Genomic DNA, 144,179 nt, shown 5'->3' with positions numbered 1-144,179 from the left:
GCAGGATTCGAACCTGCGTACGTAGCAGTCGCGCGGTTCCGGACTGAAGCGCCGAGAACCGCTTGGCCACGTCGACCGGCTTTCGTTAGAACTATTACATGTTATACAGGATGTTCGGAAATTCCTCTTACAAAATTCTATGACTTACAGAGAAGCGTGAGTACAGAATATCTTCAATAGGAATCCACGTCCGAAAACCTACCGTTTACGTGCTACATCCGTTCGAAAACATGTTTCCTAGGTAGTTTTCGAAAGTGTAGTCATGATGGGAGGCGATTATGTCGGATTGACCGAGGCCATTTGACGTGTATCCTGCTTCTCTCACCTAGTTCGAGCCTCATTCACATCTTTTTTAGTGTTATAGGTGGTATGGAGTGTCGGAGATGGTCAGGATGCAGTTTTAGGTCTCCTACATCATACCAGACGATGCTGGGAGCGACATCCATTGCATGCGCAGTTGCTCGTGTACTCGTTGACGGGTTCTCGCCGGCCTGTGTGGCCGAGCGGTTCTAGGCGCGTCAGTCTGGAACCGCGAGACCGCTACGATCGCAGGTTCGAATCCTGCCTCGGGCTTGGATGTGTGTGATGTTCTTAGGTTAGTTAGGTTTAAGTAGTTCTGAGTTCTAGGGGACTGATGACCTCCCATAGTGCTAAGAGCCATTTGAACCATTTTTGACGGGTTCTCTTCAACATGGCGAATAAGGCTTCTTGCAATTGGGGTGTGTGGCATCTCTTTGGAACACCACAGTCACGCCTGTTGACCGTGAAGGTACCCCTTTCTCGAAGCCGGTGCGTAAGTGTGGGGAGAAGAGTATGCGATGGAGCCGGACGTTGTGCGTAGCGATGTCGATAAAGACGACGAGCAGCTCTTCCATTTTCATCAGCTTCGCCATCCAGAAGGATCATGGACGTGCAGTCTGCAAACGTGTGCTCGGCCGTGTTGCTCTAATACTCACAGACACGTGAATGAACCAGGTCAGAAAGGTAGCACAGACGTCGACAGACATCAGACAGGCCGACGTAAGCACCCACTAGCATGACTAACCTGTTCAGAAACTACATACTAAACATGTTTTCAAACGGCTGCAGCACGGAAAAGGTACATTTCCGGGAGTCTGTTCCTATTGATTATGTTATGTGCTCAGTGTCCTGTACCAGTCCTAGAAGTTCGTAACGATAATTTCCGAGCCTCCTGCATCTAACGTGTAAGTCTGCCCAGCGCCCCAAAAGTATATATTCGGAACTGGAAGCTGTTTACGTTGTTGAGTATGTTGTTGTTGTTGTGGTCTTCGGTCCTGAGACTGGTTTGATGCAGCTCTCCATGCTACCCTATCCTGTGCAAGCTTCTTCATCTCCCAGTGCTTACTGCAACCCACAACTCTCTGAATCTGCTTAGGGTATTATCTCTTGGTCTCCCTCTATGATTTTTACCCTCCACGCTGCCCTCCAATGCTAAATTTGTGATCCCTTGATGCCTCAGAACATGTCCTACTAACCGGTCCCTTCTTTTTGTCAAGTTGTGCCACATACTCCTCCCCAATTATATTCAATACTTCATCATTAGTTATCTGATCTACCCATCTAATCTTCAGGATTCTTCTGTAGCACCACATTTCGAAAGCTTCGATTATCTTCTTGTCCAAACTATTTTCGTCCATGTTTCACTTCCATACATGCCTACACTCCATACAAATAATTTCAGAAACAACTTTCTGACACTTAAATCTATACTCGATATTAACAAATTCTCTTCTTCAGAAACGCTTTCCTTGCCATTGCCAGTCTACATTTTATATCTTCTCTACTTCGACCATCATCAGTTATTTTGTTCCCCAAATAGCAAAACTCCTTTACTACTTTAAGTGTCTCATTTCCTAATCTAATTCCCTCAGCATCACCCGACTTAATTCGACTACATTCCATTATCCTCGTTTTGCTTTTGTTGATGTTCATCTTATATCCTCCTTTCAAGACACTGTCCATTCCGTTTAACTGCTCTTCCAAGTCCTTTGCTGTCTCTGATAGAATTACAATGTCATCGGCGAACCTCAAAGTTTTTATTTCTTCTCCATGGATTTTAATACCTACTCCGAATTTTCCTTTTGTTTCCTTTACTGCTTGCTCAATATACAGATTGAATAACATCGGGGAGAGGCTACAACCCTGTCTCACTCCCTTCCCAAGCACTGCTTCCCTTTCATGTCCCTCGAGTCTTATAACTGCCATCTGGCTTCTGTACAAATTGCAAATAGCCTTTCGCTCCCTGTATTTTCCCCCTGCCACCTTTAGAATTTGAAAGAGAGTATTCCAGTCAACATTGTCAAAACCTTTCTCTAAGTCTACAAATGCCAGAAACGTAGGTTTGCCTTTCCTTAACCTTTCTCCTAAGATAAGTCTTAAGGTCAATATTGCTTCACGATTTCCAGTATTTCTACGGAATCCAAACTGATCTTCCCCAAGGTTGGCTTCTACTAGTTTTTCCATTGGTCTGTAAAGAATTCGCGATAGTATTTTGCAGCTGTGGCTTATTAAACTGATTGTTCGTTAATTTTCACATCTGTCAACACCTGCTTTCTTTGGGATTGGAATTATTATATTCTTCCTGAAGTCTGAGGGTATTTCGCCTGTCTCATATATCTTGCTCACCAGATGGTAGAATTTTGTCAGGTCTGGCTCTTCCAAGGCCGTCAGTAGTTCTAATGGAATGTTGTCTACTCCCGGGGCCTTGTTTCGACTCAGGTCTTTCAGTGCTCTGTCAAACTCTTCACGCAGTATTGTATCTCCCATTTCATCTTCATCTACATCCTCTTCCATTTCAATAATATTGTCCTCAAGTACATCGCCCTTCTATGGACCCTCTATATACTCCTTCCACCTTTCTGCTTTCCCTTCTTTGCTTAGAACTGGGTTTCCATCTGAGCTCTTGATATTCATATGAGTGGTTCTCTTTTCTTCAAAGGTCTCTTTAATTTTCCTGTAGGCAGTATCTATCTTACACCTAGTGAGATAAGCCTCTACATCCTTACATTTGTCCTCTAGCCATCCCTGCTTAGCCATTTTGCACTTCCTGTCGATCTCATTTTTGAGACGTCTGTATTCCTTTTTGCCTGCTTCATTTACTGCATTTTTATATTTTCTCCTTTCGTCAATTAAGTTCAATATTTCTTCTGTTACCCAAGGAGATCTACTAGCCCTCGTCTTTTTACCTACTTGATCCTCTGCTGCCTTCACTACTTCATCCCTCAAAACTACCCATTCTTCTTCTACTGTACTTCTTTCCCCCATTCCTGTCAATTGTTCCCTTACGCTCTCCCTGAAACTCTGTACAACCTCTGGTTTAATCAGTTTGTCCAGGTCCCATCTCCTTAAATTCCCACCTTTTTGCAGTTTCTTCAGTTTTAATCTACAGTTCATAACCAATAGATTGTGGTCAGAGTCCACATCTGCCCCTGGAAATGTCTTACAATTTAAAACCTGGTTCCTAAATCTCTGTCTTACCATTATATAATCTATCTGATACCTGCTAGTACCTCCAGGATTCTTCAATGTATACAACCTTCTTTCATGATTGTTGAACCAAGTGTTTGCTATGATTAAGTTATGATCTGTGCAAAACTCTACCAGGCGGCTTCCTCTTTCATTTCTTAGCCCCAATCCATATTCACCTACTATGTTTCCTTCTCTGCCTTTTCCTACTCTCGAATTCCAGTCACCCATGACTATTAAATTTTCGTCTCCCTTCACTACGTGAATAATTTCTTTTATCTCGTCATACATTTCTTCAATTTCTTCATCATCTGCAGAGCTAGTTGGCATATAAACTTGTACTACTGTAGTAAGCGTGGGCTTCGTGTCTATCTTGGCCACAATAATGCGTTCACTATGCTGTTTGTAGTAGCTTACCCGCATTCCTATTTTCCTATTCATTATTAAACCTACTCCTGCATTACCCCTATTTGATTTTGTGTTTATAACCCTGTATTCATCTGACCAAAAGTCTTGTTCCTCCTGCCACCGAACTTCACTAATTCCCACTACATCTAACTTTAACCTAACCATTTCCCTTTTTAAATTTTCTAATCTACCTGCCCGGTTAAGGGATCTGACATTCCACGCTCCGATCCGTAGAACGCCAGTTTTCTTTTTCCTGATAACGACGTCCTCTTGAGTAGTCCCCGCCCGGAGATCCGAATGGGGGACTATTTTACCTCCGGAATATTTTACCCAAGAGGACGCCATCATCATTTATCCATACAGTAAAGCAGCATGCCCTCGGGAAAAATTACGGCCGTAGTTTCCCCTTGCTTTCAGCCGTTCGCAGTACCAGCACAGCAAGGCCGTTTTGGTTAATGTTGCAAGGCCAGATCAGTCAATCATCCAGACTGTTGCCCCTGCAACTACTGAAAAGGCTGCTGCCCCTCTTCTGGAACCACACGTTTGTCTGGCCTCTCAACAGATACCCCTCCGTTGTGGTTGCACCTACGGTACGACCATCTGTATCGCTGAGCGACGCAAGCCTCCCCACCAACGGCAAGGTCCATGGTTCATGGGGAAGTGTTGAGTATGATAGCTGATATTTTTGTAAAGCTGCTCTTTACTCGTACTGTAACTTGTGAGAGATCTAGGTTCGAATTTATTAAGCAGTTATTTTTATCTTGTGCTGTTAGAATGAGATTACATTAGGACTACACAGAATTATGGACTAAAGGGTTCCTTTTATATCACGCTGGTACAAGAAAATGGATAGGTTTATGTTTCACAGCACTTTGGCCATGGAGGACACAATTATGTACTCAGCACTTTCCGTAAAACTGGCTGCCTCAATCGTCAGGAGAAGGGCCGAAGGACGACGCAAAGCCAGGAGTAGAAATTGGGTTCGGTCATGGCTGGGAGCTGGCCAGAGTGGCCGAGGGGTTCTAGGCGCTTCAGTCTGGAACCGCGCGGAAGCTACGGTCGCAGGTTCGAATCCTGCCGCGGGCATGGATGTGTGTGATGTCCTTAGGTTAGTTAGGTTTAAGTAGTTCTAAGTTCTAGGGGACTGATGACCTCAGCAGTTAAGTCCCATAGTGCTCAGAGCCATTTGAACCATTTGACCATGGCTGGGAAGGAGGGGTGATGGCATGGACATTTAGCCCCCCATTAATGAAGCAGTATAGACCTGAAAATCCACAGGAATCAGGAACTGCGTCGGAATGGATGTATGTTGTTTTGACAAACTACTGTCGTCTGTGTGACGATATTCGCCTAAATGACACACTGATGAGGAAACCATCATACACTCGGTATGCACACTTTTATCGTGCCTCTGCCACTCCTCTCAGTCTCGCTCTTTCAGCTCGGCACAATAGCGCTACCGCAAAGACGCAAAACTGGTTTTGCACTCTTCACTGGTCGCGGCCGGCACAACTGCCCTGAGTGTGGTGGCAGTTTTCGCAACATTGTCCTTCCTGGCGTGCTGAAACGTTACAAGCAACAAAATCAAATCGAACTTGTGAGTTACTCTCACAGATTACGGTGATACCTACACATATCGAAGATAAGATTATATGCAAATTTACGTAAAACATTTAAACTTCGAATTCAAAATCGGTAGACGTACTTTACTATGGTACGGCGTCGTGTAGACACCTTCCGTTGCTGTATGCCTCAATAAGCACGCCTATAATTTCTTTGTTTCTTTCCTCTTTTACAATAAGAAGCTATCAATAGATGGAGTATTCTCATTTGTTATATTACTGTATTCATAAAAATTACTTTCTGTAAAATGTATAGAAGGTCTCACTCAATAACCAAAAGAGTCGTCAAAAGGTCACTTACATCTCGTCTGCTGATCATTCGTCTGCTTTATCTGGAGGAATGGGCGGACGTAAAATTCCTACGTCAGCTTCAGTGAAACGCATATCTCTTCCTTTCTCTTTTCTGTCTATAGTATGTGTTGTTGTCTTCGGTCCAGAGACTCATCTGATGCAGCTCTTCATGCTACTCTATTCTGAGCAAGCTTCTTCATCACCGAGTAACTACTGCAACCTACATCCTGCTTAGTGTTTTCATCACTTGGAAACCCTCTACGATTTTTACCCTCCAAGCTTTCCCCCAGTAGTAAATTGGTGATCCCTTGATGCCTCAGAATGTGTCCTACCAACCAATCACTTCTTCTAATCGAGTTGTGCCACAAATTCCTCTTCTCCCCAGTTCTATTCAGTACCTCCTCATTAGTTACATGATCTACCCATCTAATCTTCAGCATTCTTCCGTAGCATCCCATTTCGAAAGCTTCTATAATCTTCTTGTCTAAACCATTTATAGTAAAAGTTTCACTTTCATACATGGTTGCACTACATACAAATACTTTCAGAAAGGCTTCCTGATACTTAAATCTATACTCGACAAATTTCTCATCTTCAGAAACGCTTTCCTTGCCATAGCCAGTCTACATTTTATATCCTCTCTGCTTCGACCGTCATCAGTTATATTGCTTCCCAAATAGCAAAACTCATGTACTACTTTAAGTGTCTCATTTCCTAATCTAATTCCCTCAGCATCGCTTGATTTAAATCGACTACATTACACTATCTTTGATTTACTCTTGTTGATGATCATCTTACATCCTCCTTGCACGACAGTGCCCATTCCGTTCAGCTGCTCTCCCGAGCCCTTTGCTGTATCTGACACAATTACAATGTCATCGGCAAACCTCAAAGTTTTTATTTCTTCTTGATGGATTTTAATTCCTATTCCAAATTTTTCTTTTGTTTCCTTTAGTGCTTACTCAATATACAGACTGAATAACATCGGGGATATGCTACAACCCTGTCTCAATCCCTTCTCAACCACTGCTTCCCTTTCATGGGTCTCGACTCTTATAACTGCATCTGCTTTCTGTACAAATTGTAAATATCCTTTCACTACCTGTATTTTACTCCCGCCACCTTCAGAATTTGAAAGAGAGTATTCCAGTCAACATTGTCAAAAGCTTTCTCCACGTCTACAAATGCTAGAAACGTAGGTTTGGCTTTCCTTATTCTATCTTCGAAGATAAGTTGTAAGATCAGTATTGCATCACGTGTTCCAATATTTCTACGGAATCCAAACTGATCTTCCCCAAGGTTGGCTTCTACTAGTTTTACCATTCGTCTGTAAAGAATTCACGTTAGTATTTTGCAGCTGTGGCTTATTAAACTGAGTGTTCGGTAATTTTCACATCTGTCAACACCTGCTTTCTTTGGGATTGGAATTATTATATTCTTCTTGAAGTCTGCGGCTATTTCGCCTATCTCATACATCTTGCTCACCAGATGGTAGACTTTTGTCATGGCTAACTCTCCCAAGGCTATTAGCAGTGCTAATGGAATATTGTCTAAACATTCGTGAAAGTGGTGAGTTTGGACTGAGCAAAGTTTGGGAATTTGTACGTGCGCTGATAACCGTGTAGTTGAGCGCCCTCAAACCAATCATCATCATCATCATCATCATCATCATCTTTCAGCTTCCCCAGGCCCCATCTCCATAAATTACTACCTTTTTGCAGTTTCTTCAGTTTTAATCTACAGTTCATAACCAATATATTTTAGTCAGAGTCCACATCTGCCCATGGAAATGTCTTACAATTTAAAACCTGATTCCTAAATCTCTGTCTTATCATTAAATAATCTATCAGAAACCTTCCAGTGTCTCCAGGCCTCTTCCACGTATACAACATTCCTTCATAATTCTTAAACTATGTGCAATGTACGACTTTGTCTTGTATGTTTCTCTCTTCTGAAGGCTTTACCCACATATACGTTATGAAGTGTCATGTAAGTAGAACAAAAAGCATCAAGAAAAATGTTTTGATGTATCTTTAGCGTGCCTTTGCCTTGAACCGGCATGCTTTCATAAGCGGTAGTCAGAATTCGGAAATTATTTAACTACCAATATGACGTTTCCCGTTATTTTATCATTATAAATCGTACCAATAAACGACGGCTTTTCGAGAGATCAGTTTGCTGGTGCACTGAAACGGCGTATATTCGTAGGACGTAAGTCATCATACTAAATACACCAAATACGGGCTTCAACTGGAAGCCAGTATGGCATCTCCAGACTTGGTACTGAAAAGAGATGACGTGCATGGTGGCGGAGGTGACTTTTTTCATAACAATTCTCTAGTTGAAACGCACGTTCATAATGTCTGTCATGCTCGATATTGCTCTACACTTTCAGAAATATTCCCCAACCTGCACATTTCACTCCATGACTTCAGAAAATCGGCACGGTCAACGTTGACGTCCAACTGGATGGTGAGCGTGCCGACGGCCTTAGCAGCGTCTGGGACCGTTGGTGCAGGTGAGCTAAATCAGCCTTGCTGCTATTCCCTTCAGAGAGCAGGCCAGCCCCAGCCGTTGCTTGCAATACAGTAAGTTGCCGAACCAATTACTGACAATTTCTGTTACAAAAGTGTCATTTACAGTTGTACAAGACGAAAAACTTGTGGTAATGATATCCAAGTTTACTGTTAAAAACTTTAAGCAGGTACACGATGATGATTTATTTTTGAGAAGTGTAGCATGATAAAATAAACTGAAACCAGACTTGATCACAGAAGAGAAATTAATGTCATTGCAAATGATTTTCGAGTTGGAAAATTATAAGGAACTTCTTCAGAATATTCAGTCAACTTGTTTAGCATTTCCAGCTATTTAATACTGATACATCGTTATCATCACCAAAACTGAATTTTACTAACCAGCGAGCAGCTGATTGTGCTCATCTGATGCGGTAACAAATTTCACTTCATCGTATATAGCTTTCTTCGTTGTATATCAAAATAAACGTTAAATTAACCACTGTAGCCTAAACAAATAAAAACTCTGAGGTTTCCCGATGACATTGTAATTCTGTCAGGGACGCAAAGGACCTGGAAGAGTACATGAACGGAATGGACAGTGTCTTCAAAGGACAGTGTCTTCAAAGGAGGATATAAAATGAACATCAACAAAAGCAAAATGAGGATAATAGAATGTAGTTGAATTAAATCAGGTGATGCTGGGGGCATTAGATTCGGAAATGAGACACTTTAAGTAGTAAATCAGTTTTGCTGTTTGGGAAGCAAAATGACTGGTGATGGTCGAATTAGAGAGGATATAAAATGTAGACTAGCAATGGCAAGGAAGAAGGGAAATTTGTTAACACCGAGTATATATTTAAGTATCAGGAAGACTTTTCTGAAAGTATTTGTGTGGAGTGTAGCCATGTATGAAAGTGAAACTTCGACTATAAATAGTTTAGACAAGAAGATTGCAAGACGTATGCGTTGCCGGCGATGGGCGAGGCATGGGAGAGTCTCTGACCAGAGAGCAGTATGTAGTTAGTTGTTGCTTGTCGCTAGTCGGCATTGGTCGGCAGTAGTCTTGAGTAGTCTGCGTGAGTCGGCAGTAGTCGGCAGTTGTGTGCGCGTGTCGGCGCGTGTCGGGAGTCTGCTCTGGTCGATACTCTGGAGGATGAGTATTATTGTAAAAGGTAAAGAAGCAGCCTTGCGCGTATCTAGTAATGTATATGAATTGTCATTCCAATTTTTTTTTAAATGCCACAATAATAATTTTTATAATATAACGTAATTTTTTTTTTAAAAAAAAAGCATTCATTTCAATTTAAAGATTTATCCAATGAATAATTATTCCTTTCACGAATCACAAAGCATAGGCCAGCATTGCACGGAGCTGTGCCAAAACTTTTTTATGTAAGAGCAGATATATTCGCAGTTTTTATTGAGGTAAGAATTTTTGTTTTTTTATTCAGAATACAGGGCCGAGACGCAGCGCTGCTGTCGTCATAAAATTTACCAGGTTACTGAATTTTTTTTAATTATTTTGGTGTTTAGGAATTTTTCTGTTTCGAACTTAACATTAAATGAGAAAAGAATTTTGTGGAAACATTAAATATGAATGCATTTCTGCACAGAGATTATAAATGGGAGCCAATTTTGTTCAGAGGTTACAATATTTAAAATTCATTTAATTATTATTATTTCCGTGGGAGGTTACATCTGGTTCATCATTTAATTAATATTTTCGTGTGGGGAGGTTACAAGATAACAGAAGCTTTCGAAATGTGGTGCTACAGAAGAATGCTGAAGATTAGATGGGTAGATCACGTAACTAATGAGGAGGTACTGAACAGAATTGGGGAGAAGGGGTATTTGTGGCACAACTTGACTAGAAGATAGGATCGTTTGGTAGGGCATGATCTGAGGCATCAAGGTCTCCAGTTTAGTTTTGGAGGGCAGCGTGGAGGGTAAAAATCGTAGAGGAAGACCAAGAGATGAATACACTAAGCAGATTCAGAAGGATGTAGGTTTCAGTAGGTACTGGGAGATGAAGAAGCTTGCACAGAATAGAGTAGCATGGAGAGCTGCATCAAACCAGTCTGTGGCCTAAAGACCACAACAACAACAGCCTAAAAACTATTTCGCCTTTCCTTACCTTACCTCCAATTTAGTATTGGAGGGCAGCGTGGGGGGTAAAAATCGTAGAGGGAGACCAAGAGATGAATACACTAAGCAGATTCAGAAGGATGTAGGTTGCAGTAGGTACTGGGAGATGAAGAAGCTTGCACAGGATAGAGTAGCATGGACAGCTGCATCAAACCAGTCTGTGGACTAAAGACCACAACAACAACAGCCTAAAAACTATTTCGCCTTTCCTTACCTTAGTGTTATGGGTAGTTTTTCCTCCGGTTTTATTGGATACAAATATGTATTTGATGAATTCTTCCAGAGATATTTTTTAGCCACATCTAGGACACAGTTAAACTGGACAATATTTAACGTGAAGAATTCAACTTCTGGTCGTCCTTTAATATACGACAATTTTGTAAGTGTCGTAAAAAAACATTCGGCAAACACTGTTGTAAAGATTTTCCATTGTGTAACTGTTGCTGTAAAATATCTTTTACTTCGTTATTTTCTTCCAGCAGTAAGCACAACAATAAATCGTGGCTACTCATTTTGAGAAACTGCTCGCGACTTGGCTACAGTTCACTTTGTGCGGAGCGAACAGGCTGCGGCCTAGCGCCCTCAAATAAAATACGTCAACTCCTATTTCTTCCATAGTGTAATAAGAAAAGGCTTTCACTCCACCTTTGAAAACAATTTGGATATGTTATCTGCATTTTCTATGCAGCACTGTATCAGCCAAAGTAATCGAAACGTAAAGTAACCAGCGATCGCATCTTTAACTCAAATCCTTCAAATTTTATACGATTTGTCAATAAATAACCAAATATTACAAAAACCGTGAACAATATCACGAAAACAGCGACGTTATCACCAAGCTGTGATGTGAAATTATAAGATATGAAACAATCAACATTACGTGGCAATTAGTTTTCTAAAAATGGAGTGAGAATTATTACATGGTGAAGAAGACTCACAAATCCCAAAGAGAGGTTTTCAGTTTTTTAAAGGAAAGTGAGAACGACCGAAAAAATAACTCCAGGAGGTGATGTATCTTTGCTTAATTTACATACAGAATTTTTTACAGCAGCGGAATGGAAAAATTGATGATCCTCGTGTACTATTACCAGTAGCAGACCACAGTTGGTTCGTGGGAACCGCTCGTTAATGCGTCTGCGGTGAACTTCAGTCGCACTGCGATAGCCACAGTCACCACCCGCGTCGTAGAAATTGTACATAAACAGGCCGGAGCTCTGACTGCCTATGGCCAACACCGGTTTGAGAGGATCTCTGCACACAAGTGACATATCATTTTCTTCCGGCCTCTCCTTCAGACATTAACTGCTTTTCCTTGGGCTCTTGGTACTTACTTTTACTTTCCTGGCCCCACAAACCGCAGTCGGTTTTAAAGCTCGTCCGGTATCCTTCTCCACCGCATTCTGTCCTTAGCTCCAAGTGTCTGAAGACCTTTAGCCAACTGGTCTCTCCATCACATCGTTGATCTGCCTAACGGTCTTCCGGTTTCTCCTGTCATTTCTCTCAAACTTGATCCTTTGTCTCTTTTGCTGACGTGGCCAGACCACCTGTGTCCTTTTCTTAGCTTCCGCGATATCATCTGGTTCATTATATTTCTCCCTGAGTTCCCTGTTATTTCTTCCTCGCCATGCTCCTTCTTCACAAACTGGTCAAAATATCTTCCTCAGGATTTCATTTTCAAAAACCTTTATCTTTTTCCGTATCTCTATCCCAAATAGTAACACTGCTATATATCCTCTTATTTTGGTTCCTCCTTAAAAACATTTGGATAATAGTTAGTAAATATGAAGGTCTGAATGCCGCTTTGATCCTCGCTCCTTTTTTTTTTTTTTGCTCAACATTTCTTTTCTTACAACCACCCACAGGAATTTAAATTTATCTGGTTCTTCAAACGCATGATTATTAGTCTGGAAGATTTCCCGCCGTTTTGTCTGATAATTCCTTTTTACTATTCATATGACCTTTAAAAATAAAGGTAATTCGAGTGATCGTGTAAAGGGGTTAATTTTTCTTTCAAAATAAGTACTGCATCGATATTTCTGGCTAACAGAAATAAATATCAGAATCTTATTTCAGTGTTAAATATTAAGAGATAATACATTTCCATTTAAAGCAATCCCTAATATCATTAAAAGTTTTTATTGAGTACCGAAACTATGTGCAATAACAATTTGTTATTTATTAAGCTGGCTGGAAAAAATGAAAATTTAACAATTCTGTTTTTTTTTTTTAGTTTAATAATGGAAACTCTAGTTCCATAATTTACAAACTATTCCACTGTATATCAGTAAAAGTGAGACAGAAATTCGAAACATATCGTCTAATTTTATGTTGACAGGTTAAATGTAAGACACCGTTTAGCTATTTGTGTGTTACGCATGAGGCAAACACACTTGTATGTAGTTAAATTTTAGAAAATTTCCCACGAAAATAGTTCAAAATTGATAGATATGGTCAAGCTTTTTATGCATGCAGATCAAAAAGGAAACACAATTTTGCGTGTGGTACGAAAGAGAAATATTGTGTTAATAAAGACATGTTTAATGCCTACACTTGTCCGATATACCCTACTTATTGCCGATGCCAAGTTTCCATTTAGATAAACATTATATTGAATTTTTCTAGCCTTCAACTTGACACAATCTTACAAACTAGAATTTGAGCCTATTGACTTCAAGATATCGCTTTCAATGCCTAAAACTGACATATCACCCTGACGTCCTTCAAAAAGTGTTGACATATCTTAAGTCTTCATCGGCATGAGTTTCGAAAAACTTCATTCACCACAGGAAATGTGCTTAAGCAGTACTGCGCTGTGTGGTTATAATAACAGTGCAGCTACTCACAGAGGTATAGTGTGGGCCGTAATTGTCGTATCACAGCAGATATTCTAATGCGTTGATGCGGAACCGACTTAACCTGGAATAAAATTAGTGCTAATTTTGAGCACCAGGTGCAACTCTGGCGCTGTGAATGCAAGAAGACGTGTGGAAATAGTGCCGTATGTAACGGATTAGAACGGAATGTTGGCAACAAAAGTCAAACAAGTAAGAAAATCGTAATGTTAATGTTACTATTCAACGCCACTTACACAATTTGTTCAATACGAGAAACCGGAGACGTCGATGAGACGTTGGACAGCGCCAGAGTTGCACCTGGCGACCAAAATTTGAACTAATTATTTTCCAGGATAAATCGGTTCCTTGTTAAAGCGTTAAGAGTGTCTGCCAAGTTTCGCTATCATACCGAAAATACAGCCCACACTGGACGTCTGTGAATAGCTGCACTTTAATTATAACCACCTGGTATTTCTTGTTAAAGTATGACACGTGTGAAATTTGAACCACATTAGAAAAGTATACATTTAAAATACTTTTATACTAAGCAGGGCACTGTTTGATAACAAAGTCAGTGGTGCCTCTTTACCCCACACATTCGCAGTCTTCTCGTAAGCGGCTTCTGTTATCGTATGTGTTCATACTTGCCAGTTCTCACTAGTAAAGGAAACACCTCGAATAGATATTTTGCACTTGGACGCATTTGGCGCAACCTCTCAACTTGCTGCCCCAAACGGCTTTTTGTGTCGCTTGGGCCGTAAAGGGGTCGTCCCCACTATTACATGTCCTTCTGCTGAATCTCATGTCTCACTACCATTTAATACTGTGCTCGAAATGTATATTCTCAGAAATTTTTTCGTCAAATTATTACCTATGTTTGATACTAGCTGACTTCTCTTGACCAGGAATGAACTTTTTGCGAGTGCTAATCTGCTTTTAATGTCTTCCTTTCTCCGTCCGCCATGCGTTACTTTACTGTCTAGGTCCGCTATCATGACCATATTTTAATACGACACGAAATATTCCTCCTCCTGCTCCTGCCTCGAAACTTCCGCTGTATAGGACGAAATACCACTCGCTGTCGCGACCGGAATGCACAGCGATGAGTGGATCACGAGACAAATTACGCGACTTAGTGCTCCGCAGATGGGACAGGAAACGTTTATTGGCGAACCCGAGTTAATTCTGCGTATTACTACACTTGTAGGTGCATACTAAGTCCGGTCACGATTGTAATATTTTGTGCTTCTTCAGGAGACGTTAAATCATAAAATTTAGATTTGTATGAACCGAAAGGGAGTTTATTTTCACTCTGAGTACGTTCGGGTGTGCCCGGTTTCGTTTTCTAGGCCGCAGCCAGGTTGGCGGGGTGGGAGATGACACGTTACAAATATAAGATAGTCGTAGCGGATTTTAAGTCTGCAAAGGAGAAAGGAAGGGAACACGTGCTGAATAGTTGTGAGCAGGTGTCTGTCAGAGAGTGAGCTTGTGGCTTGGAGACCACGCTCGTCACTGGTGGCCAGCAATCAACATGTGACTGCTCTCCGTATTGGCTAGACACGGCTAGTGTATAGTGGGCAGATTGACGGCAGCTCACGTCCCACGGGAACAAACAATCTCTGCTGAAACTACAGTTTTACTTGGCACTTAGATCACAATGAATTACATGTGAACATTACCAGAAAAGATTTTAACGAAAAATTGAGACTAAATATCACGCTGGCTGAGCGACCTGTATAGCACACACACTATCGCGCTACATTACGGACACCAACCTCGCTTTGACCCATAAGACAAAAGTTAAAGCTGTTATTCCTCATACACCAATAATCAATCCACTGTTGCACTCCAATAACTTCCAGAAGGCTCTCAGATTCGACCACTGGCCTGGAAAATGAGCACTCCAAACACTAAACAAAACTGGTTTCTCGTCTCTAATGCCTCTCCCTCGATAACCAAAACAGGACGTCTGACCTCAAACAACAGAAGGATATTCAAAAACAATACAGTTTAAATTTTCTCTATAACAAACGGAATTTACTGTCCAAGATTGTTGAGCCTTTCATGGCCGCTTGTTGACGTATTGCTTGTTGGTTTCTATCTAGTGACACTCGGCTGACGTTCGTTTAAAGAATTTCCTGACGTTTCACCAGCAGAGAGGCTGACATTATCAAAGGTTCAGCCTCCTTTGCTGGCGACGGACTGGAGTCGAGCTCGCGGCCGGGATTATATCTACCTGTCGCGCCAACGTCTGAGGACATTTCCCTGATCATTACCGCTGTGGTTCTCCCCTTGATACCTACAACGATCGTTTGCTGTAGCGTGAGACTCCAGGATCCGTTAATGTTAAGGTTCCACTCACAGTGCCAGGAATATACTGCATACTGTGTATATGTGGAAAAGTACATGTTGGGATTATCGAACGATCCATCAGTATCATCAGATGATCCATCAATATCAGGTATCAGGAGTAACAAACTTGAGCGGTATTGTCAGTTGGGACATGTGGAGAACATGGCTGTGGTGGAGCATACGTCGTGTGAGATTGAACAAATGCTAAACTTAGCCGATTCAGAGGTTCCCGCTGTGAAGAAGAGTTACTATGCCTTCTTGTTCAGGCAAGCTACAGAAAAACACAAAAATAGTACTCATATACTCGTAGATCTATAAAAATGGATGTACTTATGTCTGTGTGTGTATTTTCCACATTTCTTCCTAAACCACTGGAGTGATGAGGGAGGGAGGTGCTGGTAAGTTCCTATGGGACCAAACTGCTGAGGTCATCGGTCCCTAGGCTTACACACTACTTAATCTAACTTAAACTAACGCTAAGGGCAACACACAGACCCATGCCCGATGAAGGACTCGAACCTCCGATGGAGGGAACCGTGCGATCCGTGGCAAGACGCCCTAAACCGAGCGAATACCCCGCGCAGCGGATTGATTACTATCTAATTCGGTACACATACTACTTACTGTCTGGGAAGAAATAGTGTGGGGATGAGAACCACCTAGCTCCCATACAGGTGGGGGCGAGAAGGTTTGGTAACACCGAACATCTTAGCTGCTTTGCGTGGTAGGTATGTTATGTCAGTATTATCGAAAAGCGTTCCACGGGCTATACGTGTGGATGGGCACGACTGAGCAGAGAGACAGGGCACGGACAGTGACAAGGGGAGGAAGAGATGGAGAGAGAAGGGGCAGAGGAGGAGATGGATAGATAGAAGTTGGAGAAGGAGACGGACGGAGAGGAGGGGAGGAAAAGATGGACAGAGAGAGAGGGCAAGAGAAGATAGGTAAATATAAAATTGGAATAAATAAATACCTGAGCAAGCCGAAGACTCAGCTGTAGTTCCTCTAAGAAAGCCTCAAGGTAAAAGTAAAGTGATTGCCATACTGCAGCGAACGATCGTTGCAGGTAACAAGACAACGACACAGGTAATGACCAAAGAAAGTCCTCAGACGCTGGCGTGACAGGACATAATCTCCTGCTGTGGTCTCAATTCCGCCTGCCACCAGCAATAGAAAGTGAACGTTTGGAATTGACAGCCACTCGTGCTAGCGAAACGTCAGGAAAATGGTTAAACAAAGGCTGACCTACCAGGAGCCAACAGCAGTACAGAATTTATTACCTTCTATTAGACCTCGTCAAATCCGCCTCGTCCGTTAAAACACCGCCTCCAGCTAGCTAATAACTCCACGCCCTAGAGTGTGCCCTCTTCCTGCAGAGTACTTGTACGCCCACAAACAACAGCACTTACCTTGAAAGCAGGCAAATGACCAAAACAGCTCCAACACCCGCTCGCGGGAACGTCCTCGCGAACTCTTTCTTACAGAAAGATCAACATTATTTACCACAGATCGCAAAACCACTTGCATCTCAGACGGCTCAAAATGTGCCTCCTGCACTCCAAGAGGGCTGTCACCCGACTTGATACATTCAGCACACCAAGAAACACCAGTTCCGTCTCACGGTGCCCAAGACTCTCATTCTATTCTCACAAGGACTTCAGGCCGTCTCCTGATTTTTAGAGCTCCAAAACAGCCAGCCAGAATCTGAAGCAGAGGCTAAGCATTTTACAAGTTTTACAGGCTGGTGAGAAATAGTCAGAAAACCTTGAAAGGGTGTTGCAGTGTAGGTTTTGCTGAGAAATAACTGTTAAGAAAACAATTCGATTCCTTGCGCCGTTTCCGACTTAATTATCATTGATGCTAGGCAAACAGGTCGTTGCGCGCGGAAATTCAAGCACTCGTGAGCGCTAAAATGCGGCATCTGCGGGTCAGTGATTTACCACTATTTCAACTGCTCATTACGTTTTAAATGTGGTAAGTTTAAGCTATGTGAGAAAAAGCTACGTTTTTTCGGTTTGGGGAAATCAGACAAAGAATACGTTTGGCGGCACTGTTCCTGGCAGGCTGCTGGAATTTGTGTGCGCAGCGACCTGAATGGTTAACTTCATTCCCAGTTAAATCGTAAACTACGCAACATAGGGAACTTTTTTCTTAACAGTTATTTCTCATCAAATGCGAACATTTTAGGTTTTTACCGTGACTGTTGCTGACATTACTGTTACCAGTCACTGTTTATTTATACCCACGACGAGTTTCAAAGGTTTAAACCTCCATCATCAGGTGGATTTACATTAGTTAGTATGACATTTTTGTGTGTTTTGCCTTACGATTTTTTATTGGAGGAACTTTTGGCAATGTCAAGTGGCGAAAACAAAACACTATTTCAGAACATGGTTTTGGGTTTCTTTTGATAAAAATCAAACGTATATCTAACGGTAAACACAAAATAAGTAAAATAGAGTACCTCCATTTCCTTTCGCTGTCGTAACCTGTGACCACTGGTGGTACTTTATTTTACTTATTTTATGTTTACCGTTAGATATACGTTTAATTTTTGTCAAAAGAAACCCAAAATTATGTTCTGAAATAGTGTTTCGTTTCCTCCACTAGACAGTGCCACAAGTTCCTCCAAAAAAATCGCAACACATCACACACACAAACGTTAAATTACAAATGTAAATACACCTGATGATGGAGGTTTAAACCTTTGAAACGCATCGTGGGTATAAATAAACAGTAACTGGTAACAGTAAATTTGTTGTTTCATTTGATTATTTCTCAGCATAATCTACCCTGAAACACCCTTACAAGCTTTTCGGAGTGTTTCTGCCCACTCTGTACAGGCTAATTCCGTCTTTGGCGATTGTTATAAAAGCCCTGTTAACATCATACACGTTTCGTTTATTTTAAAGCATCTTCAGCGGTCAGGTTTACGTACAGGTCGAGACCCATCTCGTCATCTCACAGCACTTCTGTGAGGAGCTACTTGGTGCCATTAGCTTCAGAAGTTTACCTCGAAGGGGTGTTGATAAACACTGGCCATTAGGACAGAACACGAGTATTGGAGCCTCAGAGGCGTTAAATGCAAATTTCCTCCCTTCCTTCCCATGCGTGAGAAGCGTGATTGAAATTCTGCAAACAAAGGGACCACGTAGGATGCCTATGAAAACTCCTTATTGGTGTTCAACACACAGCTTCATGAAGCAAGCAGAAGCAAGAAGAAGCTGACCTCACCTCGAAGATTGGTTTGAATATCTCGGAACCTATTCTTTTTAGTACCTCTTCACTGTATGCCTTATCTTTCTACTTAATCTTTAAAACTCTTCGATAGCATCCCTTTTCAAAAGCGTCCACTTTCGTCATGTCCGTATTTCCAGTGTTCACATCATCTTGCATACAATGCCGTTTCCAGGCGAACACTTGAAACACGTTGGCGTCGTGCGTTCCGATCCGCTTCATAACTCCATATGCATAAGTGCCTACTAATTCAGCACTTTCATTTTCCTCACGTTACTTCTTGTTTCCCGTGGGTCGCCATGGTTATATTTGCTATGAAGATCATTCTACGAGTGAAATTGGGGCTCTCAGATTGCTAATATGTAACTGTTTGGAAGCTGGTTACAGCAGTTCACAGAATTTATTTTACTTCGTGCTATTCTAAATTTGAAGACATTACCCTGCCCTGAAGTATAAGGCCTTGTTTTATTTAGTCAGAACTATATATTTTTTCTGTATGTACATTCAAATCAGGGAATTGTAGATTGAAATATTCCTACAGGGCTGCAAACGTATCCGCTTGTACTTGCTGACAATGTACTACTTTTCGAATCACCTCTTTCGGTTTCACCCGGAACCGAACATTGTCATCTCTACAGTATTTCGCTCACCTGAGCGTGCCATGCCTTTTGGCCGCTATCTTGTTATGTTACGTGAGCTAACTTCACGACTCACAAGGACTCTGATGAATAGGCACTCACCTTTTGAGCTGCCGCTAAACAATATTAGTAATAAGCAATCTATCTCCTGCATAATAGCTTAGTGTTTTATCAGTCAGTGCTCTGAAGAAGGTCGATAAACATGGCTCAAACGTCTGTTGTTTTGGGATTTTTAGTAGATCGAGTGTTGTACCTCGGTACAGACTTCCGCCTGTGACCAACCCTGTAATAGCTGTTTAATATAATTTCTCACTCCATTTTTAAATAGTGGTATTCACTTTTTATGTACTGCAGTCTTTCTCTGGAATTACATACATTACTCCGGAAAAATAAGATTTTTCCAAATGTAAGAACATGTTAGAAGGTACAACAACGTCGTTTCGATCGAGAAAATCTTCTCAACACAGTACTTTGTTTGTTACATTATTACCTTACCACACACCAGTAACCAGTAAATGAAATTAAATTAAGGAGAAGTATCATCAAAAACCAGTTATAAATTAAATATTTTTATAAACAAAAGGTATTGGAAACTAACAGAAATTTCAATTTTTAAGATAGACAAAGTTGTTAAGACATTAAAGAAACTAAGTTCATTTGCAGTTACGCGCGACTGCTACGGTCGCAGGTTCGAATCCTGCCTCGGGCATGGATGTGTGTGATGTCCTTAGGTTAGTTAGGTTTAAGTAGTTCTAAGTTCTAGGGGACTGATGACCGCAGCTGTTAAGTCCCATAGTGCTCAGAGCCATTTGAACCATTTGAACCATTTCATTTGCAGTTATCGTATGTTCCCTGGTGAAAGCCCTTGCTGTTTCAAGGTACAAGATGGGGCACGACGGACCCAGTATGGCGTAATTCTCCACATGTTATGTAAATAGTTCTAAAGACGTATTGCATTTTACTCACCAAAAACTCTGTTCTTCAAGAATGAACACTATATTCCAGCATTTAAATATGCAGAACGCGAATTATTTACAAATACTGCGTGAAACATAACCTCATCTCTAACAACAACAAAAACTGTAAGAAATGTAGGAAAATGCTTATGGCGGTCTCTAGTGCGCATTCTTTCATGGGATTCGAAAATAAATCACTAGAGTGAAGTACAGACGGAAACCCATTATGTGATCCCAGAGACACTATCCTCTAGGAACAACACGCTCCTCTATTTTTACATAATTACGGAGCAGTAAACCCAGAAGGATTTTAATGAAATTGATCGTCTCTGCAGGAGTCTATATACGTAAATCAATGTATTTTCAGTGTCATGCTGACACACCTTTTCAGAATTAAAGTCCAGTATTACGTGTTAAGAGAGTAACAGTAAAAGACTGTGTGCATACCGCAACTCAGTGCCGCTGGTCCCTTCGCAGAATTGCGCCACTGTTAATTCCTGGCAGTGGCGAATCTGTTTCCCCACCGCTGGCTCGTTTCCCGTGCGATGCCTGCCTGCCTTCTGACGTGCTCAGCTGTGCTTTTCTCTCCCGGCTCGCCGCGATCCTGCGATTAACAAGGACGCACCAACTTCGCCGAAATAATTTGGGTCACTAAGGTTCGATTTTCGAAAAAAATGAGGTCAGAAGTCATAATGCAGCATACGCCTGGGACAAGGTGCAATCGTTAGAGCACTCGAACACACGAAATTTTTTGTACACGTGTTCTGCTTACAACGTAATACCTTAAGTAAAACCGAAAATTTTGTGATTTTGATCCGCAACTGACATACTTGACAAGGAGAGATATTGCTAAATAGGATGCGTGTCAATTCTTATAATTCCGCTCTCGTCGTAGTAGTCTTCCCTGCACAGGCGTTAGGAACGCAATTATTCCTCTAATTTCTACTGTACGGTAACAAAATGACCCAAAATCTGCAATTCTGGAGGAGGAGGAGGGGGGGGGGGGGTAGGAGCAAATGATGTTGGTTTCGTGGAAGGGAGAAAGATGGAGAAAGCGCAACGAAGTTACTTACCATCGATGCATTGACCTATTGAAAAATCTCTTTTTATTAATTACCAAACATCCTAATGCTTCGTCATTCTATTAGGCACCTACCACGTAAATTATTCTCAACTTAGAAACCATATTTCTAGGTGATTTGTACATATTAGAAATGTTGGAACACGTGAGGCAATACTGACCCTACGACTTGTCTTAGAAGATAGATTAAGGAAAGGCAAACCTACGTTTCTAGCATTTGTAGACTTAGAGAAAGCTTTTGGCAATGTTGGCTGGAATGCACTCTTTCAAATTCTGAAGGTGACAGGGGAAAAATACAGGGAGCGAAAGGCTATTTACAATTTGTACAGAAACCAGATGGCAGTTATAAGAGTCGAGGGGCATGAAAGGCAAGCAGTGGTTGGGAAGGGAGTGAGACAGGGTTGTAGCCTATTCCCGATGTTATTCAATTTGTATACTGAGCAAGCAGTAAAGGAAACGAAAGAAAAATCCGGAGTAGGAATTAAAATCCATGGAGAAGATATAAAAGCTTTGAGGTTCGCCGATGACATTGTTATTCTGTCACAGACAGCAAGGGACCTGGAAGAGCAGTTGAAGTAGAGAGGATGTAGAATGGCAATGGCAAGGAAAGCGTTTCTGAAGAAGAGAAATTTGTTAACATCCAGTATAGATTTAAGTGTCAGGAAGTCATTTCTGAATGTATTTGTGTGGAGTGTAGACATGTATGGATTTGAAACATGGACGATAAGTAGTTTAGACAGGAAGAGAATAGAAGCTTTCGAAATGTAGTGCTACAGAAGAATGCTGAAGATTACATGGGTAGATCACTTAACAAATGAGGAAGTACTGAATATAATTGGAGAGAAAAGAAATTCGTGTCAAAACTTGACTAGATGAAGGAATCGGTTGGTAGGACATATTCTGAGGCATAAGGGATCACCAACTTAGAATTGGGAGGCAGCTTGGAGGGTAAAAATCATAGAGGGAGACCAAGAGATGAATACACCAAGAAGATTCGGAAGGATGTAGGTTGCAGTAGGTACTGGGAGATGAAGAAGCTTGCACAGGATAGAGTAGCATGGAGAGCTGCGACAAACCAGTCTCTGGACTGAAGACTACAACAACAACGAAACGTTCATACAAATTCGATCACTCTCTACTTTCACCTTCTTTGCAATACTAACGTTGACTTGTAACGGGAGAAATAATATGGGAACCTGTTGGTACAACGGTACTGGTAGCTTTTTGAATTCAGTCCCATCTCTTATTTACCGTTGCAAGGAGAGTACCGGCAAAAACAGAAGTAGTATTTGTTGTGCCGCGCGGAATTAGCCGAGCGGTCTAGGGCGCTGCAGTCATAGACTGTGCGGCTGATCCCGGCTGAGGTTCGAGTCCGCCCTCGGGCATGGGTGTGTCTTTGTCCTTAGGATAATTTAGGTTAAGTAGTGTGTAAGCTTATGGACTGATGACCTTAGCAGTTAGGTCCCATAAGATTTCACACAGTATTTATTGTGTATGACTTTGTTCACAGTGGTAAGGAGGTACGGAAAGGTGGGCTACAGAGTCGTCCGCCAACTATCATTGTAGGAAAGGTGGACAGGAGCGTAAATGCTAAGCAAGCAAGATAACACAGTAAACAGAAGATTTACTTGACTTGCATTTCTCCAAGCGTACGAAGACTCATTACAAGTAATGCAGCAAGAAACAGAGTGCAGCTGATACAGTAACAACAAGGATGAGACCCTCTGATCTTAAGCATGGACGATGGTGTCAGAACTGTGGCTATGTGGCTTCTGCATGTTGTCACGTAGCGAAGCGGCTCCGAGTTTAAGTGGGCGATGTGGCTTCCGCCGGCCATACTTTATTGCAGAGGCAAGGGCGCTCGTAGTCCAGAGCCACTGGAGGCGTGGCTCAGCGGGAGTGTACCACTGGGTCCGCCGGATCTCGTATGACCGCTATCGGCGTCTGACGGAAACTTGTAAATCCGTTGCCAGCTTTGACGTCCGTGGGGTGGTGTCGATTCGTGATATCACATCCCTGCCCAGTAAACCTCCTCACTGTCGTCTTGTAGTGTGGATTAGCGTATGATGGTGGGGGGCAGAACTGGATGCAGATGGTATTGAGGAGAGTGGAGCCGAAACTGCGGCCGGTGTCGGTGCCTGAGCTTTCGCGTGGGCCCTGAGCCCGTCCAAGAATGCCACCTGAAAAATCGGGCAGAGGGCACGCACTCACATCCAGGGACGTAGCACCAAACAAAGATGAGGGCATCCCGACAACTGCAGAGGGACCCGAGACGGCACGTGGGCCTGCTGCCGGGAAGAGGGTCCCATCACAGAGGCTGTCGAGACGGTGACGACCCTGAAAGGGCGTCGACTGCCTTCAGCTCAAAGACTGGTGGCCGATGGACTGCAGGAGCTGGATGCAGTGAGGGCTGCTGCGTCGACGCAGGCATAGAATCTGAAATCACAAAGCATACGGCAGGATCACGAATTCACTTTGACGAGTTTCATTCTTGCGGCGTCGCAGCAGTCTTCTCGGTCCTTGCAGTAGAAACATAGAAATGTCTAAGAAAATGTACAATGTTACCCAGCTCCCAGCAACTCCGCTATACAGTCTGTAAAAACCTGAATCGCTTGTTTCATACTTTGCCTACCTAGGTATAGTAGCCGCCGCCTGTCGGGGTAGGTGCAACAACTGTTACAAGGTGCAATGGTGTTGTCCATGTAACAAGTCTGCCAGCGAAGGTCCATCGCATGGCTGGGAGTGGTTGGAAGAATAACAACAGAGTTTGACCCCATGTTTGGGAGGTACGAATTTTGTCCATCTGTTGCTTAAATGTTCGTGCAAAATGTTTAGTTTCGCCGTTGGATTGCAGGTGGAACAGTGAACTCAAATGTGGTTGATACTGAAGGCGGTGCAAAACTGTTAAAAACGCGGCGGCAACAAACTTAGGTCCATTGTCAGTCACAATCACTTCAGCCAAATGATGGAGTACAAGTGATGGACTGTGGGCGAACCGTAGAAGAGTGCGTAGGAGCCACGAAAGGAAATTTGCCGAAAGCTTCAAAGACGATGAGAAAACTTGTATTCCAGTAAGGACCCGTGAAATACAAGTGCAAACGTTTGCCAAGGTGCTTGAGTTCAGGCCATGCAAAGAACTGACAAGGCGGGACGGACTGATGTTCAGCCCAAGTTTGGCAATGACATGTCAACTAAGCAGTTTGCGAATCTAGACCATGCTAACTACAGTGACGTCGCTCCAGTGACCTTAGTGCAGAAAACGAAGCTAGTCAGACCAGAGAACCTGGAGAACCACAACACTTGACTGGTTATCATCGGCGCAAACCAAATTAATCGTTCGTTAACTGCAAGAACTTGCCAACGGACAAAATATCGGCGAAACACAGAGCAACGAATCTGTGTGCCTCAACGTGGCCCTCCAGTGATGATGTAGTGCGACAGAATCTGCAAACCAGGATCCGCGCCTGTGGCCTGGTTAATTTCCCGGTGATTAAGCAGAAAGCTATGCAAATTATCCATGTCGTCTGAATCAATGTAGCAACGAGAAGCAGAGGACTTGTCAAATGTTGAATCTGAACCGACAGGGAGGCTAGAAAGAGCATCTGTATTGGCATGCTTAGACGTACGCCGATACAAGATCTCTTATTGGTAATTAGACAAAAGAAGAGCCTACCATTACAGCGCCTGCACTGTGCGAGTTGGAACTGACTGGTAGTGGCTAAACAAAGATTGTAGAGATTTATGGTCAGTCACCAATTAAAATTTTCTACGAAAAAGATACTGGCGAAACTTAGCAACACCACAGACAATGTTGAGCGCCCTCTTCTCAATTTAGGAATAATTACACTGAGCTTTGTTCAACAACTTCTAAGTAAAGGCAATCGGCCGGTCAACAGAACCAAATCTGTGCGACAAAACTGCGCAGATGCTGTGAGGGGAATTAACTACAACCAAGACCACAGGTTTGGCTGGATCAAAATGAACAAGGTATCGACCACTAATAAAAGCAACTTTCAACTTTTGGTAAGCATTCTTACACACCTGCGATGAAATAAAAGAAAAATTATTCCTGCGCAAGCAATGTAAGGGAGCCGCGATGTGAGCTGCATTAGGAATAAATCGGATGTAAACCGTGAGCACCTTGGCTGTTAGTGACGTGTCCCAAGTGGCCCGTTCTGCCTGAGAAGATACACATATGTCTGTACTGCAGACAACACTTAAAAGAGAATGCGAAGATCTCTAATGTGTTCTTCAGGAGTGCGGCCTGAGACGACGATGTCATCCAAAAATTCGAACAAAAAGGAACTTCTGCAGTCAGCCGCATGTCAGATGCGGAAGCACTGCCAAACAGCAGTCTCAATATCTGAAGAAATCCGGATGAGTATTAATCACAGAGACCTCTTGAGAGTGTTCAGCCAAAGGGATTTGCAAGTAAGCGTCGCGCAAATCAGTTTTGGAAAAGTAACGACCGGCAGCCAAAAAAGCCATCAGTTCTTCCAAGCGCAGCAAAACTGTCAATGAATGTTTGAAGATACACAGTTTCTCTTAAAATCGGCGCACAGCCGGAGTCTAGCGGACGGCTTCTTTAGAATAACGAGAGGGGACGCCCACTGACTGACAGTAATGGGTGCTACGACGTCACTGTCTTGCAAAGCAGTAATTTCCTGAGCCCTTTGTTCTCAAAGAACCTGAGAGACAGGACGATCTCTAAAAAATGGTGGCTTTTCATTGTCCTTTACTTTGACACGGCAATAAAATTATTGGCTTTGCCCCAACCCTCAGAAAACAAATCCTCAAATTTTGTAAGTAACTTAGTTACACTGTCCGGACGGTCAAAGGAAGAAACAGAAAATATATTGTCCTGAATGCTTAACCCAAACATATCAAAATAGTCGAGACCAAAAATATTAGCACTGTTTCGGGAGGAAAGCTCTGTGAATGTCATTGTCTTCGTCAAATTTCGAAAAGTTGCAATGCGGCCAGATACGAATTCCTCTACTGCGCTAACCTCTTCGTCACACAGTAGCATTGCTACTTACATCCTCAATTATTTGCTGGATTTATCCCAACCTCTGTTTTCTCTATAGTTTTTACCCTCTATAGCTCCCTCTAGTATCATGGAAATTATTCCGTGATGTTTTAACAGATATCCTACCATTCTGTCCTTCTTGTCAGTGTTTTCCATATGTTTCTTTCCTCACCGATTATTTGAAGAACCTTCTCATTCCTTACCTTATCAGTCCACCTAATTTTCAACATTCGTCTGTAGCATCACTACTCAATCGTTTCGATTCTCTTCTCACTACCATACAATGCAGTGCTCCCAGAGTACATTCTCAGAAATTTCTTCCTCAAATTAAGGCCTATATTTGATTCTACTAGACTTCGCTTAGACAGGAATACCCTTTTTGCCAGTGCTGTTCTGCTTTTTATATCCTCCTTGCTCCGCTCGTCACGGACTATTTAGCTGCCTACGTAGCAGAATTCCTTACCTTCGCCTACTTCGTGATCGCCAATCCTGATGTTAGGTTTGTCGCTGTTCTTATTTCTACTATTTATCATTGCTTTCGTCTTCCTTCGATTTACTCGCAGTCCATATTCTGTACTCAATAGACTGTTTATCCCATTCAGCAGATCCTGTAATTTTTCTTCACTTTCACTGAGGATAGCAATGTCATTAGCAAATCGTATCATTGATATCCTTTCATGTTGAATTTTAATTCCACACCTGAACCTTTCCTTTATTTCCTTCACTGCTTCTTCGATGTACAGATCGAACAGCAGGGGCGAAAGACAACATCACTGTCTTACACGCTTTTTAATCCGAACATTTCGTTCTTGGTCTTGCACACTTATTGTTCCCTCCTTACTGCTGTGCATCTTGCATATTACCCGTCTTTCCCTACAGCTTACACCTATTTTCCTCGGAATTTCCAACATTCTGCACCATTTTACGATACCTAACGCTTTTTCCCGGTCGACGATCCTAGGTGTCTTGACTTTCTTTAGTCTTACTTCCATCATCAACCTCAACGTCAGAACTGCTTCTAGTGCCTTTATCTTTCTTAAAGCCAAACTGATCACCATTTGACACATCCTCAGTTTTCTTTCTCATTCTTCTAAATGTTATTTTTGACAGCAACTTGGATACAAGAGCTGTTAAGCTGACTATGCGATAATTCTCGCACTTGTCGTCTCCTGCTACCTCGGAACTTTTTGGATAATGCTTTTCCGAAAGGCAGTTTTTTAATATTTTCTATTTTTAATTATTTATTCATATGCCACTTCCCCCAATGAGTTTAAAAATTTTGACGGAATGTTATCTGCCCAATTTGCATTATTTGACTTTAAGTATTGCAAAGCTCTTTTAAATTCTGATTATAATTCTGCACCCCCAATCTCTTCTATATCAATTTCTGTTTTTGCTTTGTCAGGTCATCAGACAAGCCTTCCTCCCCGTATAGGCCTTCAATGTACTCTTTCTGCTTATCTGCTCCCTCTACTGCATTCATCAGTGTAATTCCCACTGCGCTCTTAATGATACTACCTTTGCTTTTAATTTCACCGAATGTTGTTCTGACTTTTTCGCATACTGAGTCAGTCTTTCCGACGATATGTTTTTCGATTTGTTCACATTTTTCCTGCAGAAATTTCGCCTTATCTTCTCTGCACTTCCGATTTATTTCATTCGTAGGTGACTCCTATTTCTGTATTCCTGATTCCCCTGAATATTTTTGTACTGCCTTCTTTCATCGATCAAAGAAGTATTTCTTCTGTTACCCTTGGTTTCTTCCCAGTTACCTTCTTTGTACGTATGCTTCTCTTTTCAACGTCTGTGAGTACCCTTTTTAGAAATGTCCACTCCTCTTCAACTGAACAGCCTATCGAGCTATTCCTTATCGCTGTATCTATAGCTCTAGAGAACTTCAAGTGTATCTCTTCATTCCTTAGAACCTCCGTATCTCACTTCTTTGCGCATTGATTTTTTCTGACTAGTCTTGTAAGGTGGCTATAATTTCGCACCTTACAAGCACTCATCTACATACTTTGCCGTGATTTACAACCGGAATTAGATATCGTTTGATAGGTTGTACATCGTTTATTTGAATACTTAAAGAAGACTGAAATTGCCACATACGCCTTGTAAATAGTTGTTAACGGTTATTGCATGAAAGGCGATGAATTGTCTTTATTATCAAAACGGCGTAATGAATGATTGCCTATAATAGTAGACGTTGGAATGCCAGTGGAAATGAACAAGTAACCCAAGACGGACGGTGAGGCACCTAAGCGCTGAAGCAATAGAGTGGCGACTGGCTGGTGTTGTAGCGAGGCCGGAAGGATAATCGGATAATACTTCGAAAACTCTGAAAATCTTGGGCGCCACAGAGAGGAACGAGGAAGTGTTACCTCAGAAATCACGTAAGCTGGGTTATTTCCAAGTATTTTTGCTCTGAGAGGCGCACCATTGTATGTATTCCTAATTAAGGGGTATAGGTATTTCCTCGCAAACTTTCCGTACTGGATGACAAAGGACTAAAATATGGTTGGCCGGTGTCCGGAAGAATCTGTGGAGTGGGAGAATATTCCGTGGTTTTGAGAACATGATTCACCTTCTACAGTTGCGAGTGAGGGGAGCCGAGCTTTGCTGGGAAGCCAGAGGTGGAGAAAAAGAGGTTTCGACGTTTTTTGAGCGCTCGTGTTTGACGATTGCTCAGTATCAGCTTTTGTTGGTACAGACGGACTTGCTGTCTTTTCTCTCAGGAGATTTTATAGTTAGAACGGTTAGGCACTGTACTGTTGCGAACTTATACGATTCTGGACTTCGTCTCCAGGTAGGGAGTCGTCGTTGAGTCCACAGCGATCAGTGATTGAGAGCAGTTCTTCTCTCTATACTCACGTAAAGACGTTATCTGAATTCCGCCCTTGTGGCTGGGAGTTCATGTTTCTTATCTGTAGAACACAAAGCGGAGAAGACAGTATTAGATTATAATATTGAGAGGACCGCCTTCTGCCGACATAGTGTTTGAAAGTGTTTTAAGTTCGTGGCTGGGGTCCTCCCATCGTCACAGACGTGTACGAGAACCATCGCTCCGACGCACTGGGTGCAGTACATACGGTGATATTGCTAATTGCTTCGGCTTATTAGGGATATAAAGCTTAACAGCTGTGATCACGTAACTTTTATTTCCACTGAGGTTGCAAACCACTGTGGATCATGTTTGAAAGTAGTGTCTTCTAGGGTTTGGTACGTAGATTATGTCACTCATCTCGTGTTATTTATATTAGATCGCGTAGCCATAAAATGGGAGCAGATTTGGGCAATTGATCAGTAATATTAGTTAGGAAACTCATTTGTATCTCTTTATGTCCATTGGTCATTGATATATAAACATTTGTGAGATACAAAGGGGTTTTAATCTACAATTAATGTATCAGCAGAAACAGCATTTATCATTTTGTAGTTACTAGTTCCCTTAATCATTCATTAATGTTTATGTTGTAATTTATATGTTAAAGAGCAAGAAGAAGGAGATAATATAACCACTAAGAGACCCTAAGATCTGCTTCATGGGGTAGTCAGACAGGGCCAAAACTTCCCGCCTAGAGTAGCATCTTGGATATTGCTTACCCTGCCAGGATCCTACCTACAGTCTTCTTATAGTAGTCATAAAGTGGTTCGAAACCTCAGAAATTAAAAAACATTTTTTTTCATTTATATTGTTTAGGTGTTACTGATAGTGATCACCAGCTTGCTTGTATAGTTTGCAGTGGTAAAGTCACGCTATAACATTAAAAATAATATTTCTGTATATTTCCTTTTCAGAGGCGTTGCGCTTCAGCCCGCTGGCTGCAATTTATTGATATTTATGTTACTTCATTTGTCGTTGTATTTTGTTGATATTGTAACGACACTGCTCGTTCACGACGTTGCCATTAGTTTAGCTGTTTGTTGTAGATATTTTATGTTGCATTCCCGTTACATAATAAATGTGCGTAGTGTAAAGTGTGTGTATTTTTAAGAGAGAACTATTGTCAGAGATCACTCCGTAACAACTAGGGCGAAAGGGCGCTTAGTAACACAACAGATCACTAGTTGTAACTATATAGAAATGGCAGATACACGGGGTAGTCAAGAAAGCCTATGGGATGAGAAAGAGTTAGCTTTGTTGGCAGCACAAGGTATAGGTGAGGGGAATACTGATCCAAAGGAACTTTTTGAGGATGATGAACTCAGCCAAGCCTGTGGTGGACAATCTGATAGCGAAGATGAGAAACAGACACACACTAAGGCAATCGTAAAGCTACAGTATTATAATGTAGGGAGTCCACGCGGAACAACTAAGAATCGTTGTAGATCGCCGTCAGTGACATCGTCACGAGGCAGCATATCAGGAGAGCACGGTGATGACTTTCTTGAATACCAAGAAATGGAAAGGGAAAAGGGCAGAAGATCACCTAAGAGTAGAGGAAGAGAAAGTCACAATAGGAGAGAAGGTTCAGATAACACAGGTGTGTTGGACATCCTTTCATACCTAAAGGCAATGGGAAGTGAACTGGGAAGCCAAAGAAAAAAAGGGGAATGATGAAGTACGCTCTGAAATAGGAAGTAAAATTCAAAAGATCAGCTCTGAAATGGGAAGCCAAATAAAAAAGGGGAATGATGAAGTACGCTCTAAAATCCGAAGTAAAATTAAAAAAGTCAGCTCTGAATAGGGAAGCCAAGTAAAAAAGGTGAATGATGAAGTACGCTCTGAAATGGGAAGTAAAATTCAAAACGTTATTACAGAGATTCAGTGGATAAAACATGAAATGAGGGAAGTGAAAAATGAGGTAGTTACCTCCGAACAAAACTAGAACGAGATGTTGTGGAGGTCAGAAGAACCGCGAACGAGGCGCAATACTAGCGAGGGGTGCAAAGCGGATTGGTCTTGAAACATTAGAGAAGACAGAAAATTCGACAAAGGTAAGTAGAGGTGCATTAACGAAGTTGCAGAGACGCTTGATGCAAGTAGAAATAACACAGCCGCGACGTCGGCTTGTATACCTGAACTATCGTTGTCGGAGTTGGTTTGGTATCCTTTCTGATGAGAACAATCCTATCACTAAACTATTCGCGGTAACCCACTCTCTGCCCTACTTTCCTATTTGTAACGAGTCCTACTCTCCTTCTACCATTTTATGCTGCTTTGATATTACCCTTTAGTCATCTGACCAAAAATCCTTGTCTTCTTTCAATTTCATTTCGCTGACCCCAACTATATCTAACCTGAGCCTTAATATTTCCCTTACCAGATATTTAGCTTCCCTACCACGTTCAAACTTTTGACATTTCACCCCCCGACTCGAGGAACTTTATCCTTCCGCCGGTTATGCAATCTTTTTCTCATGGTCAGTGCCCTCTCGGAGATCCGAATGTAATTGAAAAATAACTTGATGATCTCTCCTTTAGCAGGAAGGTTACAAGTGCCTAAGACAGGAATGTCTTGGTTGTTATACGCCGTCAGCATAAGATACGTCGTGCACAACGTCGGTTTTTCAAGCAATTCATAAGTGCTACGGTTGAGCAATCACTGAAGCTCCAGTGTCAAGCCGTAAACGGGCTGATCGTCCAGTGATGCTAAGAGGCAGAAAAATTTTGCTGTCCTCACGTAGCAATGCAGATGAGTTGGGAACCTTTCCTGGACGGCTATTACTTTGTTGCTTCGCACTAATGACACTGTGGGGCTTTGAAAACGCACTTTTTGTGACTTTAATTTGCGTAAGGGAGTAGCAGAATGGTTGGGTTGTTTGGGGGAAGAGACCAAACTGCGAGGTCATCGGTCTCATCGGATTAGGGTAGGACGGGGAAGAAGGTGGCCGTGCCCATTCAAAGGAATCATCCCGGCATTTGCCTGGAGCGATTTAGGGAAATCACGGGAAACCTAAATCAGGATGACCGGACGAGGGATTGAACCGTCGTCCTCCCGAATGAGAGACCAGTGGTAGCAGAAGCGGTTGCCTTGTATTTCTGTAAGCATGCAGACTATACATGTTACCGTTTGCTGCAAAAATGCAAATCCCTTCACGCAAGGGACAAGATCAGCGATCACGTGCCGTATTACAGCCGGGGCATGTGTTCACACCGTGTGCCGGACGCGACACGTATCTACGTGCCGCTGTGGCTGTGGCTGGCCGGGTCGCTGTTCGGGAGCCGGCTGTGAGGCCTGTTTGTCGCGGCTGTCTGCAGAACAAACAGACGCTACCTCAAAACTGTCTGTTGCAATTTCACAGGAACCCTGATAGTCTAGAATGGGCAGAACCTGCTGCAAGGAAGGGTCCCGGTATTTAAGAATCTGTTCCCGAATCCGAGAATGAGCTATATTGTGCGTGATGGCATCACGAACCATTATACACTGTAATATTTGCCACAGTGACATTTGAATCTACACTTTCTAGTAAGGCCTTGCTATTCTGCCACCCACCAGCCTCCACTTGTACCTTGTCATAGTATTTTGTAAGCGCCTGCAATAGGTCCTCCTGTTGTACTGTGGGAAAAAGTTTCGCGCAGAGCGTATAGTCGCTCCCGCCGTGGCCAATAAATAATAGTGTTTGTCAGTATGCTGTATATTATGCGCAACGATGTGTGCGTTGAACTGTGCGAGGTGCTCTCTCCAGCCTTCCTTCGCCTCGTCAGACTCACTAAATGGCGGCACACACGCAGGCACTGCGGGTGGTGGCGCTGCAGCTGGTCCGATGTCTTTTGTGAAGTCATTTGTTCCATCATGAAGCGGTTCATCACTTTAAGCAGTTGTGCCATTTGTTGACTGTAAAACAGAATAAACTGAGCCAGATCAAATACTGTCGCATAAATGACACCTAGCACCACTCGTGCTTGTATAAAAGGAGGCGCTAATATTCGTATCTGCTTCCGTAGATATCCAAAGTGAAGTTCGAATACCTACAGAACTGTATACGAATATTCTGCCTTGTTTTAAACATGGGCGAATGATACTTGGTGTCATGTCTGTGTCAAGCATGAAGATAACGTTGTAATACGTCCGGGAGAACTAATGGGTGGGGGGTACTTTAAACTGGTGGTCGATCCTGCTTTTCTTGGCCGTGTGCCCTTTCCACACCACGTACCTGATAATTCCGCGGCGGTCGTACTGTTCTGCTCCACACTGTTGCTGGCTTGCCTGAAATTATCTATCGAAATATGCAAGCAGTTTAGGGGAGCCACTCAACGTTAAAACACAACACTGTCCGACGTCTGGTATGAACAACTATACTCTGAGACGATAAAAGAAAGTCGCAGGTTGCACTGTTTACATTCTAATTCAGAAGTGTTATCCCAATTAATGGTTGATTAACAGTCCACAATATCATTCGGACCAACGCACGCGTAACCGACAAGATGCGGGTGGTTGTTGATGATGCGGAAGCCGAATGATCGCACGAAAGTTCTTACGCTCGTACGCATACACAGATATTTCGTATCAGTCCTCCTTGACACTATTAACAATATAACACTATTCATAAAGTTAATTTCTCAGTTCTCACTTGTACGAGCGTGCGCGTAACCGTTGAGGGGCGGCTGATTGTTGATAATGCGGAACGCGGTGACCGAAAGCACGTCCTCACGCCCGCCACAAGACACTGGCCCTTAAATGCTCTCTTTTGTGGTAAATAGTATTACCGATTCATATTAGTTCATTCTTGGAGACCGAACACGGCGCGGATGATTGATAGTGTACGGTATGACACGCAACGAGAGGATACACAAATACGTTATCAGCAGTACTGCTCATTTCCAAATTACTTCTTGACGCACTTTCATCTAAATCATTTACTTATTTTATCACTTTACTGTAATAGCACTTGTAGCAACACTTCAACTTGCTTGCTAACAATGCCTCTCACATGCAGAGCTACACACTACACAACATAACAATTCTGTGTCCCGCGCTCGACTCGACAGACGCGACTGTCCGCAAAGATACTCCACAACTAAGCCAGCGATATGACAATACGCTTACAACGTGACTGGAATGTCGAAACTGGTTGCCTAATAGAACAGTATCAAAATAACGGCTATCGGTACAGTATCATCGACCAGCCACTGTCGCACGCCCTTAAACCCGAGATGGAGCTACATCTTTCTTTTGGTTGTCATCCGCAGCACCCTCACAGCACAGCGGTACGTCGTCAAAATTCTACGTCTCGTTTTATCGCCCTTCGTGCCAAGCCATCCTGGGCTTACATTTCAGCAGGATAATGCCCGGCTGCACACGGCGAGAGTTTCTGCTGCTTGTCTTCGTGCATGACATAGTCTAACTTGGCCAACGAGGTCGCCAGTTCTCTCCCCAATTGAGAACATTTGGAGCAGGGAGCAGGCCCCTCCAACCAGGTCGAGATTTTGACGATCTAACGTGCCAGTTGGACAGAATTTGACACTATGTCCTTCAGGAGGACGTCCAACAACTATGAACTGCTTGCATAATGGCCAGAGGTGGACCAACATGTTACTGACTTGCCTTTTTTTTCTTCTTTTAATGACGGACGTGGCTACTTGCGATTGGCCCCGGTTAGTATACCCCAGCTCGTGCAGATCGATGGATGGAAGGGTGTGGCCCGACCCAGTCCCCGCTTGTAAGCCACGCTGTCGGCCGGCGCGCTCGCCCCTGTCCGGCACTCACCTGCTCTGATTGGGGAAGCCTGCCAAGGAATTCAATCAGGATAGGCAACAACGAGATTCGATCCATCGTGGCGCTTCTACGGTTTCGGCGGCTGGATTTCTGCGTCCCCCGGCTGCGGCCGGCGCTTCTGGAAACCCTACAGCGGTGCCGCAGGGCCGGCTGTCCGCCCTCGCCTCCCGCCCGTGCCCTTAAATGGGCTGACCCGTCCACGGCGCGACGCGACGCCTCAGATTTATGCCTGCTGACCTCTCGAACTGCTTGACGCCGTTTCCGCCCGCCCTCACATTTTTTTTTTTTTTTTGTGTTGTTGATGGACGCCCTACACGGCAGTGCTCAGCTATCACTTGTTTTATAATTAGCCATCCCACATACTCCCACCCAGGGAGTTCGAGAGACCAACTAAAAACAAACGGGCAGACGATTTCTTTGGGTGAAAGATAATGCTTCCCTCCCGATAAGGCCCATCGAAGCAATAGTTCGTTGGCAATATCTTCAAGCATTTGGTGAGGCACACAAACGGAAAAGCTTACGTCGTTACCCTGTAGAACGACCACGTCAGCTAATACTAATTTTCAAAATAACCTTGCCAGAAGCAATTATTGAAAACTAGTTTGCAACCAGTGCAACAAGGCTCCACAAATGAAATGCCAGTGTTGGTGATCTAGCTTTACTTACTTCTAAAACAGTTGTAAGTAGGCTGTATAGGTTTTTTATTGATAACGCCACGTAGCGCTCTGTATGAAAATCACTGACTGTGCTGTGTGCAGTCTGAGGCTGGTCGGCATTGTTGCAATAGTCGCTATTGTAGTGTTGGGCAGTGGCTGTTAACAGCGCGTAGCGTTGCGCAGTTGGAGGTGAGCCGCCAGCAGTGGTGCATGTGGGGAGAGAGATGGCGGAGTTTTGAGAGCGGACGATCTGGACGTGTGTCCATCAGAAAGAGTAAATTTGTAATATTGGATATCATGGACTGATATATATATATATATATATATATATATATATATATATATATATATATACATATATATATATATATATATCATGACTTTTGAACACTATTAAGGTAAATACATTGTTTGTTCTCTATCAAAATCTTTCATTTGCTAACTATGCCTATCAGTAGTTAGTGCCTTCAGTAGTTAGAATCTTTTATTTAGCTGGCAGTATTGGCGCTCGCTGTATTGCAGTAGTTCGAGTAACGAAGATTTTTGTGAGGTAAGTGATTTGTGAAAGGTATAGTTTAATGTTAGTCAGGGCCATTCTTTTGTAGGGATTTTTCAAAGTCAGATTGCGTTGCGCTAAAAATATTGTGTGTCAGTTTAAGCACAGTCATGTATAATTTTTCTAAGGGGACGTTTCACAATGCTAAACAGTTGTAACTAATTACCTACTTCCAGTTCTTTTAAGGAAAATGAAATAAAAGTTGATTTTTCTCCACACCTCTACTGCTTACAGGTCCAAACAAATGCTAGTCGTTGCCATTTTATTTTGTTCAAACGTAGCTGCCACTATATGTTGTTTTTCTTAGCACTTATATACACTATGCAGTCTCGATAACGTGACCACCGCCTATGCTCGACGTCAAAGTGCAATATCCACTCACGGATGGCAGGTGGCACCACTAGCAGTGGAGGATATATAAAGCATGTCGCGGGGATACGAAAATAGTCCAGTAATGTGAAACTGAAACATTCAACTGAGCTCCAAAACGGCATAATCATTGGCTTTTCCGAAAGGGCTGGGTTTGTAAACTGTTTCGCGTGCCGTCGTGGTGAGAGGAGTGTATCAGAACTCTTCATCACATTGAAAACAATATAGTCAACCTAACGCTATTCTTTGTATTGTATAAGCACTCAGACATCAACAGTAACAACGCGAGGGCGAGGCATGGGAGAGCGATTCTAAGCATTGATGGCAGATCTTACCACACTCAAGGCCTGATTTCATTTATGTAGCCAGGAGAGATTCAAGGTGAAATTCGCAAGCACAGCGCAAATCTATTGCAGGGTTAGGCTCGTGATTGTTAGTCTGAGTTTGCAATAATTCCATGTTTTGCTTGTCAGTAAAGCTTCCTTATCCTCCAAATAATAGTAATTATTCTCCACATCTAAATAATATGCTGTCTTTACTAAATGTTAATGTAACTTTGAAATTGAAATAATTTGTTAGTCTGACATTTATTGACACATATGTCATTGTCGTTGTCATTATTAATACTTGTTCATGATGATTCTAAAGTTTTAAATAGACTTAATTAATGAAAGCCCTTCTCTAAAGTTATTTAGTATTTAAAAGGACCCAAGTAAACTTTATTTTATTAAATTCATTCTTAGTAACAATAAGCTTTAGCAGCCGCTGCTGCATGGTGCTACGCTTTGCTGTAAACCACGTGGAAAAAGGCAGTCATCTAAAGAGGTGAGTGCACAACTTAGGGCCAAAACAGAGACACTGACACAATATGTCATGTGCTCTAGTCCAGTAAATTCCGTTGCAAAAAGTCAGATCACCTGTAAATTCTTGTTCAAAAACGCAGTCAGATAGCTAAGGTATTCATTGTTAAAGTTTCTTTTTGTTCCTGTAGTTTTTCATATTCAAATACGCAGTAAGAAAGCTTATCCAAATGTTAGTTTTAAATTGTTCATGTAACGATCTGTCGAAAGCTTAAATGACAGTGAAACTCACACTCATACAACACGCATACAGTGTCACGCAGGTTACACTTCGTTTACTGATAGCTTAGGTTGCTTATAGAGTCCATTTTCACAGACGAACATAGGCTATATTGGCTGTAGCTACTTTACAATACTAGTGGCATACACATTTCAGTGGTTAAAGTATACCATGTTTGGCAAAGCAGCGCTATCCAAAACTAGGGCCGACACAATTGCGGCGCGTAGATGACACGGATGCACGACGGCTGTGGAAATGGAACTACCTGGCAGATTAAAACTGTGTGCCGGATCGAGACTCGAACGCGGGACCTTTGCCTTTCGCGGGCAAGTGCTCTACCAGCTGAGCTACCCAAGCACGACTCACGCCCCGTCCTCACAGCTTTTCTTCTGCTTCTGCCAGTACCTCGTCTCCTACCTTCCAAACTTTACAGAAGCTCTTCTGCGAACCTATCAGAACTCCTGAAAGAAAGGATATTGCGGAGACATGGCTTAGCCACAGCCTGGGAGATGTTTCCAGAATGTGATTTTCAGTCTCCACCGGAGTGTGCGCTGATATGAAACTTCCTGGCAGGTAGGAGACGATATACTGGCAGAAGTAAAGCGGTGAGGACGAGTCGTGAGTGGTGCTTGGTTAGCTCAGCTGGCAGAGAACTTGCCCGCGAAAGGCAAAGGTCCCGAGTTCGAGTCTTGGTCCGGCACACAGCTTTAATCTGCCAGGAAGTTTCATTTCAGCGCACACTCCGCTGCAAAGTGAAAATCTCATTCTGGCTGTGTAAATGTTTGCGGGCGAATAGACTTGCAGCTATTGAGTAATTGACCGCCAAGATGAACCAAAGGGCTAGCAGCTCTCTCTCCTCAACGACAGTTGAACAAACATTGCTGCGTATGGGCCTCTGTAGCAGTTGCTTCGTTCAAGCACCGATACTAACTGCTGTTCATCGGTGACGTAGGCTGGAATTTGCTCGTTATTATCGCAGCTGGGCGTCTATTTGTGGTGGTCTTTTCAGATGATTCACACTTTATGCTCTGTCGGACAGATGGCATTGAAATGTACAGCGTGAAATGTCTGAAAGCAGATATCCTGCAACAATCATCCAAAGGGTCCAGGCCAGAGAGCATCACCTGGGCAATCTCGTCATTGTGGAAGGCGCAATGGATCAACAAATGCCTCTATCCTTTGGGACCACGTCCATCCCTACATGCAGTATGTTTTTCCTCTGCCAGTTGGCATCTACCAGCAGAACAATGCAACGTGTCACATATCTCGCAGTGTTAAGTGCGTTGTTCGAAGAGCACCAGGACGAGTTTACCGTACTCCCCTGGTCACACCTGGATTTAAACCCAATGGAAACCCTTTGGTACTACCTCGATCGGGCTGTTCGTGCCATGGATCCTCAACCAAGAAACCTGGCGCAGCTGTCCACGCCACTGGGGTCGGCATTGGCTCCACATCCTTGTCGGTATCTTCCAGAACTTCAGCGACTCTCTCGCTGCACGGTTCGCAAAAGTCCGCCCTGCAAAAAAGGTGGTTATTCAGGTTTTTGACACGTAGTCACATTAATGTGAGGGCAAAGCGAATCTATGTTAATATTTGTATAACGTCTTGGTTTTCCTAAGCGTAGGATGTGTTGGGAACAGTAATGCTACATCGCTTTGCTTTTTGTTTCGGTATTTCTGAATTATACACTCACTATAAGACATCTTGAGAAATGACTGACGAGACAAATAATGTAATATTAACGCTTTAGAGTGGATACTGAAGAACATTTTATGAAAAATAACTTTGAAACGGGATACATCGTCACAGGAAAGAAAGTGAGGAAATGAAGGATGTGAGAAGAACAAAACGAAGAATAAATCAACTCTCACAATCACATCACAAGCCGTAAGATATAGAATAATGTAGTCTTCAGAGACCACAAATGACTAAAAAGCAGTCCGCCCCCAGTAGCTGAGTGGTCAGCGTGACAGAATATCAGTCCTAAGGGCCCGGGTTCGATTTCCGCCTGGGTCGGAGTTTTTCTCCACTCAGGGACTGGGTGTTGTGTTGTCCTAATCATCATCATTTCATCCCCATCAACGCGCAAGTCGCCGAAGTGGCGTCAAATCGAAAGACTTGCACCCGGCGAACGGTCTACCGGACGGGAGGCCCTAGTCACACGACATTTACATTTACCAAAAAGCAGCAAATTAACTTCCAGGGTACTGCGTTTGGAGCTTGGAAATTGTGCGAGCCTCTGGATGAAAGATATTCTTCTGCCTTACTTCAGTAAGAAATCGTTTTAAGACCTTTCACATTTCGGAGACCACTACAATATGGCATTTTTTTTAAAAAAACTGGAATATATTTTTTTGTAATTTTTACATTTAACATTGTTTGTCAACACTTTTAACTCAGTAAATGGCGGCAATAAGAGAACATTCAACAGTTATGAGCACTTTACATCATGAAAAGAACTTTTCTTTGAGCTAGTAAAGCAAGGTACTGGCCATGTTTTAACCCTGTGGGATATTATTTCGTTAGCAACAGGATGTCAACGTGTAAGCATAAAAATATTATTCACGAATTTATTATTATCAGTGGCGTCAGCCAACTCCTTAAATATTGTTTCTTCAACTTAATGTATAAATTTGGCTTCGTGTGTGGGACATCTGACACGCAACACGAGTTTATTGAAATCATAGGCTTACGCTGCCAGTTGTTTTAAATTATATTCAGACAAAACTGTTTCGACTGATTAACGAGTCATTTTCAATTGTATTAATTGTTTATGCCGAGAACTACGCCGTTACATGACAAAATGTATAAATTCGGACGGATTGCGTCGTTCTTGGTTGGAGCGAAAACTGAACGAAAACAGAAAAACTCACTGGTGGTTTTTAGTTTCCTTTTCGCAGTGTTGCATTTGCTTCTTTATTCTCTTTGCACAGATGTTCTCCGCTTGAGTACCAGTGGACAACAGCAATCTCGACTTTACCGTCATCTTAGTCATCTTAAAACTGCTGCATCCAAGCCATTGATTGAAGTGCAAGAAATGGTAACCGTCCCTCTGTGCCAAACATTGTTTGTAGGGCCGGTGTCCTAAAAGTTTCCACGTCATTCCCAGTACGTGGACGCACGCTGTCGTTGAGGACGAGTATCCCGTACCACAGTTTCCCACACTGTCGATTTTGGATCCATATCTTACTCTGGTGAACATTTCACGGTACACGTCAGCAGTAATTGCAGATACACACGTCTCATTTGGGACAACAAAAACGTTCATCTGCGTGGACATTCTTTGATCTCTGTTTTAGTCGGTGAGTATTTCCACTTGCCACCTTGCACACAGCAGTATCTGAGATTTGCTGTGACAATCTTGTAAATAGACTAGGTCCAACATGAGGATATTCAGCAGCCACAGAAGCATCGTCAATCACCTATCACATCGCAGTTCCTGGTCCTGTGTCTACATTTGTAATCCACTTACAAGTTCTCGACATAATTGTAAAATCTATAAAGTAGGCACAAACCCTTGTGAATCTGAGCTGTTGCTGATGATTTTGCACACAAAACTCGAATTACAACACCCAATTCAAAACTGGAGGGAGCAACAATTTTAGAAGCCATTGTTGTATGTTTTCACCAACAGTCAAACTACTACTGAACTAAAACGAGGGCTTCTGTGGCTTTCTAACAATCAAAAGATGGCGCTGTATTAGTACAGCTTTCCACAATGCTGTGAACATTTAAATATAAGCCAACGTCCTTTAATTTTCGAACACGCCTCGTCTTATACAGGATGGATGTAAGTTAATACCAGTGTGAGGGTGCGTAGGTATCGAAGTACAATTTTCAGAATTTCTGTTTGTACTTTGATAAACCTATAGCTATGATGAGATGCATCACACCTAAACAATAATTTCTGGACTCGCAATTTGATGGTTTTTGGCCAACGACCACCCGTCCTCCAACAACTTCCAACAATAAAAATACCAGAAACTTAGACATTTAACAACGAATAATGAACGGCCCGTCGACGAGAGGTCATTGGAAGTAGTTTTAAAAAAGATCGGTGAAAAACTGTTTACCAAATCTACAGCCATATAGTAAATGCCTACGACGGATCTTTCTCTAAATGAATGGATACATCGGTAAGAGACATGAAAAGGAACAGCTATTTAGTGACGGAGGGAAGGGTGGATGATAAAAATTGTAGAGGGACACAAAGGACTGACTGTAAGAAGCAGGTTCGAATGGATGATGATTGCGGTAGTTATGCAGAGATTAAGAGGCTTGTAAAGAATAGATTTACGTGGACATCTGCTGCAAGCCAGTCTTCAAACTGTAGCCTACAACAATAATAGTGCATACCTTCGAATAATTCCGCTTTCGTTTCTGCGCGACCTTCATATGCTGGTGAACATCAGGTGAATCTTCAGAAGTGATTTTAATACTGTCCGTAGGCGAATATCTGTGGCAGTAGCGAAGATGACAATAATCAAGAGTGGACTATGTCTAAAATAATTCCTAAGGCAACATAACTGTCCGTCTTGATCGTTATTTATATTTTTTATTTTTTAAATATACGCTTTGACGCGTTTCGGCCATAGCCATCATCAGACTATCACTGTATCTCATCAGTTCACTCGTACCTTTGCACCGTTGTTCTTAAGGGATTGTTCGAAAGGAAGATTAGGATTTACCCACAACGACCAGGTTGCCAGAGGCGGACCTCCGGCTCGAACTGGACAACGAAGAAAATATACCGTGTCCTTTCATAGAGACATCGTCAGACGTGGATCTACAACCAGTCAGAATGATGGAAACATTGCGGAACAAACTGCAGCAGAGTCTTTGCCAGAAAATAGATCCGGCTAGATCAGTCTTCGGAATGACGTGATTAGAAGTCTACAGAACTATCACATCCTGCAGCTGAGAGTAAAACAAGTAATGAACTCACTGGTAAGAGAAAGTGGAAATACTAGTACCGCGTAAGAACGCATGTCGCTGTTCAAGACTGGGGATAACTTAAGCCTGAGTGACACGAAGGCCAACTCTGGTCAGAAGCATTGGTTGGGCAGCTGACTGAGGAAGGTACGAAGCTCTAGAAATCAGTCCCCACTGAAATAAAATTCACGTTGTACAATGAAATAATCAGAGAGCTTTAGAATACTTATTACACAACCGACTGAAGGAGCAAACATTACAATTGTGCCGGCCGAAGTGGCCGTGCGGTTAAACGCGCTGCAGTCTGGAACCGCAAGTCCGCTACGGTCGCAGGTTCGAATCCTGCCTCGGGCATGGATGTTTGTGATGTCCTTAGGTTAGTTAGGTTTAACTAGTTCTAAGTTCTACGAGACTGATGACCTCAGCAGTTGAGTCCCATAGTGCTCAGAGCCATTTGAACCATAACAATTCTGAGAGTATTGGAATAAACTTTTGACTTTAACTGCTTCATCTAGCGATACGTAAGCATACACTGCCAGACAAAATGTCTGAAGCATCCTGTCGCTGTTCTTCTAACAAGGTAAACTACCCATTGCACCCCTCTCAGATTTAGTGGTGAAAATGTCCACTGGGTAGTTTGTAAAAAGCTGAACACAGATCAAGCATGAAAAAAAGGAAGAAGGTGCACTGAACTGTGAAAAAAAGAAGCAAAATAGAAACAGTGAAGGGTGTGCAGTTACGACGTGCAACGTCAAATGAACTTTTAATAGTCACGGCGACGTTATTATGTGGTCACGGTGTTGCACTGTGAAGTGGGAGGACCGTGTTTCTTTCTTCACAAAATTATGAACTTTCCGTCGTGTCTGTTCTCCTTCTGTAGTCTTGGCAACTGTCATACTACACATTGTGTATAGAATACGAGTCATGTGAGAGCAGGAGAGATAAAAAGAACAGATAGACAGGTATGAACTATGTTGCAACAAAGAGATTCTGGTCATACATAAAGCACACCAGTGGCAAGACGCAATCAATACCTTCACTGCGCGATGAAAACTGTGAAGTCACTGATGACAGTGCTACAAAAGCAGAGTTATTAAACACGGTTTTCCGAAACTCCTTCCCCAAGGAAGACGAAGTAAATATTCCTGAATTACAATCAAGAACAACTGCCAAGATGAGAAACATTGAAGTAGATACCTACGGAGTAACGAAGCAGCTTAAATCACTTAATAAAGGCAAGACCTCCAGTCCAGATTGTATATCAGTCAGGTTCCTCTCAAAGTATACTGATAAAATAGCTCCATATTTAGCAATTATATACAACCACTCGCTCACAGAAAGATCCGAACCTAAACACTGGAAAATTGCTCATGTCACACCAATACCCAAAAAGGTAAGTAGGAGTAATCCGCTGAATTACAGGCCTATATTACTAACGTCGATTTGCAGTAGGGTTTTGAAGCATATACTGTATTCGAACATTATGAAGTACCTCGAAGAGAACGATTTATCGACTTATAGTCATCACGGTTTCAGAAAAAATCGTTCTTGTGAAACACAACTAGCTCTTTATACTCATGAAATAACAACTGCTATCGACAGGGGATGTCAAATTGATTCCATATGTTTAGATTTCCAGAAGGCTTTCGACACCGCTCCTCACAAGCGTCTTCTAACCAAACTGCGTACCTACGGAATATTGCCTCAGTTGTGTGACTGGATTCGCGATTTCCTGTCAGAAAGGTCACAGTTCATAGTAATAGACGGAAAGTCATCGAGTTAAACAGAAGTAATATCCGGCGTTCCCCAAGGAAGTGTTATAGGCCCTCTATTGTTCCTGATCTATATTAACGACATAGGAGACAATCTGAGTAGCGGTCTTAGATTGTTTGCAGATGATGCTGTCATTTACCGTCTTGTAAAGTCATCAAATGATCAAAACGACTTGCAAAATGATTTAGATAAGATATCTGTATGGTGCGAAGAGTGGCAATTGACCATGAATAAAGAAAAGTGTGAAGTTATTCACGTGAGTACTAAAAGAAATCAGCTAAATTTCGATTACGCAATAAGTCACACAAATCTGAAGGCTGTAAATGCAACTAAATACTTAGGGATTACAATAAAAAATAACCTACATTGGAACGATCACTTAGATAATATTGTGCGATTCATTGGCAGAACACTTAGAAGGTGCAACAGATCTACTAAAGAGACGGAGAAGGTGCAACAGATCTACTAAAGAGACGGCTTACACCACTCTTGTCCGCCCTATTCTGGAGTATTGCTTTGCGGCGTGGGATCCGCATCAGCTGAGACTGACGGATGACATCGAAAAAGTACAAAGAAGAGCAGCTCGTTTTGTATTATCGCGAAATAGGGGAGATAGTGTCACAGACATGATACGTGAATTGGAGTGGCAGTCATTAAAACAAATGCGTTTTTCGTTGCGACGGGATCTTCTCATGAAATTTCAATCACCAGTTTTCTCCTCCGATTGCGAAAACATTCTGTTGGCAGCCACCTACATGGGGAGAAATGGTCATCATGATAAAATAAGAGAAATCAGGGCTCGCACCGAAAAATTTAAGTGCTCCTTTTTCCCGCGTGCCGTCCGAGAGTGGAACGGTAGAGAGACAGCTTGAAGGTGGTTCATTGAACCCTCTGCCAGGCACTTTATTGTGATTAGCAGAGTAATCACGTAGATGTAGATGTAGAAATCAAGAGTCAAAACTTCCAGAACGGAAAGCGAGTCACAACATGTAATACTTGTGTAGGACGAATAGCCTCGCTGTTACAAACGGAAGTTACACCGCGACACAGACACAAATTTGAATACATTGAACAGACTCATCTATGACCCGACAGCCAGTTTATAATTTCGTGAGAAAAGAAAGAACACGGGTCTCCCATTTCACAGTGCAACACCGTGACCACATAACTACGTCACCTTGACTTATTGAAGTTGCTGCACGTCGTAAGTGTGGACCGTTTACTGTTTCTTTTTTGCTCCTTTTTTCAGTGGTCTGTGCACCTTCTTCCTGTTTTCAAGCTTGATCTGTATTCAGTTTTTGATGGGTTATCCACTGGGCCATGTTACCACTAAATCTGCGGTGGGGAGCTTCCGTTGTAAGGCCAGCGCCATCTGCCCAGTCTTGGAGGGCAGCACGTGTAATGGGGGACGCATGCGTCATGTACGCTACGGAGGCCTGTAAAGGACGACGATTTGCAGACTTGGCATCAGTTTTCAGGGGGACTCAGCGGCAGCAACGTTCTCCTGAAGGTTGTGGACAGCTGGATCGCCGAAATACTGAACAGATGGATAAGAAAATTACCGCGCATCAATTAGAAGAGAACCAGTTTGGTTTTAGGAGAAGCAGGGACACTTCATATGTAATTGTTGTGGTCAAAAATTCAAATCCCGGTATTAACTGTGGGGCCTAAGAATATCCTACTGCCTTCTACGTATTACTCACATAGGCACCGAGAAGGTAAGATTTGTGTAATTACCGCGTACGCAGAGGAATTTAAGCGGTCGCTTTTCCCGCGCTCCATACAAAAATTGAACGGGAAGGAACTCTAATACGCGATAAAATAGGAAGTACAGTAATGTCTGCCACGCACTTCACGCTAATTTGAAGACCATGAGATAGACAATCAGACCCGTGGTATAGTAGTAGCGAACCTGGTCCGGGTTCGAAATCTGCCACAGCTTAAATTTTGATTAATAAACAACACTGGCGACCGAAGACTTCCAGCATAAAGACGTCACCCTCTTTCTGCCAACGGCTGTGTCAAAGACGCCGGAGGAGCGGGAGGAGGTGCATAACACTCTTTTCTCCTTGGGGTGGGAAGATGCCCCTAAAGACAGAAGAATCATCAATGATCAACGGCACGACTATGAAGAAGGCAATGGAAACCACTGCATTACAGACACAAAACGTGTTTCCACAGGACATGGGACCTGTAACGGAAGAAGGATCATGATGGTCTCTCCATTGGCAAAAGATTCCGGAATTGTCCGCCATTCGCATCTCCATGAAGAGACTGCCAAGGGGGAAAAAATGGTTCAAATGGCTCTGAGCACTATGGGACTCAACTGCTGAGGTCATCAGTCCCCTAGAACATAGAACTAATTAAACCTAACTAACCTAAGGACATCACACACATTCATGCCCGAGGCAGGATTCGAACCTGCGACCGTAGCGGTCGCGCGGTTCCAGACTGTAGCGCCTAGAACCGCTTGGCCACTCCGGCCGGCGCCAAGGGGGAGGTGACCATGATAAAAAGATTGAATAACCAACGAAGCGATAACGTTCTAAGTGTCGGGGCATGGAATGTTAGAAGCTTGAACGTGGAAGTGAAGTCAGAAAATCTGAAAAGGGACATGCAAAGGCTCAATCTAGATATAGTAGAAGTCAGTGAAGTGAAACGAAAAGAAGACAAGAATATCTGGACGACTAAAGGGTAATATCAACAGCAGCAGAAAATGGTATAACGGGAGTAGGAGTAGGAATGTAGGGCAGAGTGTGTGTTACTATGAACAGTTCAGTGATAGAGTTGTACTTATAGGAATCGACAGCAAACCAACACCGACAACGATTGTTCAGGTATACATGCCGACATTTCAAGCTGAAGATGAAGAGATAGAGGAAGTATATGACGATATCGAAAGGGTAATGCAGTACGTAAAGCGGGATGAAAATCTAGTAGTCATGGGGGATTGGAATGCAGTTGTAGGGGAAGGAATAGAAGAAAATATTACAGGAGAGCATGGACTTGGACAAGGAATGAGAGAGGAGAAAGACTAACTGAGTTCTGTAACAAATTTCAGCTAGTAATAGCGAATCCTCTGTTCAACAGTCACAAGAGTAGTAGTATACTTGGAAAAGGTCGGGTGATAGGGGAAGATTTCAGTCAGATTCCATCATGTTAGGATAGAGATTCTGAAATCAGATGCTGGACTGTAAGGTGCACCCAAGAGCGGATATAAGCTCAGATCACAATGTAGAAGTGATGAAGAGCAGGCTGAAGTTTAAGAGATTACTCAGGAAGAAGAAATAAGCAAAAAAGTGGGATATGGAAGTACTAACGAATGAAGTTGTAGATACAGAAATAAGGAACAGCTCAGTAGGCAGTATAGTTGAAGAAGAATAGACATCTCTAAAAAGGGCACTCACAGAAGTTGCAAATAAATACATAAGTACAAAGAAGGTAACTGAGAAGAAACCATGAGTAACAGAAGAAATACGGCGTTGATCGACGAGGGAAAAAAGTACAAAAATGTTCAGGGTTCAAAAATGGCTCTGAGCACTATGGGACTTAACATCTGAGGTCATCAGTACCCTTGAACTTAGAACTACTTAAACCTAACCAACTTATGGACATCAAACACATTCATGCCCGAGGCAGGGTTCGAACCTGCGACCGTAGCGGTCACGCGGTTCCAGACTGAATCGCCTAGAAACACTCGGCCACAACGGCCGGCAACCTTCAGGGAAGTTCAGGAATACAGAAATACAAGTCGCTGAGGAATGAAATAAATATGAAGTGCAGGGAAGCTAAGACGAAATGGCTGCAGGAAAAATGTGAAGCAATCGAAAAAGAAATGATTGCCGGAGGGACGTACTCAGCATTTACGAAAGTCAAAACAACCTTCGGTGGAATTAAAAGCAAGGGTGGTAACATTAAGAGTGCGGGAAAGAGTACATTGAAGGCCTCTATGAGGGAGAAGATTTGTCTGATGTGATAGAAGAAGAAGCAGGAATCGATTTAGAAGAGAGAGGGGATCCAGTATTAGAATCAGCTTTAAAAGAGCTTTTGAGGACTGAAGATCAAATAAGGCAGAAAAGATGGATAACATTCAGAATTTCTAAAATCATTGGGGGAAGTGGCAAGAAAACTTCACGTTGGTATGTAGAATGTATGAGTCTGGCGACGTACCATCTCACTTCCGGAAAAATATCATCCACACATTTCCGAAGACTGCAAGAGCCATCAACCGCGAGAATTATCGCAGAGTAAGCTTAACAGCTCATGTATCCAAGTCGCTTACAAGAATAATATACAGAAGAATGGAAAAGGAAACTGAAGATGTGTTAGATGACGATCATTATTGGCTTTAGGAAAGGTAAAGGCCCGAGAGAGGCAATTCTGACTTTGCGGTTGATAATGAAAGCAAGACTAAAGAAAAATCAAGAGACGCTCATACGATATGTCGACCTGGAAAAAGCGTTCGACAAGGTAAAATGGTGCAACATGTTCGAAAAACTGAAAAAATCGGAGTAAGCTATAGGGAGAGACGGGTAGTATACAATATACACAAGAACCAAGAGGGAGTAATAAGACTGGATGACCAGGAACGAAGTACTCAGATTAAAAAGGGGGTAAGACAGGGATTTTGTCCTTCGCCCCTAGTGTTCGATCTGGATATCGAAGAAACAATGACGGAAATAAAAGGAATATTCTGAAGTGGAATTAGAACTCGAGGTAAAGGGATATCAGTGATAAGAGTCGCTGATAATATTGCTGTCCTGCGTGAAAGTGAAGGAGAATTACATGATCTCCTGAACGAAATGGACAGTCTCATGAGTACGGAATATGGATTGAGAGTAACTGGAAGAAAGATAAAAGTAATGAGAAGTAGCAAAAATGAAAACAGCGAGAAAATTCGCATCAGGATTGATGGTCACAAAGTAGATGAAGTTCATGAGTTCTACCACATTGACAACAAAATAACCAATGAGGAACGAAGCAAGGAAGACATCAAAAGCAGACTAGCACTGGCAAAAAGGGCATTTCTGACCAAGAGAAGACCGACGGTTCAAAAAAAAAAGACGCAGTGAGGAAAGTAAAAGACTATCTTACCAGCGCGCTGATTTGTCATGGATAAAAAATCAGCATGAGACTGTGAAATGGCACGTGTGCTAAACAGTAAGTATATTATTCTCACAATTTTTGCGACGTGTTGATATGCTGGACGGAGAAATGTTTATCTAGGACACGAAACGCTTTAAGAACTGTATGAATTTTACCATCTCGGAAGTATAACGGATACTGACACATAGTAGAAAGGCCAGAAAATAACAAAAGGGCAATGTAAGAAAGATATCGCCGTGAGCATCTAAAAATATAAACCAGAAAAATGTATGTGTGCAGCATAGCTCTGAATCGGTGAGTAAGGTGGTGAATGGGGAGATAGAAGTTGAAAGTGTGGCGCAACGGTATGCTGTTAGAGATCGGATGGATCGAACCAGTAAGGGACAAGAGCGCTCCTGATCAACAAGAAAAAGAAATGCATAACAAAGAATATGAACCGAACAGATAGAATGATAGAGCATGTGTTACGAAGGGGATCGTAGCTCAGAACTAAAACTGGAGGGATGATAGAGGGAAAGCATCACAGGCGCTTATGTTCAAAAGCGTCTGGATACCTACATGTTGACATTAATATGGGGGTGTGTCAACCCGTCGCCTTTACGACGGCCTTAAACCTGTTGAGGGAACTTTCAGTAAGGTGTCTGTCTGGAAAAATTGCACTCCATTGTTCCTCAAGAGCCGATACCCGAGAAGACAGTGACTTTGGACGCTGGTGTCTGCACCGAAGTCGTCGTTCTTACTAGTTATCATCCGAAGGGAGTTCCACTGCGTTAAGCTTGGAGCTCTGGGCAGGCCGGTCCATTTCAGGAACGTTGTTATCCACACATCTTTGTCTCATACATGCTACTTTGGCAGGGAACATTATCATGCTGATACAATCACCATCTCCGCATTGTTCCCCTCCTGTACGCAGTACATAACGCTGGAAAATGTGTTCATATCTTTCCGCATTCTGTGTTTTCTCGAGCACAATAACAGGGCCACACCGTAACTGAGGAAAACCCCGCTATGCCGTAATGACAACCCACTCGGTACTTCACTGTTGACACTACACATGACGGCAGGGAACGTTTTCCAGGCATTCGACACATCCACACTCTTCTGTCGGATTGCCATGGGGGATAGCGTGATTCATAGCTGCACATCATTCGTTTCATCTCATACACAGTCCAGTGGCGTCGTGCTTCAGACCACTCCAAGTGTAGCTTAGCAGTGACTACAGAAATGTCTGCCTTGTCAGGAACGGATCGAGCATTCCACCCCATTCTTTTGAACTCCATGCGCACAGTCATTGACCTATCTTGGCTGCTGGTAGCACTCTGGAACTCACAAGTGATTCCTTCCGCTCATTTCATGAAACTTTTTACAACCACTCTCTGGAAAGGTCGACGGTCTCTGTCAGTACATGAGGTCTGGCTGGTCTTGGTTTGTCTGTGGCTGTTCTCTCGCATTTCACCAACAGCTGAATTGGGTAACTTTGTTGATGGGCTTGTTACTCAGTCGCCATCTAACGACTACTCTATGTCCGAAGTCACTGAGCTCGTGTGACAGCATTACATACAGTTGTCCGGGTACTGATATTCAGGTAATGTATGGGTACCTTGCAGCTCGTGGTCTTGCGGTAGCGTTCTCGCTCCCCGCGCACGGAGTCCCGGGTTCTATTCCCGGCGGCGTCAGGCATTTTCCCTGCCTAGAGATGACTGGGTGTTGTTGTGTCGTCTTCACCATCGTCATTCATCCCCATTACGGTCGGAGGAAGGCAATGACAAACAACCTCCGCGGTGCGCCTAGTCGGCGGTGCGGGTCTCCCGCATCGTCCCCTAAGCTCCTCAGAGTATTGGACATCATCATCATCATGGGCACCTCGTATTACTATGCTGCTAAGGTGGTACACAGTACGAGCTACAGGTTTCCAGTTTAAAATCTACCTTGGGCAATAAAAATTAATTGTTTAACTTTTGCGTTGTCATTAAACGAGCTAAAAATTTAACATAATGCACTATCTTACTGTATAAGTTTTAACACAATAAGACGTATTAAAGTTACAAAATTTGTTAGTCTTAAAGCAGTGTAACTCACAGCGCACAAATTCCTCATACTATATTCATCCAGTGTTTGAGAACGAGTGGGCTAGCAACTTTCAAATAACTTTACAAATAATTTCAAACTTTTTCTTGCTGGCAACTACCCTCCCCTACAAAATAATGGAAGTTAAGAAGTTTACCAATTACTAAATTTTCGTTATTCATGCAATAAACCTTCAGCATTAGACAAGTCGTTTTAATTTATTACTTATTTACTACCGACTCTATTCGTAACACATCTTCAGACAGTATCCATACATACCACTAAATGTAGAGTACGCACAAAGTACCGTGTCCGGTAGATGCGCAGTCGGCAGGGCACGTGTGGGGAGAGAGGTAATGGTGGGGGTTATTGTCAGGCGCTGTAGGGGAAATGCCGAGTGCTGGAAGAGATGTGACGTACTAAACTGAAGCCTGCACTCACATTTTTTGTGAATATTAAGTGGAGCCCCTCCATGCCTACACCTGTATGGTGACCATTCAAAAAGATGTCAACTCTGCTTTGGTTAGTATCTAAAAAAAATCTGCTGAAAATGCAGTGATTTATTTTCACTTTGCTTGTTAATGATTTGTAACTTTCAGAGAAGTGACATGAGTGGCGAATTTTGAGTAAAACCTAAACATTTCTCTTGTTGCCACATTAAAATATACTTCTTTTGCCAGAACAAGCGGAGTTTACAAAATGTAACGTCACTAACATGTTGTACAGACACAATTGCCAGAGAATTATGAAGTTTATTAAATGAAGAACTGAGGGAAAGTTAGATCAATAGCTTATGAAAAAGCACATCCTCGATAAAAAATAAACGTGGAATGTCTCCAGTTATGTTTTTTCCAGACTAATAGCATTTCTCGTTTCGCCAGCTATGTATGGCCCATAAAGATTACATTCTTTCACTGGAAAAGTCTGTTGTTAGTCAAAAAAATGGTTCAAATGGCTCTGAGCACTATAGGACTTAACTACTGTGGTCATCAGTCCCCTAGAACTTAGAACTACTTAAACCTAACTAACCTAAGGACAGTACACACGTCCTTGCCCGAGGCAGGATTCGAACCTGCGACCGTAGCGGTCACGCCGTTCCAGACTGTAGCGCCTAGAACCGCACGGCCACTCCGGCCGGCTGTTGTTAGTCGAATAACACGATAGATAAGGAAGTTTTGCATACTAAACATAGGGCGAAACACTCTAATCTTTGTGTGCTACCATTTACCAAAATCCTTAGTCTTTACCTCAAATCTTTTATGAAATATGAGGGATGTTGTGGATATTTCACTCTGGTCTTATTGCTGGCAGGACGCGGTCGTAAGTGAGACATCAGATCAATTTTCTCGAGATTGGTGGCAGATAGACACTTCCACTCCAGTCTAAACAAAAATTCGATATGTTAGCTAAATTTCCCCCCCCCCCCCCCCCCCCCCGCCCCCCATGAACCATGGACCTTGCCGTTGGTGGGGAGGCTTGCGTGCCTCAGCGATACAGATTGCCGTACCGTAGGTGCAACCACAACGGAGGGGTATCTGTTGAGAGGCCAGACAAACGTGTGGTTCCTGAAGAGGGGCAGCAGCCTTTTCAGTAGTTGCAAGGGCAACAGTCTGGATGATTGACTGATCTGGCCTTGTAACAATAACCAAAACGGCCTTGCTGTGCTGGTACTGCGAACGGCTGAAAGCAAGGGGAAACTACAGCCGTAATTTTTCCCGAGGGCATGCAGCTTTACTGTATGATTAAATTATGATGGCGTCGTCTTGGGTAAAATATTCCGGAGGTAAAATAGTCCCCCATTCGGATCTCCGGGCGGGGACTACTCAAGAGGATGTCGTTATCAGGAGAAAGAAAACTGGCGTTCTACGGATCGGGGCGTGGAATGTCAGATCCCTTAATCGGGCAGGTAGGTTAGAAAATTTAAAAAGGGAAATGGATAGGTTGAAGTTAGATATAGTGGGAATTAGTGAAGTTCGGTGGCAGGAGGAACAAGACTTCTGGTCAGGTGACTACAGGGTTATAAACACAAAATCAAATAGGGGTAATGCAGGAGTAGGTTTAATAATGAATAGGAAAATAGGAATGCGGGTAAGCTACTACAAACAGCATAGTGAACGCATTATTGTGGCCAAGATAGATACGAAGCCCACACCTACTACAGTAGTACAAGTTTATATGCCAACTAGCTCTGCAGATGACGAAGAAATTGAAGAAATGTATGATGAAATAAAAGAAATTATTCAGATTGTGAAGGGAGACGAAAATTTAATAGTCATGGGTGACTGGAATTCGAGTGTAGGAAAAGGGAGAGAAGGAAACATAGTAGGTGAATATGGATTGGGGCTAAGAAATGAAAGAGGAAGCCGCCTGGTAGAATTTTGCACAGAGCACAACATAATCATAGCCAACACTAGGTTTAAGAATCATGAAAGAAGGTTGTATACATGGAAGAACCCTGGAGATACTAAAAGGTATCAGATAGATTATATAATGGTAAGACAGAGATTTAGGAACCAGGTTTTAAATTGTAAGACATTTCCAGGGGCAGATGTGGACTCTGACCACAATCTATTGGTTATGACCTGTAGATTAAAACTGAAGAAACTGCAAAAAGGTGGGAATTTAAGGAGATGGGACCTGGATAAACTAAAACACCCGAGGTTGTACAGAGATTCAGGGAGAGCATAAGGGAGCAATTGACAGGAATGAGGGAAATAAATACAGTAGAAGAAGAATGGGTAGCTCTGAGGGATGAAGTAGTGAAGGCAGCAGAGGATCAAGTAGGTAAAAAGACGAGGGCTAGTAGAAATCCTTGGGTAACAGAAGAAATATTGAATTTGATTGATGCAAGGAGAAAATATAAAAATGCAGTAAATGAAACAGGCAAAAAGGAATACAAACGTCTCAAAAATGAGATCGACAGGAAGTGCAAAATGGCTAAGCAGGGATGGCTAGAGGACAAATGTAAGGATGTAGAGGCCTATCTCACTAGGGGTAAGATAGATACCGCCTACAGGAAAATTAAAGAGACCTTTGGAGAAAGGAGAAACACTTGTATGAATATCAAGAGCTCATATGGAAACCCAGTTCTAAGCAAAGAAGGGAAAGCAGAAAGGTGGAAGGAGTATATAGACGGTCTATACAAGGGCGATGTACTTGAGGACAATATTATGGAAATGGAAGAGGATGTAGATGAAGATGAAATGGGAGATACGATACTGCGTGAAGAGTTTGACAGAGCACTGAAAGACCTGAGTCGTAACAAGGCCCCCGGAGTAGACAATATTCCATTGGAACTACTGACGGCCGTGGGAGAGCCAGTCCTGACAAAACTCTACCATCTGGTGAGCAAGATGTATGAAACAGGCGAAATACCCTCAGACTTCAAGAAGAATATAATAATTCCAATCCCAAAGAAAGCAGGTGTTGACAGATGTGAAAATTACCGAACTATCAGTTTAATAAGTCACAGCTGCAAAATACTAACACGAATTCTTTACAGACGAATGGAAAAACTAGTAGAAGCCAACCTCGGGGAAGATCAGTTTGGATTCCGTAGAAACACTGGAACACGTGAGGCAATACTGACCTTACGACTTATCTTAGAAGAAAGGTTAAGGAAAGGCAAACCTACGTTTCTAGCATTTGTAGACTTAGAGAAAGCTTTTGACAATGTTGACTGGAATACTCTCTTTCAAATTCTAAAGGTGGCAGGGGTAAAATACAGGGAGCGAAAGGCTATTTACAATTTGTACAGAAACCAGATGGCAGTTATAAGAGTCGAGGGACATGAAAGGGAAGCAGTTGTTGGGAAGGGAGTAAGACAGGGTTGTAGCCTCTCCCCGATGTTATTCAATCTCTATATTGAGCAAGCAGTAAAGGAAACAAAAGAAAAATTCGGAGTAGGTATTAAAATCCATGGAGAAGAAATAAAAACTTTGAGGTTCGCCGATGACATTGTAATTCTGTCAGACAGAGGAAAGGACTTGGAAGAGCAGTTGAATGGAATGGACAGTGTCTTGAAAGGAGGATATAAGATGAACATCAACAAAAGCAAAACAAGGATAATGGAATGTAGTCTAATTAAGTCGGGTGATGCTGAGGGAATTAGATTAGGAAATGAGGCACTTAAAGTAGTAAAGGAGTTTTGCTATTTGGGGAGCAAAATAACTGATGATGGTCGAAGTAGAGAGGATATAAAATGTAGGCTGGCAATGGCAAGGAAAGCGTTTCTGAAGAAGAGAAATTTGTTAACATCCAGTATTGATTTAAGTGTCAGGAAGTCATTTCTGAAAGTATTCGTATGGAGTGTAGCCATGTATGGAAGTGAAACATGGACGATAAATAGTTTGGACAAGAAGAGAATAGAAGCTTTCGAAATGTGGTGCTACAGAAGAATGCTGAAGATTAGATGGGTAGATCACATAACTAATGAGGAAGTGTTGAATAGGATTGGGGAGAAGAGAAGTTTGTGGCACAACTTGACCAGAAGAAGGGATCGGTTGGTAGGACATGTTCTGAGGCATCAAGGGATCACCAATTTAGTATTGGAGGGCAGCGTGGAGGGTAAAAATCGTAGAGGGAGACCAAGAGATGAATACACTAAGCAGATTCAGAAGGATGTAGGTTGCAGTAGGTACTGGGAGATGAAAAAGCTTGCACAGGATAGAGTAGCATGGAGAGCTGCATCAAACCAGTCTCAGGACTGAAGACCACAACAACAACAACAGCTAAATTTCATATGCAGCAATATATTATGTAATATGCACCAAATGCAAAATCATACCGACCCCTATTTTTCGTTGCAAACTTGTTCGAATTTCTCGCAGTGTCTTACTTTCATGTAAATAGCGCAATAACTATGACCATTAACAAAATACTTGACAGGTGGTCATGAACCTGACGTATAAACCTATAAGCAAGGCAAAAAAAAAAAAAAAAATTACCGGAAAGATTCCGTAAAATCGTTTGAGAAAGACTGCAGGGTCTACGGTTCGAGCCGACCGGCTGAATCTGGCAAACACTATCTGCTAACCTTCTGAACATACAAATGAACTCACCCAGGGCCTTGGACGAAAACTGGTTAGTGTGCATCGCCTACAGTATCATGCGCGGACTCTAGCTGCACAATTACAACGCAAATGCTCAGTGTTACGGGATGCAGCAGTTACGCTGAAACGAAGAATGTAGCTGGCAAGCGACACTACTGTAGTCATATATCAAAGCGAACTTAAGAATTATTACAAAAAGAACAATTAAGTAGCTATATTTTTGTGCCATTGTGGGTGCAGAGGGAACACCTGTTCTGGCGCAGCACGTAACGGTGGTCGTCTTTGTACCACGTAAGAGACTGCTAATTTATCAGAGCAGATCGCCGCGTGCTGGACGTGACGTAACGCGCGAACAATTGTGGCGAGGTGCCTGGGCTACGTGGGGCGGCGCGGGCGGCTTGGATGCGCCGGACGCGTGGGCGGCGCTGGGCGGAGGAATCTGCGCGGGCGGCGACGACGCAGACGCCGACGCCGCCCAAAGCGATCCGTTCCTGTCGGTCCCCGGTTGATACAGCCAAGAGACTGGTCCGAGCATCTAAAACGGGAACACCGATCTCATTTCGATGGAAGTCGTCCTCTTATATCTTTCCTGCTGGCGTTAACGTCTTCATACGATTCGGCAGATTGTAACAATTCCAGTACAAAAAAAAAAGACAGATACTGACAGGTATGTAAACTACTGGCCATTGAAATTGCTGCACAACGAAGATGACGTGCTACAGACGCAAAATTTAACCGACAGGAAGAAGATGCTGTGATATGAAAATGATTAGCTTTTCAGAGCATTCACACAAGGTTGGCGCCGGTGGTGACACCTACAACGTGCTGACATGAGGAAAGTTTCCAACCGATTTCTCGTACTCAAACAGCAGTTGACCGGCGTTACCTGGTGAAACGTTGTGATGCCTCGTGTAAGGAGGAGAAATGCGTACCATCACGTTTCCGACTTTGATAAAGGTCGGATTGTAGCCTATCGCGATTGCGGTTTATCGTATCGTATCGTATCGCAACATTGCTGCTCGCGTTGGTGGAGATCCCATGACTGTTAGCAGAATATGGAATTGGTGGGTTCAGGAGGGTAATACGGAACGCCGTGCTGGATCCCAACGGCCTCGTATCACTAGCAGTCGTGATGACAGGCATCTTATCCACATGGCTGTAACGGATCGTGCAGCCACATCTCGATCCCTCAGTCAACAGATGGGGACGTTTGAGAGACAACAACCATCTGCACGAACTGTTCGACGACGTTTGCAACAGCATGGACTATCAGCTCGCAGACCATGGCTGCGGTTACCCTTGATGCTGTATTACAGACAGGAGCGTCTGCGATGGTGTACTCAACGACGAACCTGGGTGCACGAATTGCAAAACGTCATTTTTTCGGATAAATCCAGGTTCTGTTTAAAGCTTCATTATGGTCGCATCTGTGTTTGGCGACATCGCGGTGAACGCACATTGGAAGCGAGTATTCGTCATCGCCATACTGGCGTATCAACCGGCATGATGGTACGGGGTTGGTTACAGGTCTCCGTCACCTCTAGTTCGCATTGACGGCACTTTGAACAGTGGACGTCACATATCAGATGTGTTACGAACCGTGGCTGTACCCTTCATTCGATCCCTGGAAATCCTACATTTCAGCAGGATAATGCACGACCGCATGTTGCAGGTCCTGTACGGGCGTTTCTGGATACAGAAAATGTTCGACTGCTGCCCTGGCCAGCACATTCTCCAGATCTCTCCCCATTTGAAAACGTCTGGTCAATGGTGGTCGAGCAACTGGCTCGTCACAATACGCCAGCCATTACTGTTGATGAACTGTGGTATCGTGTTGAAGCTGCATGGGCAGCTGTACCTGTACACGCCATCCAATCTCTGTTTGACTCAATGCCCAGACGTATCAAGGCCGTCTGATTTCTCGGGATCTATGCACCGAAATTGCGTGAAAATGTAATCACATGTCAGTTCTAGTATAACATATTTGTTCAATGAATACCCGTTTATCATCTGCATTTCTTCTTGGTGTAGCAATTTTAATGGCCAGTAGTGTATATTAACAGATCATCATTTTAATAAGGTATGCTTCCAAAATATTGACACAAATTATTTATAGAATAGTGGAAAGACTGGCAGGAGCCGAACTCAGTGGATATCCGTTAACGGTTCGGGGAAATAAAGAAACATGTGAGTCAATATTGATCCCACGATTTCTCTTGAAAGAAAGGCTGAAGAAAGGTGAACACAGATTTATAGCGTTTCTAGATTTAGAAGTAACTGTTGACAGTGTTACGGGGAATAAAATGTGATCCTGGAGGGAGCAAGGATAAAATACGCCATCGAAAGTAACAAAACTATTACAAAGTGCAACGTAAAGAGAGAGATAGGAAATATGCTAGATACACATTTTATGTTCTCACCTAATCTTGCAGTTTTCCTAATATTTTTGTGACCGTTCTTATTAATAGAAATTTTACACTTTAATGGATTTTTATTTTGGATGATGACTTACTAGAGTAAAAACGGGTTCAATGTCATAAACCTATAAAATGTGATAAAGACATTTGTGAACAATAGAGTATTTCAAATATATTGCGTGTTCAGTCAAAAGATTTCAGTAACAACATAATTACAAAAAATGTATTAAATAATAAGAAGAGACTTCAATAATAGTTAAAAAATATATAAACCAATTAATATGAGAATACTGAGCACAGGTAGGTTTCATCACTTTGTCGTGGTTATTTTCTGCACATGATGCACAAAGCACTAAGCGCAAGTGGTGAAATCGTTTCTGGAGCGCTGGAGCTGGGCATTAGACAGAGTGGAAGTGGCCTCCTTCATTTTGGAAGACATTTACGTCGATGTACAGTTTGATTGGCATGTATGGTGTCATTCACCGAATGTGACTATAGTTCTCTCCATTGTCCACAACTTCAGGCCCCTGCCGCTCACGTGCTTATCCTTTCATTTACTGTAACTGTAAAAAAATATAAAATTAGGGATCAAAATCTTTACTTTAAAACTTGATGAACTGTTACTTAATTAATAGTAAATTGTTTTATTTCAAAAACAACACAGTCATTAAAATGCTTGCAATGTTCAGGGGAATCGTAACTCCGGACGACTAAACAGGCGAAGTACATCAGGGACTTAAAAGTAAAAACATTCCAAAGCCAAGACAACATCAGTATTTATTTATTTACAAACAACCGGTTTCGACAGATTTTGCTGTTATCTTCAGACCTGAGAATGACAGCGAAGTCTGTCGAAACCGGTTGCTTGTAAATAAATAAATATGTGGGACTTGGCTGTAGAAAGTTTTTGTCAGGTAAAGCAGTCCTTCTAATTTCTAAGCATGAGAAAATTCAGTCGGATTGAAGATTCCCAAAAGAATTATACAGCTAGGATTATTGGTTCTGGTGATAGGTAGTTCTTTTTTTCACAAACACACAAAAAATATTACGCTCTGAACGCTTTGAATGTGCTCTTGATTACACCTCTGGCCAAGCGGTTAAAGGCGCTACAGTCTGGAACCGCGTGACCGCTACGGTCGCAGGTTCGAATCCTGCCTCGGGCATGGATGTGTGTGATGTCCTTAGGTTAGTTAAGTCCCATAGTGCTCAGAGCCATTTGAACCATTTGATTACACCTCTGTAGAAGAGTGAAGTTCACATCTGCCTCTTGAATTGACAGATGTTGGCCAGATCCTGTATTCTCAAAACGTATGTCGTTTGTTTTTCTTATCTCTGGAGATGAAAGAGAAGAATTTTGATCCTTTTCGTGTCTTCCCAGATTTTTTGGACATTCGTTTTCCAAGTGTGAGCAGACCAACTGTAGTTCTGCGTTTTATTTCACAATAAGAAATAATGGAATTCACTTAGGTCATTTCCACCACTGCTAAGAACAGTATGTACCATACTTTGACTTTCTGTCTGTTTCACAAAGAGACCTTTACATGTCACCTGTATCTACGCCATCCATGTGTTCATTATAGTCTTGTACAACTGTCAGTGCCCCACACCAATCCTTGATCCATCTTTCTAGGTTCTGGGTACCCTGCATACATAATATCCATGACACTTTTTAAAGAAAGATAAGTCACTGCTTTGACCCAACGGAACTGCTAAGTTCTAAATATATTTTACGTTATAATCTAACATTACAACGTTACTGTATTGTCATTTTATCCAGATTTAGATAATATATATGAAGGTAATTACATAAAAGTTACCACTCATCTCAATTCACATGTAAACGTAACCCTGTAATATTGTTTCACACACCAGGCAGCCATTTGCAATACAGCTGTTCACATTTTAGGCTGACCTTTTCGTCACTACATGTCTAACGGGCTGCTGTGTTACATAATTCCACACAGAACCTGTCGGCACTCCTAAGTCTTGCCAATAAATAAAGGATTAAAGTTCTGCGGACAGCGCACCAAGCCAGAGCACCTAGTACTCTCACGAAATTGGGAATCTTGCAACACCATGCCCTTGCACGAGAGCTAATCAACAATATGCAAGGAAAGCACAGAAAATTTAAATAAGGATGATCAGCTGGGGATTCTCGCCCCATTGTTCCCAAATACGAGTGAGACATAGTTGCAGCCTATTGGAGAAGAAATTAAAGTTCGGGGAGAAGAGTCAAAAACTTTGGGGTTTGCCGATGACATTGTCATTCTGTCGGAGAGAGCAAAGGAGCTGGAGGAGCAGTTGAAACGAATAGACAGTTTCTTGAAAGTAAAATGTAAGGACAGCATCAACAAAAGCAAAACAAAGGTATTGGAATATATTCGAATCATATCAGGCGAAGGTGAGGAAATTACTTTAGGAAATGACAGTAAAATCAGTAGATGTATTCTGCTATTTGGGCAGTAAGGTAACTGAAGATGGTGAAATGAGAAAGGCAACGACAAGAAAAGCGTTTCTAAAGAAGAGAAATTTGCTAACAAGGAACAAAATGTTAGTGTGACGACGTCTTTTCTGACGTTATTTGTACGGAGTGTAGCTTTGTACCGATGTGAAGTGAGTGCAGTAAGCAGTTCAGACAAGAAGAAAGTAGAAGCTTTTGAAATGTACTTTATAAAATGCGTGTCACACAAAAGCAGATTTTAATTATGTTTTACTTCGATCGTTTTTGGTCATAAACCATGTTCACGGTCCTGTGCGAAATAAAAAAAAAAAAAAAAATCATGTCAAAATGCAGAAAGGAAATTACCTACAGGGTCACAAGATTATTTAAAGTGTGCCAACAGAAAAATTACTTACGTTAGAAAATTAATCTGGAGCCAACATTACATATCAAAACTAAAAGTATCGTTCATTTCGAACAGTAGAAGTATGATATCTGTATGAAGAGTAACTAACTGAAGAGAACCAACACAAGACACTTGCACTGGCATTAGGGGACCAGAACATATAGAAAACAATTCAAAGTCAAGGACTACGAAGATATTACAGTCGTAGCGAGGATGAAAATGACACTAATCATACATCTCAACTGTATTCCAGCCAAACATTTTCAAGACGACAAAGTAATAAACATTTAAAGTTACGTTACTTAAAGCGTTTTCTTCTGGCATGTTTAATTCCTTTACGACAACATCCTTTTGAAATGCGTTGCAAACGCTGAAGATTAAGTGGGTATATCTCTTAACGTATATTGAGTAACTAATGAGAGGGAGCTAAAGCGATCTGAGGAGAAAAGAAATTTGTGGCTCAACTCGAGTAAAAAGAGAGAGCGATTGCTAGGCCACATCTGAGACTTCAAGGAATCGTCAACTTAGTATTGGATATTAAGTGAGTGAGTGAGTGAGTGAGTGTGTCTGTGTGTGTGTGTGTGTGTGTGTGTGTGTGTGTGTGTGTGTGTGTGTGTGTGTGCGTTTGATGGCGGGAGGGGGGTGGGAAGGGGGTAAAAATTGTAGAGAAAGACCAATAGATGGACACAGTAAGCAGGTACAGATGGTTGCAGGTTCCAATAGTTACTCGGAGATTATGAGGCTTGCGAAGGATAGAGTAGCGTGGAGAGATCCATTGTGGATTTTTCGGGCTGAACAACACCAGTGTACCAGTGCAACAACAGCACGTCAGTGAGCGAACAACTGTCTTACTCGGCACAACATGAAGCTCGTACGTGCAACCACGACGGAAAGAAGAAGACAATGCAAATTTCCGTTTCCCAGTTTCGTAATACACTTCCTCTGTTCCGTCAGCCTCTCCGGTACTAAAATTAACCAAGAGGATAAGAATCCAAAGTTCTCGCACCACAACACCGTATGTAAAAGTGACGGGAACAACGCAAAAAGCGGTAAATTAGTGCTGAAAGCTTTCAGAGTAAAGCACGCATTCGGCTTGCTACAGGCGGAGAAAACGGTGATCGTAGGCGAGGCGAGGCGCACGGGACGAATTTTTGCCCGTGGCGACCGCCCGCCGCTAGTATCGCGTTTTACGTCCCTCAGTTTGCGAGGCCGTTAAACTCGCGGGGGCGTGTGTGGGAGCGACTCTCCGATAAGTGCGAGCGGCCCGGCCCGCCGCGACGCGAAATTGCCCCCGGCCGAGCGCGGGCCGTAATGACTGGAATAATATACGGCCTACGCGAGATAACAACGCACTCACTCCGCGGGCACCTAACCGCGCGCCTGGCGCCGCCCGCCGACTGCGTGTGCGCATGCGTCCTTTTCTTACCAGGCTGTTCGCACGTTCGGGCTGTGCAAAGGAACACTTGTTCACTGTAAAGTAATTATCCAGAACCTGCTACACCTTGTCCGTGGGCGCTTAGATACGAACCCGAAACCGCAAGGAACTTGCAAAAAACAGAAACGCCAAGTGACTCTGTTTCCGGCCAGAGAAGTCACGTGAAGAGGCTACTGACTTTGCCGCTCGAAGCGAGACGCCTAGACTGACTTTCCCGCAGGCGGCCATCTTGCATCTTGACATAACAGAATGCAAGTCTACACTGAGGTGGGTAGCGATATGCACGCATACTGGATGGCGGTAATATCGTGTACACAGGGTATAAAAGGGCAGAACATTGGCGGAGCTGCCATTTGTACTCGGGTAACACATGTGAAAAGGTTTCTGACGTTATTATGATCGCAGGGCGGGAATTACCAGACTTTGAACGCGGTATGGTAGTTGTAGTTAGACGCATGGGACATTCCATTTCGGAAATCATTAGGGAATTCAATATTCTGCGATCCACAGGGTCAGGAGTGTGCAGAGAATACCAAATTTCGGTCGGGTATTGCCTCTCACCACGGACAGCACAGTGCCCGACGGCCTACACTTATCGCCCGAGAGCAGCGGCGTTTGTGTAGAGTTATCAGTGCTAACAAGCAACCAGCACTACTCTAAATAACCGCAGAAATCGATGTGGGACGTTCGACCAATGTATCCATCAGGACAATGCGGCGAAATCTGTCGTTAAAGGGCTATGGCAACAGACGACCGACGCGAGTAACTTCGTTAAGAACGTAACATCGCCTGCACCACCTCTCCTGGACTCGTGACCATATCGGTTGGACCCTAGACGGATGTACAGCCGTGGCCTGATCAGATGAGTACCGATTTCAGCTGATAAGATTGTTCCTGAATCCTGCCTGGTCTACGGGAATTAGACCATCCCGCAGACCAGGCAAGATTTAGGAACAATTAGGACACCTAAGGTTCTGGAAAACATGTTGAAAAATCGCTACCTCAGAGTGAACGTAAGTCAATTCACGAGTAAATCCTACTCAATTTTCAATGGGCTCCCACAGGGATCAATGTTGGCTCCCCTTCTCTTCAACCTTTACACAAGTGACATGCCAGCAACTAAATCGCAAAAATTCTGTTATGCAGATCACATTGCAATAGCCACTCAGAGCAAGACATTCGAAGAGGAGGAAGCTACTCTGTCAACGGACCTTCAATTTCTTAACCAGTATTATACCAAACTGGGGCTCTCCCAAATCCAAATAAAACTGAGGTAAGCGTATTCAACCTGAACAATCCTGAGACAAGACGAGAGTCACAAGTAACATTCTTCAGTGAGCGATTGACGCATAACAGCCATCCAAACTATCTAGGAATCACTCTTGATCGGTCACTAACCTGTAAAAAACACCTAGAAATAACCAGTCAAAAGATAAAAAGTCGAAATAACGTATTAAGAAAGCTGACTGGAACCTCCTGGAGAGCCCAAGCTATCCGAGAATGGAAGAAAATTAATGATCCCTCTGTCTCTGAAGATATACCTCCGAAAAATATTGGACCAACTACCTGCCTAAAATCCAGGAAACCTGTATGAGAAGACGAAGTCCTCAAATTGCCAGAAAGGTACGACATAGCAGGGGAATGGAGGCACTACTGGTCGCTGAATAATCAGCATCCTCTCATAATTGATTTTGATCCTTCCGTACCGGTGGAAGGAATGCAAATGCCCAGAAGAACTTGGTGCAGACTTAATCGTGTGAGGACTAATCATGGCAGGTGTAAGGCCATTCTCCACAAATCGAAACTCACTGATGACCCACGATGCAACTGTGGTGCAGATGAACAAACAATCCCTCACCTGACCTTCGGATGCCCTTCGAGGAGGTTTGAAGGAGAATGGAGGGATATCATGAATGTCACTCCACGTGCTGTTCAGTGGGTGACCTGCTTAGATGTGGACTTGTAAGAGCTGCAGTGGCTGTCTCCCTAATCTTTCGCATATTGTTGTTTGCAATCAATCATTTAGTAATATATTTGTAATTCCTTTATTACATTCATTAATAGTATGTGTGCAATTTTACTCTGTAGATGCCATACGCTAAATAAATAAATAAAGTTGATAAGAGCTGACCGTAGAGTTCGAGCGTGGCACAAACCGCAGGAGACCATGGACCCAATTTGTCAACAAAGCAGTATCCACGCTGATGGTGGGTCCATAATGGTGTGGGCTGTGTTTACGCGGAATGGACTGGGTCCTCTGGTCCCACTGAACCGATCATTGACTGGAAACGGTTACTTGGAGACCACCTGCAGCCATTCACGGACTTCTTGTTATCAAACAACAATGGAATTTTTATGGATGATAATGCGACATTTCACCGGGACACAATTATTAACTATTGGTTTGAAGAACATTCTGGACGATCCAAGTGAATTGTTTGGCCACACAAATCGCCTGACACAAATCCCATCGAACAATTAGGAGATAATCGAGAGGTCAGTTTGTGCATAAAATCCTGCACCGGCAACACTTTCGTAGTTATGAATGGCTGTACAGTCTGCGTGACTACGCCGGACAAAAGCAGGTCCGACACGGTATTAGGAGACATCCCACAACTTTTGTCACCTCAGTGTATATCCGAACGTCGAAATGCTTACCATGTTACATTAATACTGCTGACAGAAGCCGAAGTTATCATTCACATGTGTGCTTTCAACCAGTTTGCACCTAGGAGCTGTGCAATTCGCGGTTCCCGCGGTGAACTCACAAAGTGATTTATAGAAGAAAGAACGTACAACGAACACGTAAGTGTTTTAATTGAGCAACCTGGTCTCTAGCCGGGTCTTTTTACAACAGAAATGAAAATTATAACAACGCGAACAAACGTGATACTCCATTAAACGTAATATGCTGTATGTTAAAGGAGTGTACGGCGTAGGAAAGAGAAGGACTGAAACAGAAAATAATAATTCTGCGTCCACTGTACAGCCACTAACACCTACATCGACATATGTACTCCGCAGGCCACCTTGAGGTGTGCGGTGGAGGGGTACTTTGCGTAACAGTGGAACTTTGCCGCTTCGCAGGAAGAACGATTGCCGACACGCCTCCCGGGTGACCTAGAATCTCTCTACTTCTATCTTGACGCTTTTTGCAAGATATACGTAGAAGGAAGCAATATATTGGTTGGCTCGTCTAAGAAGTACTCTTTGGGAACTTTATCAGTAGACCATGTCGTGATAGAGAACGCCTCCCTTGCAGTCTGTGTCATGGAGTTGGCTGACGCTTTGTTGCTTACTATATGAACTGTAACGCACCGTGCTGCTCTCCTTTTGATCTTCTCTATTTCCCCCACCAGTCCCATCTGGTACAAATCCCATAGTGGCGAGCAACTCCATCATGTGTGGGACTGGTTCTGCAAGGAGGCTCTTTGAGTGTTTTAGAAATTTGGCGTGAACCTATGGCCTGCAAGGTGGGAAGATATTATCACGCATATGCAGAGTTCAGAAGACTGCAGCAGTATGCACAGTGATATAATCAGACTATGATCTCAATGTCGGTTCCACTACATTCCCTGTAAGGAAACGTTATCGCTAACAGAAATTAGTGTACAAGTTTCTGGCATAACTATATGTTAGTAAAAAATGAAAATCTTACATTTTCGTTTTAACGTCTATTTTTACTCTAAGTATGACTTCATGACACAGCAATTTTGGCACAATATGTACGGGATGGTAAAATATTGGTATTGGGTGTTTTCAACTGTGAAGCGAAATTTCTATTATAAGGTTCTTTAATAGTAAGATGGTTGATGATAAAATACAAACAAATGAAATACAATTGGAGCCAGAGATATCAATTAAGCTAAAATGCACAATGAAAATTACCAGATTTTAATGGGGGTCGGTAAAGAGCAATCAGAAAAAGGCACTCAACTAAAAAAATTCCGGAACTTAAGATTATGAAGCATTCTACAGTAGCTGATCAGTACTTTTCGTTAAATCGGATATCTCGCGTTTCTGCTTCAATTAAGCCCGAAAGTCATGAATATATTTAACTACAGGTCATGGTTTAATGTGCGAGGAAATAGGAGAGATGGAGACGATCGCAGCTCTGAGTGTCAGTTGAATGTTACTTGCTGGCTAGCGCGAGTGCGCGTGTTTACCTCTCGTCGGGGGCGGCAAAAAATGGTTCAAATGGCTCTGAGCACTATGGGACTTAACTGCTTTGGTCATCAGTCCCCTAGAACTTAGAACTACTTAAACCAAACTAACCTAAGGACATCACACACATCCGTGCCCGAGGCAGGATTCGAACCTGCGACCGTAGCGGTCGCGCGGCTCCAGACTGTAGCGCCTAGAAACGCATGGCCACTGCGGCCGTTGCCCGCAAATCACCCGCAAGTGTTAACTGTCAGTGCTTGGTGCGATTCTCTGTACTAGGAGACTTTGCAGTTTAACGCCTTACGAGCTAAGACGAGCCTGTGAACAAGTGTTCACATAATGACTCTTGCAATCATGGCGCCAGTCGACTTGTTCAATCACTCGATGATTTGCTGCAAGAGAAAGAGCGAATTTTGTGACTGCAAATTACCTATATCAAAGCTGGTGGCCACGCATCTACTTTCTGGGCAATCAAAGTTTTCGTACGTGTTTTGCAGTCTATCACAGGTGTCGCTTCTTTCGTAGGGCAGAGTTTAACTTCCGCCACCTGTTGTTGTTGTGGTCTTCAGTCCTGAGACTGGTTCGATGCAGCTCTCCATGCTACTCTATCCTGTGCAAGCTTCTTCATCTCCCAGTACCTATTCCAACCTACATCCTTCTGAATCTGCTTGGTGTATTCATCTCTTGGTCTTCCTCTACGATTTCTACCCTCCACGCTGCCCTCCAGTACTAAATTGGTGATCCCTTGATCCCTCAGAACATGTCCTACCAACCGATCCCTTCTTATAGTCAAGTTGTGCCACAAACTTCTCCCCAATCCTATTCAACACCTCCTCATCAGTTATGTGATCTACCCATCTAATCTTCAGCATTCTTTTGTAGCACCACCTTCCGAAAGCTTCTATTCTCTTCTTGTCTAAACTATTTATCGTCCATGTTTCACTTCCATACGTGGCTACACTCCATACAAATACTTTTAGAAACGACTTTCTGACCCCTAAATCTATAGACGATGTTAACAAATTTCTCTTCTTCAGAAACGCTTTCCTTGCCATTGCCAGTCTACATTTTATATCCCCTCTACTTCGACCATCATCAGTTATTTTGCTCCCCAAATAGCAAAACTCCTTTATTACTTTAAGTGTCTCATTTCCTAATCTAATTCCCTCAGCATCACCCGACTTAATTCGACTACATTCCATTATCCTCGTTTTGCTTTTGTTGATGTTCATCTTATAGCATCCTTTCAAGACATTATCCATTCCATTCAACTGCTCTTCCAAGTCCTTTGCTGTCTCTGACAGAATTACAATGTCATCGGCGAACCTCAAAGTTTTTATTTCTTCTCCATGGATTTTAACACCTACTCCGAATTTTTCTTTTGTTTCCTTCACTGCTTGCTCAATATACAGATTGAATAACATCGGGGAGAGGCTACAACCCTGTCTCACTCCCTTCCCAACCACTACTTCCCTTTCATGCCCCTCAACTCTTATAACTGCCATTTGGTTTCTATACAAATTGTAAATAGCCTTTCGCTTCCTATATTTTACCCCTGCCACCTTCAGAATTTGAAAGAGTATTCCAGTCAACATTGTCAAAAGCTTTCTCTAAGTCTACAAATGCTAGAAATGTAGGTTTGCCTTTCCTTACTCTAGCTTCTAAGATAAGTCGTAGGGTCAGTATTGCCTCACGTGTTCCATTATTTCTACGGAATCCAAACTGATCTTCCCACAGGTCGGCTTCTACTAGTTTTTCCATTCGTCTGTAAAGAATTCGCGTTAATTTTTTGCAGCCGTGACTTCTTAAACTGATAGTTCGATAATTTTCACATCTGTCAACACCTGCTTTCTTTGGGATTGGAATTATTATATTGTTTTTGAAGTCTGAAGGTATTTCGCCTGTCTCATACATCTTGCTCACCAGATGGTAGAGTTTTGTCAGTACTGGCTCTCCCAAGGCCGTCAGCAGTTGTAATGGAATATTGTCTACTCCTGGGGCCTTGTTTCGACTTAGGTCTTTCAGTGCTCTGTCAAACCCTTCACGCATTGTCATATCTCCCATTTCATCTTCATCTACATCCTCTTCCATTTCCATAATATTGTCCTCAAGTACATTGCCCTTGTATAGACCCTCTATATACTCCTTCCACCTTTCTGCTCTCCCTTCTTTGCTTAGAACTGGGTTTCCATCCGAGCTCTTAATATTCATACAAGTGGTTCTCTTTTCTCCAAAGGACTCTTTAATTTTCTTGTAGGCAGTATCTACCTTAACCCTAGTGAGATAAGCCTCTACGTCCTTACATTTATCCCTTAGCCATCCCTGCTTAGCCATTTTGCACTTCCTGTCGATCTCATTTTTTAGTCGTTTGTGTTGTGGATTGGCAAGAGAGCCAACCCGTTTTTGAGAGGAAGCCGAACGGCACGCGTTTTAGCTCACGCAGGCTGGCGTGAGGTCTGGAACAGGTCAAGGAAATTAGACTAGCAAAAAAGGACGTAGCTGTGGAATACTTAACTTTAATCCATAAATGGTGAGCATCGCTCTTGACGGTACGTGTTTTACAGCTTCAATAGTAACTGGTAATGGCGCCTTGCTAGGTCGTAGCAAATGACGTAGCTGAAGGCTATGCTAACTATCGTCTCGGCAAATGAGAGCGTATTTTGTCAGTGAACCATCGTTAGCAAAGTCGGCTGTACAACTGGGGCGAGTGCTAGGAAGTCTCTCTAGAGCTGCCGTGTGGCGGCGCTCGGTCTGCAATCACTGATAGTGGCGACACGCGGGTCCGACATATACTAACGGACCGCGGCCGATTTAAAAGCTACCACCTACCAAGTGTGGTGTCTGGCGGTGACACCACAGTTTGTATTCCTTTTTGCCTGCTTCATTTACTGCATTTTTATATTTTCTCCTTTCATCAATTAAATTCAATATTTCTTCTGTTACCCAAGGATTTCTACTACCCCTCGTCTTTTTACCTACTTGATCCTCTGTTGCCTTCACTACTTCATCCCTCAAAGTTACCCATTCTTCTTCTACTGTATATCTTTCCCCCATTCCTGCCATTTGTTCCCTTACGCTCTCCCTGAAACTCTGTACAACCTCTGGTTTAGTCAGTTTATCCAGATCCCATCTCCTTAAATTCCCACCTTTTTGCAGTTTCTTCAGTTTTAATGTACAGTTTATAACCAATAGATTGTGGCAGAGTCTACATCTTCCCCTGGAAATGTCTTACAATTTAAAACCTGGTTCCTAAATCTCTGTCTTACCATTATATAATCAATCTGAAATCTGTCAGTATCTCCAGGCTTCTTCCATGTATACAACCTTCTTTCATGATTCTTAAACCAAGTGTTAGCTATGATTAAGTTGTGCTCTGTGCAAAATTCTACCAGGCGGCTTCCTCTTTCATTTCTTACCCCCAATCCATATTCACCTACTACGTTTCCTTCTCTCCCTTTTCCTACTCTCGAATTCCAGTCACCCATGACTATTAAATTTTCGTCTCCCTTCACTATCTGAATAATTTCTTTTATTTCGTCATACATTTCTTCAATTTCTTCGTCATCTGCAGAGCTAGTTGGCATATAAACTTGCACTACTGTAGTAGGCTGTTTGTAGTAGCTTACCTGCATTCCTATTTTTTATACTCATTATTAAACCTACTCCTGCATTACCTCTATTTGATGTTGTGTTTATAACCCTGTATTCGCCTGACCAAAAGTCTTGTTCGTCCTGCCACCGAACTTCACTAATTCCCACTATATCTAACTTCAACCTATCCATTTCCCTTTTTAAATTTTCTAACCTACCTGCCTGTTTAAGGGTACTGACTTTCCACGCTCCGATCCGTAGAACGCCAGTTTTCGTTCTCCTGATAACGACGTCCTCTTGAGTAGTACCTGCCCGGAGATCCGAATGGGGGACTACTTTACCTCCGGAATGTTTTACCCAAGAGGACGCCATCATCATTAACCATACAGTAAAGCTGCATGCCCTCGGGAAAAATTACGGCTGTAGTTTCCCCTTGCTTTCAACAGTTCGCAGTACCAGCACAGCAAGGCTGCTTTGGTTAGTGTTACAAGGCCAGATCAGTCAATCATCCAGACTGTTGCCCCTGCAACTACTGAAAAGGCTGCTGCCCCTCTTCAGGAACCACACGTTTGTCTGGCCTCTCAACAGATACCCCTCCGTTGTGGTTGCACCTACGGTACGGCTATCTGTATCGCTGAGGCACGCAAGCCTCCCCACCAACGGCAAGGTCCATGGTTCATTGGGGGGTTCCGCCACCTAATACTGAGATAAACAGCTTTTCTTTCACGCGCGTTTTAACGCAGGTGGCTACAGTGAGTCACCAATACTTTGTGTTGGGTTTCTTCTGACATTTAACTGCCATCTACGGCTGTGTTCCTGCGGAAAGGGTCTCCGAATAGTCGTTGTTGAAAGCAGGGACAAGGGTGGCAGTTTTTACCGATGCTCTGCACAGTGGCTCCTATGTCGGGTGACATATCAGTTTAACTCGAATTGTTTCAGGAATTCAATGTAAAGTGTGTTATATCTTTGACAACTTACACAATATTCAAATATTGGTCAAATGAGAGTTTTGTAAGCTACTTCTTTTGGTAATGGACTACATTTCTTGAGGATGCTTCCAAAGCATCTGTCTGGCATCTGCCTTACTAGCGACTAATTTTATGTGGTCATTCCATTTCAGACCTCTCCGTATACATTCTTCTAGATATTTCAACGAAGTACTGCTAACTGCTTCCAGTGATTTTGTACTCATACAACAGTCCTTGTGTCTATATATTTGCAGTATGTTACATTTGTGCATGCTGATGGCCTGAACCAACTGTTAATCCTCTGCAGGTCTTCTTGCATTTCACTATTATTTTCTAGTGTCGCGACTTATCTGTATACAGCAGCTTCAACCGCGAAAACATTCACAGAACTTCTGACGTTATCTACTAGGTCATTTATGTATATTGTGAAGAGTAATGGTCCTATAACACTACACTGGGGCTTACCTCTAGTTACTTTTACTTCCGAAGTCGTCAGATATTTCATAAGCTCATATTCTATTGATTAAGCAGTAGTGCATAACTGTATCGAATGTCTTTCGGAAGTCAAGAAACACAGTATCTACATGGACGCCTGTTTCTACTGCCTTTTGGGTCTCATGGTCAAACATAGCGGTCTGAGTTTCACACGAATATTTTTTTTGGAATCCATGTTGATCCCTACAGACGAGATTTTCGGTCCCCTGAAATAACGCAACATGTGAACATTAAATATGTTCCAAAATTCTACAGCAGACTGATGTGATAGGTATTGTCAATCTGTGTCTGCCTGCTTAGCTGAATGGCTAACGCGTTTGCCTATCATGCAGAGAGCATTGGTTCGATTCCCAGCCAGGTTGGAGATTTTCTCTGCTCATGGGCTGGGTGTCTCCATCATCCTTTCATCATCACCGACAGACAAGCTGCCCAATGTGGCGTCACCTGAAATACGACTTGCAACTCGCCGGTCAAATTTACCCATATGGGGCCTCCCGGTCATCAGTGACGCACGATCATTTCATTTTGTCAGTCTGTTCGGCGACCCTCCTTGAAAACGGGAATAATCTGTACTTTTTTTCCAATCGTTAGAAACGCTTCACTTCTCTGGAAATCTACGGTACACTGCTGTTAGAAGATGAGTATGTTCTTTCGCACACTCTGTGTAGAATCGAACTGGTCTCACGTCAGGTCCAGTGGCTTTTCCTCCATTGAGTGATTTCAGTTGCTTTTCTATTCCTTGGCCACTTGTTTCTGTATCTACCATTTTGTCCTATGTGCGAGGATTTAAAGATACGTTATTGAGATCTTGAAGAAAAGTAGTTTTTTCACTGACAGTGATTAAAGTACCAAAAATAGTATTTTTGACAGTCTTCGATCACCAGCTGCATGGAATCTTAGAGTAGCTGATAGCTTCTAGGAAGAAGCAACTAATTTCCTCACAGCAGTGTTCTGCTTCGTTAATTACCGTTGAAATCGCTAATTGTCCTCGCTGATCCTCAAGTAATTTCGAAACGAGAGTTAGTTCTCTAAAAAGATTAAAGCTGTGGCCGTGAACAAACTTGAAAAGAAGAAAGTGGTCAATATGGGGGAAACAGATGAGCTAACGAGAGGGGACGCTTGACATTTCTTTGAAAATAATTTATTTTGGAAGTAATTTTGAGATCATCACGGAACGCAGCTAACGTACTTAATTTTAATAAAAAGCAGTCCAGATCCCAATAATTTATGTTTTACTTTTAGTTCTGGTTACCGGTTTCAGTCTCTGAGACCACCCTCAGACGAAAGCTTCCAAAAGACGTAACGAGTCATTGCAGTTCTTGACAGATACTAGACACAGCATCTCCATACACTGGCCCCTTACGCTAAATGTAGCTTTGTTCTGGGAAAACGGGTTATGAAAATAAAAAATCAAAGGAAATATTGAATTCTACACCACTTTTTATTAAAATGGCAGGTACGATCGCTATGTTCCGTAATGATGTCAAAAATTATTATCTCTAAAAGAAAATATTTTCGAAAAAATGTCAAACTTCCCCAGTTCTTCCTCTGAAATGGTAGGGAGCTAGGATCTCGGAGTGGTTAGGTGCTGAGCACGAAGAAAACCATCATTTAAAAATATTTATGTACCACAGAGATCAAATTTAACATCAACAGTAATGACCAATACTTATTCGCCACAGGGGCCAAAATTTAAATTGCGATTTCTATAATAGCACAGCGACTTTTAAAACCAAATACACTCTTTCAATTCTGTAACATTAGGAAATCACCTCAGAGGCATTAGCTGGGTTTCACAACACTTTTGACTACTTGTAACTCGATACTACAAAGACCACACTGTGCACACGCTTTAATCATAAAAAAAATTAAAAAAAACAAGAAAAAAGAATATGCAAGATAGTAGATACTCTTAGCAAATCAACAAGCATTAGAAACTATTCACAATAGCAACCAAGGACAATTGCAAAGCAGAGGCTGAAACCAATGTACAGTAACTGGCTTGAACTCGGACCTCACATCGAATGGTTGCTCGATTCCTTAGATTAAATTTATGTAATTTGTAAACGGCGAGTAGCACATGGCCGTTTTTATCTTAACTAAAAATGAAAAATTTTACAGATACCGAAACCCGAAGAGTACACTCACCAGTTGTAAAGGCAAATCTTTCCAGATCAAAGTTAACTCACAGTAGAAAAAATTGTTTAAAGATACCTAAGCCTAGAAATGATACGCAGCGCTAGCGCAATTAAAGACAAATCTTTTTAGAGCAAGGTTAATAGACAGAACAAGGTAAAATGACGCCCTCTTACTTTCGAATGAATGTTTAACTGGGGCACGTCATTATCACTGGGATTCTGATCCCCAAACATCGGCCAGCGGTATAAGCCGTATTACCTTACGGCAATAACATCAAATGAAATTCAGTAGCAAAAGTGTAGGGGTTTGCACGAACTGTGACAGATACTTTACCACACACAACAAATGGTGCCAAATGGTGCTCTCCGTCATTCCTCCGTCAGGCCTGGGAGTATTAAGGATGGTGTAAGTGGCCAAATCCACCAAACAAGGCATCAGGGAACAGGCACAGTCGAACTCCATAGTATGGTCCGCTACCGCGCAGGCAGAGGGAAGTGGCGACTTCAAAATGGTTCAAATGGCTCTGAGCACTATGGGACTTAACTGCTGTGGTCATCAGTCCCCTAGAACTTAGAAATACTTAAACCTAACTAACCTAAGGGCATCACACACATCCATGCCCGAGGCAGGATTCGAACTTGCGACCGTAGCGGTCGCGCGGTTCCAGACTGTAGCGCCTAGAACCGCTCGGCCACCTCGACTGGCCAGGAAGTGGCGACTGTCCAGTAATTGTAGGCATGCTCCTCAACCTAAACATTCACACCACGGAGAAAGAGGTATCATAATTTAAAGTTTTATCTAAAACAGCCGTGTCTGCCTGTCTGAAAATGATAATAGCCAAAAGTAGTCGACGAATTTCCCTGGAGTTTCCACTCATAGCTTGAACGTAGCTTGGAACAACATATACGGCTTTGCTTCAACAAAATCGGAACACGTGGTAAATAACGTAATTTAAAAGTTTTATCTAAAGTCTTCTGCTCATTTTAATAGTTCTTGTACTTAATCACCAAAGAACTAACAGGTTACGCTGTTAATGTTTTTAATTCAATGACAGGTGTATTTTCTAAAATTTACTTCAGCGACAGAATTAAGCGCCACTATTTTATCTGCACGAATACAAACTAACATTCAATTTTCTTGGCTAGGATATACGAATTTAATGATTATGCTTTCTGTATTAAAAGCTTAACAACATTGCTTTGCTTCCTTGGGTAGGTGTTATGTACGGCATATTCTTTGCTAGGCTATACGAATTTACTGACTTTGGTTTGTGATTTGGGTGCCCACACGTTGGATCTTGATATCGTATTTTTTTTCAAATAAAAATTCCTAGGAAAAGGTCTTAGTGAATACACCAGAGTGGCTAAAGCACTCAGGACCTTGCAGTCTCAATAATCCATTGAAGATCAAGAGGTGAGACGTGCTGTGGCTCAAGAACGTCAGGCTATGACTCGCTCTTTGAAAACTCCCTCTGAAGGCGAGGTGTAACGTAACTCTGATCGAGAGCATCATGCGTTATCTCGCTCCTCAGAACCCTTCGCTAACAGAAGCTTAAAGTTACTTCTCTCCAACGAAACATCACACAAGTGGCAATATTGACGGGAAGTGGCGCAGGCAAGCGCGTTTTTATACTACGAATGCTACCATTTCGCTTTAAACATGTACAATACACGGTGAGCGTACGTTGTATGCCATGGCTATAAACAAAGCACAAGGCTACAAACTGCGTGTTGCAGTCGTGGACCTTAATGCCAATTTTTTTCACACAGCCTGGCTCCCGCCCGTACTAGTGTAGTAAACAATCTCTTCATTTATGTCGCCAATCATACTACTTTAATCTTGTATACAAAGAAAATTTATAAGTCAGAAATAAATTCCATAGTCTTGGACACAGCTACAAATAAATACGCGGGAAATCCAGGATTTTTCACCTAATGCTGAACATTCTCGTAGAGCGGTTTGGTGCTCTAGAAATCGAGGAGTCAGTCACTAGTGTGGAGAAGCTGTTTTCCTTCTGGGGCGGAAGTGGTGTTTTGATTGTGTGTATCAAAAGTCGAGAGTAGATGTTCCTTCACGACCAACAAAGTTACTTTCCCAGTACGGAAACCCTACAAAGCATTCGAAAGTAGCGAGGGCGTCGAATTCCGCTTTGACATTTTCCTGCCTCTCTCAGCGAGTGTTGTGAGGCAGTAAGCGAGGCTCGTTCGGTAAAGAGAGGCCTCAGAGCCTTCGGTGGAGGTGGTCTTAGATAAAAGTGACGTACTTGGCTAGTGTAAACTGGTATCAGTAAACGTCATTTGTTTCCCTACCACTGAGGCATTATAGGACACAGAAAAATTTGTTATGAAAAGAACGAAAACGTGATATACAGTGTGAACTCGAACTTCAAAGACTAAATTTCGGAGGTTGTTTGGATATTTTTTATTTTGTGTTAGGGACGTGTGTCACTGGTGGCTCGTTACAGAGCATTTTATTTTATGTGTCATGTTCCGTTGGACCAAATTTAGGATGAAGGCTCCATGACGTGGTCATGGAACGAGTCAGTGCATGAAATTGTAACAGAAGAGTAATAACAGATTAAATGAACCGTATGTGAATCTTACGCAGACGACGAGCCATAAGCTTAAATAAACATAATCAACAACATGACACAAGAAGTAGCTCTATTTTTTAATTTTTGGGGGAGTTTCTCGACAGAATAGAAGGAGTGAGCCATAAGGAAACTTTTCACTTTAGACTTGAAAGCGTGTGGATTACTGCTAAGATATTTGAATTCCTGTGCAGCTTAATGAAAACAGATGCAGCAGAATAGTGCACGCCTTTCTACACAAGAGTCAGTGAGGTGCGTCCCAAATGCAGATTGATTTCTTCCTAGCACTAAGTGAGTGAAAGCTGCTAACTCTTGGGATTAAGCTAATACTATGACCAACAGACGACAGTAAATAAAATTTTTATTGACAGGCCAATGAAACAATCCGTGACTACTGAACAGGGGTAGACCAGAGGTTCGCGAATTTACATCAAAAATTGCTCGATCCGTCCGTTTCTACGCCAAAAGTTACCTTTTTTATTCAGAAGAGTTACCCCAAAAAATAATACCATCCGTCATAAGTAAATGAAAATAAGCAAAGTAGACTACTTTTCGTGTTGAATTATCGTTTATTTCAGATACTGTTGTGGTCGTAAGGAAAGCAGGATTTAGTTTATGAACAAGGTCCTGAATATGGGCTTTCCGCGACAGCTATTACCTACCTAAATGCCTAGCAATTTGAACTGTTCAGTCTCACTACTCATAAGCCCATTCTGTGTAATCAAAAGATCAGTTTTTGTTGAAATGTGTTTTAGAAGCTGTAAAAACTGAGTCTTATGTATGTGTATTGAACCGGGGACCTAGAAACCACGGAGAGGCTCCGTCACCGCCGTAGCTCTCAGTGGTTCACAACCCCACTACAGTCCACAACAGTACACTCACCCCACCGCCGCCCCACACCGAACCCAGAGTTAAAGTGCGGTTCAGCCCCCAGTGGACCCCCCCCCCCCCCCTTCCGGGAATGCTTCATACCAGGCGACTGTAACCTAAAATGTTTGCGTGGTAGAGTAATTATGGTGTACGTGTACGTGGAGACAGTGTTTGCGCAGCAATCGCCGACATAGTGTAACTGAGGTGGAGTAAGGAGAACCAGCCCGCATTCGCCGGGGCAGATGGAAAACCGCCTTAAAAACCCTGCAAAGGCTGGCCGTCACACCGGACCTCGACACTAATCCGCCGGGCGGATTCGTGTCGGTGACCGGCACTCCTTCCCGCTCGGGAAGCAGCGTGTTAGACCGCACGGCTAACCAGGCGGGCAAAACTGAGACTTATTGTGATTTAGCGTTAGTTTATTTTGTACAGGCCATGACTTGCGTTCCGAACTGTATTATTCGCTAATGTGTCAATACTGCACAGAACATCCTTCACTACCAAGCTGGTGTCATCAGCAAATACAAATATTTTAGAATCACCTGTAAACTAGAAGGCATATCATCTACATAAATACAAAACAGTAGTGGCTCCAGCACGGGTCGTGGGGCACCACTCGCTTAATTGTGTCCATTGGGGCTGCACGTTGTAGCCATTATCAGTACTGCGCAGAATGACCTTCTGCTGTCTGTTCTTAAAGTAAAAGCTGAACCAATTGTGAGTTGCTCCCCTTATTCCATAAAAGTCCGATTCTGAAGTAATATTTTGTGAACATACACCAAAAACGTTAGTTAAATCAAGGAATATACCTAGCCTTCACAACATTTTATTTAATGCGTCCAGAGCCCCGCAGAGAAATGAAAACGCAGCATTTTCATTTGTCAAACCACTTCTACAACCAAACTGTACATTTAACAGCCAATTATGTGAATTAAATGATCAAATAACTTTGTACGTACAGCCTTTTCAGTAACTTTACCAAACACGATGGCAGAGAAATAGGTCTAAAATTGTCTACATTAGCCCTTTTTCCTTTTTTATATAGTGGGTTCACTACTGAGTGCTTTAAACGGTCATATCCATGAGAGTTCTTTGTCTTTAGTGATTCAGTTATTGACTCACTCTTCCCCCTTGTCAGTATCCTGGAGGAGCATTTCAGATTACAGTCTCGGAAAGTTATTTTCTAAGAGAGTTATAGGAATTAAGCTTCTGTTTAGTTTACCTGTTGTGTTCAGAAATTTGTTACTAAATATTGTACATACATCTGACTTATCACTCACTGAAACATTTCTGCTACGCACTGACATTATATCTTCAGGCTTGTGCTGCTCACCATACATTTCCTTCACGGTTGACCATAATGTTTAATTTTATCATGAGAATTAACTGTTCTGTTTGCGTATAATACATCTTTGCCATACTAATATCAAATTTAAGCACATTACAATACTGTTTGATATAATTTCCAATTTGCTCTACATGATTCTCTTACCCCTTGTCAGCAACATAGGCTGTCTGTTAGTGCTAGTATCGTTTTTTGAACGTTTGAATTTTGTTCTGTTCCTTACACTCATTTATCTTTCTATCTGTACTGCACTGAATTTTGTCGACGGTCTGTAGTGTATGTGTCTTTGCTCGGAAACAAAATTTTTCATTCTCTCACGGTGTTTGCTATCGACAACGGTACTGCCCACTTTACTCTGCGCCCTCAAGCTTGCATTCAGTACTGCTCGATCCTGTTTCTGGTTTATTTCCCGTGTGGTTGTACGTCAACAGCGATAAACCGCAGTATGGATGCGTTTTCTGATGAAGAGTTGGCCGATGAACATCTTCTGTTTGTGTTCAATGAATGCAGTAGAGGACTGGAGGACCGACGGTTTGTCGAGCTGTTCCCGCAGCGCCGGCAACTGCGGGGATGAAAATGTACCTGTTTCATCTGCACGCTGTTACTTCACTCTGTACTTTGTTTTGTACTTTTTGGTGATTGCATATCACAAGCAGTTACACTGTTGCGGAGGTATTTCCCCAGAGACAAAGGTAGCTGAGGTAATAGATCGGATAGTTACTCTGTAGTAAGTCACCAAAGGACCCTTGTACCAAAATGATCAGAAAAATTCCCGAAAAACCTTTGATATTTAGTACATGGACTTCGGATTTACCCCGTACAAATAACAGCAGTACAGAGCGCTAGTAAATGTTAACGTTATTCATTCCGAAAATTAACATTTAAGATCGATTTTAATTAGAGTTTTTTTCATTTGAAATACGTAAACCGTCTCAACTAGTCTCTTTTATTCACCTTTAGCCTAAGCATTTCGGGAGATTATACCTCCAGCATCAGACAGATTTATTTAAGCCAGCAAAACGTGTAAAATTCGCAAATACGGATTTTGTGAGCAAACTGTCGAAGTGTTTTTCGTTGGCCACGGGTTGAAGCGTACCATTTCAGCCAAAACCATTGTCTTTGGTAGACAGTCGTTGGGCACTGTAATATTGACAAAGCGTGACTATTTTTCTTCTTCATTCGAGTTTGCACTTTCGTATACAGAGCCATTTGAGGTGGGTGGAGGCAGTGAAAGCTTTGAGTTGGTCACCTGGAACAGTAATCGATATGAAATAGCAGATTAGCGTTGGCAATGAATAAAACAGGGGAAATCCGATGAAAGGAAGAATATCAGTTAGTAATAAGGTTGAAGAGATTGTGACAGGGAGATACTGGACAAGTAATATTCTGATTGAAAATGACTCATGTGGGTAAAGTTTACAATCTCATATGAATAATACTCGTCATCATCTTCTAAAGGTTACGCCTTGACACTGCAACCATATTTGCCTCTCGTCTGCTGAGCATTTCGAGTCAGCTCACTGTCCGAATTGAAGTCTATCCATCACAAAATCCAGATAATTCTATTGTTTCAGTTCTTTCCTACGAATTTTCTTTCCTACATGATGGCCAGAATTCTTTACGGCGTTTCGTGTCAGTAACGAAATTTGTTTTACTCTTTCGTGAGATGATGATAAATTCCCTTGTTTCATCTGATCGTTTCAGGACGCACTCGTTCGACTTTTGGACTTAACATCTTAGGTCATCAGTCCCCTAGAACTTAGAACTACTTAAACCTAACTAACCTAAGGACATCACACACATCCATGCCCGAGGCAGGATTCGAACCTGCAACCGTAGCAGTCCCGCGGTTCCGGACTGCATCCACATTTCCATTGCTTACAAGCGTTGTATATTCTGTTTCATTAGGACCCGTGTTTCAAAGCCATATAACGGGACACTCCTGGCAGATGTTTTGTTGAATTCTTTCTTAGTCCTGATACTTATATGCCTGCTTGTCAGAAGCTGTTTCCAGTTACTGAAAGCCTGTTTAGCGATGGCAGTTCTCCTCCCGCATTCCATGGCGCACCCATTCCACTGAATGCATTGTTGTAGGGTTTCATCATCTGCCTTGATGTTTGTTTGCATCTGGACATTAGATTTTTTGACAGTAATCGCTTTGGATTAGAAGCCGGCCGCGGTGGCCGTGCGGTTCTAGGCGCTGCAGTCCGGAACCGCGGGACTGCTACGGTCGCAGGTTCGAATCCTGCCTCGGGCATGGATGTTTGTGATGTCCTTAGGTTAGTTAGGTTTAATTAGTTCTAAGTTCTAGGCGACTGATGACCTCAGAAGTTAAGCCGCATAGTGCTCAGAGCCATTTGAGCCATTTTTTGAGCCAAAAGTCACATGGATTTAGGTCAGTGGCCGAGCGTTTCTGGGGCTACAGTCTGGAACTGCGCGACCGCTAGGGTCGCAGGTTCGAATCCTGCCTCGGGCATGGATGTGTGTGATGTCCTTAGGTTAGATAGGTTTAAGTAGTTCTAAGTTCTAGGGGACTGATGACCTAAGATGTTAAGTCCAATAGTGCTCGGAGCCATTTGAACCAGCCATTTGGATTAGAAGTATTCAGTTTCAGTTTTGCTTCCTCTAGAGTTAACGATAACATTCGCATCATTTTACTTGTAGTTAGTTCCTTACGACTTGGCAAACAAATGGTAATGAGATGGGGAGCTATTAATATCAATGGGGGCTACTCTGGGAAGAAGGTAGAGCTGGCAGAGGCCGCAACTAAGATGGAGCTGGACGTTTTAGCTGTTAGTGACATTCTGGTAAGGGGTGAGAAAGAAGAGGAAGTGGGAGAATACAAGGTCTACCTGTCAGGAGTCAAAGCAGGAATAGCACAATGGGGTGTAGGGCTTTACATCAGGAAAGAAATGGAACCCAGCGTAGTTGCAATAAGGTATGTAAACGAACGACTGATTTGGATAGATTTGACAGTGTCTAGCAAGAAAATTAGGATTGTGTCAGTATATTTGCATTGTGAAGGGACAGATCAAGATAAGATGGATAGTTTTTATGAGGCACTCAGCGATGTAGTGGTTAGAGTAAAGGACAAGGACAGTGTTCTGCTCATGGGTGATTTCAACGCCAGGATTGGAAATCGAACAGAAGGGTATGAAAAGGTTATGGGTAAATTTGGAGAGGATATGGAGGCCAACAGGAACGGGAAACAACTCTTGGATTTCTGTGCCAGTATGGGCTTAGTAATCACAAACTCATTTTTTAAACATAAGAATATTCACCGGTATACATGGGAAAGCAGGGGAACCAGATCTGTCATTGACTATATAATAACAGATCAGGAATTCAGGAAGGCTGTGAGGGACACACGTGTATTCAGGGGATTCTTTGATGACACTAATCATTATTTAATCTGCAGTGAAATTGGGATTGTGAGGCCGAAAGTGCAGGAGGTCAGGTCCATATGTAGGAGGATAATAGTGGAGAAACTTCAGGATAAGGAAATCAGGCACAAGTACATAACAGCGATCTCAAAATGGTACCAGTTAGTTGAATGTAGTCAATTACAGTCACTGGAAAAGGAATGGATAAGGTACAGGGACACAGTACTAGAAGTGGCTAAAGAATGTCTTGGAACAGTAGTGTGTAAAAGCAGGATGAAGCAAACAGCTTGATGGAATGACACAGTCAAGGCAGCCTGTAAAAGGAAAAAGAAGGTGTATCAAAAATGGCTACATACTAGAACTCAGGTACACAGAGAAAGTTATGTTGAAGAAAGAAACAAAGCCAAACAGATAATTGCAGTATCCAAGAAGAAATCTTGGGAAGACTTTGGAAACAGGCAGGAGACATTGGGTCAAGCTGCTGGAAAACCATTCTGGAGTGTAATTAGCAGTCTTCGAAAGGGAGGTAAGAAGGAAATGACAAGTATTTTGGACAGGTCAGGAAAACTGCTGGTGAATCCTGTGGATGCCTTGGGCAGATGGAGGGAATATTTTGAAGAGTTGCTCAATGTAGGTGAAAATACGATCAGTAATGTTTCAGATTTCGAGGTAGAATGGGACAGGAATGATGATGGAAATAGGATCACATTTGAGGAAGTGGAGAAAATGGTCAATAGATTGCAGTGCAATAAAGCAGCTGGGGTGGATGAAATTAAGTCGGAGCTCATCAAATACAGTGGACTGTCAGGTCTTAAATGGCTACACAGGATAATTGAAATGGCCTGGGAGTCGGGACAGGTTCCATCAGACTGGACAAAAGCAGTAACCACACCAATCTTTAAACACGGAAAAAGAAAAGATTGTAACAACTACAGAGGTATCTCTTTAATCAGCGTTGTGGGTAAAATCTTCTCAGGTATTGTTGAAAGGAAAGTGCGAGTATTAGTTGAGGACCAATTGGATGAAAATCAGTGTGGGTTTAGGCCTCTTAGAGGTTGTCAGGACCAGATCTTTAGCTTACGGCAAATAATGGAGAAGTGTTATGAGTGGAACACGAAAGTGTATCTATGCCTTATAGATCTAGAAAAGGCATATGACCGGGTTCCCAGGAGGAAGTTATTGTCTGTTCTACGAGATTATGGAATAGGAGGCAAACTTTTTGCAAGCAATTAAAGGTCTTTACATGGATAGTCAGGCAACAGTTAGAGTTGACGGTAAATCGAGTTCAAGGTTCAGAGTAGTTTCAGGGGTAAGACAAGGCTGCAACCTGTCTCCACTGTTGTTCATATTATTTATGGACCATATTGAAAACAATAGACTGACTGGGTGAGATTAAGATATATGAACACAAAATAAGCAGTCTTGCACATGCGAATGACTTGGTTGTGATGGCAGATTCGATTGAAAGTTTGCAGAGTAATATTTCAGAGCTAGATCAGAAATGTAAGGAGTATGGTATGAAGATTAGCATCTCCAAAACGAAAGTAATGTTAGCGGGAAAGAAATTTTAACGGATTGAGTGCCAAATAGGAGGAACGAAGTTAGAACAGGTGGACGGTTTCAAGTACTTAGGATGCATATTCTCACAGGATGGCAACATAGTGAAAGAACTGGAAGCGAGGTGTAGCAAAGCTAATGCAGTGAGCGCTCAGCTACGATCTACTCTCTTCTGCAAGAAGGAAGTCAGTACCAAGACTAAGTTATCTGTGCACCGTTCAATCTTTCGACCAACTTTGTTGTATGGGAGCGAAAGCTGGGTGGATTCAGGTTACCTTTTCAATAAGGTTGAGGTTACGGATATGAAAGTAGCTAGGATGATTGCAGGTACTAGTAGATGGGAACAATGGCAGGAGCGTGTCCACAGTGAGGAAATAAAAGAAAAACTGGGAATGAACTCTATAGATATAGCAGTCAGGGCGAACAGGCTTAGATGGTGGGGTCATGTTACACGCATGGGAGAAGCAAGGTTACCCAAGAGACTCATGGGTTCAGCGGTAGGCGGTAGGAGGAGTCGGCGCAGACCAAGGAGAAGGTACCTGGATTCGGTTAAGAATGATTTTGAAGTAAAAGGTTTAACATCAGAAGAGGCACCAATGTTAGCACTGAACAGGGGATCATGGAGGAATTTTATAAGGGGGCTATGCTCCAGACTGAACGCTGAAAGGCATAATCAGTCTTAAATTATGACGATGATGATGATGATGATTAGTTCCTTCTCAGTATTTCCGACTAATGCAGTGTCACCTGCAAACTTTATCAATAGATTTCTTGTCCGGTGATTCAGATGTTTTTGATCTTTTGCCTATATTTACATGGCCTCCTCCATGAGCATGTGGACTGGGTATGAGGGGAGCGCACTTTCTTGTCTCACTTTCCATGTAATGTACTCAGTTTTCACATTCACACTCACATCTGTCTCTGTGCTTTGGCTTTTTACACGAGTAGGAGAAAACGTCGTCCCTCCAGTCCAGTCCTATAATCTTCATTGCCCTAAAGAGCGTCTTCCAGTTTCCACTATCGAAGATTTTCTCTGTAACCACGAATGCAATGATGTCCGCAGTTAACACTCAATCATCTTTCAAAATAGTTCATACTTTCAGGGCAGTTTCTCTAGTTTCCTTTCTTGATATAAAAACAAAGTGATCCTGAGATGTATGTTGTGAATAACAAGAAACAATAAAAGTCATAAACGAGGATTCAACAAAATTTTCGTGTTTTTCATGGGAAACGATGCAGAGCGACACAAACCATAGTGAAAATGTCGTAGTGAAGAGTGCGAAAAAGAACTGTCACAGTTTAAATGTTTGTTAAAGCTATTAACCCTCTACGATTACCAGGATATACCCTCTGCCCTCCAGCTAAATACATTCTGTTTGCTTTAATTCAAATTGCTGTTGATAATGTCATTAAAAAAATATATCGTTTTGAGGATGGAAGCTTATACAGTCTGTTTCTCCAAGGCGTATTCATGTGCACTTTTTTTTCATGGAAATATCATGCATGACGATATTTGTAAGAATTAATCAACTCATGTTCGAAAGATAGAATTTGAGCTTTAACGAAGGCTTGAAACTTCTATGTTCTGGAGTACTTATCCTGCTGCAGATGCTATTAAGTAAGGAATTGAGAGACTATTTATGTGTTAGTAACGGTAGCGTGTGTGACTAAGTGGTATTAGACTCCCGTTTTACAACACAGAAAGACAGACTTGTTCTGATGTGACTCGACGTGCATGCCGCGTGTTGTTGCGCAATAGCAAGGGAACACATGGATCATTTCCAGACAGATTCCATTCGGGCCAACTTATTTCCGCGTTTCTGTACAGACGAATGCGCGACAGCTGAACATTTACAGCGAACAGGTATGACACCTGCGTACAACACCACAGCAGAGTTTGAGGAGGAAGTGTTGGAACACAATCACTAGAGTATCCAATTTACGTGCTTATCGACATGAACGACGCAATCCTTACTACCAGATAACTTTTAGACACGGATCCATTTTAATGTTTTTTCCCACTGCAGCACAGACGAAGCTGGATCTTCTCGCTCCACTCTGTCAACGAACGAGACTACTTTTCCGATATCAAGAGCTAAGCAGACACGACTGGAGGCCGTAAAATCGCATGTAGTGGTTGACATTATCACAAGTGACACTTGCTCTTAGCGTATACGACGTCAGAGTCACTGTTAACCTTATTCGACGATACTTTGACACATTGTACTGGCCATCTTGCTTGATGTACTGTTTGAGGAAGTGCATTTATAACATGTGCTCAGCGGAGGCCGCTAGATGTCCGCCAGTTTCCATTTTTGTCGCAATTCTGCTGTAAACCAAATCCGGACCTCCGATCGGTGTATCTCTAGCATTTCATAGCAGTGTGTTCCGCTGTTCCGAATTATACAGACGTATGCAGCATTTAGGAAGTACCCGGTCATGTAGCGCACACTCAGTGACAAAATTAGAAACACCTCTCGCCTCATCTCTATGCTGAGTTGCACAGCCTTGCTGTGTGTTGACATAGTATAATATACAAGCAGGCGAAGTGCTACCAACATATTTTCTATAGGTGTGAAGTCGAAAAACTACCCGAACGTTGTGACTTTGTTTTATGTAATACGGGAGACTGGACTGCTGATGATTTATTTATTTCCTATGTTTATCTGCTGTGTTCAGCAAACTAACGGAAAAGCGCTATTTAGTGCGCACTGTACTAATACGAATGATTTAGAGCCTATAAAGATAACGTTACGGGAAAAGGTTTCTTTTAATAACACGAAGTATCCGAAATTGTCATGAATTGGCACGGTGATACGCATTTGGAGCTTCGCAGTGGTGTCTACATTCCACACACGTACTGAAGTAGCGTTACAGGACTATCACAATACGATGCAGATGCAGCAGTTGGGGATACATACGCAGTAAAATCCACTCTGCAAAACATTCAGAACCACACTCTTTCACAGAAGAGATGAAAGTATTGTCTCCAGCGACATTAGAACCGAAAACTAACACCATTTTCCGCGTGAAGGATGAACACTTTACCACTAGACTGGAGTACACATGCGCCAAAGAGCGCTCCCTTCTCGTCCCAGTGGTGGCTCAGGTAGAGAATTCGCAGCGTAAATGGCGATAGAAGCTGAAGTTTCCATTGGAACGACCTTACTGGATTCAAAACCATAAATTTGCTATCTCTATGTCATCCAGGATGTTTAATATAAATGACAAGCAAATAGCGAGTGAATTTACCGCGATAATTCTGAACCAAACCGGAAGTACATCGACAATCAAACAGTATTCTACAATTTTTCCACTCTCCATTAGACTAACAACAGATAGACTCCGTTTCCTCAGCCGATGTGCTTCTTGGTATGGCTGGTACCAGAGGAGCTCGTCCTTCGAAGACGTGATGGTGTCGCTCACTGCCATTGCATTGACAGGGAGCAGAAATACATGGTATAGATCAAGGAGTTTTTTCGCATTTTTGTAACTATGATGCATCTGAGGACGTCAGGCTAACTACCAGCCATATCCTGGCGAAAGCTAAGCCACCAGAATATAATATTAGCCAGGAGGAACGACGTTGCTTGCTGTTATTAGTGAGAATGAAGGTTGTCTTGTCAACTGACAAAGGGAATGCCACCATGGTTCTGTACTCTGCAGACTACCACCTGAAGATGCTACGTTTATTAGAAGACGCCACTTACCGCAAGCTTAGTCGTAATCCCACACAGGCCATTGTTAAGAAAGACAGGGAAGTTATTAAAGGATTCTGGTTTACCAGATGAAGCGGTGAAGAAATTAACGCCTCGTGCCGCCAGACCTCCCAGGATTTATGGACTACCAAAGATACACAAGGAAAGTGTTCGTCTGAGGCCCATTCGGGCCAACTTAAATGGTTCAAATGGCTCTGAGCACTATGGGGCTCAACTGCTGTGGTCATCAGTCCCCTAGGACTTAGAACTACTTAAAGCTAACTAACCTAAGGACATCACATACACCCATGCCCGAGGCAGGATTCGAACCTGCGACCGTAACAACAGCGCGGCTCCGGACTGGAGCGCCTAGAACCGCACGGCCACCGCGGCCGGCAACGGGCCAACTTATTTCCGCGTTTCTGTACAGACGAATGCGCGACAGCTGAACATTTACAGCGAACAGATATGACACTTGCGTACAACACCACAGCAGAGTTTGAGGAGGAAGTGTTGGAACACAATCACTAGAGTCCCCAATTTACATGCATATCGACGTGAACGACGCAAGCCTTACTACCAGATAACTTTTAGACACGGATCCATTTTAATGTTTTTTCCACTGCAGTGAAGATAGGCCCAAACGACCTAATGGTTAGCCTGGACGTTGTGTCACTTTTTACGAGGGTGCCAATACAAGATACGCTGGATCTTTTGGCCCAGCATTTTCCGTCTGGAATCATTAAGTTGTTCCGTCACGTCCTTACGACAACGTACTTTTTGTACTGCGATGAATATTATGAGATTACGGAAGGCACACCCATAGGATCACCACTGTCTCCATCAGTCGCAAAGTTCTTCATGGAGGACTTTGAGGAGCAAGCGCTGTAAACTGCGACATTACGGCCGTCTAGCTTTCTACGATACGTTCATGACACCTTCCTGATATGGCCCCATGGTGAAGATATACTACAGCAGTTCGTCGATCGCATGAATGTTGTCCATCCGAACATTAAATTTACTGTCGAAGTGGAGAAGCACAGCAACCTATCATTCTTGGAGGTTTTGGTTGAGCGGAAGGCAGGAGGCCAGCTTGGTCATTCAGTGTACCTGAAACCAACACACACTGATCGATACTTAAACGCCAATAGTTTCCACCACCCTTTACACAAGAAAGCGGTCGTGAACACGTTGGTTCATAGAGCCAAGATTGTCTCTAACGACGACCACCTGCAGTCTGAATTGCAGAACTTAAAACGTGTTTTCTGGGAAAATGGATAGAGCAAAAGAGACATCGCAAACGCTTTCAAGGGCCGCCGGCGAAAGACACCTGGTGAATCACTAGAAGAGGCCAAAAGGAATGCATTCCTGCTATACTGTGGAGCAACTAGCAGCAAGTTACGACGTCTGCTGCAGAAACATGGGCTAAGACCAGTGTTCCGGCCCGTCCCCAAGATACGAGATATGTTGCGCCGTCTTAAAGACGACATTGCTCTTCCAGTGTCCGGCGTGTATGGTGTAAGATATGAATGTCGCAGCATGTATATCGGACAATTCGCGCGGATGTAGGGCGTTGTGCTGAGCACAAGCGCCCTGTAAAACAAAGGGAGCCTGACAAGTCGGCCATAGCGGAGCATTACCTAGAAAATGGACATAAAATACAGCTCGAAAATACAAAAGTGTTGGCTCATGCGTCTACATATTGGGACTCCGTTATAGCGGAAGCGGCCGAGATTCGTTTCAACAACAACAATTTCAACAGAGACCAGGGGTACACACTCAGCAGGGCATGGGGGCGGGCGTTGGACATCGAAAAAAAGCAAAGACAGATGCGCGACGCGGGAGCGGCAGTTTCAAACGTGGCGCCTGCCCCTGGCGCCACCTGACGTCACCGGTGCTGCCACGGGCAATAGCTTCGCTAGCTGCCCGGGTCGACTTACGTGCGCGCCACATTGGGTCTATGTGATTGGTTGCTGATGATGTCATCATGCCTGTATAAGCGAGGAACCGTAGCAGCCTCGACAGTTAGTGAACTCCTACCTACGATGGCGCAAGTGGTTATTGAAAGCTCGAGGATTTTATTCGAATTGACACGGCTTGAAAACCGAGAACGTTTTATTCAGCTATGATTTGATCTAAAGCGTAGTTACGAATAATATTCAAATGCACCGACTGCAACTCGAACATCATAAATAGAGAGCAGCGAAAGCTATTTCGGCGGTTCTTCTCTTCTGTAGCTACAGTAGGTATTTTTGTTTTTATGCCTTAGACAAATTGCAAACTGAAAAAATTCATTCACCAAAAGCGATTCGGTTTTTTACCACCACCAGACGCTCTTAACATTATAGCTAAATAACATTCATTTAATGTTACGCACATATTTATTTATTTCGAGTCAAAAACATTACAACAATATTTACAATATATACAATATAACAAATCAGGTCAAATCATAAAAGAACAAACTAAACGGTATTAGCCCAAAATTGTGCAACGGCAGCAGCATTGTCTGAAACATCAACAAGCTCTTGTGTGGAACATGATACAGGACATCTAGGACAGTTAATTAAATGTTTGGTTGTCTGTTCTTCTCCGCAGTCACACAAGGTGGAAGATTCCTTCATGAAGCCCCATTTAAACAGATTGTCCTTAGTTCGTCCGACGCCACTCCTGAGCCGATTTAGAGACTTCCACACTGTCCAGACTTGATTTCCACCAGGAGGAAGGGTCTCAGAAGGAGTCATCCAATCGTTACTGTCAGATTTTGCTGTCCACTGAGATAGTCTGGCTGCTCCAGTCCGACCGGTGAGGGGTGTAGTAGTTCTCATGAAGCTCCTCCTAGATTTGAGTCTACTAATTGGTAGCTGGTATCCATGTAGCAGGTGATCGGTGTTATGATCTGCTTTATGTCTCTCAAGTTTGGCTGCGACTTCACGCCTTATGTCTGGAGGAGCAATACCTGCTAGTTTATGGAGTTTATCAATAGGTGTAGCTTTGAGGCATCCCGTTACTGTCCTGCAGGTTTCGTTCAGGGCCACATCAACCTGCTTTGCATGAGATGACTTGTACCATACAGGACATGCGTATTCAGCTGCGGAATAACACAAGGCCAAGGCTGATGTTCTTAGTAGTTTGGGATCTGCACCCCAAACGCTGCCAGTGAGCTTCCGCAGGATGTTGTTACGAGCAGCAACTTTCTGCTTGGTGTTAGTGCAGTGTTTTCTGTAGGTCAACGTTCGATCTAAGGTGACACCCAGATATTTGGGGTAGAAACAATGTTCAAGCTCTTGATCTTCCCAAAACACTGTAAGTTTTCTATAGGCCTCTCGATTGCGTAGGTGGAAAGCACAAACTTGAGTTTTAGCAGGGTTCGGTCTTAAGTTATTGACTCTGTAGTACTCAGATAGGTCCTTGAGAGCAACAGTAAGCTGGTTTTCTACTGTGTCAAAATCTCTGGCTTGTGTGACTAAGGCAAGATCATCTGCATAGATGAAACTCTTTGTAAGAGAAGGTTGAGGCTGGTCATTTGTAAATATGTTGAACAATATGGGGGAAAGGACACTACCCTGAGGCAAGCCATTCCTTTGACTTCTCCATCTACTCTTTCTTCCTTGGAACTCCACATAGAATCGCCGGTTTTCCAAAAGTGTCTGCACAGTTCTGGTGAAATTAATGTCTCTAGTGATGTAGTAGACTTTGTGCAATAATTGTCGATGTTGAATGGTGTCATATGCTGCTGTGAGATCCACGAAGACAGCCCCGGAAATGTATCCTTTTTCATATCCCTCTTCAATATGTTCAGTCAGATTAAGGACTTGTGCTGTACAATTCTTTCCAGGTCGGAAACCTGCTTGTTGAGGTATGAGTTGTTTTTCAACAATGGGAGTGAGTCTATTTAGCAACATTCTTTCATAGATTTTATACAAATGGCAAAGGAGCGAAATCGGTCGGTAGTTCTTGGGATCAGCTGCACCCTTTCCAGGTTTTAGTAAGGGAATAACTTTAGTTTTCCTCCAGATGGCAGGGATCTGTTTCCGCTTCAGACAACCATTATAGAATTGCAGAAGCCATCTTTCCGTGATGGGACCAAAATGTTTAATTTGCTCAATCATTAGGTCGTCTAGACCAGGCGCTTTACCATTTTTGCATTTCTGAATTGCGGTTCTGAGTTCTTGTAAGATGAAGTCATTTGATATATGGTTGTTTTCACGTTCAGGTTCTCTTTTGAGTTTTGTTCTATCTTTAGAACAATTGACCCTTCCATTCTGAACTAGATGATGAGCAATTTGATCTGGTGCAATGTTTGCATGGCCATAATTGTGGACAGGGTCGTTGTTCAGGCGTCGCAGCAACTGCCAGGCTTTCTGACTGCTTTTAGACATATCAAGGTTCTCGAGTAGCTCTATCCATCGTTCTTTTTTGGATTTGGCTAAGGCTGAGGATAAATTTTGGCCAGCAGTTAAGGTTTCAATGCTGTAAGGATTATCATTGAAAAGTTGGATATAGTTATGTAGATGCTTCACGGATTCTTCTGTCAAGCCAGGTATGTAGTTAACTCGACAGCCTCTGGGAGTTGAGAGTCTTGAGCATCTTTTCACGGCTTCTACAAACTCATCATAGTTGGAAACTGAGGGTTCTATGCGTGAAACTTCTGAGTCAAGGAGATCAGCAAACTTCTGCCAGTCTGCTTTCTTGAAATTGTATCGCCTTCGGAATGATGTGATTCTAGGAGTAATGGCTGCAAACACTTGGCAGCCTATGGGGCGGTGTTGAGTATTTGGTATCGGATTTAGAACAGTTTTTCTGCATTGGTGAGCTATGTTCTCGCTAACAAAAATTAAGTCGGGGTTATACCCACGTTTCCAACGCCCACTGTTAAAAGATGGTGGGAGTTTATTATCATGGACAAGATTAAGATGGTTGGTATCAGCCCAAGTCAAAACTGCTTCACCATTACTGTCGTCCTCAGCATAACCCCAAACACTGCTATGACTATTGAAATCTCCAACAATAAAGTGAGCTTGTTGATTGGTGTAGTTGTCTGTAGGTGAAAATTGGAAATCTGCTCCTGGGGGTTTGTAAATTGACGACACAATACAACCATTCAGTTCTACAGACAGTATTTCAATATTGTTGAATTCTGTAAGTGAGGTAGAGAGAACAGCTATATCGTTCCTCACAAAGATAGCACTGCCATATTGTCTATGGGGTCGCTCAACTGCCAGTTTCATCCCAAGGATTTTTGGTCTTCTCATGGTGTCATCTCGATGGGTTTCTTGTATACATAAAATATCACACCTAGGTTCCTTGGCAATATGTTGCAGGAGTTCTTCTTTGGCAACAGACAATCCTTCTATGTTGATGTTACGCACATGCAAACGGTTTTACTTATGAATGCTTGAATTGGTAACACCTGTAATTCATAACAACAAAAATAGACAACACAGCACTGCCTGTGGATATTTGTTTTTGTGATCAAATTTCATATACTGCGAATGACATACAGTTTCAGATCACAGGAGCAAACCGTGCACAATGACCGAAAAATTGGACTCAAAAGCCGTGAATATAACTAAAAAAGTGAATCATTGCAATGCAAGTCGATTCCAGATTCTCACAACATGAAAGGAGAAGCAGTTTTGATGAGAATGGGGAACAAGAAACTAAAATTGCCTACAGTGTTGTGTAAAATATGTCATTCTTAAGCAAATCTGTCATATATTCTATAATAACCAAAGAGACGAGAAGTATCGCCTACTCGCCGTGATTGCAATACAGCTGCTGGTGACGAATTGTCAGTAACAGCTAACAACACATGATGAATGAAATTCTTGATCTTCAGCCAACTTAAGACAGACAGAAACCAAGTAACATAAAGTGGTTACGCTAGGTCAGCGTGGAACGTAATTTCTATGCAGAGTCTCACAGCTGACGCGTTTCACTGGTAGTTTATTTCTCGGTTGTCACACACTAACGACCCCTCTAGGCTATTATAACACTCATATTCGAATTATCGAGGTTTAATTGTTAAAACAGACTAACGTTTCCAATATTACGGCACTTGTGGCTGGATCTGACTCATTAGATAACACTAATCTTGATTTCATTTCATCATACGTATAGACATACATCATACATATATTTATAAGCAGAGTTGAACATGACTCATGGTAGACGGGTAAGAGCATATAAACTGATCAGACAGCTAAGAAGAACCGATGAAGACCCTGCAAATATGAAAATCATTCTGTCAGAAAACTGAATAAACCACTATAAGAAATTATGGTATGTTCCATATGCAGAAGTGGCAACGGAAAAAAGCAGAAAAAGGACAGATCTAATAGATTTGACAGAATTAAAAAAGGCATTTAAGAAACAGGAAACAGAAAAGCACCTGGATTAAACTGAATTAACTGAAAGCTAATAAGATATGGTGGACCACTTCTAGAATTCAGAATGTTCCATCTCTACGTCATAAACAAATAATTGCAGGGGAATCAGTCCCCTCAATGCTTTTTACAAGATCTACAGCTTAATGAAAAGCTTCGAAACATCTTCGATCCAATTTTATTAGACAAAAAGCAGGCATCCGTAAAGGTACATCCTGTGCCGACGATGTTTTCACCCTGAAACAAATTATACAAAAAGACGAAAATTCTATTTGGAATACACTTAGCATTTATCGACTATGAAAAAGCATTTGACCGCAACACACCGGAAAAGTTCTGGTCACTAATGGAGAAAAGAGGTTTCCCCAGGCAAAGAGCTGACACCAGAAATAAACCAGAGAGTAAGACAAGACTGTAGTATATCACCAACACTGTCTAACATCTGCATCAACGAACTGATCAGAGAATGGATGGAGGATAGAATACCTCAAAGTATAACAACTGGGAAGGATAAATTTCTGAATACAGTTCTTTTTGCAGACGACCAGGTACTCAAATTCAACAGTGAAGGCAAATTACAAATAGTGACACATAAATTAAACAATGTAAACTTAAGTTGTAACATTAAGATACCGACAACAGAAATAAAAACAGCGGCCTTTCCAGGAAAATACTCCACAAGGACTAACGTGATCATCAGTAACATAAGAATAGAACAAGTGTCTCATTCCGGTAACGAGAATGTAAAATAACTTTCGAAGAAGAGAAAGACAGAAGTATGGTAATAAATGAATATCAAGACATATGTGGCATGGTAAGAAGAACATTGATAGAAGAAACGAGAAGAGAAACCAAAATAAAATTTTATACAGTCTTGGCTTTACCGACACTACTAAATGGAGCAGAAAGTTGGAACTTAGATCAAACGAGTTAAGACAACTTGGAACATCTGAAATGAAGGTTCCTATATCAGTGAAAGACTGTAAAATATAAATAATAAGAAATGAAGAAATAAGAACTGGGGATATAGCCATTAAAAAAAGTAATCTGACAACAGCAGACTTAAAAAGAGCATGTATTCAGTATACAGATAATCATCACTCCGAAAGTGATGAAATGCAATCCTATTGGGAGAAGGGGTATGGGAAAGCTCAGGAAGTGATGATGAGGCAAGATCAGGCCATCAGGCCTAATCCTAGAGTGTCAGGAGAAGAAGAAGTAGTAGCAGTAGTAGACACTTGGAAAACACCGTCTAAGTGATTTGCTGTTGTCGTTGTGTCCCAGTCGTGAACATAGAGCTGCTGTACAGAGAAAGAAAACACAGTGGAGACAACTGTGCCCTTCGTAAATAACGACCACCATTCAAAGATAAGAAAAATACTCGGTCCACGAATGCAAATACTGAACGGTACAAGGACCCATCCATTAAGAACGTGACAAACAAATTTCCTTCATATTACCTTCACCGAAATGTAAAAATTACAGCACTGCGTCCTTGGGGCAGCACGACTTCCGCTCCACAAATTAATCACGTCATCAAGCGAGGGGTTACGCCACTCCGTGGTCGACGATTTGTCCCTTTCACGAAATTGCTGATCCCAGATTTCGAGAATATCTGTTGCTGTTTTGACAGCTGCAGATTTCTAAGAGAACAGGTTGTCTATTTTCCACTTATCAGCGTAGCGTGCGATGTTTCCAAACTTTCTGGTATGTGTAGGAGCGGTGTCGAATCCAAAACATCACACGATCGTTTTTACTCCACTAGTAGCTCTGTTCACCTCTCTGAACTTCACAGAACTCTCTTGAACACCTTATTGTACTAGCATCTCTGGAAGAAAGGATGGCATAGCCACAGGAGATATGAACTGACAGACGTGAAGCTGTAATGATGTTAAATTATAGTAAACACCTTTCAGCCGTCCAGTTTCCAAACTTATTTTATTTGGCTACCAGTTTCGGTGATTTACTACTCCATCTTCAGGCTCCCGACCGACGTGTAGCAAGATTCCACCTCCGTTCTGATCAATCACCGAAACTGGTAGCCAAATAAAATAAGTTTGGAAACTAGACGGCTGAAAGGTTTTCATTTGACATCCTGTGTCGAACAGCCGAGTCCCGCAACTATCTCTGAAAAGATGGACAAACAGAGACTGGAAGCTGTAAGGGCGGGACGCGAATAATGTCAGCATAAAACGGACAGTAAGAGCACTATTCGCAAAAGGCATGGTTCTAGATTCGAATCCTGGGCGGGCATACAATTTTAATCTACCAGAAAGTGTAACGGTAACAAATACACTACTGGCCATTAAAATTACTACACCATGAAGATGACGTGCAACAGACGCGAAATTTAACTGACAGGAAGAAGATGCTGTGATATGCAAATGACTAGCTTTTCAGGGCATTCACACAACGTTGGCGCCGGTGGCGACACCTACAACGTGCTGACATGAGGAAAGTTTCCAACCGATTTCTCATACACAAACAGCAGTTGACCGGGTCGCCTGGTGAAACGTTGGTGTGATGCCTCGTGTAAGGAGCAGAATTGCGTACTATCACGTTTCCGACTTTGATAAAGGTCGGATTGTAGCTTATCGCGATTGCCGTTTATCGTATCGCGACATTGCTGCTCGCGTTGGTCGAGATCCCATGATTGTTAGCAGAATATGGAATCGGTGGGTTCAGGAGGGTAATACGGAACGCCGTGCTGGAACCCAACGGCCTCGGGTCACTAGAAGTCGAGATGACAGGCACCTTATCCGCATGGCTGTAACGGATCGTGCAGCCACGTCTCGATCCCTGAGTCAACAGACGGTGACGTCTGCAAGACAACAATCGTCTGCGCGAACAGTTCGACGATGTTTGCAGCAGCATGGACTATCAGCTCGGAGACCATGGCTGCGGTTACCCTTGACGCTGCATCACAGACAGGAGCGCCTGCGATGGTGTACTCAACGACGAACCTGGGTGCACGAATGGCAAAATGTCAATCTTTCGGATGAATCCAGGTTCTGTTTACAGCATGATGATGGTCAAAAATTGTTCAAATGACTCTGAGTACTATGGGACTCAACTGCTGAGGTCATTAGTCCCCTAGAACTTAGAACTAGTTAAACCTAACTAATTAAACCTAACTAACCTAAGGACATCACAAACATCCATGCCCGAGGCAGGATTCGAACCTGCGACCGTAGCGGCCTTGCGGTTCCAGACTGCAGCGCCTTTAACCGCACGGCCACTTCGGCCGGCTGATGATGGTCGCATCCGTGTTTGGCGACATCGCGGTGAACGCACATTGGAAGCGTGTATTCGTCATCGCCACACTGGCTTATAACCCGGCATGATGGAATGGGATGCCATTGTTTACACGTCTCGGTTACCTCTTGTTCGCATTGATGGCACTTTGAACACTGGACGTTACATTTCAGACGTGTTTCGACCCGTGGTTCTACCCTTCATTCGATCCCTGCGAAACCCTACATTTCAGCAGGATAATGCGCGACTGCATGTTGCAGGTCCTGTACGGGCCTTTCTGGATACAGAAAATGTTCGACTGCTGCCCTGGCCAGCACCTTCTCCAGATCTCTCACAAATTGAAAACGTCTGGTCAAGGGTCGTCGAGCAACTGGCTCGTCACAATACGCCAGTCACTACTCTTGATGAACTGTGGTATCGTGTTGAAGCTGCATGGGCAGCTGTACCTGTACACGCCATCCAAGCTCTGTTTGACTCAATGTCCATGCGTATCAAGGCCGTTATTACAGCCAGAGGTGGTTGTTCTGGATACTGGTTTCTCAGGATCTGTGCACGCAAATTGCGTGAACATTTAATCACATGTCAGTTCTAGTATAATATGTATAATATATTTGTCCAATGAATACCCGTTTATCATCTGCATTTCTTCTTGGTGTAGCAATTTTAATGGCCAGTAGTGTATTAATGCTTCGTGTCTAGTCAGTCTGAATCTAGTTCCCTCCCTGACGTCTGCGTACAACTGTTATAAGTATGCTTCCTAACTTAAACATGACGCTAGAGACATTTTCTTCTGTAGACAAGTTTTATTCCTTCTCGTAAGCTGACAGACGACTGTTACTATTGGTTTACCGTCTGATAAAGGCAACCGTTTAGTTTCCTGAATGGAAGAAACCTGGGCTAGTGGTCATCGTTACTAAAAACACAAATCCTTTTATTCGTTAGGAGCACATGCTGCTTCACATTACTCTGTCCTGTTCTTAACCTGATTACTTGATTTTTTCCTCCGGTTTCACTCCACTAAGTGATTCCGTTCAGGATAGACCTATCGTGTCCCCCCCCCTCCCCCAAGGCTGATAAAGTATGAATGCAAGTAGAAACGCTATGCCAATTCTAGGCAAATATGACCTTGAGATCCTCTCCCCCTGAGAAGCATGTTGTCATTGCTGACAACCGCAGCCCAATCAGCAACTGAAGTGATTGTTAGCAAAGATATCCATTTATAGCACAATACACAACTATTCATATGTAGTGGATGACGACTTTCAAGTGTCTTTGCTCTTCTATTATTACTAAACTTCAGTATTGTAGATTAAATAAAAATACAGTTATCGAAATTAATATGAGAGTGCCCATTATTTAAATCATTATCTTTACTTATAGGTGGAAAATTCTGTACATTCTCACTCTGCGCTCGTTTACACATTTCAAGGAACACGTTAAATGTCATAAGAATACAATCGCAGAATGCATTCCTTGATTTACATTCACCTTCAACAAAATTCTTCTAGGTCTGTGACTGCATTGTCAACGAGCAAAACTTCCGACGTTTCGGCCATTTGCAATAGTGGCCGAAATGTCGGAAGTTTTACATATTGTCAGTAAGGCCACATACCCAGAAAATTTTTATTGACAGTGATAATGGCCACGGAAAGTCTACGTTTCCAGTTACATTCACCTAATTTGAGAAAAAAAATTACGTTAACATTGTCTCTAAGTTCCCAGAGTTTTCCTTTATGTTGCACACAGATAAAAACTGTCTACATCGTAATGGCAGAACATAGAAGAATATGTTTCATCACAAGCAATATCATCAAAATAAAAATAATAAACAGTAGTGTCTCATCAGATGTCATTACTTCGACCTTATTTGAAAAGCGAAATATGCAGTATCATTCCAGTTTTCAAATACTTGTCCTAGAAATTTATACATGTTTTGTTGAAGAGATTTGGAGTATACTCTTCAATTTGAGACCTTTTTCACGATGAAGACGGTAAACAACCATATTAGTTTTCCTGCAGTTGGAAGGAGCATATATAGTGTATCTAACTGTATCTGGAAAAAGGTCGATTTCAGTAATAGCAGTGATGGAAAGCAGAACTCCATCTTCAGAGACACTGAGAGCTTTTTTCTCTTGCAGCAACTAATATTTATAAGATCACAGTCTACACTCCTGGAAATGGAAAAAAGAACACATTGACACCGGTGTGTCAGACCCACCATACTTGCTCCGGACACTGCGAGAGGGCTGTACAAGCAATAATAACACGCACGGCACAGCGGACACACCAGGAACCGCGGTGTTGGCCGTCGAATGGCGCTAGCTGCGCAGCATTTGTGCACCGCCGCCGTCAGTGTCAGCCAGGTTGCCGTGGCATACGGAGCTCCATCACAGTCTTTAACACTGGTAGCATGCCGCGACAGCGTGGACGTGAACCGTATGTGCAGCTGACGGACTTTGAGCGAGGGCGTATAGTGGGCATGCGGAAGGCCGGGTGGACGTACCGCCGAATTGCTCAGCACGTGGGGCGTGAGGTCTCCACAGTACATCGATGTTGTCGCCAGTGGTCGGCGGAAGGTGCACGTGCCCGTCGACCTGGGACCGGACCGCAGCGACGCACGGATGCACGCCAAGACCGTAGGATCCTACGCAGTGCCGTAGGGGACCGCACCGCCACTTCCCAGCAAATTAGGGACACTGTTGCTCCTGGGGTATCGGCGAGACCATTCGCAACCGTCTCCATGAAGCTGGGCTACGGTCCCGCACACCGTTAGGCCGTCTTCCGCTCACGCCCCAATATCGTGCAGCCCGCCTCCAATGGTGTCGCGACAGGCGTGAATGGAGGGACGAATGGAGACGTGTCGTCTTCAGCGGTGAGAGTCGCTTCTGCCTTGGTGCCAATGATGGTCGTATGCGTGTTTGGCGCCGTGCAGGTGAGCGCCACAATCAGGACTGCATACGACCGAGGCACACAGGGCCAACACCCGGCATCATGGTGTGGGGAGCGATCTCCTACACTGGCCGTACATCACTGGTGATCGTCGAGGGGACACTGAATAGTGCACGGTACATCCAAACCGTCATCGAACCCATCGTTCTACCATTCCTAGACCGGCAAGGGAACTTGCTGTTCCAACAGGACAATGCACGTCCGCATGTATCCCGTGCCACCCAACGTGCTCTAGAAGGTGTAAGTCAACTACCCTGGCCAGCAAGATCTCCGGATCTGTCCCCCATTGAGCATGTTTGGGACTGGCAAGCCGTTCCACAGGACTACATCCAGCATCTCTACGATCGTCTCCATGGGAGAATAGCAGCCTGCATTGCTGCGAAAGGTGGATATACACTGTACTAGTGCCGACATTGTGCATTCTCTGTTGCCTGTGTCTATGTGCCTGTGGTTCTGTCAGTGTGATCATGTGATGTATCTGACCCCAGGAATGTGTCAATAAAGTTTCCCCTTCCTGGGACAATGAATTCACGGTGTTCTTATTTCAATTTCCAGGAGTGTAGATCCAATGCATCACTTGTAAGGTAGAATTTGTGCAATAAACAGAAGAAGAAGCAAAATGGATCTTGTTGTGTTGTTCACATCTGTGGAACTTCATATGCCTGGCTACTTATACTGCAGCCCAGGAAAAACATTGGTGAAACGATTGAGAAATGTGTAGTGTGCAGGGAATACAACATCACTTACGCAATATACCCAGGCAGTTTGTCAGACAGACACTGAGCAGACTGGGTACTGGCTGAAAATAGCATGGCCAAGAGTGAAAGCAAAGGCACTCAACCCAGAAAAAAATTAGTTGCTTAAGCAGTGACTCGTGCTATGATAGCCAAAGTTAAAATGGAGATAAGTATGAAAAAGACAGAGAATAACACAGAGAAAGCAATAAACAAAATAATTAAAAAAATTGGGGTAGTCTTAAGTGTAAGTCAGGCTGTAATCTCATAGCATCTGTAAAAAGTGCTGTAAAATTGCTCTACAAGTTGCTCTGAAAGGAAAATCGCTCAACAAAGAGCGTGTAATACCCATATCCAAATAAGGTGGAATATTACATCTCAGTCCAATCCAATCAGTGTAGGTGCAGCAAAAATTGCTCACATACAGCTAGCTGATATGTAAAGAAGTAATCATACACAGGAAGCAACAGTAGTTTATAAAGGTAAATTGCTGTATTTAGGACCATATAGGAAAAACGGTTTTGGTCTGCATTTGACCAAATATAAAGTTGTCGTTAAACAGTATTCCAACAAGAACAGTTACTAACATTGATCTAGAACGTTATGATAAAAAAACTGAGAATTATTCGTTTTCGCTTTGTGCTTATGAGAGATAACTTACCATCAAACCTCAAAGTTAAGACGGTTTCATTTTAACCTCCAGACATAAAATGAACAAGGTTCATATTTTTTTTCTAAGAAAAATATCAATTTTGCGTATTACTTCGATAGATTAGACAAGTTACTGTCTCCTCCAGAAATACTGAGATATTTGAAAAGAGATGCATAAAGAAGTACTACAATACCTTTTAGTTGTCTAAATGTCAGAGGTTTGGCCACCTTTGTTTAAATTTTCGGAACAATAGCTAATTAGCAATTCCTTTAGCCCATACTGACAGTATCGCAGTGGATGCCATTGAGCACGGCCTATCACGTAAAAACTTAATTATAATTGCTGTCTCTTATCCCATACTAAAGTTGCCTCATCGCACACACAAAACTACCATACTCAACTTATTTACCCACAGTCCCAAACCGAATAGGCCTATAACATGGTGAAATAATAACTTCAGTTTCTATAATGAGGTAGGCTATTAGGAAATTCGAGGCAGACTTACTTTAAAATGGGAGTTTATGAACTCCACGACATTTTTCCTCCTTGTTGAGGGAGGTACTCATACAAAATCAAGAACGACTATGAAGATGTTGCGGATGAAATGAATAAAATCACCGTAAAACTCAGCATAATTTAGAATAAAATTCTAAAACGATGGGTGACGATAAGTAATGTGTATATTAATTGTAAGTCGTATAATAATGTAGGTTTAGTTTTGGGTTTTGAGAGAAATGTAACTAAAACATGAACTCAAAGGCCTCATAACACCCAGCAAATTTCAGCAAGTTAACGGCTGTTGTGTTGACGGTAATATTTCTGGACGTTCATTCCACATTGCTACATGAGTTCCTGCTGTAGTACCACCTGGATATTAGAACCACCAAATTCACCCATTTACATATCAGTCATGGCGAGATACGAATATAAGATTTTGCGATTTTTGATGGTGAAGAAATAACCGTTGGATTTCACTTAAATAAAAATAATCGGAGTCTCATACAGGTGACATTTTATTTCTGGAAGGGTACGAATAAGAATATGATAAATGTGTTACCCTCACAGTTGACAAATGCAATCATCGCTAGGTTACACACTGGTATTAGTACTAACACCATTCTCAATGAGATCTAATTCGACACGGGAAGAGTGAAGAATGAGTAGTATACCGTACACAGCAAAATTTTCCTTGGCGATTTTATTAATCGCTTCGTATATCTTAAGTATAAACCATTTGGTGAACCACTTCTCGCTCACAACGATTCTATAGAGATGAAGACATATACCCGCGAGAGTTGTCCCTATATTGAAGGAAGACAAATCGGTGGGATAAGAATGCCGAAAGATGCTCCTGTTCACTTAAATAAAAAATATGCACTTCACTCATTTTCAGAAATGCAGTACTGTTTAATTACCAAGTTACTGACAATGTGCGCAATCTGATAACTGTACGAGATGAGGGAAGCAGCTATAGCCACATATAGCCGTAGTCTTTGGTCAACATTCACACAACTCACACAGCCTAGTCTGTACACACACACACACACACACACACACACACACACACACACACACACACACACACATGCATACGAACAAGCACATGCACACATACACACGTACACACACACACACACACACACACACACACACACACACACACACACACATACAGTCCTAGAAGAGGAAGGCAGCAATAATCATGTACAGTACAGCTGTTGCACTTTGTCAGATTTTGCAAAACCCCGACTTCTTCCTCAGCACACACTGGCAATATTGAACTCATCTGTGAGCTGGAAATAAATAATACCATTAACTTCCTTGATCTAACCATCTGCAAGCAGTATGTTTACAAGACTGACATAAACGTATATGCTTCCTACTGCCACCCAAACATCCACAAACTAACAGCACTCCACACAGTGTTTGATAGAGGTCTTAAAATCACACTGAGATGCCTTCAGCATGAAATGAGAATCATAAAACAAATAAACCTACATTGATAGACAACTTAGCAAACAAACAAAATAACCATCAAGAACCAGGTAAGTACAATCAGATGCATTCTCTTCCTTGGGAATATCTCCCAAAAATTGCCAATACTTTAAAGTTAAATAAAATAACAACTCCATTTCAAGAAAGTAGTCAAATTTCCCACAGATCTTCTCATAACCCGAAATTCAACCACGTATTTTTTCGTCTTCTGGCAGATATAAAACCATCTGTAGTGAATGATCAGTGGAGTGTGTAGTTTAAACAGGCTGCAACTTACACACCAGATTCGACAACATATCAGTCTCTTACAACACAACACACCGCACAAATTTGCAAGAGCCTCTCCTACAAAAGATGTAACATTACTGACGCATATTATGAAGCAATATTGTTTTATTTTTCTGCCAATTCTTTTTTGGGTAATTTGTTGTGAGTACTGGGAATACGTGCCAGGGAGAAGACCTTTGCACTTTTCTCACTGGGAAGGTGTGCTACCTGTCTGATTTCATGTTCCTGGTGTTGGCAGAAGGCAGTCAGCGAATCTTATTAGGAGATGTGACCCTCCCCAGGGAGATGGGCAGTTTTCGTGGAAGTAGCGCTATGGCAGCTCCGTGCTTTTATGGGCGGAACTGGTGCCTATCCTTGCTGAGGGAAGAGGATGCTGCGCCAACACTGCCTACCCAGAGAATAATTGAGCCTGAAATATTTGTCTTTTCTGCACGAATATTGAGGTATGAGAGTCTGCGCTGGTGCTCGGCCAGTGTGAGACAATCAGTTACTTTCACTCCAGAAACTCTGGTGCATCCAGTCTAATGTGTTGCCCCCGTCAGTGTGTTTGGCGCAAAGAAGCCGACCAATCAAAGAGATCCTGCTGCACCGTGGTACTAACCAAATGTCTGTGAATGTGCATTTTGTATGCCAAGAGTAAAACGTTTCTGCTGTGATTCCAGTTTTTTCACGAAATAAGTGATATTCTCATATGCCACAATGGCGATAGCAATGGGTCGTACCCTCTATGTAGAGCTTCTTTGGAGGTGGAGGGTTGAGGAGGAAGAAGTAAGGTTCGTGGTTACTCATCTCCAGGCCGCTGTCAGTTTCTAATGGGTGCTTCGTATTCTGAGCAGCTTGATGATGACTTGTTCCGGTACTCAACTTGATTTGCTGATTTGAGTTTTAATTTTGTCTCATTATCTTTGAATGCACGAGCTACCCAGATAAGGATACCTAGTTGTGTTTTCTCCACCCAGCCTTGCATATAATTTCGTAATTTACCAAATTATTAGTGTCTGTCTCAGTAAATTCACTCACGATTTTAGGGAACGTTACTCTCTGTCACCTTCTTGTGGACTGTGTCCAGCAAACAGAGTAAACAAAAACCTATTATAAGCACAATTGACTTAAATTTCTACATCCTTTAACTGTCCTACAACTTTTCAATGGTTGGGCGACCCACTAATTACAAACATAACCTTTGTATACAAAAGTTCGTTATTCTCACTATGACGCTGTTGTCGTTGAGCACAGTGACCAAACTCAACGATCAGTTACTTGTTATTCAGTGAAGATAGCGAGCATTGCACTCGCCCTCTTGAATGATTGTAGATTTCCATGGGATTATAGTTTTGATGTGCGTTGTTCCATGATAATTTGACTAATGACCTTGCAGTATTCAGACATAGTAAGCAACAACACTTTTATAACAACGTTATGTCGTAACACAAGTCAAGGGCATACTGCCTTCCCACTCATTGACTAGAAACACGCGACTTTCAAAGATACTATATTCTTCAACCAACTAAAGCAGAAACTTTTCACAAAAAAACCAATTTTAATGAAAAAAGATCAATTCTGCAGAAAATATAGAGCTTATACATTTCAAATCATTGAGGGACAAGCCGCCCGGGATAGCCGTGCGGTCAAAGGAGCTTGTCACGGTCCACGCGGTTCTCCTCGTCGGAGGTTCGAGTCCTCCCTCGGGTATGGGTGTGTGTGTCCTCCTTAGCGTAAGTTAGTTTAAGTTAGATTAAGTAGTGTGTAAGCTTAGGGACCGATGACCTGAGCAGTTTGGTCCCATAAGACCTTACCACAAATTTCCAAATTTCCAATTTAAGGAGAAAACAAAGATGATGGCAAAAAGAGATCCCCCACACCTCCAACAAAATGCACAGGAACATCAAATTCAACTGTGAGTAGCGAATAAATAATGCTATTAACTTTCTTGATCTAACCATCTGCAAGCAAGATGACAAAAATATCTTCCACATTTACAGGAAATTAACCACAACTGACATAGCCAAACTTGCTTTCTCCTGGCACCCCAAATGCACAAGTTAGCAGCACACCGCTCAGTGTTTCACAGAGCTCTAAAAATGTAACTGAATCATGTCAGCCTCCAGAATACAACCAGGATCATAAAACTAATAATTGCAGCTAATAGGTATAAACACCCACACAAATAGACAATTTAACTAAAAGACTAAAAAAGAAAATAATCATCAAGAACCAGGAAAATATAATAAACATGCATCCCCTTCCTAGAGAATATGTCCCAAAAAATTGGCAATATCTTCAGACGCCATAAAGTAAGAACTGCATTTCAAACAATGCAGTGGCGATGCAATCCAGTCTGAGCTGCTGGAGATAGCAGTCTTGTGTGCAAGTGGTGTGTGTGTGTGTGTGTGTGTGTGTGTGTGTGTGTGTGTGGGTGGGTGTGTGTGTGTGTCTGTGCTTGTGTGTGTTTCCTTTTCTGAAGAAGGTTTTGGCGAAAATGAATGTGTCAGTGTCTTTTCGTTGTGCCTGTCTGCAAATCAACGTGTCATTTTCACAGTTAGTAGTTATATATCTTTTGCTTATACTATCAAATGTAGAATGAAGCGCACATGCAACAAGTGGTAGCATACAGCACTTTTTACACTCTACTTACCTTAAGAACGCTTTACTCCTACAAATACGTGTTTTTTAACTTTGACAGTGCCTTTTCGGAAAAGAATAATTTTATAATCAACAAAAGATACAACACAACCAGCCTTCCCTTTGGTTTTCTGCATTGGAAGGCATCTGAGCTCATCACTAGCACCAGCAATGTAACTGCATAAGTCTCCACCTGAAGATGATGATGTGAACCATCGAAAAACGTAGTGGAAAAATAAATGACTCATACAGTTAACTGTTTTATTAATAAGAGTTTGCAGTGATTACAAAATGTATCACAAAACTTACGTGAATAAGGATAGCAGGCTACAAAATGGACTTTTCAATCAAGAAGCCATACACGCTGAAGCTAATAATTCACATCGTAACGTATCTGGACTGCAACTGAAAGCGTAGTAATTTTGACTAAGAGTAACGTAGAAATAATATGTTCTATGTAACCCTGTAACACGACGATGGAAGTTATTTGTTCAATACCTGCAAACAGATTTATTAAAATATTGTTTTCTTGTAAACATATTTAATTAAATCATCATTATAAAACACTTTTCAGTCATTTGGCACATCTCTGGAACACCCAGACAAATATCAGTCATCACACATCTATGACTCGACATCGGGAGATAGTTACTGCAGAAGTAAGATATCTCTGCTGCCCTATTTTGGGGGTTGAGCTAGTGTTGTATTGTCACTTAAGCACAAATCTTGAATGCCTGATACTGTTCAACCAAACTTAGTATGTGTATGACTGACTATTTGTAAAAACACACTTTTGGGGTACGAAAAACCTAGCCCCCTTGAGGGTTGGATGGTGGGTTGATAAGAGTGAGGACTAAAACTAATAGCAAACTAATTCTATTAGTGAAATATTTTTTGTAGGGGGTGCTGGGAAGCATACCAACAGCTGATAAGCGAATCTCTTTATTGTGCCATCGATTTGAATCTACAATATACAAATATTAAGGCCATGTTTTATAACCTGATGTTAATGTTGTATATCTAAACTGGTAACACAGTAAATAAAGTCATTTAGCAGCTGCCGATTTCCTTTGCAACATGACTTTCATAAAACTGTATTAGTCTCGAATCAATTTTTATTGGATTACTGTGCTGTTAGGTGACGGTCGCAATGACATTTACCTGTATAGTCTCTGATGGAGGTACGAAAGGGTCGAATGTGAAGCATTAGTCAGGATTTCTTGGAGCAATTAAAGTGGTAAGCAAGAAAAATAACTGGTATTAGGTCAGAATTCATAGTTTTGCGATCACTGTCATTGAAGTTCAAGTTTAGTGTGTACCCACCTCAGCAGGTATTGATGGCTTCAGCTGTTTTAAATAGGTGATAGAGGAAAACAATCTCAAACTACAGAATATGGAATAAGCTACCACTGTAAGCTACGGTCTTGTCTTAGGATTTTTTATCACCAACTTATCTTTTTTTGCCTCCGGTTAGTATTACTCCCACTTTTATGGTAGATTATTTGTCTTTGTGCCTTAGTTCCTATTTTCTAAGCATTATGATATTTTTCCACCTTATGTTGTCGAAGACTTTCTCTATTTCCACAAATGCTAAGAGGGTATCCCGTACTTTCTTCGGTCCACCTTCCATCACTAAGCGCGCCGTCAGAATTGCTTCTGTGGTATCTTTTCCCCTTGTCCCTTCCTGAAACCAAACTGATGGTCGACCAGTACCGTTTCAGTCTTTCTCTCTATTCTCCTATTACTCTACGCTAAGTTCAGTGGGTAAATCACTTCATAGGTCAGAGGAAGGCAATAACAAACTAGCTATAATAGGAACGTGCCTAGGAAAGCACTCCTGTGTTGAAATGGAAGTCTTACCTTTTTCTGAGGCGTTAGGCCTTCGATAATAACCGTATTCCATTTATTGTCACAGCACACTTCTGTTGTGTGTGGTTGATGACACTTAAATTTGTTACATATATACTTATTTCAGAATTCTCATGATTCGCTTTTTAAATTCCAGCAAGATGCGAACACAGGAACATTAGAGAAGACAAATATTGGACAAAACTCTCGAAGCTGGTTCGATTCTGCCGTCCACCAGCCACGTCGTGTTTCTTTCGTGCAAAGTAGCGAGAAATTTGGATACTTTGAAGGTAAAAGTGACTAGATTAAATTATAACACTTTCGACATTTGGCTGTTCCCGTAATTCCTTACGGAAGCTGCTGCAATTTCTGTCCTGTAGCCGCCTTCGAGTGATTCACTATTATTCTGTGGTAATGAATCACTTGTAAATATTTACAGAGCCGAAAATGAAATAGTGGCCAAAAGGTAATAAAAGACCAATCAAATGGCGAAAATGTCAAGACTCACACAGTTTCACACAACAATAACTCCCACAGATAAAACAATAATTGATTTAGTGTATTTTATTTTACAGCATAATTACAGCTATGGCAAATGGAAAAGGAGTACCACAGACCAGTAAATCGAATATTTGTTTCACGAGCATTACTGGGGATACTATTTATTGCATACATGGGCTCCGTTGTTACGGAATGATGAGCTCACTATTAAGTTTCCGCGCCTGAGAACTGAAGCAGACAACACATTACGAAGTGGTGGAAAGAGTGGAGTTACACACCAAAGCAAAAAGATTCAGTGACGGATTCAACGTTTTCATCACACGCTGCTGGCTCTTAAAAGTCGACATGGACTGGGTGAAGCCAAGGCAAAGAAAAAGAAAGAAAGGTATAGAAGTGAGGGCGAGTAGGACTGGTTCGCTCACGTATGTCCGGCACAGAGAGAGAGAGAAAGAAGGAGGGAGGGGGAGAGAGAGAGAGAGAGAGAGAGAGAGAGGAAGTTAAGAAGCAAGGCGAGGGGCAAAACAGCGGCGGTAGCGAGTGGGTATACTCGCCAGGACTCCCTGCACAATCATCAATCAAGAGCGGGGAGAATTAGAGTGACGTTCTATTAATTTGTGGGGCTTCCTCAAAGGAGGGGACTTGTAGTGCGTGTGTGTGTGTGTGTGTGTGTGTGTGTGTGTGTGTGTATATCTGGAGCTCTGTTCGTTTCTCATAGGACCTCTGCGCTGGCAGGAAGTGTTATAAAACAGAATTGGAAGCCAAGAGCTAGTTGCTCACATCGTATCGCAAATAAGTCGTCGCTCTGAGTGGAAAGTCGTACATTTCTAGCCAGGAGTTACCTCTGAATTCTTCTCAACTACTTAATCGGTAACGGATTTTATCTTTTTAAGCAGTACCCCACAAGCATCAGACGTTTAAGCAACGACGTCTCGTACATCGAAGTGCTGTTGCAATAATAGCATTATCGCCAGTATTGTCAGTAGAGAAGCAGTAAGAGCTGAATGGTTCGGATAGGAGAGCTCACTGACTGCGAACGTGGACTCACCTGAATAACAGATCCACAACGGACATTTCAACACTTCTAAAACTGTCCAAGTCGACTGTTGGTGACGTGATTGTGAAGTGGAAATGCGGAGGAACACCACAGGTAAATCAAGAACTCTTGTGCTGTCGGATAGCGACCGTCGAGCATTGCAGAGGGGGGTTAGCCGAGAGAGAGCGCCAAATACTGTCACAACAAATCACTAAACAGAGATAGTCAGTCATACGCTTTCACATACAACAGACGTTTACAAGAGAGAAATGGGAGCTTAAGATCCAGGTAATGCTGACTGACACAAGAAAACAGCAGACTAATGTATGAGGACGTGCTGAAAAGTAATGCTACAGAATTTCTGATGTGAAAACTCTTGAAGTTTAAAAAAAAGTTTTTAATGTTCTATACCTCTGTTCTTCCTGCCTACAAATGTACTTATATATTTCTCATCATTGTTACTTTGGTGACAAACACATTTCTCCCAACGAAAGACCATTTTGTTGATACCTCCGCTTGCACCGCTTCATGGCTATCAAAGTGAAGTCCTCGAAGGTTTTCTCTAAGTCTTGGAAACAGATGAAAAACTAATGCAGTCAGTTCGGGACTGTAAAGAGGATGATCGATGACAGTGAACCCGGATTGTTGCGAATGTGCGTAGCCCTCGTGTGTGGTCTGGCACTGTCGTGCTGAAGATAATTGTGATCCAAGTGTGGACGCACTCTTCGAATTCGAAACTCTATTACATCATATTGTTTCTCACGCACCGACTTAGTTAACGTTACAGACCGCCAAGTAACGCGCTACAATTGGTAGCACTTTAGCGACAGAGGGTTAACAGATACGTAGACATGAAAAATAAGGATGTAGAATGTAAATAACGTTTGACTATTTAAAAAGTTTTAGGAGTTTTCACATAGAAATTCGAAGGCAGTACTTTGCAGCATGTCCTCGTAAGAAAAGTATTGTCAAAAAGAAGCAGTGTGAGGAGATAGCCACCCTGTGATTGGCTGTCATTTCTCAAAAAGTGCTTACCTCGCAGACCGTGCCACTTGCTGACGATTAGCTGTCGCTTCACTTAAAGCTCACTTTTGATGTAGGTGTGGCTGAGTACACTTCTACTTGAGACTTGGAGGAGTACTGAGAGGTAGGTAGAGCGATGTCTCGGTAGCGGACAGACGTGTTGTTGGAACTCATTTCTGCCTGCAAAGTTTTAATCCGTTTACACTGAAGCGCCAAAGAAACAGGTGTAAGAATGCGTATTCAAATATGTAAACAGGCAGGGTACGGCGCTGCGGTTGGCAACGCCTATATAAGACAGTAAGTATCTGGCGCAGTAGTTAGGTCGGTTACTGCTGCTACAATGGCAAGTTATCAAGATTCAAGTGAGTTTGAACGTGTTGTTATAGTCGGCGCACAAGCCACGGGACACAGCAACTATGAGGTAGCGATGAAGTGGGTATTTTCCCGTACGACCATTTCACGAGTCTATCATGAATATCAGGAATCCGGTAAAGCATCAAATCTCCGACATCGCTGCGGTCGAAAAAAGATCCTGCAAGAACGGAATCAACGACCATGGAAGAGAATCGTTCAACGTGACGGAATTCCAACCCTTCCGCAAATTGCTACAGATTTCAGTGCTGCGCCATCAGCCATCACCGATCGAACCATCCAATGAAACATCATCGATATGAGCTTTCGGTGCCGAAGGCCCAATCGTGTGCCCTCCATGATTGCACGACACGAAGCTTTACGCCTCTCCTGAGCCCGTCAACGCCGACATTTGATTGGAGATTACTGGAAACATATTGTCTGGTCGGACGAGTCTCGTTTCAAATTGTATCGAGCGGATGGACGTGTACAGGTATGGAGACAAACTCATGAAACCATGGACCCTGCACGTCAGCAGGGGACTGTCCAAGCTGGTGGTGGCTCTGTAATGGCATGGGGCGTGTGCAGTTGAAGTGATATCGGACTCCTGATACGTCTAGATACGACTCTGATAGGTGACACGTACGTAAGCATTCTCTCTCATCATCTGCATACATTCATGTCCATTGTGCATTCCGACAAACTTGTGTAATTCCAGCAGGACAATGAGAGACCCCACACGTCCAGAATTGCTACAGTGTGGCTCCAGGGACACTCTTCTGAATTTAAACACTTTAGTTGGTCACCAAACTCCCCAGACATGAACATTATTGAGTATATCTGGGATTCTAGCAACGTGCTATTCAGAAGAGATCTCCACCCCCTGGTACTCTTAAGGTTTTATGGACAGCCCTGCAGGATTCATAGTGTCAGTTCCCTCCAGCACCACTTCAGACATTAGTCGAGTCTACGCCACGTTGTGATGCGGTACTTCTGCGTGCTCCCTGGGGCCCTACACGATATTAAGTAGGTGTACCAGTTTCTTCCGCTCTTCAGTGTATACTTCAGATGCCGTTGTGAAATGTTTGTGCAATGACTTACATTTCTAATGTTACGCTAAAAACGTAACATTAAACATTATAAATGTAACGTGTTCTACTGCAGTCTGGCGACCCAGTCACTATAATGAACACTAACATAACTGTCAACTTTTCAGACAGCTCCCTCTTAAAGTCGGCGGTTGCGTAATGGGGCCAGCACAGCAAATCTTACCACCAGCGTAGCGATGGCTTATGCTGTGGAGTATTTTCAATAGAATTTGCCAGCTGTCTCTGTTTTCTGGTAAAACGTGTGTTTACGTTGTTTTCTCTATATTACGTGTGTATTCCCTAATGACAACTGTACTTCTCTTTCTACTTGCATCTTTTGAGTCTAGTAAAATCGCTGAAAAACTACAAGGTAACTATCAACAGATTTGTTTTATATCAAAAACTTGATTTTAGTTTTTAAAATTTGTATGGACATTAAAACAGTAGTCGACAAACTTCAAATATCTGAGGACCGCTGTGTCAAAACCTGAACATCTTGTGGGTCCCTTAGTCTTCACACCGTATTTTTTCAAAACACACTCATTCACTCCACGAATTAAACAAAGTGAGTTATTCTTAAGTCGTACACACTGCACTCGTATCCTTTTTTCCTCTTGTTAGAAGTCTTTGAGTGACACATTGTTATTTTTCTTCATATGGAACGAGTACTTCAACTTCAGCTACCTGTACTAATCAGTAACTACTCGTTACAGCATTTCAGACATAAGAATAATAGTGATGATTAAAACTCGCCTAGTGTTTTCGACTACTACTGAACGATTGCTGTAAAGACACTGCTATCCGTAGAACGGACTATTGTATAGCTTCTTAAGCATCCAGTCCCGAGAGCAGCACAAAAAATGGCGAACATAGAGACGCGACGGCTTTCGTAGGGGTGGCGCTGCAGAGACATGGACAAAACTAGTGATCCCACGCTGCTCTGTGCTCTAGAATGTGAGCTCTGCTTAATCGTCAATAATGAAATTCGGTGACCGCGGTGACACTTCAGGTTCTGTTTTAAGAGGCTGTTCTGAAATTTATTTTCTTTTACGAAAAGCATACCAAATGTCTTGTAGTTTTGTACTGCACATCATGTCCACCACAACACAGCCCTGCGAATCCGTGAAATTTTCAGTTTACTGCTTAGTCTGACAATTTTGCTGTTTTGTTGTGAACTGATTTGTCCTTTGTATTCGTTGAGGTGTTCTGATTCTTGTGATCGACTATCTCACAGGATGGCCGCTTGTTCTTCCGCAAAGCATCAGTTTTAATGTGCTCGAGATTTTCCATTCTCTTAAAGCGTTACAACAGCGACCTCACTCCGATCGAGCTGCGGACAATATCTCTGGACTTCGTTAATATTTACCGTTGTTTCAATTTCCAACATACAACAGCATCTACATTCGTACTTCGAAAGCCATCTTGCAATGTTTAACAAGAGTACATGGAGTACCAGTAAAGCTTTCCCCCAATTCTACTGCATACCCACGAGGAAATTTCACTAATTTTAGCCTCGTCGTCAACAGGCGTGGCGTATCTTTGAGGAAATCGTACATTTGCTGACTCGTTTTGAAACTTGGTTTCTCTGTATTTTGTAAGGCCCTGCGATTCACAACGACTTCCTTCATCTACACCTACATCTCCATACACACGAGTACTCTGCAATTCACACTTCGGTGCTTATCAGTGGGTTCATAAAACCAGTTTCGGAGTATTTCTTATCCGTTCCACTCTCGAACAGCAAGTAGGAAAAATTAACATCTAAGTGTTTCCGTGAGGTCTCTGACTTCTCATATCTCATCATGGCGGTCATTTCTCCCTGTCTAAGGGGGAGGCAAAAAACTGGTGACTGAAATTCGGTGAAAAGATCTCACCGCAACGAAAAACACTTTTCTTTTAATGACTGCTACCTCACCTCTCTTACCATATCCGTGACGCTCTCTCCACTGCTAAGCGATAAAAGAAACGAGTTGTCCTTCTTCGAACTTTCTCAGTGTATTCCATCAATCCGATGATAAGAATCCCATACCGCGCAGCAGCAGTCCAGAGAAGGACTTAAAATCGTAGTGAAGGCAGTCTCTTTAGTAAATCTGTTGCATCTTCGTTAGTAAAACCCTGTATTTGGTTCGCCTTGCCCGCAGCATGTTCCATGTGATCGCTTTTATTGACGTTTTTCGTGATTTTAACCGTAAGCACTTAGCTGAAGCGACGACGTTTAAATTTGTATGATTTAACATGTACTCGAAATTTTAATGGAACTTTTTAGTGTTCTTATGGGGGCCGCACACGTTTCATTGTTCAGGTTCAATCGTCACTTTTCGCGCCATACAGACATATTGTCTTAACCATTTTGTAATTCACATTGGTTATCCGATGAATGTACTAGACTTCCTTTACTTCCTGTTCTATGTTTGTGCTACTGTTCAATTCGCGACCATGTCGCAGCTTATGAAAAGGTACCAGAGGGTAAACGACAGTATCATCTGCAGACAATCTAAGGGGCTGCCCGGTCAGTCTCCTAAATCGTTTGTATAGATTTACACCAAAGGACATAAATATATTCATGAGGAACACTAGATATCACTTCCCATTCGCTCGATAACTTCCCGTAAATTACTACGAGTTGTGATCTTTCTGACATGAATCCAGTCACGCAATTGAGACGATAACCCATAGGTAAGTATTTTAATCAGAAGATTCTTTTAACTAACGGTGTCAAAAGCGTTCTGGAATCAACTTGATATCCCTTGTCGATAGCACTCGTTACCTCATGTGAATAAAGAGCCAGTTGTGCTTCACAAGGACGATATTTTTTCAATCCGTGCTGATTTTGTGTCAATAGATGGTTTTCTTCGACGTATTTGATAACGGCGGAACACAGCATGCCTTTCAAACTCCTACTTCGTATCACGTCACCCGGAGCAGTTTGACCCATTGTGAATTAATAGATCCGTGACGAATCGGTCCACTCTTCTTTGATTACTTACAATGTCTTTCTTTAACCTACCTTGATAAGGACCTCAGACAGGCGAAAGGTACTCTTGTATCGGTGGAACTAGTGTTCTGCAAGCGACCACTTTCAGCCATGATTTACACTTCATTAGCACTCTCCTAACTTTCTCGACCAGTCGCACATAGCTTACGGTGTTATCCACGAGATCAGTTTCACATATTTTCTCACTTGCTGTGTCTCTCTCGCTACCTCAGTAAATGATTTCCAGCGGCTTCTGGACCCTCCACACTTGGTTGTTGATTATTTAAGTTCCTACTACAATGGGAACGGGGAGGAAGAGTTATATCCCTGGGATTTCCGAGTCCGGCATAGAGGGAGATTATTTGCAAAGTGAAACCTCCTAATAGACGCAGTATACCCTCCTGCTTATTGTCGTTCGCCTCATTAAGTCGTTGTCGTCGAGCGGACACCGGCGCAACACGATACTACCAAATTGGCTGAACGAGTTCTTAACAAATCTATTTATGTGCAGTTACCGGGCACTTAATGGTCCGCTGCTTCAGTGCCGCACTCAATTTCGTTACAGGCTGCCCCTCGGGGATGATTAATGGCGACTCCGCTGCGAAACAGGCTGGCGGCGCCAGCTACACTTGCACATTGTGCCCAACGATCTGACGAAAAATTCCAAGACCTTTTGTGTAACGTAAAGTCAGTAAGCAGATCGACATCACATATTCAGGCGCTCATTGATCACAGTGGCACACAAACGGAGGACGACAGAGAGAACATAGTAGTACTGAATTTGGCCTTCTGAAATTAATTCACCGCAGAAGACCGCAATATCCGCAATATAGTTTCACAGAGGAAGACCGCACTGCAGTTCCTTCTCTAAATCCTCGCACAAACGAAAAAATGGTTGGCATCGAAATAAGTGTCCAAGGAATAGAAAAGCAACTGGAATCACTCAACAGAGGAAAGTCCACTGGACCTGACGGGATACCAATTCGATTCTACACAGAGTACGCGAAAGAACTTGCCCCCCTTCTAACAGCCGCGTACCGCAAGTCTCTAGAGGAACGGAAGGTTCCAGATGATTGGAAAAAAGCACAGGTAGTCCCAGTCTTCAAGAAGGATCGTCGAGCAGATGCGCAAAAGTATAGACCTATATCTCTGACGTCGATCTGTTGTAGAATTTTAGAACATGTTTTTTGCTCGAGTATCATGTCGTTTTTGGAAACCCAGAATTTACTATGTAGGAATCAACATAGATTCCGGAAACAGCGATCGTGTGAGACCCAACTTGCATTATTTGTTCATGAGACCCAGAAAATATTAGATACAGGCTTCCACGTGGATGCTATTTTCCTTGATTTCCGGAAGGCGTTCGATACAGTTCCGCAGTGTCGCCTGATAAACAAAGTAAGAGCCTACGGAATATCAGACAAGCTGTCTGGCTGGATTGAAGAGTTTTTAGCAAACAGAACACAGCATGTTGTTATCAATGAAGAGACATCTACAGACGTTAAAGTAACCTCTGGCGTGCCACAGGGGAGTGTTATGGGACCATGGCTTTTCGCAATATATATAAATGACCTAGTAGATAGTGTCGGAAGTCCCATGCGGCTTTTCGCGGATGATGCTGTAGCATACAGAGAAGTTGCAGCATTAGAAAATTGTAGCGAAATGCAGGAAGATCTGCAGCGGAGGCACTTGGTGCAGGGAGTGGCAACTGACCCTTAACATAGACAAATGTAATGTATTGCGAATACATAGAAAGAAGGATCCTTTATTGTATGATTATATGATAGCGCAACAAACACTGGTAGCAGTTACTTCTGTAAAATATCTGGGAGTATGCGTGCGGAACGATTTGAAGTGGAATGATCATATAAAGTTAATTGTTGGTAAGGCGGGTACCAGGTTGAGATTCATTGGGAGAGTCCTTAGAAAATGTAGTCCATCAACAAAGGAGGTGGCTTACAAAACACTCGTTCGGCCTATACTTGAGTATTGCTCATCAGTGTGGGATCCGTACCAGATCGGGTTGACGGAGGAGATAGAGAAGATCCAAAGAAGAGCGGCGCGTTTCGTCACAGGGTTATTTGGTAACCGTGATAGGGTTACGGAGATGTTTAACAAACTCAAGTGGCAGACGCTGCAAGAGAGGCGCTCTGCATCGCGGTGTAGCTTGCTCGCCAGGTTTCGAGAGGATGCGTTTCTGGATGAGGTATCGAATATATTGCTTCCCCCTACTTATACCTCCCGAGGAGATCACGAATGTAAAATTAGAGAGATTAGAGCGCGCACGGAGGCTTTCAGACAGTCGTTCTTCCCGCGAACCATACGCGACTGGAACAGGAAAGGGAGGTAATGACAGTGGCACGTAAAGTGCCCTCCGTCACACACCATTGGGTGGCTTGCGGAGTATAAATGTAGATGTAGATGTAGATAGTTCGTCCTTTCTTCACGCGAACTCCCCTATGGTAGATATTCAGTCAAGAGACCGCAATTAGAAAATCAACTAAAACTGCTTAGTAGGAAAATGCCCCTCTTCTAACAGTAGTTTATCGCACGTCGCTGGAACAAAAAAGAATACCTAGCGTTTGGGAAAAGAAGCGCACGTTATTCCTGAATTCAAGAAAGATCGTGGGACAGACGAGTTTAATATTGTAGGTCTGTATCGCTTATGTCTCTAGTATGATTATGGAACAAATATTTCGTTCACGCTTTACGGATTTTTTAGAGAAAGGAAATCGTCGTGTGTAAAAGTCAACATAGATACCACAAACGGAGATCTTGCGAAGCTAATCTCGCTCTCTTCATCCATGTGATCCAGAGCGCCGAAGAAGAAAGTGCCCAGGCTGTTGCCACTTCTCTTGCTTTCTGGACGGCATCCGATACAATTCGACACAGTCCTTCAGTGAACGAAATACGCATATTTGTGAATGCACTCAAGACTTTTTTGGAGATGAAACACAACATGTCGTTCTTAACAAGACAAAATAGACTGATGTAAAGGTAACCACAGGAGTACCCAAGCCCGTGCTATAGTGGTGCCCAATACATACTAATGCTTCATTGGATAACTTTGGAGGCTCCACGAGGCTATTCGCACACTATACTGTCGTCTATAGAGAGGCTGCAACGCCAGGTGATATAGCGAAGTCAATAAGACATGCACAAGAGCCATGACTAGTTCAGGGACCAACAGTTGGCCATGAATATACAGAAATGTGGCGTATTGGCCATAATTAGAAGGAAGAGATCCACTGATGTTTGATTGCTATATTCTACCAATAAATGGGAACAGCAGTTACCCTAAAATACCTGGAATTAACTGCCGAGCATGATCACTAAAACAAATAGTAGAAAAAGAAGCCGACCGGGGTGGCCGAGCGGTTCTAGGCGCTACAGTCTGGAACCGTGCGACCGCTACGGTCACAGGTTAGAATCCTGCCTCGGGCATGGATGTGTGTGATGTCCTTAGGTTAGTTAGGTTTAAGTAGTTCTAAGTTCTACGGGACTGATGACTTCAGAAGTTAAGTCCCATAGTGCTCAGACCCATTTGAACCACTTTTTTTTTTTAGAAAAAGGAGAAGTAGTGTTCGAACCTATTCTTGAGTATCGCTCTACAGTCTGGAGTAAATAGGTAATGTACTTTTCGATGACAAATGCGACCTTTGACATTTGGGTTACCTATATGCACAGGTAAGGGCTATAACCTTGAACACACTACGTAAACACGCGGCCCTTCCCTTCCCTTCCCTTCCCTTCCCTTCTATTTCAAGGCAGCCACAGCGCAGTATTAAAATGAGCCAGCGAACCAGAATGTAGTTGCAACAAATAAATAAATAAAATATAAAAAAATCCAAGATGGTACATGTGGCCCAGTTGTGCTTTGTTCCCCATACCCCGCCCTCTCTTTAGCCAATTTCACATAAGTGTTAAAACGAGGCAGTCAGCTGCGTAAAACGTCGCCAAATTCGAAGATATGCAGCAAAATATTAAGTAATCTCCACCTGAATACGTGCAATGGCGAAAGCCATGCATTATTTTTGTGAAGTCAAAGATATATGTGTGTACCACATACATAGCTTTGTATTTAATCAGCATAATATTAAAATGATCCCAAGTTGCATTATTTTCATAACATTCACTTGAAAAAGCGCATGGTCAGAGTTGTTTTGCGTTAGAAATTTGCTTCTGAATTTCATGTACCTGTGTTTTGTGAAAAAGATGTTCATGTAAATTGTTTGCGCCATGTTCAAAAAAAGTAAAAATACTCGATCTTAGTAATTCGTAACGTTTCAGCCAGTAGTAAAGAGTTTCACGATACATCTCCATTATTTAAAACCTGTTAGTGTAAATTTTTCGTGGGGTGTCAAGGTTTTGTATGGGTTCACATGTGTGAGGCTCAACGATAATTAGATCTTCGTGGTACTTATGTAAGGAAAGTAACTTCTTTCTCCTTTGACGCATTTCGATTTTGATAAGTTCAGTTACAAATAAATAAATACTTGTGATTTTAGAGTTTAGCTCTTAGTCCAACAAACAGCGTTAAGCAAAGATCACGTAACACTCCTAGGTCAATTCTGGCGACATGAACAATACATTAAGATCAACAGATATTCCTAGTGGACGCTGCTACAACTGTATGATTTCATTACTTTTTTTCATTTATGACTTCAACGCTATATCTCGCCTCTTCGATAGCACGTTATATACAACGTGATAAAGAGTTCAACCATCTAACTGTCTAACCATCTACCAATTTCCATTTGCTGTTTGCCGTTCAACCACTTACCTATTAAGACCCAGTAGTCGGCGCCCCAGTAACTGACATCCCATAGCAGGTGTCAGTAAACTATACTAAGTTCGCAGAACGACTCCGACGTGAACAATTTGTGCAAAATATTGAGTTCAAAGGCAGTACATTCCACTGAGTGAGATCATCACTTAGCATTGTCAACAGAATATGACAAACGTTTTGTAAGGCAAGAGCATTAAGTCACTGACATGCACGTTAAGTATAAAAGCAAGAGAGAGATCTGAAATACAGAGACGGAACGTCACACAATATGTGTGTGTGTGTGTGTGTGTGTGTGTGTGTGTGTGTGTGTGTGTGTGTGTCAGAGGTAATTAACCTTTCCACACGCAGACACTACATTACTTGGTATGATAGAGAACATGTGCATGGAGTACAGAACTTGACGTTAGAGATATGTGTGTGTGTGTGTGTGTGAGAGAGAGAGAGAGAGAGAGAGAGAGCGCACACGAAGTTCAGACATTTTTAATATTATGCTGATTAAGTACAGAAGTATGTACGTAACTGCAAATAAATGTCTTTGACATTCACTGAAATAATGTATATCTTTGACCCTGTCGCATATTCAAATGAGATAACGTAGTTTTTTTGCTGCATATCTTCGAAAAACTTGGCGCCATTTTTACGGAACTCACAGCTTCATTACAATACTTCGCTGAGACTGTCTGGTGAGGGGGAGGGAGGTGTAGAGTTTCAAAGTACAACTGAATTAGTTCCACTATCTTTGATTTTTTTAAGTTACTTACTTATTTGTGGAAACTATGTTGTAATTGGCTGCCTCATTTTGACAATATACTGTAGTTGGCTGTAAAAGAGCGAGGGAAGGGAAGGGATTGTGGCATGGTTACATAACGCTTTCAAGATTAAGGTGAAGGGGAAGGTCAAAAGTCAGAGGTTATTTTTCCTGTCACTGCATGTAGGCAACCCAAAAGTCAAAGGGTAGGTATGTCCCTGACGGTGTAATATCAGACTATTGTCTGGGACGCTTCGAGGTTGGATTAATATAAGATATACCGAAGGATTCCCCCCCCCCCCCCCCCCCCATGAACCGTGGACCTTGCCGTTGGTGGGGAAGCTTGCGTGCCTCAGCGATACAGATTGCCGTACCGTAGGTACAACCACAACGGAGGGGTATCTGTTGAGAGGCCAGACGAACGTGTCGTCCCTGAAGAGGGGCAGCAGCCTTTACAGTAGTTGCAAGGGCAACAGTCTGGATGATTGACTGATATGGCCTTGTAACAATAACCAAAACGGCCTTGCTGCACTGGTACTGCGAACGGCTGAAAGCAAGGGGAAATTACGGCCGTAATTTTTCCCGAGGACATGCAGCTTTACTGTATGATTAAATGATGATGGCGTCCTCTTGGGTAAAATATTCCGGAGGTAAAATAGTCCCCCATTCGGATCTCCGGGCGGGGACTACTCAAGAGGATGTCGCTATCAGGAGAAAGAAAACTGCTGGCGTTCTACGGATCGGAGCGTGGAATGTCAGATCCCTTAATCGGGCAGGTAGGTTAGAAAATTTAAAAAGGGAAATGGATAGTTTAAAGTTAGATATAGTGGGAATTAGTGAAGTTCGGTGGCAGGAGGAACAAGACTTCTGGTCAGGTGACTACAGGGTTATAAACACAAAGTCAAATAGGGGTAATGCGGGAGTAGGTTTAATAATGAATAGGAAAATAGGAATGCGGGTAAGCTACTACAAAGAGCATAGTGAACGCATTATTGTGGCCAAGATAGATACGAAGCCCACACCTACTACAGTAGTACAAGTTTATTTGCCAACTAGCTCTGCAGATGACGAAGAAATTGAAGAAATGTATGATGAGATAAAAGAAATTATTCAGATAGTGAAGGGAGACGAAAATTTAATAGTCATGGGTGACTGGAATTCGAGTGTAGGAAAAGGGAGAGAAGGAAACGTAGTAGGTGAATAGGGATTGGGGCTAAGAAATGAAAGAGGAAGCCGCCTGGTAGGATTTTGAGGAAGAACCCTGGAGATACTAAAAGGTATCAGATAGATTATATAATGGTAAGACAGAGATTTAGGAACATGGTTTTAAATTGTAAGACATTTCCAGGGGCAGATGTGGACTCTGACCACAATCTATTGGTTATGACCTGTAGATTAAAACTGAAGAAACTACAAAAAGGTGGTAATTTAAGGAGATGGGCCTGGAGAAACTGAAAGAACCAGAGGTTGTACAGAGTTTCAGGGAGAGCATAAGAGAACAATTGACAGGAATGGGGAAAGAAATACAGTAGAAGAAGAATGGATAGCTTTGAGGGATGAAGTAGTGAAGGCAGCAGAGGATCAAGTAGGGAAAAAGACGAGGACTAGTAGAAATCCTTGGGTAACGGAAGAAATATTGAATTTAATTGAAGAAAGGAGAAAATATAAAAATGCAGTAAATGAAGCAGGCAAAAAGGAATACAAACGTCTCAAAAATGAGATCGACAGGAACTGCAAAATGGCTAAGCAGGGATGGCTAGAGGACAAATGTAAGGATGTAGAGGCTTATCTCACTAGGGGTAAGATAGATGCTGCCTACAGGAAAATTAAAGAGACCTTTGGAGATAAGAGAAACACTTGTATGAACATCAAGAGCTCAGATGGAAAGCCAGTTCTAAGCAAAGAAGGGAAAGCAGAAAGGTGGAAGGAGTATATAGAGGGTCTATACAAGGGCGATGTACTTGAGGACAATATTATGGAAATGAAAGAGGATGTAGATGAAGATGAAATGGAGATGCGATACTGCGTGAAAAGTTTGACAGAGCACTGAAAGACCTCAGTCGAAACAAGGCCCCCGGAGTAGACAACATTCCATTGGAACTACTGACGGCCTTGGGAGAACCAGTCCTGACAAAACTCTACCATCTGGTGAGCAAGATGTATGAAACAGGCGAAATACCCTCAGACTTCAAGAAGAATATAATACACGCCTGGAAATGGAAAAAAGAACACATTGATACCGGTGTGTCAGACCCACCATACTTGCTCCGGACACTGCGAGAGGGCTGTACAAGCAATGATCACACGCACGGCACAGCGGACACACCAGGAACCGCAGTGTTGGCCGTCGAATGGCGCTAGCTGCGCAGCATTTGTGCACCGCCGCCGTCAGTGTCAGCCAGTTTGCCGTGGCATACGGAGCTCCATCGCAGTCTTTAACACTGGTAGCATGCCGCGACAGCGTGGACGTGAACCGTATGTGCAGTTGACGGACTTTGAGCGAGGGCGTATAGTGGGCATGCGGGAGGCCGGGTGGACGTACCGCCGAATTGCTCAACACGTGGGGCGTGAGGTCTCCACAGTACATCGATGTTGTCGCCAGTGGTCGGCGGAAGATGCACGTGCCCGTCGACCTGGGACCGGACCGTAGCGACGCACGGATGCACGCCAAGACCGTAGGATCCTACGCAGTGCCGTAGGGGACCGCACCGCCACTTCCCAGCAAATTAGGGACACTGTTGCTCCTGGGGTATCGGCGAGGACCATTCGCAACCGTCTCCATGAAGCTGGGCTACGGTCCCGCACACCGTTAGGCCGTCTTCCGCTCACGCCCCAACATCGTGCAGCCCGCCTCCAGTGGTGTCGCGTCAGGCGTGAATGGAGGGACGAATGGAGACGTGTCGTCTTCAGCGATGAGAGTCGCTTCTGCCTTGGTGCCAATGATGGTCGTATGCGTGTTTGGCGCCGTGCAGGTGAGCGCCACAATCAGGACTGCATACGACCGAGGCACACAGGGCCAACACCCGGCATCATGGTGTGGGGAGCGATCTCCTACACTGGCCGTACACCACTGGTGATCGTCGAGGGGACACTGAATAGTGCACGGTACATCCAAACCGTCATCGAACCCATCGTTCTACCATTTCTAGACCGACAAGGGAACTTACTGTTCCAACAGGACAATGCACGTCCGCATGTATCCCGTGCCACCCAACGTGCTCTAGAAGGTGTAAGTCAACTACCCTGGCCAGCAAGATCTCCGGATCTGTCCCCCATTGAGCATGTTTGGGACTGGATGAAGCGTCGTCTCACGCGGTCTACACGTCCAGCACGAACGCTGGTCCAACTGAGGCGCCAGGTGGAAATGGCATGGCAAGCCGTTCCACAGGACTATATCCAGCATCTCTACGATCGTCTCCATGGGAGAATAGCAGCCTGCATTGCTGCGAAAGGTGGATATACACTGTACTAGTGCCGACATTGTGCATGCTCTGTTGCCTGTGTCTACGTGCCTGTGGTTCTGTCAGTGTGATCATGTGATGTATCTGACCCCAGGAATGTGTCAATAAAGTTTCCCCTTCCTGGGACAATGAATTCACGGTGCTCTTATTTCAATTTCCAGGAGTGTAATTCCAATCCCAAAGAAAGCAGGTGTTGACAGATGTGGAAATTACCGAACAATCAGTTAAATAAGCCACAGCTGCAAAATACTAACGCGAATTCTTTACAAACGAATGGAAAAACTAGTAGAAGCCGACCTTGGGGAAGATCAGTTTGGATTCCGTAGAAATACTGGAACACGTGAGGCAATACTGACCTTACGACTTATCTTAGAAGAAAGATTAAGGAATGGCAAACCTACGTTTCTAGCATTTGTAGACTTAGAGAAAGCTTTTGACAATGTTGACTGGAATACTCTCTTTCAAATTCTAAAGGTGGAAGGGGTAAAATACAGGGAGCGAAAGGCTATTTACAATTTGTACAGAAACCAGATGGCAGTTATAAGAGTCGAGGGGCATGAAAGGGAAGCAGTGGTTGGGAAGGGAGTAAGACAGGGTTGTAGCCTCTCCCCGATGTTATTCAATCTGTATATTGAGCAAGCAGTAAAGGAAACAAAAGAAAAATTCGGACTAGGTATTAAAATCCATGGAGAAGAAATAAAAACTTTGAGGTTCGCCGATGACATTGTAATTCTGTCAGAGACAGCAAAGGACTTGGAAGAGCAGTTGAACGGAATGGATGATGTCTTGAAGGGAGGATGTAAGATTGACATCAACAAAAGCAAAACGAGGATAATGGAATGTAGTCGAATTAAGTTGGGTGATGTTGAGGGTATTAGATTAGGAAATGAGACACTTAAAGTAGTAAAGGAGTTTTGCTATTTGGGGAGCAAAATAACTGATGATGGTCGAAGTAGAGAGGATATAAAATGTAGACTGGCAATGGCAAGGAAAGCGTTTCTGAAGAAGAGAAATTTGTTAACATCGAGTATAGATTTAAGTGTCAGGAAGTCATTTCTGAAAGTATTTGTATGGAGTGTAGCCATGTATGGAAGTGAAACATGGACGTTAAATAGTTTGGACAAGAAGAGAATAGAAGCTTTCGAAATGTGGTGCTACAGAAGAATGCTGAAGATTAGATGGGTAGATCACATATCTAATGAGGAAGTATTGAATAGGATTGGGGAGAAGAGAAGTTTGTGGCACAACTTGACCAGAAGAAGGGATCGGTTGGTAGGACATGTTCTGAGGCATCAAGGGATCACAAATTTAGTATTGGAGGGCACGTGGAGGGTAAAAACCGTAGGGGGAGACCAAGAGATCAATACACTAAGCAGATTCAGCAGGATGTAGGTTGCAGTAGGTACTGGGAGATGAAGAAGCTTGCACAGGATAGAGTAGCATGGAGAGCTGCATCAAACCAGTCTCGGGACTGAAGACCTCAACAACAACATACCGAAGGATGGCACGTTTCTTCACGGAATCGTGTAGTTGGCGCTGGCGTTTACGGGGACGTGGACACTCTACACAAGATTCATTGTGCATCACATAGAGGTTTACTGTTAGAATTTCGAGAGCCTACTTTTAAGGAGAGTCGGGCAACGTCTTACTTCTCCCCCCACACACTTCTTGCGGAATCAGAGATATACGCTTTCCGAGGTTTAGCGATAGTCGTTCGTCCCACACGTGACTGAAGCAGTGAAGGGGAAAAAGAGAGGCGTATCAGAAGTACCCGCCGACTCTCACGGAGTATAGAGATCAACACAAAAATAAGAGTTCCTTGAACCTTGACTTTATATATTTAACAGCTGCACGGGAGACTTGTGTCGTTACACCGTGTTTTGAAGAAGTGAAACTGCGTTGCCAGTTGCGTAGCACGTGAACGAGTACCCACTACCCCAACACCCTACCCTGATCGTGCCTAAAACATCTAATTCGTCTCCTATAGGGGTGACTGACCTTGTTTACACAATCAAATAGCACAGCTCTACTTAAGGGGTGTAGGACGTCCAACTAGCCGACGTGGACCAGGATAGGCACCACAGGACATTTTAATTTCCACTCTCTATACTTTTACAAATAAATGCATAAAGCTTTGTCAGCATGACCAAGAAGGATTCAGGATTCACACTCATAGCATTGGAAGTTCAAAAATGTAAAAAATTATTTTTTTACATGTGAAATTTCATAATTTTTTCACTTACTATTGGCTGCATTTATTGCTATAGGTACACTTTTCTTCATAAGTAAGAGAGATTATTCGATGAATTCTGCACAGCTTAGATACCATATTTACAGGTGTGTGAAACTCTAGATTTTATTTAATTTATGTAAAAATGAAAGAGCTGCTACATGTTTAGAAAAAACCTAAATTTTATGGTTAATTTTCTCAATTTTTAGAGCAATTTTAATAGATTTGGAAAATTCTAGAGCTTCGTAACCTGTAAGTATGATTTGTATGTTGTGCAAAATTCATTGATGAATCTCTCTTACTTACGAAGAAAAGTGTATCATAGCAACAAATGCAGCCAATAGTAAGTGAAAAAATGATGAAATTTCAAACGTAAAAAATTTGTTTTGTTATGTTTTTGAACTTCCACTGCTATGAGCGTGAATCCTGAATCCTTCCTGGTCAGGCTGATAAAGTTTTATTAATTTATTTGTAAAAGTATACACAATGGAAATTAAAATGTCCTGTGGTGCCTCTCCTGCTCCAAGGGGCCCGTTTGATGTCCTACACCCTTTAAATAAGCGTCCTCTACAGACTAAATATGTGTCTTTTGATGAAAGTTAACAATTATCTTAGTAATGAAGCTCACATGTCTGCAAAAAGTAAAAAGGCGGTGACATATGTGGCAAAAGGACCTGGATACCGAGATACTTTTGACTGGGGCCGGAGAAAATGTTCGCTCAGTCAACAAAAATCACACACGTAAGTAATAAAAGGACTCAGACAAAATTAAGAAATAAAACATGTAATTGCTTGCATTTATCGCGAATCTCCCGGCCAGTGCAAAGTCTCAAGCGACTCGAAAAAAGCGCTGGTGATTCCTGTATATAAGAAGGGTAAAAGAGCGGATCCGCAAAGTTACAGACCAATATCTTTAATTTCGGTTTGCTGCTGAACATATTCTGAGTTGGAACATGATAAATTTCCTAGAGGCCGTAAAACTTATGTCCACGAACCATCATGGTTTTGGAAGGTATTGCTCGTGCGAAACTCAGCTTGCCCTTTACTCACATGGTGTACAGAAACTATGAATGAAGGGCATCACGCAGATTGCATATGTCTAGATTTCCGAAAAGCATTTGACACGATGTTCCATTACATAAGGAATAGGTTCTCAGATTTGTGAGTGTCTTAAAGACTTGTTAAGCAACAGAACCCAGTAGGTTATCATCGGCGGCGAGGGTTCAGCAGAGACAAGGGTAACGTTGCAAAGCGATATGAAACCGAGCGGGCATGTAAGGATTGTGGTACAAAAGGCGAATGGTCGACTTAATTTTATTGGAAGAATTTTAGTAAAGTATGGTTCATCTGTAAAGCAGAGACTATTGCGACCTGTTCTTGAGTACTGCTCAAGTGTTTGAGATCCAAAGATAATATAAATTAGGGCTCATACTGGGCCATGTAGACAGTCGTTTTTCCCTCGCTCTGTTTGCGAGTGGAACAGGAAAGGAAATGATTCGTGAGGGTACCGTGCGGTGGCTTGCGAAGAATGTATGCAGAGCGAGAAAGGTGCCATCTAATGATGGCACACAGCAGTAGAACGAAGTAGGATGCCTCAGAGCGGGCATGGAGGCATCGGTGGCCCGGATGCGATCATTGCTAAGACCCGCCATCGTGGTTCTGGATTATCTGATTGACCTTCTTGCTTGCTAGTTCTGACATTCACAACTGACCGCCGAATTTTTATCTATCTCCTGGTGCCTGTAGCATTCAGTTAAACTGTCTCAATATGACCCCTAAATGGCAGGACCATGTTGTCTGGAAACTGAAGGACCATGTAGTCTGGAAACTGACTGTACCAGCCACGAAAACGCGTCTTGACAGCTGTAGACCTCGGGTCCCAGTGAGGAAAGCGCTGTTGTTTAGCTGATTATATAGAACCTCGGGGTTCGAAGAAAACAGCCGACTGCGTAAATGGCTAAACTTTTCATAACCAATCTAATCTACTTAGCGAGTTGGCACAGTGGTTAGCACAGTGGACTCGCGGAGGGCGACTGTTCAAATCCCCTTCCGACCATCCAGATTTAGGTTTTCCGCGATTTTCCTAAATCGCTCCAGGCAAATGCCGGGCTGGTTCCTTTGAAAAGGACATGGACGATTTCTTTCTCCATCCTTTCGATCCGAGCTTGTGCTTGACCGCACTGCCAATGGTCGTTAAACTCTAATCGTCCTTCTTCCTTCCAAGCTAATCGTGCTCATTTGCACCGTTTTGGGCAGGCTGCTCGGGTACGTTAGGTTGCCAGACAATGATTTCTTCTGTCTGCCAGAATCAATTCTCTGGCGTCTCTCTGGTTCATTCATGGCCGAACATTCAAACTTAGTAAAAAATTTCCCGTTTTGGGGTAAATTACTAACTTTCAGTTAATTTCAGTTTCGACCACCATACCACGAAGTCAGTGCTATCCGTTTCCTATTTCTCGTCCGACCTCTCAAAACACACTCAATTTGAAATCAAAATTAATTGTTTCTCACAGGAATAGCGTTGCCAACCTCAACGGCTTGTTAATCTCTAACTGAACTAATTCTGATGGGGTGATAATAGTAAACACCCATATAGTGTGCGTCATTACAAGCTCCTTTTGGAGATTTCAATGGGCTTTCTTCTTCTTCGTGATTCAAAGAAGCCTGGAATATCTACTAGTTTGTACAGTTCCGTGGAGCAATCGGCGATTCACTTGTGCGACAAGAATGCGGTAGGCAAAGAAGCATTGCTTTGCCTCAAGTACCTCAGAGGCGTAACGTAAGTGGACAGTCTGTCTCTTGTCCAATGACTTTCGATCTTCGGAAGACCTGGAGAGAAGAAGCGACATAGCTCCTGCAAAGTGTGCTGATGCTGGAACCATCACTATTCAGACACTAAGGAACTGTAACTGTTCACCTACACGTATTTCAAATGGTCCAGGATGAAAGGACAAATAATTTGGCTAAGTGCGTTGTACATTATCGTAAAACTGCTTCAGCACAGGAAAAGTAAATCTTGAGTTTTATAAATCAGTCAGCCTCTTTTACAGTCCAGACAGAGCACAGCGTGACCTCTTGCTACCTGCAATGAAAACCTCAGGGCAATTGCAGTTCTAGGAGAACGCTATGGCTGCCTCCTCTGCAGAATTAAATTATCTTCCACCCTTAGTTCTCTTGAAGTCACTGCGTCCTAACTGGAAGTGGGTATTTCTGAGTCGTACTCGTCAAATGAAGTGAAGGCAGAAATAGCGGTCTGGAAGCCCCTTTGTGCGCTCTCCTCTTTTTCATCTTGCTATTGTGGTCCTTATAACAAATATACGATCCAAGCAGCAGAACTGCATTACATTTTTTCTACTGATGATTCTCTCGAATTATTCAATGATGCAACGTCTTCGTTCTTCGATGACTGTCCACCACAGATCCCAGTGCAAATCTCAGTAATTCTGCCTGCAAGCTTCTGAATACGTGGTATCTCTTCATTACTGTTATTTTAATTATTATAAAGAAAGATAATGATAACGATGATGATTACTATTATTACTATACTGATATACAACCTTTTAATCAATTACAACCTGTAGCAACTACAAAAAAAAAAAAATGAAAAACACGACCTACTACACAAACAGAGGACGTATGTCTACAAGAACAAATAAATAAGGTCATTCAGCTAATCAACGTGAAAACCCAAATATATAAAGGAAAATCAGGAACACTATTATTTAAAAGCTATTTTAGAAATATGAAAAGATGGCATGTAATTTGGAGAGAGCATTCTGAGGAGAATTAAGAATAATTTTGAGGTATTGAATTCAAATCTTTATGATCACCTGCTACATATATATGCAGCGCATACCTCATGATGTACGTCACGTGAGGTCCACTCGTGGATTAGGTATAAACAAAACTGATAGGCTGTCTGTACACATTCCACCGGCTGCTGCAAGAACTGCAGATGGGACGCCTCCGCACGAAACGACTGTCTCAGCAAACTTGTTGGATCGTTCACAGTGATGTAGTGAATCACAGAGTATCTGAACATGAGCAACGACCTTTTGCTACTACCAGCGCAATTCTACATAGAGTATGCAAAAAAAAGCTGAACCTCTTCTAGGGACAGTCTAAGCAACTAGAGGAGCGAAGCTGTCGGGCCGGGTCTGCCGAGCGCTGTTGGCAAGCGGTATACGCTCAGCCCTTGTGGGGCCAATTGAGAAGCTACTTGACTGGAAAGTACCGGCCCCAGTCACGAACACTGACAACAGCCGGGAGAGCGGTGTGCTGACCATATGCCGCTCCATATACGCACCCAATGACGCCTATCGGAAGAGGATGACACGGCGGTCGGTCGGTACCGTTGGGCCTTTCGAGGCCTGTTCGGACGGAGTTCTTTAGTAGAATCATACTGCATTCGGGCTAGAATATCATTTGACTAGACCTGAACTGTCTACAGCGATGAGTCGCACTTCGAACTAAGCCGCGAAGACCAGCGAAGATGTGTCTGGAGATGTCCCAGACAGCTTTGGGTTATCATCTTGGCTGTTGCCCAGCTTACGGCCTCACAACAAGGAGTGGTGGTTCATATCTGAGAATGGCATGCAACAACTCGATCAATCAATGCCAAGCCGAATAAATATTTGCATAAGCACCAGAGGTGGATCAGTGCGTCGTGAACTTGCTCAATTTGTGAAGCTCTTTCTCTAGAATAAGTCATCTAGTTTTTCTGATATTGTACTCATTTGTTTGTCTGTAGCGTACAGTTGTCCATTACCGCGTCGCTCTTTTTCTCTTAGAGTGTACATCGAATGAAAGAGCAATCAAACAGTTTTCCTTACCAGTGTTCAATGTGAGCACCATTCATCACATGGCACACACAGAGCCGACAGGCCAAATCTTGATCATTGTGTCTGAAGTCATTAATGAAACAACTGCTTGAATGCTGTATCTCAAGTCGGGTAGATCAACTTGCATCGGAGGCACATGCAAATGATCCTTTACGAGCCCAGAAAGGTGAAAACCGTATGGCGACACATTGAGTGAACGTGGAGGCCACGCAAAACAAGCTCTGTCATCTGGGCCCTTGCTGACAACCCAGCAGTCATGTTCAGTGTCGTTTAACCAATCGCGTCTGAGTTATGCCAGAGAGGCGGTGCACCTTCTATGGTTCAGCTTCTTTCATTTCAGGAAAGTGCCATAGATAATAAACACCAGTTACAATTGCTTCACCGAATAAGAAAGGCCCATAAATTAACCGCTGGGATACGACACAAAAAACATTCAATTTGAGGGAGTCTCGTTGCAACTCTGCCATCTCGTGAGAATTTTCAGACCCCCAGATGCGTACGTTACGTGTGTTCACATTTCCACTTAGGTGAAATGTCGATTCATCAATGAAGATAGTACAATTCAGATAATCTTAGTCGTCATGAAGCAACGTCTCGTTTGCAAAGTTGGCACGTAATCCGTAGCCTTTAGAGCTTGTAGCAGCTGCAAACGATAAGGATGCAGATGTAAGCGTCTCCTTAAAAGTCTCCACAGAGACGTCACTGGAATTGCCAATTCACGACTAGCCTTTCGAGCTGCTTTCTTGCGGCTACGCGTGAAGAACTCTCTCGCACGTTCAACACGTTCTTCAGTCACTCTTGGTCATCCCACACTCTTCCCTTTGCAAAGACAGCTGATGTCTTCAAACTACAGATGTTATTATCTCTTGGAGGATTACAATGGAATTTAATACGGAACACACGTTGCACTTTAACAATAGAGTAGATCCTTGCGAACTGTAAAACACGAATAGGTTTCTGTTCACTAGTTGCATTTTTTGCTACTAGCGCTTTCTGAAGGAAGACAAGGAGAACAGTACATGCACACAGGCATTCAAGCACAACTGTTTAAGTTACTCTTATATCTGATGTATTATTTGTAGTTGTGAATTGAAAGTAATAAATGCTACAAAGTTTTAAACCCCGATATTAATTTTGAAACACCCGGTATTATGTCTTTCTCAGGCATTCTGATGAAGGGCCAAACACTAAAAGCGTTAATAAGGAAGTTTTGACAACAAGTGGACGGAAACCAATACCTGTCGAGATTTCAGCCGTTTTACTTGTGGCAAGCAATGAGTAACATTCGAAGCCTGCATTTTATTAACAGGATTCACAACATATGGCATAGTAAATTACCCTTCAAAATCCGCGAGTAGTCACGGAGGTGAGGCATCAGGATCATTTTTGTGCCAGTGTATGGCGAGGAACTGTCGGTGACAGTCTCATAGGGCCATACACTTTATCAAGCAGATTTACAGATGCCGCGTATCACCGATTTATACATGGTGCAATATCGACACTACTGGAGAATATTAACCTTGCAGATAGACAATGACTGTAATTTATGCATAACGGGTTACTACCCATTTTTTACAAATCGCGCGACAGTACCTCGATGTGTAGACACGACAGGAGCGCGTGATGAGTGCATGGCATGTAGCGCAATCCGAATGGGCCGAGGTGGTTGCTTTTTCATCTCAGAGTAGCACTTGCAAACTACGTCCTCAATTATTTGCTTAACGTATTCCAATCTCTGTCTTCCTCTACAGTTTTTACCCTATACAGCTCCTTCTAGTACCATGGAATCATTCCCCCATGTCTTAGCAGATGTCCTATCATCCTGTCCCTTCTCCTTATCAGTGTTTTCCACATACTCCTTTCCTCTCCGATTCTGCGGGTGCGTAGGACCTCCTCATTCCTTGCCTTATCAGTCCACCTAATTTTCAACATTCGTCTATAGCACCACATCTCAAATGCTTCGATTCTCTCCTGTTCCGGTTTTCCCACAGTCCATGTTTCACTACCATACAATGCTGTACTCCAGACGTACATCCTCAGAAATTTCTTCCTCAAATTAAGGCCGGTATTTGATAATAGTAGACTTCACTTGGCCAGAAATACCTTTTTTGCCATAGCGAGTCTGCGTTGGATGTCCTCCTTGCTCCGTCCGTCATTGGTTATTTTACTGCCTAGGTAGCAGAATTCCTTAACTTCATTGACTTCGTGACCATAAATCCTGATGTTACGTTTCTCGCTGTTCTCATTTCTACTACTTCTCATTACCTTCGTCTTTCTCCGCTTTACTCTCAAACCATACTGTGTACTCATTAGACTGTTCATTCCGTTCAGCAGATCATTTAATTCTTCTTCACTTTCACTCAGGATAGCAATGTCATCAGCGAATCGTATCATTGATATCCTTTCACCTTGTATTTTAATTCCACTCCTGAACCTTTCTTTTATTTCCATCATTGCTTCCTCGATGTACAGATTGAAGAGTAGGGGCGAAAGGCTACAGCCTTGTCTTACACCCTTCTTAATACGAGCATTTCGTTCTTGATCGTCCACTCTTATTATTCCCTCTTGGTTGTTGTACATATTGTACATGACCCGTCTCTCCCTATAGCTTACCCCTACTTTTTTCAGAATCTCGAACAGCTTGCACCATTTTATATTGTCGAACGCTTTTTCCAGGTCGACAAATCCTATGAAAGTGACTTGATTTTTCTTTAGCCTTGCTTCCATTATTAGCCGTAACGTCAGAATTGCCTCTCTCGTACCTTTACTTTTCCTAAAGCCATACTGATCGTCACCTAGCGCATTCTCAATTTTCTTTTCCATTCTTCTGTATATTATTCTTGTAAGCAGCTTCGATGCATGAGCTGTTAAGCTGATTGTGCGATAATTCTCGCACTTGTCAGCTCTTGCCGTCTTTGGAATTGTGTGGATGATGCTTTTCCGAAAGTCAGATGGTATATCGCCAGACTCATATATTCTACACACCAACGTGAATAGTCGTATTGTTGCCACTTCCCCCAATGATTTTAGAAATTCTGATGGAATGTTATCTGTCCCTTCTGCCTTATTTGACCGTAAGTCCTCCAAAGCTCTTTTAAATTCCGATTCTAATACTGGATCCCCTATCTCTTCTAAATCGACTCCTGTTTCTTCTTCTATCACATCAGACATATCTTCACCCTCATAGAGGCTTTCAATGTATTCTTCCCACCTATCTGCTCTCTCCTCTGCATTTAACAGTGGAATTCCCGTTGCACTCTTAATGTTACCACCGTCGCTTTTAATGTCACCAAAGGTTGTTTTGACTTTCCTGTATGCTGGGTCTGTCCTTCCGACAATCATATCTATTTCGATGTCTTCACATTTTTCCTGTAGCCATTTCGTCTTAGCTTCCCTGCACTTCCTATTTATTTCATTCCTCAGCGACTTGTATTTCTGTATTCCTGATTTTCCCGGAACATGTTTGTACTTCCTCCTTTCATCAATCAACTGAAGTATTTCTTTTGTTACCCATGGTTTCTTCGCAGCTACCGTCTTTGTACCTATGTTTTCCTTCCCAACTTCTGTGATGGCCCTTTTTAGAGATATCCATTCCTCTTCAACTGTACTGCCTACTGCGCTATTCGTTATTGCTGTATCTATAGCGTCAGAGAACTTCAAACGTATCTCGTCATTCCTTAGTACTTTCGTATCCCACTTCTTTGCGTATTGATTCTTCCTGACTAATGTCTTGAACTTCAGCCTACTCTTCATCACTGCTATATTGTGATCTGAGTCTATATCTGCTCCTGGGTACGCCTTACAATCCAGTATCTGATTTCGGAATCTCTGTCTGACCATGATGTAATCTAGTTGAAATCTTCCCGTATCTCCCGGCCTTTTCCAACTATACCTCCTCCTCTTGTGATTCTTGAACAGGGTATTCGCTATTACTAGCTGAAATTTGTTACAGAACTCAATTAGTCTTTCTCCTCTTTCATTCCTTGTCCCAAGCCCACATTCTCCTGTAACCTCTTCTTCTACTTCTTCCCCTACAACTGCATTCCAGTCGCCCATGACTATTAGATTTTCGTCCCCCTTTACATACTGCATTACCCTTTAAATATCCTCATACACTTTCTCTATCTGGTCATCTTCAGCTTGCGACGTCGGCATGTATACCTGAACTATCGTTGTCGGTGTTGGTCTGCTGTCGATTCTGATTAGAACAACCCTGTTCACAGTGACACGCCCTCTGCCCTACCTTCCTATTCATAACGAATCCTACACCTGTCATACCATATTCTGCTGCTGTTGATATTACCCGATACTCATCTGACCAGAAATACTTGCCTTCCTTCCACTTCACTTCACTGACCCCTACTATATCTAGATTGAGCCTTTGCATTTCCCTTTTCAGATTTTCTAGTTTCCCTACCACGTTCAAGCTTCTGACATTCCACGCCCCGACTCGTAGAACGTTATCCTTTCGTAGATTATTCAATCTTTTTCTCATGGTAACCTCCCCCTTGGCAGTCCCTCCCAGAGATCCGATTGGGGGACTATTCCGGAATCTTTTGCCAATGGAGAGATCATCATGACACTTCTTCAATTACAGGCCACATGTCCTGTGGATACACGTTACGTGTCTTTAATGCAGTGGTTTCCATTGCCTTCTGCATCCTCATGTCGTTGATCATTGCTGATTCTTCCGCCTTTAGGAGCAATTTCCCACCCCTAGGACAAGAGAGGGTCCTGAACCTCTATCCGCTTCTCCGCCCTCTTTGAAAAGGCCGTTGGCAGAATGAGGGTGACTTCTTATGCCGGAAGTCTTCGGCCGCCAATGCTGATTATTTATCAAAATTTAAGCAGTGGCGGGGATCGAACCCGGGACCGAAGGCGTTTTGATCATGAATCAAAGACGTTACCCCAAGACCACGGGTATTTGTAAACGAGAATAACACATTGCGAAGAAGGGCTTAAGGATGCGTCAGAGTGCAGCACAGCCGGTAGTGTCTACTACAACGTAACAGAGAAAGGCGAATGAGAGAACGTATTCATCGATATCTCAACACGTATTGATTTGTGGACATATCATTGTAGGAACTTTTCTGTTAGATATGACGAATACTGCCTCCCGTTGTAGGAATATGTGACAGTTTTATATATATATATATATATATATATATATATATATATATATATATATTAGATAAATCTGAAAATATTTAGCATGATCTCATTTATCAGTGGTACAGAATCGAATGCATCTCGGTAATTTAGGAAAAGGAAATCTACCTGTTCACCTGCATCTACTGCATGCAAGAGATCTTGTCTGAATAAATCAAGGTGTACTTCGCCTGGAAGGTTCTCTCCTTGAAATTAACTTTTTTTCTCGGGAAAAATGGTTCAAATGGCTCTGAGCACTATGGGAGTCCATCAGTCCCCTAGAACTTAGAACTACTTAAACCTAACTAACCTAAGGACATCACACACATCCATGCCCGAGGCAGGATTCGAACCTGCGACCCTAGCGGTCGCGCAGTTCCAGACTGTGGCCCCTAGAACCGCTCGGCCACTCCGGCCGACTTTTCCCGGAAACCTCATAATAATTGTTCCTAGAATACGCTTCAGGCTCCTTCTACCGGCAGATGTTAGTGATAGTAGCCTGTAATAAAGCACTTCCACTCTTTTGCCGTTTCTGTGAGCAGGCTTTTCCTGCGTTCCCTTGCAGTCCCGCTGGACCGTTCGCTGAGCAGGAAATTCAAGATTACTATGATCTACGTGGCCGCTGTCAAGCGGGGGACCGGGATTCGCTTACCGCTACTATCGGGGACTTTTCCTTGTTGGAAGGACTGGTACGGTCTGCATCCAGTTTCGCGAGGCCACCTGAGAAGCTACGCGACCGATTACTAGCGACCCCAACGTCAAGAAACTCGACAGTGAGCGGGTGAGGGGTGTGCTGAAAACATGCCCCTCCATACTGCACCCGCCAATTCCACTGGCAAAGGATGACTCACCTACTTGCTTCACCTAAGATATACACTACTGGCCATTAAAATTGCTACACCAAGAAGAAATGCAGATGATAAACGGGTATTCATTGGACAAATATACTATACTAGAACTGACATGTGATTACATTTCCACGCATTTTGGGAGCATAGATCCTGAGAAATCAGTACCCAGAACAACCACGTCTGGCCGTAATAACGGCCTTGATACGCTTGGGCATTGAGTCAAACAGAGCTTGGATGGCGTGTACAGGTACAGCTGCCCATGCAGCTTCAACACGATAACACAGTTCATCAAGAGTAGTGACTGCGGCGTATTGTAACGAGCCAGTTGTTCGGCCACTATTGACCAGACGTTTTCAATTGGTGAGAGATCTGGAGAATGTGCTGGCCAGGGCAGCAGTCGAACATTTTCTGTATGCAGAAAGGCCAGTACAGTATCTTCAATATGCGGTCGTGCATTATCCTACTGAAATGTAGGGTTTCGCAGGGATCGAATGAAGGCTAGAGACACGGGTCGAAACGCGTCTGAAATGTAACGTCCACTTTTCAAAGTGCCGTCAATGCGAACAAGAGGTGACCGAGACGTGTAACCAATGCCACCCCATACCATCACGCCAGGTGATATTCCAGTATGGCGATGATGAATACACGCTTCCAATGTGCGTTCACCGCGATGTCGCCAAACCTGGATTCATCCGAAAAATTGACGTTTTGCCATTCGTGCATTCAGGTTCGTCGTTGAGTACACCATCGCAGGCGCTCCTGTCTGTGATGCAGCGCCAAGGGTAACCGCAGCCATGGTCTCCGAGCTGATAGTCCATGATGCAGCAAACGTCGTCGAACTGTTCTTGGAGATGGTTGTTGTCTTGCAAACGTCCCCAACTGTTGACTCAGGGATCGAGACGTGGCTGCAACATCCGTTACAGCCATGCGGGTAAGATGCCTGTCATCTCGACTGCTAGTGGTATGGGGCCGTTGGGATCCAGCACGGCGTTCCGTTTTACTCTCCTGAACCCACCGATTCCATATTCTACTAACAGTCATTGGATCTCGAGCAACGCGAGCAGCAATGTCGCGATGCGATAAACCGCAATCGCGATAGGCTACAATCCGACCTTTATCAAAGTCGGAAACGTGATGGTACGCATTTCTCCTCCTTACACGAGGCATCACAGCAACGTTTCACCAGGCAACGCCGGTCAACTGCTGTTTGTGTATGAGAAACCGTTTGGAAACTTTCCTCCCGTTGTGTGAATGCTCTGAAGAGCTAATCATTTGCATTTCACAGCATCTTCTTCCTGTCGGTTAAATGTCGCGACTGTAGCACGTCATCTTCGTGGTGTAGCAGTTTTAATGTCCAGTAGTGTACTTTACCTATGACACAAGTACGCAATGTAAAATCCAATTGATATTCCGTCAGTGGCTTCCCTTAGAGTAGTCTTAATTGCCTTGCAACACCCTCAAATTCTCTACAAAAGTCAAGTATTGTGTATACCAGCAGGTGTTTATAATACTGTGATCCAACAAGTGAGTAGTCTCCAGAAAGCCCGTTAGGCATATCTACGCCGAGCTGCTGTCCGTTCCTCTGGCGGCAGGGAGCGGCCTATTTCTTTCGCCCTTACAGGACGGGCACCAGACTGTGGCGTCGGCCTCGACACCTGTGGGGCACAACGCGTCGCGCCGTGGCGTGGCGGGCGTCGGGACGCCGTGATCGGTGCCCTCTAACGGTATCGGTGCGAACCGGATTTTAGCATATGAGGACAGCGAGACGACGTCTCGTATGCAAAGTTCTCCGCTGCTGCTGCATAAACTGTCTGCGGCGATCCAGTTCTGGCGGCCGGCGGGCGAGCCGTGACGTACGGCGCTGGTCGCCAGGGGGACGGTACGTCTCCATGAGGAAGGCCGTGACCCGTGCCTGTAACGGAAAACACTGCTCACCGGGCCGGGCAGCTCCCCCGTAACACCAGCCTGTGTACCACCATCCCACACTATACCACAAAGCAGCGTAACAACCTCGAAGTCTCTAAACCATTAGAACAGCACATGTTCTCTCTCTCCCCATACACTTTCAAATCGAGAAACAGTAACTGAACATATTCTCTTTGATGCCCACCGAGCCGCGCGGGATTAGCCGAGCGGTCTAAGGCAATGCAGTCATGGGCTGTGCGGCTGGTTCCGGCGGAGGTTCGAGTCCTCCCTCGGGCATGGGTTTGTGTGTTTGTCCTTACGATAATTTAGGTTAAGTAGTGTGTAAGCTTATGGACTGATGACCTTAGCAGTTAAGTCCCATAAGATTTCTCACACATCTGAACATTTTTGATGCCCACCGACCTACCATACCGTGCTCCTCCTCCCATTCCAGACCCCACCACCACGCACCAAAAAAAAAAAAAAAAGTGGTTGCACCTTTGCGCATGAAAATGTGATTTGGCACACAATACCTGTCAGTAAGTGGTTGGAGGGATTAGATTACATTGTACACTGATATATACAACTTAAGGAAGAAAGAAACTTTCACGTAATGTATCACTGATTAGTGACATAGCTCGACAAATCTTGACCATTCATACACTGAAGCGCCAAAGAAACTGATATAGGCATATGTATTCAAATACAGAGACCTGTAAACAGGCAGAATATAACACTGAGGTTGCCAACGCCTATATAAGACAACAAGTGTCTGCTGCAGTTGGTCGATCAGTTACTGCTGCTACAATCGAAGGTTATCGAGATTTAAGTGAGTTTGAACGTGTTATTATAGTCGACGGACGAGCCATAGGACACAGCATCTCCGAGGCAGCGATGAAGTTGGAATTTTCCCGTACGACCACTTCACGAGACTACCGTGAACATCAGGAATCCGGTAAAGCATCAAATCTCCGACATCGCTACGGCCGGAAAAACAACCTGCAGGAACGGGACCAACAACGAGTGAAGAGAATCGTTTAACATGGCAGAAATTGCTGCAGATTTCAATACCGGGTCGTCAACAAGAGTGAGCGTGCGAACTATTCCACGAAACATCATCGATACGATCTTTCGGAGCTGAAGGTCCACTCGTGTACCCTTGATAACTGCACGGCACAAAGCTTTTCGCTTAGCCTGGGCCCGTCAGCACCGACATTGGACTGTTGATTACTGTAAACACATTGCTTGGTCGGACGTGTCTCGTTTCGAATTGTATCGAGCAGATGGACGTGTTCTGGTATGGAGAGAACCTCATCAATCCATGGGCCCTGCATGTCAGCAGGGGATTGTTCAAGCTGGTGGAGACTCTGTACTGGAGTGGGACGTGTGCAGTTGGAGTGATATGGGACACCTGATACGTCTAGACACGACTCTGACAGGTGACACGTAGGCATTCTGTCTGATACCTAAATCCATTCATGTTCATTGTGCACGTTGACGGACTTGGGCAATTCCAGTAGGACAACGCGTCACCCCACAAGTCCAGAATTGCTACGTACATGAACATTATTGAGCATATCTGGGATACCTTGCAACATGCTCTTCAGAAGAGATCTCCACCCTCTCGTACTCTTACGGATTTATGGGCAGCCCTGCAGGATCATAGTGTCAGTGCCCTCCAGCTCTGGTTTAATCATTAGTCGAGTCCATGCCACGTCGCGATGCGGCACTTCTGCGTGTTCGCGTGAGCCCTAACGATATTCGGCAGGTGTACCAGTTTCATTGGCTCTTCAGTGAGAAAGAACTCCTGAAGTATAGCACCGAAGGTAACTGAAAGAAAAAGGAAATGAGACCAACAGAAATGACACTTTCTGCCAAAAATAATAAATACACTGTAGTCATCGCAATTTATGATGGCCCCTGATCATTACGAAGGGCGGGACATGGTTCATTATAGGGTACGACATCACCTCAGACGGCAGTGAATGCTCTGCAACGTAACGTACTCCCATGCTGGCCTCAGCGTTGGTAAGTCGTTCTTGTGATAGGGCGTTCCATTCCACAACCAGGTCGGTTGACAACTGCTGGATGTTCTTTGGTGCACGTAGACGTGATGCAGTACGCCTCCCATACGCATCTCACATGTGCTCGACGGGATTTAAGTCGGGAGATCGGGCAGTGCTGGAGATGTCATCAGGGGGTATAAGTGCTCAGATAGTTTGTAACGCCGGAAATGCGTATCCTCCTATTTCCATCTATTGTACTACACATTTTTTCCTTATTTTGTTACCTGAAGGTATGACATTTCTGTGTCTTTATATATTGTAATTCTTTTACAATTTTTATTTATATATATATATATATATATATATATATATATATATATATATGCATTTATGTCGATGTATAATTGGTTTGTTTTGTAAATATTATTTGTATTTTTACGCTGGGTTTTGCCTAGGGAAAACTATGCTATCGAAGATTACATCGATAGGTCGTGTGGAGACCAAAGTGTTTAAGATCTTGGGTAGTGGTAACTCTGCCGCGTGGAGTGCGGGCAGAGCTGAGTGTAGCTGGAGCAGGGCGGTGGGGCAGGTGTGTTGAGCGACGCTCCCGGGAGTTGCAGCGCTTTCGGTGTTTGGCAGCACGTACTCGCGCTCGACAATAAGTGATTGTCGTCACCTCCTCGATCGACGAGTTCAAACCTTCAATCAGCCTACAGGGAAGACTGAAACCACGTTAAGTTTTACAACTGTAAGGCACACCTCAGCTTTTCAAACTGTTCCATTTGCATCACTAAAATACAGCAACTTAGCATGAACCTTTGTTGCTCATTGTCCCAATTGCATTACCAAGCAGGGTCCCTTCCTCTCCCGAAATGAACCCGAGTGTCGTTGAAATTCAAACGCCAGCATTAAAGTAATATCATTCTATTTCACTGCTTTAATTTCAAAATTGTCTTGCAAACGTTCCCATCTGTTGACTCAGAGATCGAGACGTGGCTGCAACATCCGTTACAGCCATGAGGATAAGATGCCTGTCATCTCGACTGCTAGTGATACGAGGCCGTTTCGTATTACTCTCCTGAACCTACCGATTCCATATTCTGCTAACAGTCATTGGATCTCGACCAACGCGTGCAGAAATGTCGCGGTACGATAAACCGCAATCGCGATAGGCTACAATCCGACCTTTATCAAAGTCGGAAACGTGATGGTACGCATTTCTCCTCCTTACACGAGGCATCATAATAACGTTTCACCAGGCAACGCTGGTCACCTGCTGTTTGTGTATGAGAAATCGGTTGGAAACTTTCCTCATGTCAGCACGTTGTAGGTGTCGCCACCGGCGCCAACCTTGTGTGAATGGTCTGAAAAGCTAATCATTTTCATATCACAGCATCTCCTTCCTGTCGGTTAAATTTCGCGTCTGTAGCACGTCATCATCGTGGTGTAGCAATTTTAATGGCCAGTAGTGTATACTGATTCGTCCCACGTCACAGTGCACTGTTAGCAATAATCTCGGAAGTTCTGGTACAAACAGCTTATGACTTACAGTTGTCAGGCGATCAAACATTGCGGGTCGCCACTGACTGTCATACGCCCTCGAAATGTCAACCACGATATCTTCGTCAACATGAAACAGTATACTAGACATCATTAAGCGTTGGAGCAGCATGCCCCGACAGACAGCTGTTCGAGGTGTGAGGCAACGTGCCTCCCTCTCCCCCACCCACCCACAGTTTCGAGTTTTGGCAGCAAACTCAGCGGCGGTGCGGCGTTCTGCTCCGTCGAACAGTCGCAGGACTCAGCCGTCCAAGTCGGAGGGGACACGACCGGCGCTAGAGGACGCTGGCCGCCGATACGTATCATGCTGCCGTTTTGTAAGCAGCAGCGGCTGCTGCGTAACAGTCTCCACTAGCGAGTCTTGCAGCGTCGGTTGCGCCTTCCGCAATTTAACGAGCAAATTACGAGGACCGACCAGAGAACCGAGACTCGTCGATCGCGACCCGTGTACCCACGATTACAAATAAAGGCCGGCGAGAGCATTACAGGCTCCATGTAACCTGGGAAACATACATCGAACGCTCCGATTTTTGCGACGAACCTTCCGAGGTTCGTTTCTAGTTTAGGCGCGTTCTTCAAGATCGTGCACTAAT

The sequence above is a fragment of the Schistocerca piceifrons genome, chromosome 5 (assembly GCF_021461385.2).
Source record: "Schistocerca piceifrons isolate TAMUIC-IGC-003096 chromosome 5, iqSchPice1.1, whole genome shotgun sequence".
NCBI lineage: Eukaryota > Metazoa > Arthropoda > Insecta > Orthoptera > Acrididae > Schistocerca > Schistocerca piceifrons.
The sequence above is the reverse complement of the archived record's forward strand: the minus strand, read 5'-3'. Positions refer to the sequence as shown.